Below are 144179 nucleotides of genomic sequence, written 5' to 3' on the forward strand. Positions count from 1 at the left end.
AAACTATAAATGTTATACAGTTTGTTCCGAGTATTTTACAAAATTGTGTCGTTATAAAAAATCGATATTGTGTATGATTTATAATCAGGAATGGAATGTCTTTAAAGAATTACAGTCATTCAATAGTTGCCAACTTTGAGCATTCATTCAGCTTACCATAGTTTATAATCACTTGTGGGTATCTAATTTGCAAATGAAGAACGGAAATGGAGAAAATATGTCAAAGAGACAACAACCCGACCTAAGACCGGAAAACAGCAAAGGCACTGGCTACGGGCCGATTACATGGAAATGTAACAATAATAAAATAATTATTGTTACATTGGAGACCATTTGCTGGAATACAGGGAACTGATTCATTATGAATGTAACAATAATATGTTTGTCTACGGTTACATTGCCTTATTAAAGAATACAATGTACACTAGATTTATTAAACTTTAACTTCTGTAGTTTTGTTGATTAAATTGTGTTGAAGACTCTTTGGTAGCCTTGGACTGTTTTCTGGTCTTTTGTTGGTGTGTTTTCTCTTTGACACATTCCCAATTTCCATTCATATTTCATCAACCCAGTAGCAGTATTGTTAAACAAGAATGCCAGCATTACCATACTTAACATACAGCCATTCTAAAGTCACAGTTTCAGAAAACAAGTAGGTGTGAGATGACTGCTAATATAAAATAAGATATGAAAGGAGTGTGAAAGAGACAAGTCTTTTTTTAGAGTCCAATTGACATGGATTTAAGATCATTTAACACATCTGGAATGAGGAAGTAGGTGTCTGCTCACACTGCTGGTCACTGTCAAACTACTGACCAAATATGAAGTCATTGTTTAGTAGTACCCAAGAAAATGTGAAGGAAACATAATTTAGATGACCCGACAGACATATAGCAGTATGCAATCTAGTCCCCATTCCTAGATTAGAGGTAACAAGATCCTGAAATTAATTCTAAACACTGTCAGTTAACTGCTAGTAGTCTGTTGTTATTTATGTATTATTGTTATTTTGTTTATTTTCTTTGGTTACATCTTCTGACATCAGACTCGGACTTCTCTTGAACTGAATTTTAATGTGCGTATTGTTATGCGTTTACTTTTCTACATTGGTTAGAGGTATAGGGGGAGGGTTGAGATCTCACAAACATGTTTAATCTCGCCGCATTTTTGCGCCTGTCCCAAGTCAGGAGCCTCTGGCCTTTGTTAGTCTTGTATTATTTTAATTTTAGTTTCTTGTGTACAATTTGGAAATTAGTATGGCGTTCATTATCACTGGACTAGTCTATATTTGTTTAAGGGCCAGCTGAAGGACGCCTCCGGGTGCGGGAATTTCTTGCTACATTGAAGACCTGTTGGTGACCCTCTGCTGTTGTTTTTTATTTGGTCGGGTTGTTGTCTCTTTGACACATTCCCCATTTCCATTCTCAATTTTACTATCTGCACATTTTTATAAGAATTGATAGTACTCATGATGCCCCTCCCCCTTTTTATAACCAAGATCACTCAGGTGAAATAAAAACAAAAAAACTATATACAAGCACAGCACTGTTTACTAGAATAATATCACATCAAGTTTCTGAATTTTTCATATTGCATCTGTCAAAAAATCACAAACCCCAAAAATTGATATGTGGTGACAGCCACATATAAACTGTACACAATAAATATTATTGGAGGTGTCTCAGCTTCACCAGAAAATATTCTCACTACTACTTATAAGGATAAATGGCTGAATAGGGTTTTGAGCCAAGACATCATGATTTAGGAATAATTACATTTAATTTTCATGTTAAGTTAAAGAAATACTTATAAAAATTAAAAAAAAAATGTCATTGAATAACTGTTGTTGACTTTCAAGATAAACTTTTGATTTGTTAACTGATGTAAAAATTCGAATTTGTGGCATTTGTTTTAGTAAATTTACAAAACACATGGACTAAATTAACAAAATGAAGATGGGAGAAAAAGATTGATTGATTAATGAAATATGAACTAAATTGAGCATTATACTTCAATACTGTCATGTAGAGAAAAATTCTTCAATAATTTTCACCGTAATTTAAAGTTAAATTACATTTATTATCTGATATTGCACTCTAGCATTAACTTCACAATATTAAAGAAATTATATTTTAATGAGTTATTATTATAATTATTAAAAAAAAAAATCAATCAATTATTGAATTAAATCATTTATAAATTACACATCAGAATAAATCTTAAGCAATTCATCCACCCTATAACTCTGTTATTGTTTAAATTAAAGGAAAAATTTGGTAAAGAAAAATGTCCACCCTAAAACTCTATTATTTGGTCGGGTGAAAGATCAAATTTGTAAATTACCAGTAACAATGACATTGTGGCACATGACATGTCACATGACAAACATTGTAATAAAAGAACCCTTTCTGGTGAAGCTAGGATATGTCATATCAACATCTGTCCATACTCAAAGTTTGTCTTTTGTAACAGTGATAAAAGATAATTGAGAAGTTTACACTATTAATTATTACAGTCATCAAGGACAATTTTATATATCTATTACAAATATTAACTCTGATATTGTTAACCAATAAACTTGCTTCATAAATTCCGAATTAGAATTAAAAGTTAATCCTTTAATCGCATCATGACATAATTATGAGAACAGGAGCAATTAACAAATTTAATTTTAATTAGATTGATACTTTTCAAAATTATTCTCTTTTTTTCGGGTGCAATATTTAAAATAAAAATTCAACGATTTGTTTAACATTGACATAAAATATCATATCATGTATAATCTATAAATTCTGGCTTAACTATTCTCCTTTTTTTTAAACTGTAATTTCAGAATCTAGATTTCCCTGCTTGTGTTTGCATTGGCGAATAGCATGATTATTTATATCTGTACAATATGTACAATAAATTAAAATTTATGGATTATGATTGGCTAAATACACAATATTTAGTAATAGTCTTGGCCAATCAAAATGATTTTGTGCAAGTGTTTAAATAAATAAGAAATTAATAGAATTTAGCTTATGTAATGAGTTATGTTGGAGATAAGCCCTTGAAACTAAATGCTTGTATTGTATAAACTCTCGTATTATTTTTAGTTCTAACATGAGGAAAGAAAAAGGTTTTGGCAGCCCATTTATAGGTAGTTCCCACCTTTTGTCCTCTCAACTTTCCACTACTTTTGAAAATATTAATTATCACAATGCAGCAAATGAATTCAGTAAAATTTGATTCATCCTGAATAAATTATATTACTGTATGGACAGAGTCAATATCTAGAACAAAACATTAAGTAAATAGAATAACATACTTATAAACAACAACTAAACAACATTTATAAAATGAAAATTTGTGTTATGAATTTTCTGTAACAATCACATACTTATAATTAACAAAATGAATCAATGGAATAAAAAACAAAAATATTAAAAAATGACAGGTGTTTTAATAACTTATCATTTTTAATTTTATAAAATAAATAATGGACTATTTTATTCTATTACTTATAATGACTCAATTCTGCATTTTTGTACATCCCTTTTCTTAAACAAGCTACAAGGAATCAAATTAAACAATTGCAGCACATTTTTTTGTGTTTACACATATACAATGTGTAATTTGTGTGTATAAATATACAATGTAATCTGTGTGTACAATCATACAATGTAATCTGTGTATACAAATATGCAATGTAATGTGTGTGTACAATTACACAATATTAATACTTTAAACAAAAGTACACTGTAATAAATAAACATTTGAAAAAAAACATTGTAATTTTATTTTACAAAACTTGTGCACTGTATTTGAAATAAACATAATAGTTTTTTTAAAACAAATTCTTTAATAAACATTATTGAATATAATAATAGTATGAATTATTTCATTAAATCTGATGATATCTATGAATATATCATGTAAATGTAACCACTTCTTGTGCAATATCATTAATTACATAATCTTTTTTACGTACTTCATGTATAACAATCGTTTAAACTAAAGGCAAGCAAGCTTTCAACTAACTCAAAAAGTCTTAACAAAAATTAAAAAAATTTTCACATGTTTTTCTTCTCTATTCATAAAAAACTTGAAATGAAAGAAATACATACAAGAAATAAACACCACATATATTAGATCCAATTGTCGTGTGTTTTTCTATTTTTATCATATAGAGTCATCCTATTACAGTCAAATCTGGTAAGGACCAGCACTGGTACATGTATAACAATCTAAAATATCAACAATTTTTACATTGAAGGGGACCATAAATCACAAAAGCGTTATAAATGTATTATATATTTAGATATATAAATCAAATACATTTCTATTATTTTTGGCTTGATACCTAAATTATTTAAAGTAACCCTTTATCTATAGAATTTCTTAGTTATCCAAATGATGAACCCTATTCAAAAATATTTTCAGATCAAAATTGAAAATACATAACTCATCGTATTTTGCGACACAGGATTTAAAAACAGAATCGATCTTCCTTTTTTTGAGCTTTTTAAAAATGCACACATCAGTCCTTTTTTTATAGTCACAAATAACTGATAATCAAATCATTACAATAATTACAATCCAAAGTATTAATGACTCCAGGGGTGAATTCAGCCCTTTTCCAATTATGTCTCTATTCAAAAGCATTGATCATGACAAAGGGGGGTTTTAACCCTGGGAACCAACACCAGCTTCCTGGAGCTGCCACTGAATGTCTGCAGCTTTAAAATAAAGAAAATTATCCTTTAAACTGGTCTGACTGCAATACAACTTTATAACAAAGAAGTTACTGTAGATTCATTTATTTTCGTGGGTACCAATTTTCGTGGATTGAGAAAAATTAGACTTTCCTTGATTTTCGTGGTTTTGCCAAACATCTGTATACAAGCCAATGGAAAATTTGCAGTTAGTTGAACATTTAAAATCATGGTAAACTTGTACCCATGAAAATTGGTATCCAACGAAAATGAATTAATCCACAGTATCCCCATAACTGATCCGACTGCAATACAACTTTATAAAGGCACCTCCATTATAACATATAATACAGTTACGGTCACCGGTATAGTTCTTGCATATAGATATGAATGAAGAGTGATGTTAGGTATACATCAACAAGACAGTGACCCAACAAACACAAAACACAAAGATATTTAGAGGTCAACACAGTCTTCAACATGAGACAAATGTCTGTACAAAATGTCAACCTTTAGATAGTCCCACATCACCAATATTTGTAAATAATTAAACAGAATTTGACGTAAATTCTAAAATATTCTTAAGTCTTGTGGAACATATCTAGGGTGACATTATTTTTTTCTACAGAATATTTAGGAATTAATTTTAAAGATGAATTGTTTGAAAAAGAAAAGTAAAAACAATCACTTTCCGTAGGTGATAATAAATTAAAATTAGCTTTCCCAATTCTAGTATCCTGGACGGATTAGATTAATAGGACTATAGTCTATACATTCTCTTTCTATCAGAACTTGCTGAGGATTAAAGGTGTTTTCCCCTTTTCAAAAAGATAATTTGAAATCAAATAGCTATGATTTTTGAATTTACAGTATTTGTTAAGCCAAGTATTTACATTGTATGGGTGAAGAATTAAAATTCAACACTAAAGTTAACTGAATCAGTTTCTTCATATCAAAGCAATGTTATAAAACAAATTCGTAATGCAGGTAGACAAATATGTTCAGCTCAATATCCTTAATGCATTAAACTTTCTTATCACAAGATAGTTTTTTATTTTTAGTCTGATTTATCTCCCTTTTCTCAAATGAAAATTTATTTACAAAACATTAATAATCACTTTTAAGACCTATTTTGGCAAACGATACCCTGACAAAAACATGTCTACAGAGCAGAAAATAATAAAGTTTAGTAATATTACACCACAGTGGTATTTATGATATTTTTCTCCAAATTAACTTAAATTAACTGCATATATTGCTTTGGTCTGATATTAAGATACAGGAAATACTTTATCTATAAATATTATGCTGACTAATCAGATGAAAGATTCCACCTAAAATAATGCTTCTCCTTTTGAATATAGAAATTTTTTTAAAAATGATAATTAAACAGAAATGATTATTAGAGCATTTTTTTTAAATTTCTCTCAATGCCCATTACCTTTATTTTATCAAGTTGTCAATAAATACTTATATGAAAATATACAACAATACAAATTTGATTCCACTTTATTGTGGGTCACCACATAAATAATCTTCAAATAGAATGAAGTGATTTGTGCATTTAGAGCAAATCCCAGAAAATAATTTATTACAGATTCCCTAAATGAGCCCCTTCATATGGCAATATACAGCATTTACAATATTAATAACTAACTAATGAAAAATTATCAGTCATATTTACTATCTTTCACACAAATATTAAATATATATTTGTACTTTTTTATAAATAAAAATAATGATAAAATGTATCTTTTTAATGAACGTGACAACAAAATATATTATTATTTCCTAATTCCACAACACACAACATCAAAAATAATTTGCAAAACTTTCAATTCTGAGCATTTATACTATTACATATTTTATATTTATTCAGGGAAATTGCAACTTTAAAACAATTTCCCATTCAGAAATTCATGCATTCTTGGTAATATTTGGAAAGGTGTACACCAAAGCATTGTGATTGGTTAGAATTGTTTTAAGCAACTGAAATCTATCAAATGACATTTTTTTTTAAATTGAAAGGCAACAAGTAAATTACCAACAATTTAGACTTTTTAAATAGTGAGTTCAAACAAGAGAATATTGAGATTTTTAGATTCAAGAAAGTGTTATAACAATTATTTTCCTACTAACCAGAGCAGATTTTTATTAATACTTGACAGTCCCAAATTACTAAACATTTATCAGTATTTCTTGTTTTTTTTTTAATTTGTTTTCTGTTAAAACAATTTCATGCATGTCCAAACCATCAAATCTGTTCTTTCTACATTTTATGTGTTTTATCATAACGACCCTGCATACCTGAGGTATCACTTCAGGAACTTACAGACTCACCAGGCGTTGGTTCACTTTCGTTTGTAATTGTAAGTAAAGGTTTACAGCTCAGAGTTGAAAATTCTGGTACATATTTTTTTATCAACATTCATACCCATTAAATAATCTACATATACACACAAAAACAACTAAGTATATACATAATCCCTCCGAGTCCTTCACAGGTACATCATAATTAACAGGTAAAAGAAAAACAAGTATTTTGTTACGATAAATTTCTTGAATTATGGTAAAATGATGCAGTTGAATTCTATTTTTTTCAAACTGATGTTGTTATGTGAAGAATTTAATGAATGAAAATATCAAACTGAAGAATGAGTAAAAAAAATTTTTAAATGTTTTAATTGTTGACTTTCTTTGAATCAACATTAAAAAGTTATTTTAGTATATTTAAATACCTCTTCAACATTATGACCTTTGTTAATACGAATAAAGTAAGGTTGGATATTCTTCAATGAGACATCAACAAACAAAAACATTTGGCTGTTGAAGTCGATTTTTTTGTCAACTTATTTAATAATTTCAGCCTCATAATGCTACTTTTGAATTGAACAAAAATGAAAAAAATGTTCTTACACAAGTTACTAATTGTATCATTGTTGCAAGAACTGAAAATCTGTGAATATATTATGCCTCTTTTCTCTTGTCTTTTTGTAAAAGATCATGAGGTTCACATATATGCTTTACTTTTTGGAAAGGTAAATATAAGTTGTAGAATCTAAATCATATCCCTCCGAACTCTTCATCTCGCTTTCAAACTTTTTTCGTTCACATGCAAGCAGCAACCTTGTTTCATTATTTCTCATCACTGATGCAGTTCACATATATCATTCACTCACAGGTTGAACATAATTTGATATAAAAACTACCTTTACATTTAATCTTACACTTATAACAAAATGAAAAGACAAAATGTGAAGAAAATTCTGAACAATAAAATATGTTATATAAGGAATCGTTTAATTCGTCCTAAAAACTAAGAACTAATTTCCTCTTTGATCTTTCTGTCGAGAATTTCCTCCAACGTAACTTGTGGCATGACTTGTGGCATGTTTGATGGCATGGTTAATGGAGGACGTGTTAAGTTTAAAGGCTGGCCTTCACCTTCACCTCTGTAACGAGAAAAAAATTACAAAGTTTAGTTATCTATAAATAAGCAGTCATTGGCTTCACCTCTGTAATGAGAAAAAGTTAAGTTACCGTTAGTCTTTACACCAAGCTACATACCTAAAAGAAAAGGTTTGTAGATTAACTAAACTATAGAAAACTATAGAAAATTTAAAGCTTATTGAAAAGCCCTCTGCCTGCATTAGTTTATAGTTTAAATTTTGGGTTTGAGTGTTTCTGTTGAAAGTATATGAGAAAAATGCTTCAAACACATAGCAATAAAATGTGTAAAGATTTAAAAATCTTGTACAATATCATATATTTCTTTTAGAAGGGGGAGCTTTTATATTGGTAGTCTGTTGCTGTATTACATATTTAATTTCGTTCAATTTTTTAGATCATTCATTTGGGTGATTTTTAAGTGGACTATGAGGAAATGGGCTTTACTTATTGTTGAAGGCTGTAACGTGACCTATTTTGTGTTGTTTATTTCTGTGTCATTTGGTCTCCTTTGAAGAGTTGTCTCACCAAGTCTTCTTTCTTTTTTTATATTATCCTATGAGGTGGATTCTTCCTACATTGTCCTACTATTAAACAACAAATGAACAAAAAGTGTATGCCCACTAAGAGTCTAAGACTCAAGCACATGTACCTTTTTTATAAGCAGTAAATATATTTACCTATAACATGTATAATGTGGATTGACAGTATATATATTTACCTATTATGTGGATTGACAGTATATATATTTACCTATTATGTGGATTGACACAGAGTTGAGCAAGTTGCTGCATTCCTGCCAGGTGCTGATTGTAGGCTGGTAGGAGATTCATCGCCTGAATAGAGTTGTAAGCTGCCCCTATAAATGCAGGATGCATGGGTACCCCACCAGGGTACATTTGTGGGTATACCATACCCTGAGCATTTTGTCCAATCGGACCCATCACATGTGGTCCATTATATCGCTGCATCTGGGCAAAGGGATTAGATTGGTTGTCACCAAGCATGGCTGAATTTTGTCCATTTTCAACAATGCTGTGGTTGGCAACATTTTCATTGGAGCCATGTCCTTGATCAATTTTGCTTAGATTTTCTGTACTGTCATATTTGCGTAATAATTTATCTTTAAGGTGAAGCTTGGTTGAATGATGCAAGTCTCTATCAGCCACATCACCTGCAAATTCTTTATCGGACTTCTGTGGGACACCATTATCAACAAATTGTGATTTTTGAACAGTACTTTTCATAACTCTCGGTACATTCAATAATAATTGTTCTCTGTTATTTGACGTGACTAGCTGTTGATGACTCATGAACGGATTGTACGACTTCTGTACCGGACTATTTAAATGAGCAAACAACTGAGGATGAGCCTCAATCGTTGATTTCTTCACCTTTTCATTCTGTTTTGGCTCCATAGCAACATCATTCGATTTGGTGCCATTACTGGCTGAATTATCAGGAGTCGTGGGCCTTGATTTTTCTTCTCCGTGGGTATTATTGTGAATATGGTGTTTTCGTAGCTTATCAAATTTCTTGTGAAATATTTTGACTTTGTCTTCAGATTCGTCGTCTTGATCGACAGCCATAGGAGAGCCAGGCTGTGAAATTTCCTCTTTTTGTAATTCTTGAGATCCATGTATGCCTTCCTCTCTTGGAGGTATGGGTTTAAATGATGATTTAAGGTGACCTGATGGTGAACGATGTTGCCATAGTGATCCACCGGGTGCTATAGGAACAGGTATCCTTAGCAACGATGAACTTTCATAAGAATCTGAACCAGGTCTTTGAAGCTAAAATACAAAAAAATAATTAATTATGAAATAACTTTCATCCATTTGGCAAACATGTTTGAATCTAATTATAATTACTGTTATTTTTAGAATTTTATGTGTTCATCTATGATTGTGAGTTTAAGAAAAGCTAAATACAGATATATGTACATATATCATTTCATCAGATTTCAGAATGTATTACATGTTATTATGTAAGTTTTTATTACTGCGATACTCACTAAGGAATAATATTACTAAAAATTTGGGAATCACACACATCAACTTTTTCTTCTTCCTAAAGTTTCTAACAATCCTTCTTATTGAAGATTAAAAAAAAATGTATATCTTTCTATCCTAAAGCTTCAAATATACACATATTCAAACAGTCAAAACTATTATTGATAATGCATCAATTGGAATGAATAAAAATGTATAGCACCACTTTTGAAATAAAGCAAAAGGTATACAACAGTATGTGTTCATAGGACACACTCCAATGCTCACATTAATTACCTCTATGTTCATAGGACACACTCCAATGCTCACATTAATTACCTCCATGTTCATAGGACACAAACCCATGCTCACATTAATACCTCCATGCTCAGTTAACAATAGTATGTGTTCATAGGACACACTCCAATGCTCACATTAATAACCTCCATGTTCATAGGACACAAACCAATGCTCACATTAATTACCTCTATGTTCATAGGACACAAACCCATGCTCATATTAATTACCTCCATGTTCATAGGACACAAACCCTTGCTCACATTAATTACCTCCATGTTCATAGGACACAAACCCATGCTCACATTAATTACCTCCATGTTCATAGGACACAAACCAATGCTCACATTAATTACCTCTATGTTCATAGGACACAAACCCATGCTCACATTAATTACCTCCATGTTCATAGGACACAAACCCATGCTCACATTAATTACCTCCATGTTCATAGGACACAAACCCATGCTCACATTAATTACCTCCATGTTCATAGGACACAAACCCATGCTCACATTAATTACCTCCATGTTCATAGGACACAAACCAATGCTCACATTAATTACCTCTATGTTCATAGGACACAAACCCATGCTCACATTAATTACCTCCATGTTCATAGGACACAAACCCATGCTCACATTAATTACCTCCATGTTCATAGGACACAAACCATTGCTCACATTAATTACCTCCATGTTCATAGGACACAAACCCATGCTCACATTAATTACCTCCATGTTCATAGGACACAAACCCTTGCTCACATTAATTACCTCCATGTTCATAGTACACAAACCCATGCTCACATTAATTACCTCCATGTTCATAGGACACAAACCCATGCTCATAGGACACAAACCCATGCTCACATTAATTACCTCCATGTTCATAGGACACAAACCCATGCTCACATTAATAACCTCCATGTTAATAGGACACAAACCCATGTTAATAGGACACAAACCCTTGCTCACATTAATTACCTCCATGTTCATAGGACACAAACCATTGCTCACATTAATTACCAAACCATTGCTCACATTAATTACCTCCATGTTCATAGGACACAAACCATTGCTCACATTAATTACCTCCATGTTCATAGGACACAAACCATTGCTCACATTAATTACCTCCATGTTCATAGGACACAAACCATTGCTCACATTAATTACCTCCATGTTCATAGGACACAAACCATTGCTCACATTAATTACCAAACCATTGCTCACATTAATTACCTCCATGTTCATAGGACACAAACCATTGCTCACATTAATTACCTCCATGTTCATAGGACACAAACCATTGCTCACATTAATTACCTCCATGTTCATAGGACACAAACCATTGCTCACATTAATTACCTCCATGTTCATAGGACACAAACCATTGCTCACATTAATTACCTCCATGTTCATAGGACACAAACCATTGCTCACATTAATTACCAAACCATTGCTCACATTAATTACCTCAATGTTCATAGGACACAAACCATTGCTCACATTAATTACCAAACCATTGCTCACATTAATTACCTCCATGTTCATAGGACACAGACCCATGCTCACATTAATTACCTCCATGTTCATAGGACACAAACCATTGCTCACATTAATTACCAAACCATTGCTCACATTAATTACCTCCATGTTCATAGGACACAAACCATTGCTCACATTAATTACCAAACCATTGCTCACATTAATTACCTCCATGTTCATAGGACACAAACCATTGCTCACATTAATTACCTCCATGTTAATAGGACACAAACCCTTGCTCACATTAATTACCTCCATGTTAATAGGACACAAACCCTTGCTCACATTAATTACCTCCATGTTCATAGGACACACACCATTGCTCACATTAATTACCTCCATGTTCATAGGACACAAACCATTGCTCACATTAATTACCTCCATGTTCATAGGACACAAACCATTGCTCACATTAATTACCTCCATGTTCATAGGACACAAACCATTACTCACATTTATTACCTCCATGTTCAGTTAACCAGTGTCAAATCATAGTCAAAACTCTAAATTGGCAGATTTTGTTTTTTTAAGCGAACAATTTAACACCATCATGTATGTACACAAACCATTATTAATATAAGTTTAAAGTTAATCATGATAATTCAGAAATAATAGTACATTAATTTTGTACTGTAGTTAAAAGTGTTGCTACCATTAATATAATATTATAGTAATCGAACTTGATTTATCCAAGTGATTCAAAAATTGGAGAGTCATTCCTTAGCTACATTATGTACATGTACCACTGGTCAACTGTGGATTTGGTGGTAACTTAAACACATTTAAAACATTAATGGTGAATTACAAAATGCATTAGAGTCATGATATACCTTATGTTCTTGAGAGAGAAAATTATCTGAAAACTTGGGTAAATAGTCTGAAGACCTCTCTGCCAATGGTGACTTCTTTCTGGCGTAAGGTCCAAATGATGCACCAACACTACCTCTACGCATTTCTGGATTTAATCGATACTGGAGATCATCAGGGGAGATTCTTTCGTCAGGATACATCGTAGCTGATAGATTCCTTGGAACTCGGGAAGCCCGGCCTTCACTGTTCATATGAAAACTATAGCATCTAGGCCTCATTGGGCCAAATTCGTCCTGTCCCATAGAACCTGACCTTGACCTTGAATTTGGAGAACAAGGAGACGAAGAACCAAAGGGAAGTAACGAGTCCCTAGAAAATGCTGGACTGGCACGAGAACTACAAGCACTGGTAGAATCAGCCATTGATATAGGAATAAAATCATGGTGGGTTCTATTCAGATAAGCATGAAATTCCTCAGGAATGGGACTGCTTGCGGCACTATTACATATCGATGGTGGCATGCTGTCTCCACGAATGGCAGCACGCTTTTCTAACTTGTCACTCAACTTGTTCACCATTTTGTTCATATAGTCTCTATCTAAAGTATTCCGTCTACGATTTCCTTCATCTATCGTATGTAATCTGGGTCGTGTGACTGTTTCTCGGTCTAATGTGTGACATCGTCTACGTGGCATGTCTGGAACCAGACCATAATATCCAGCATTTTCTTCTTTATAAAATGTTCCGTAAGGTGTTTTAAGAACCACTTGGTGGGTGTCATTAGGAAATCTTATTCCGGAGCCTGTGCTGCCGTCATATGACCCACAGCCAGAATCGTAACCTGTGGCCCCAGACTGATCGGATGGTGAAGAACCTTCAGATCTGTAATAAAAAATATATTTTAACACTTGTCATATTCAAATGTCTTGATCCAAATTTAATCCATAATACCTATAATATCCTATGTTTTGAACTTGTTTTTCAAGAGTGTGTCACTATCATGGTTTGTTTTTAACTAATATTAACCTTCAAAAACAACTTTTTATTAAATCATGCAGTCTATGAGAGAGGCAGCCTTGTGCAATAATGATTTCCTAAATGTCTCCTCTCATTTGGTAAGTCTCAATACCTCCTCAAAATGTTCAGTCTATGAGAGAGGCAGCCTTGTGCAATAATGATTTCCTAAATGTCCCCTCTCATTTGGTAAGTCTCAATACCTCCTCAAAATGTTCAGTCCATGAGAGAGGCAGCCTTGTGCAATAATGATTTCCTTAACGTCCCTGCTCATATGGTAAGTCTGAATACCTCCTCAAAATGTTCAGTACCGGAGGGAGGCAGCCTTGTGCAATAATGATTTCACTTTCCTTTCAAGGTACAATGTTTAATTCTAGTTATTTTTCACCCAACACATGCTCATGTCCTTTTTTTCACACCTTGACACAGCTGATGATCTTAAAAATTATTTACATCATAACTTTTATTATTCTTTGAATACTGGTTATTCTGTTATTCAAGTAACTATGTTTTTGTTTGTTTGTGTTTAACACCTTATTAAGCAAACCTTGTCTGCCTCTGTCATGGCAACTGTTTTATTGATTATCAGAAAACATGCATTTACCTTTTTTGTCAATGTTTAATTATATGTTTGTTACTAAATTTTAGCATTTTCATCTTAGGTGCAAAATAAACTGAATATTACTAGAGCCAAAATATACCAATTTACAACAAGGAGTTGTAATCATAATCAATATTGATTACTGTTTCAAAGATGCAATATGATTGCCTATGAGAAAACTCTCCACACTTTTCAGTACGACTGGCTAAATTGTGATGGCCATTTTTATTGGTGGAGGAAGTAAGTGTGCTGGAGAGACCCTTCGACAGGAAAACTTCACATGCCACCATAGGAGTTGGAACTCGTGAACTCAGTAATGCTTACCTAGAATCAGATATATTTTTATTTGTTTCCATTTTCCCGTCACCTGACTCTCCTTCTCCTTGCCCTGCACAAATAATAATTTCTGTTGAATATGTGATAACAACATTAGCTTACAACATAAAAATGTCAGTAATTCTATGGATATGTTCTTTATTGGAAGGCTACCAATTTTTGTGGATTTTTTGAGTAAATGTAAACCAGGAATTTAAATGTTTAACAAAGTGCATATTTACAAAACTACTAAATCAAATTTCCACAAAATTACAATGTTTCATCAATCTATGATAATAAATGATGTAGGCAGGCAAATAAATAATTTTCTAATTTTCTTATATTGCACTAGTGCAGTAAATCTTTAAAATTCATGACGCCATCAATGACAAAATCTTAGTTTAAACCAATTTTTACCTTCAAATATTGGGGAATATTGTCCCTCGTAGAACATATATTGCACTCGCAAACTCGTGCAATATAAAATTCTACTCAGGACAATATTCTCCACTATTCAGGCAATAACTCTATATTACAGTACAGAGGCCTAGGTATACAGGGAATTTTCCCTTACATATTATTTACATATTATTTTTAACACACTCAAACATGCAAGAGTTTATTCAAATTTTTCATATTTGTTTTCAAAAGAGCATGTCCAATGACACAAAGAAAAAGTGGTTGTTTAAAAAACAACTATAGATCAAGTCCTACAATAAGGTCAATTTAGGTATTGTATAATTCTACAATTATTCCCACTTATGCATACTATTACAAAAGTAAGAGTGTTCCAGCATGACAATGAAAATCTTTCTAAACAAATGAAATAGTCAATTTCTAACTCTCTCTTTACCACCAGATGAAATTTTCTTTTTCACATGTTTTCTAATAATAACCTTAATTCTACAATACATTGAACTTTTCACACTAATTCTTTAAATAAATAACGTTTTTTCCTCTTTACAAAAAATAACAATTATGAATGCCAACTAAATAGCTCTGTTTAACCTATGGTCACATTTTGTTTTCAATACAAAATAGAATTATTGTTACAGTACAGAAGTTAAACATTAATTCAAATTCAATATTCAAAACAAAAAGATAGCTGTTGGAAAGATGTGAAACTAAGGTCAAGTGAAGATTTTTTCCTGTCAAATCAAGGTCAACTAAAGGTTTTTTCTATGTCAAATCAAGGTTAATCAATATTTTGCAACAATTTATACATTTAATTCATTTTATGCAAATGATCTGAATGTTAAATAGAACACCCACTGGCATATAGTTTTGTCACAGTTGTCTATGTTTAATATTTAAAACTTTATCCTGAATGAAACAAATACATGAGTAAATAAGAAAAATAATTTATGAACACATCAAAAAAATAAAATTCCTTTTACAATGACAAACGGAGACTGATGTAGAGTATTTAGAATACATGAATTAATTGGTAATTACTGTAAAAGTAGAAATTTTCATGGAGGATTTAATTTTGTTTATTTTGTGGAAAGAATATAGCCATGAAATAAACCCCCCACAAAAATTTAACCTCTATATAATATCACTCCATTCAAGGAAAACCACGAAATTAAATCCCCCATCAAATCTTATGTAGAGACAAAACCAAGAAGTTTTAACCCCATGAAAATGAATGTTTCTACAGCATTACCTTTTCAGAGCATATAGTATTGAGAGTAGATACATCAGTAGTTCCATGTGTCACTTGATAAATATTGACTTTTCAGGTGTGTAGAGTATTTAAAAGTACGTAAATTATAATTTTTAATGTGTAAATAGGTGCATATTGACTTTTTGGAGCTAAGAGTACTTGGAGGACATAAGTTCAATTTCATTGACCTACCTATTGACTTTTCTGAGTGTAGAGTATTAAGAGTACGTAAATCGGTAGTTTTCATCAGTAGTTTAGCGAAGAGAGTTGTATCCTCCTTATGATTAGTATTTATCACAGTCTGAAGACTCTCTGTTAGTTTGTTCTGTAGTTTCTCAATCTGTTCTACGTTTCTTAAACCTGGACGATCTGAAAATAAAATAACATTATAAACAAGCATGAAGAAAAAAAGTCTTCAAAACTGAATTGCTGGAGAGACGGATTGAGTGCAAAGCTAAAGTCTCCTCGACTTCGTTGGTAGGGGACTAATAATCAACTATATACAAATATTTGTTACTGATACTGAAAGGCAAAGGTGTATTTAGACCAATCCAATTTTTTCCCTTAATTCTGAATTCTGTTTTCAAGGATTTAAAATAAATGAATGGTGAATGATACAGAAGATGCCCCTGTTGGAATAGAACCTTGTAAAAGTGACGCTACCCAATTTGTACTTTATCTGTGTTTTGTGGTAATGAGCATTGTCCTTAAGTTTCATAACATTTGGTTGAAGCAAACTAAAGTGAACAATATTCCACTTGTAAAGGGCCATAACTGTAGACCAGTAAAAGTTTCAGTTTGTTTAAAACCATGGACTTGTTACTTACCAGGAGACAATAGAACTATTGCAGAAAACAAGGCTATTTCTTCCTCTGCTAACTTAAGCATGTTGAACCTCTCGGCAAAATCAAACATCGAGTCCAACAGAAAACCAGCGGAATTGGTGGACTGAAATATTTGTCATAATGAATATTACAAATTAAGCCAAAACATGTATACATGAATTGGTCAGCAAAAATAATTTTCCAAGCTGAAATCTTTCAGAAATTTGAAAGATCTCCTGAATTTCTTTTTTAATGATATTAGCTTAAAAGTGTAATGTTGACAGCCAAAAACTATGTCAATTTTATCATTAAATTAGAGAAAACTTCAATTCCTTGAAGGGCTACCAAAGCTCATCCAGTTTCTAAAATTTCTTACCAAAGAATGTACCATATAGTTGACTAAAAAAGTTTATTTAATTATAAAACAACTTAAAATGCCAATGAATGCAAAAAAATATAATGCAAAAATTTTGACTCTAGAAAGTACCCTGTGACTATACAGAAACTTCTGTTCAAATAAAACTAAATCAAAATGTTTAATAAAAAAAATATTTCCTAATAAAAGACAAATTTCTTCAGATACTCTTTCTTGATTACAACAAAGTTTCTGTCAAGATTTAATAAAGTTCAAAGAGGGTTTGACAAAGTTAAAGTTCTGCTAATTTGATATACAAGTGTAAATATTTAATCTTACATCTGGCGGTGGCCGTTTGAAGAGTTTGCCGCACGTAAACATCATTGTTCCATTGTCTGTATCAAACAAACAAGCGTGTCTAACCAGTAAAACTTCAAAGGTTGCTGCCTAAAAAAAGTAAAAAGTTTTAATTGTCATTTTGTATAAAATTAAAAAAATTAACCAGTGCAGATATTTACACATTCAATGTCATTCCCGAATTCTACTGTTCTTAATATAAAGTTATCAATTAATGTAGGTTTTGAAAACAAATTCAATGGAAAGTCGGGGACTGTTTGCAAGTTGAATTGTTTATTGAAGCTACACAATGAACAGAACTTCATCTTTTATTTCATTGTATTTCCTAAATGAATGCTCCAAAATAATATAGAGTATTGTACATGTACATGTTCACGTTAACTTGCATAAGGTCAATTACTATGGGATGCAGCTGTTGAGACTTCGACATATGTAAAAGGCAATCAACATGTGTTAAGACTTTGACATATGTAAAAGACAATCAACATGTGTTAAGACTTTGACATATATAAAAGACAATCAACATATGTTGAGACTTTGACATATGTTTTAGACACTCGTGTGTAGAACACTGTGATATATGTTACAAAACATGTTTTTTTATTTACCTTCAGTAGAGTGACTTGATCGTCCTGATTAAGAATACAGAAGCCAGGAACAGATTTGGCAAAGTTAACCACAGAGATAATGGCGGGTGTGTAGAAATCGTAAAAGTCCTCCCATTCTTGGCTGTTATCGTTTGGGTCTCTGGCAAGCTGGGCATTCAATGGGCAAGCCTAAAATAAAATATAGTCATATAAAAACAGATACATAATATTTATGTTCATAAAGTACTCTTACTTTCCATTTTGAATTTTCCTCTGAGTTCGGTGTTTTTGTTTTTTCTACATTTTTGAAATCTTAAGCTTATTATATTATTTGTAATGTGTATAAATTCAAATGTATATCAATTAATATGATGAACTAGTAGATATTTGAGTCAAAGATGAAGAATAAATGTTCTTACTTCAACTCTGGTGGATTCTGTTATTTCAGCCTGTGATCGCTGTGAGCACTCTAATTGTCTCAATTACAACATCAGATTTTGTGAAATTTTTTAATGTAAAAGTTTTATCCTTTTGTTATGGTACTAAATGGTGTGATAGGAAATCGACTTAAGTTTTCTCTCATAGACTGACAATTTTAAGCATCAATCAAAATACCATGTGATATTTAGGAAATTTTTAACCCACAAACATTTCTCCGTCATAGTAGACCAACATTTTGATGTTGTAAGATATTAAGATTTACCATGTGAGAAGGGACTTTCTATAAATCATTATTGTACAATAGTGCAGCATTTTGATGTAGTATAAGATATCCAGACTTGCCATATGAGCGGGGACATTAATGAAATCATTATTGCACAAGGCCGCCTCCCTCATGGACTGATCATTTTGAGAAGGTATTCAGACTTACCATATGAGAGGGGACGTTTAGGAAATCATTATTGCACAAAGCTGCCTCCCTCATGGACTGACCATTTTAAGGAGGTATTCAGACTTACCATATGAGAGGGGACGTTAAGGAAATTATTTATTGCACAAGGTGCCTCCCTCATGGCTTGATCATTTTGAGGAGGTATTCAGACTTACCATATGAGAGGTGACGTTTAGGAAATCATTTTTGCACAAGGCTGCCTCCCGCATGGACAGAACATTTTGAGGAGGTATTCAGACTTACCATATGAGCAGGGACGTTTTAAGAAGAAATAATTATTGTACAAGGCTGCCTTTCTCATGGACTGAACATTTTGAGGAGGTATTCAGACTTACCATATGAGAGGGGACATTTAGAAAATCGTTATTGTACAAGGCTGCCTATCTTATTGTTTGAACATTTTGAGGAGGTATTCAGACTTACCATATGAGAGGGGACGTTTAGGAAATCGTTATTGCACAAGGCTGCCTCTCTCATTGTTTGAACATTTTGAGGAGGTATTGTGTTAGTCTGTCTGTGTGCCAGTATAACAGCTTGTATGAGATCATCTGGATTCTGTAGTAAGGTATGGAGTTGGTTCACCTGAGTCTGACAGTTAACACGATGCATTTGTTCGATGATTCTGGCTTTCTCTTTCTTTGGGACACGTCCAAAGCGGACAGCTAAAATAGAATGATAGATATATTAGCTTTCAATTGTCTTCTTAAAACATGTAAAAGGCTTCATACCACATCTTCTTTTAATTTATATATTCATGAAAGTATGAAACAAGAGTTATATTGCTTTGAAGATAATTATGAAACGGTCTTATTAATAAACCAAATGTTACATATATTGCACCACAGCAAATCTGGTCCCTAGACTTTAAAAATAAAGTTTAAAATTGCAAACAACATAAAACAGGATTTCTCTAAAGAACAACAAACAAGGCTTGATGTCTACAACATATGTAAAGCTCTAACTTCTTCTAGATTTAATATAAAAATAAGAATATGTGGTATGGTTGCCAATCAACATAATGAAACAGCTATCTTCCACAGACCAATTGGTGTAGACTTTAGGCTCTTTAGCAACTGTAGGTCAAAGTACCGCTTTCAAGAATGAGCAAATTCCATATCATACAGAAAGCTATACAAGGCCCTGTCAGGCATGACGAAATGTAAAATAATTCAAACCAGAAAAATAATGGCGCACCAGATAATTCTAAATAAGTTGTGGTCAACTAAAACTACACAAAATCTACCATCACCACATCTCTTTCTTAAGGTGGTACATACCACTAAAGGGAGATAACTCTGTAAAAATCAGCTGAATGTTTAGATCACGTTCTATGAGGGGGGATAGGTCCTTTATCGGGACTCCAGGATCGGGTATTTTTAAGCTCGGGATTTCGGGATTGACCCTTTCGGGATCCGGGAATTCTTTTTTTCCAATTTCGGGACCTCAGGATATCGTGATTTTAAGCCCGGGATTTCGGGATCTGGTGTTTTTAAGCTCGGGATTTTGGGATCAGGACCCCTCCTACCCCCTCTCTTCTATTGGTAAGGACATATTAAGGTTCTTGATGATCAAAATTAGTGTATGTCAAATTGCTATAAATACTGTAAGTGAAGTTAAATGAAAATTTCCAACATTTGTCCAATAAACAATATTTAATAGATATTGTAAGTGTCTGGTACAAATTGTTTTGAAATTTTGAAATTTATGTCAAAGGGTCAAAGTCAATATTTTGTAAAAAAAATATATGAAAATTAAAAGAGCCAATTTTTTTTAATGTTTAGTATCACCTTAAAAGGACAAAAAAGCATCAAGATATGTTAACATAATGAAATCTACTAACAGGGTTGTTCATGCCTTTGAATGTAACCTTGTGCCCGTTGTTATTGGTTACACTTTTAAATCAAGAAAGTTGTGAATTTCACCTTCTATTCCTGAAATGAGTGGGTTTAAACTTCCTTAATAAACATATTTGGCCAATTGATGTGATAAACATTCTCACATATAAACACAAAACATCTGCATGTGGAAAATTTGTGAAAATAAAAATTAATTAATTTTATGATTCTTTACCTTTACCGACCTTCAACATTGTTGAACTTTTAAAAATTTATACTTAACTTTAGTTGGTTGACTGTTATGGAATAACTGTTTCACAAATGATATCGGATATGTTCCTTACATCGTAACTTCAATCCCCTTCCCTTTCATAAATGTGACCTACCAAATTCGACTATTTACTGGATTTGTTATAACATAAGCAACATGACAGGTGCCACATGTGGAGCAGGATCTGCTTAGCCTCAAGAGCACCTGAGATCACACCTAGTTTTTGGTGGGGTTCATGTTGTTTATTCTTTAGTTTCTATGTTGTGTCATGTGTACTATTGTTTGTCTGTTTGTCCTTTCATTTTTATCCATGGTGTTGTCAGTTTATTTTCGATTTATGAGTTTATGTCCCTCTGGTATCTTTTGTCCCTCTTTTAAGGATTCACACCTCTGACACAATGTCTGAGGAGTAAAACATTTCTAGAATTAAAACCTTTTTCTTTAACCTGATTTTATGGGTTTTAAGACTTTAATAAAGTAATAAATTGCAACAAAAAAAATCTTATGGTGGTGCACTTCTTTTTTTGCTACAGCGATTTGAAAATGGATTCCAACAAAAATAAATGAATCCACAATAGACATTAGTGACCTCTCCATCGTCAATGATAATACAGCCTACATTTCACTGTCCTTGGACCACAGTTAAAATTTAAAGAGCACCTGTTCAAGGACTCAGTGGGCTGTAGTCTATTTCTTAAAGGCAAGTGTTTAAAGACTAACTTGACCATAGTTAATATCTTAAGATCACCTGGGTTAAATGGTTTAACAACTCACTAGGACACAGTATATATTTTAAGAGAATGTGTCAAATACAATAGACCTCTCCATCGTCTGTGACAGCCTACATCATGTACATTTTCCTGTTCCTGGACAATATGTTTACCTTGTTGATTATTGATCTGGTATTAAAGCAATCCTTTTTGCCTTAGTTCTTTCCTTACTTAATTATATCTATATTAAACATCAGAACACAGAGTTGTTAGAAGTCTGTATGTGTAAACAGATTTTTTTACATCAATATCTGTAGGACATATGTCCTCTTTACGTATCTTATCCCCCACCTTACTATTACATAGATGTTGGAATATATAGAACATGTATCATAATTCATGGCATTCTTTATTTTTAAAACCTATATATATATCATATTACTTTGTATTAAGACATTTCATATATAAAAATTAAATTAATAAATGTCCTTTTAATTATATTTCTCTTTAATCAAGTGAGAAAAAAACCAAAAACAATAAAGAAGTTTAAGTAACCAAACTTACAAAGAACGGAACCTTAGCTCAAATTGAAAAGCAAGCTATAAAGGGACCTAAAAATGTCTAATGTAAAACTTTTCAAACCTGAAAGTTAACCATCTAATGTAATTAAGCTCAGAAGACACAGAATTCAGATTTTCCATTTTTTTTTGGATAATTTAATAGAAATTTTGTGGTAACTTTATGAACTTTGAGACATTAGTTTTCATTTCCTTTACTCTGTTCATTAATAAATAGCATAAATAGATTTTTCCTACATTTTGCATTGTATTTATGCTGTTTTTAAATGTCATCGGTAATTTTGAAACATTAGATCTGATTTCTAAAACAATTTCATCATGTTTATCCACCAAAAAATTAATAGAATTATCATGTTATATATAAACTTCCGTGTAGAGAAAAATCTATTTTAGGGTATAAATTCCTTGGTTTTTAATGTCAAATAGTATTTGATTTCTGTTGCTCTTTTAAGCTTAGGTCTTTTTAAAATCATGAAATTCCTTGGGTTTTCCAGATACGTATGTGCCCCCTTAACTTTAAAAAGGACATTAATCCTTAGCACAAAAATAAAACTTGAGATACAAGTTCTCTCATGGACTTCATGGAGATAGGTTAACCTTCAATCTAAATGTTTAACAAATTACAAATAACAAATTTTCTTGAATGCAGACTTGGCAAAATTAAGAATTCAAATACCAATGGAAAAGTGTTGCTAAATACACCAAAAAAATACTGTGGATTAACTTATATTCGTGGGTACCAATTTTCATGTATTGAAGAACAGTTACATTTTCATTGATATTTGATTTCGTTGTTTTTCAAAAGTCTGCATACTGGTCTATATAAAATTTGTCGTTCGTTGAACATTTTAATTCGTGGTTTACCGGTACCCACGAAACCCACAAAAATTGGCATCCAACAAATAATAATGAATCCACAGTTTATTCACAGACCCATAATTCTAATAGGTTTTTAACTTACCATCCCTGGACATACCAACTGCAATACATTTCTTCAATCTACAAGATAGTTTTTGTTTAAGTAAGAACACCATTTTGTTTGACAATTTTAACGAAAAAGGAAATTTATATAGAATTTGTATGTATGTTTGTTTGTTTGTTTGTTTGTTTGTTTGTTTGTTTGTTTGTTTGTTTGTTGATGATTGACCTGTTTACCACCAGTTTTAGTAAGTGGAGGTAGTCAGAGAACCTGGACAGAACATTTGTCCTCCCCTGGAAACTTATTAACACCAAAAATGAATAAAATCTATTTATTAGAAGATGAAAATGCATAAAGCAAGACACCTGATCTTATTCTATTCTGCAAAACAAAGACTTGATGTATTTTTAGTTGTTTGTTTTGTTGAGTTGCTGTCTTCATGGTCTTATTCATATACTGAAAACCAACTAATTTTTCATGACTTTCCCAAATTAACTAATAATTCAAATAAAATTCATCATGAATATGTAATACATGGATCTTTCCTTATTCTACAACAAACAAAACAATTTGAAAATTGTGAAATTAAATCCCCCCAAAAAAGTACTATATAGTAAAGGCTAAATGCATAATAAAGTATAAACGAAAAATAAGCTAGTTTGCAGTACTTAATCCCCATCTGTTATCACGAGTGTGCTAGAATATTTTTAAATGAAGGGTGCATGTTTAAAAGAGTCATCTGCAAAGACAATGCAAAAAAATTTGAGGGAACACAACAAACAATGCAGCTATTTTGACCTTGATTCACACTGTTATAAAATCAAGGGGAAATAATCAAACAAATTGTTGTTTAAAAATTAAATAACAAAAATACAGAATTCCAAGAGAAATTCAAATGGAAAGTCCTTTATAAAATGGCATTTAAAAGCTCAAGTACTTCAAATGAATAGAAAGAATGGTCATATATTCCTGACTTGGTTCAGACATTTTCTAATGTAGAAAATGCTGGATTTAACCTGTTTTTTATAGCTAGCCAAACCTCTCATTTGTGTGACTTAATATATCCTTACCTGCAGTACTGACATCGATTTCTGTTTACTCTCATGATATTACATTGCTGATTCTTTAAACAAGGTCTGTATTGTATCTTTTGCTGAATACTGCGACGGAAAAATCCCTGAAAGAGAAAACATGTGTTGATAATTCCCTTTATAATGTATTAAACCCCCTTTGGAATAGACACACTAGTTCTAGACAATTTTGCATACTGTAAATTCAAATTTTTAATTTAATTTTAATTTTATCTTTTTTTTTCAAGTCGGGATATTACATACTCCAAAATGCTTGTTTTTGGCCCACAATTCATAACTAGTTAGAACAATAAATTAAATCCCCAAAATCAAACTTTTTTTTAGTAATATGGCACCTTGTGATTAAACTTCATAGAGATCCATACACTTATACTCAAGTTAAAAAGTAAAAAAAAAATCATTCTGTCTGACCATTTTATTTTTAGTTATTTAAGTTGAAAATATCGTAGAAACAGTCAAATTTCTTTTTGGATCACGGCAATTAGTTTGGCACATTCTGAAGAAGCTTTGTTTCTAGATTAACATGAAATAAAAAATTTGAAAATTGAATACGGAAAAAGTCATCATAATAAAATCTTTTCCTTAAATCACAAGTTTCTAAATAAGCTGTCAATTAACAGAATTTATTTCAATTTCTACCAATTTGATTTAAACAGAATCAACCATTTATCCTAATTGCTCTTCTATTTAAGTCAACTATGACAACAGTATCATCAATATCCCATAAAAAACTAAAACAATTTCTGTTAACACACATTATGGTTAAAGACATTAACTTGAATCATATGTTCAAAAATATTCCATAATCTACTTATAAGCTGAGTTAGTAGAGTAAACTTTGTGAACTGTCTGTGATAAAGAAGTTAATGATAAAATTTGTAGGATGGTGACCAAGGCACAATGTCACACAAACAGAATTACTGGGGACTTCTATGAATAGCTTTTTAGTTTTCTGGTTTGAACTTTTACTTTTGTGATTTCGGGGACTTTTATGCTTTAAGGGATCAGCTCATTGTTGAAGGCTGTACAATGACCTATAACTGTTAATTTCTGTGGCATTTGGCCTCTTGTGGAGAGTTGTATCATTGGCAATCATATCACATCTTCTGTTATATCACACAAACAAAGTATAATTTGGTAGTCATGAAAACTTGTACAGTAGATTCTGGCAAATCAGATACATGTTATGAAAATGTCAGCAAAAATCCCATTACCCGATATATTTGATTGAACAATAAAACAATCAATTATTTCTCTGCATATTAGCCTACATTCTCTATATATATATAATACAGCAGTATTAAACTAGTTATTTTATTGAAAAGGTCAAAAGGTTCTATTAGTTCATTTAAATTAACAGAACAGCTGAAGATACTTGCCTGAATTTGAAGTACCGTACAAATGATTTATAATTGATACGTATATGGATGTTTTTAAATATTAATGGTCAACTTAGTTCAGGAAAGCTTACAATACAGCAAAATACATTTACTGTAAACGAGTGCAATTATTTCTACTCTAAATATATTACAATTGCAATTTGTACACCTACAATATGCTGACTGAACCATTTATTGATGTCTAAAAGATCAAAAGTGCATGAACTTTACATCAAAATACTAAACAAATACAATATATATAAAAAGTATAGAATTAGAAAGTTTAATAAAAACATGGTTGCTCCAATAATTTAATGGTTCCCCCTCATCGATGAGTATATCATAAAATAGTGTGTTAACTTATAAATCAGTTCAACCTAATTCATGTTTATGAAGTTTTGAAATCAATTTTTACCTATTCAATACAGGTATAGTATAATTAACTCATCAGAAAAGAAAATTGAGAATGTTTGACAATATTGATCACAGACGATGTGGTATGATTGACAATGAGACTCCATCAGAGGTCAAATGAGGTGGATATAAGCCATTATAGGTCAATGTACGACCTTCAACTCAACAATGTGTAAAACCCATATATACAATTGAGTCAGGTATGACAGGTATGAACAATGATGAAAGACCCAGACATATCAAAATGTAATGAAACAATTTAAAGAGAAGATTAACAGTCTATTTTTTGTTATTTTTATGGACTTTTTTTTTAAATTTGCTTTTGATTTCAGTATTTTTGTTATACTTTTTATCATGTTTATTATAAAAATGTAAAGATAAATATTCCTCCTTTGAGAATTTTTCTTTAAACAATTCTTACAGGTATCTAGAAACATTTTAATAATATAGGTTATAATCTTCTTAGCTAAAATTGTTTTTCAGAAGTAAATTGACAAACGACCTTGAATATATAGGGTGCATCAAATATATAGACACATATTTAAAATGTTTACTCAAGCGTAAAATGCACAATTAAAGAAGACTTATAAGGTGCAGAGTAATACTTATTGATAATGACATATAAATGACATGTCCCCCTCCAGTCATTCTATTTACAAGAAGTTCACAAAAAACCATGGCAATTCTCAGATTATTGGTAAAAATAATAATTTGAAGTACATAAGGAAAATAGGTCAAGGCTTAGAAGGGTAAACAAAAACAACAAATTTATTCATGAGGCATAAAAACAATGGTAAAAATAAACAATTTTAGCTAAAAATTAATTTTTGATGGGTTAGCAAAAATAGGGGCTATTTTTATTTCAAAATGACATCAATCTCATCTTCTGCATTTTTTTATTTTTAAGTCTCTTCTGTTTATCGTTGTTTTAAAATATCTTGCATACATTTGGTAAATCAAGGTTAAACAAAAAATCTAATTTGATATTTTTGTGCAAATAAATAACTGTCTTGAAGTGATTTACATAACCTATATATAAATAAATTCTATACAAGGTTGAAATGTAGACCTTGTAGAAATTGCTTTATATCATTAATCATTTTTGTTAATTGTTATTCTGGATCATGATTTGAATTTTTGCATGAAAAACAAACAGATATAGATTTAACAAGAATGTGTCCATAGTACACAGATGCCCCACTTACACCATCATTTTACATGTTCCATGAACCGTAAAATTGGATAAAAATCTAATTTGGCATTAAAATTAGAAAGATTATACTATAGGGAACATATGTACTAAGTTTCAAGTTGATTGGACTTCAATTTCATCAAAAACTACCATGACCAAAAACTTTAACCTGTAACTCCCACTTTCATTTTCTATGTTAAGTGGACCGTGAAATTGGGGTCAAAAGTCTAATTTGGCTTTAAAATTAGAAAGATCATATCATAAGCAACAAGTGTACTAAGTTTCAGGTTGATTGGACTTCAGCTTCATCAAAAAATACCTTGACCAAAAATTTTAACCTGAAGCAGGACAAACGGACACACGGATGGACAACGAACGGAGCCACAGACCAGAAAACATAATGCCCCGCTACTATCGTAGGTGGGGCATAAAAATGTTTAGGCGAATGATAAGACAGTAACCCAACTACACAAGACCTGTGTTAATAATTGTATTGATTTGACCTTTGACCAGCCAACTTGACCCTATTTCCTCCTGTGTTAATAACCTTATTGATGTAAATATTAATTGAGCTCCTATATAACCTGCCACCTAGACCTATTTAAAATTGAAACAGGCCAACCCTGCCAGGGCTGTATAGCCAATCAAGGTCATTAAAACCTTCCATCATCATTTGAAATTGACCTGTATTAACAATGATGTTGGCTGTTAAGACCTGCCAACTTGACCCAACTAAAATAGACATGTCTTGACTATCTAAGTTTTGTTGACCACGGACCTACCAAATTGACCAATTTAAAATAGACGTAAGTTGACTCATTTATTAAAGTTGACCTCAGACTTGCCAAATTGACTAATCTCAAATTAGCCCTGTGTTGACTATAATGTCTAATTGATGTTGGCCCTATAAGCTGGAAACTTGGTACATCTAATTATGACATGTGTAACCTGAGACCCAACCTTAAACAAATCTGTGTTAACAAACTAATTGATGCGTTCCCTAGACCTGCCAACTCGGCCCATATAAAATAGACCCATGTTGACTTTTGTATTGATGTTGGACCATCAAAAATAAACTTTCATTAACGATCTTATTGATGTTGAGTCGTTGACCCTGTTTTTTCACTTTTTATTGATATATATACAACTTGTTTATGCAATTAACGATTGTTACATAGTTATTAACTTCCTGGATTAGTCAACCAATCAAAATCAGCCAATCAGATTATAGATATATTTGTTTTTCTCCATCATCAATGTTTAAAAATATGTAAAAATATGTTTGATATGTAACGAGTTAACAGGTGTCATTAACAACTTCCCATACTAATGGACTTTGTCCTTTGTGAAATTTCAGAAATTTTCATAAGGGAGGGGGGGGGGGGCACTTACTGCCTAAGAGGGGTCCACTCCAGTCATGATTTAGTGATTCCTTATATAATCAACCAAAATTTTATCACAAAAGGAGGGGCCAGAGCCCCCTAAAAAACAATCTAAATGCACCTCTGCGTACCAATGACATTTATCTAATTATTATAAAATTTTCAACAATATAATTTCTAGGCAAATTTCATACAAAATATCAAATAAAGTCTATAGATACAGTAAAATAATTAATTGATTGTTTTTTGCTTAGAAATTAAGGTACTGGGCAAGAAAACAGGTTAATCTGTTAAAAATTCATATAAAATTTATTTCTAAATTATAAAAAAAAGCCACTGCAAAAGCATGAAAAGGTCATACTGAAACCAGCTACATATATCTCAGCACTGCTTCAAGGTCTATACATAGCAAAAGTTAAACCTACCTTGCACCCTTCACAAGCGTGTACCCCATAGTGGAAGCCGCTAGCCTTGTCCCCACATACTCGGCAAAGTACAGTATCACCATCAAACTCTGAAAAAAATTGAACTTTTTATTATAACCAACAAACCAGAAAATTAACTTAGATATATTTTTATATATATCATTTATGAATCAGTTTAAATGTGCATTATATTAGGCACAAAAATATCCCCCCCCCCAAAAAAAAAAAATCAAATCAAACATTGCATACATATATATCTGAAACTATTGTTTATTATGCAAATATAATCAATTAAATCAAACTACTGCATCTAAGTCTGACTTAAAATAATAAAAAATCACGCATTCCTTCTTAAGCCCATAACTCTCAGGATATATATACGATTTGTTAGTTTAAGTTTATAGGATCCACTGGAAGAAATAATAATGAACTGGTCAGACACTGACCATGCTGACCTCAATCATTTTATACTATATATTGAATCTCAAAATTATATGATTTGCTGTTATATAGTGAAAGTGATCCACAAGAAAAAACCAATTATGAACTCATCAGACATTATGAAATGGTTAAGAAGTGGTTACCTGAGATTCTTATTGTTCTCCTTTTTGAGCCAGACATCAGACAATTGTAGTTTTGCTTGGAAGGATCAGTATATATGAACATATCATAGGTTACATGTATGTCTGACAGTTTCAAAAATACTACTTCAATAATAATCATGACTGATTCAAATATTTTTGTTTTTAATAAGAACACAGTGCATTGATCATCACAAAACTACTCAAATGACAATTAACATGGCAATTATTGTTTGGGTTCTTTAGATATATCATGCTAAAGTACAAAACGTAGAAACAGGTTACACAGACTGTTACTGAGTGAGTTATTCACTCTCCCCTTTTTAATAATGTTGATGTGAATAAAGAAAGTTTCTTTCAGGCCACAATATCAATCATATAAAAGCTAACAAGTTTAAGAATTGGCCAGCTTATTTTTTTTTTTCTTACTTCATATACTTATTGGTGATGTTTATAGATTATCGTTGATCATCCCAAAGAGATTGATTTTCTCCCTTGAGATGGTACAGCCAAAACGAGAAAAGCAATCGAGTTGAGATGACCAATGATAATCTGTTTATCGCTATTTTACCTATGACAATGTTGTCAATTTCATGTCAATTTCATTAGCAACGCCACATGCCTCCTTAGTTTCTAGCAATAATTTTTCATCTCAAGCAAGCAGCATTATATGAAAAATTATCACAAAAAAAGATAAAAGGAAAGATGCACAAAATAGCAATAATAATTATTATAGGGTGACTGGGGTTCTTTTGATGATAAATCTTCAACTGCATGCCCAGGTAAAAGTTCAAATTTAAAATTAGAAAAAAATGTTTCTTTTGGTCTTTTTTCATTGAAATTGGACAAGATTGAAATTGTCTTTCCAACATCTTCTGCCTATATAACTGGCTGCAATGATAACTTTAGCCAAGTGTGTTGAAGGTGGTGCTAAACACCAACACTTGATTAATTAATCAACCTAATGTTATACACCTGAGATCACCCCTAGTTTTTTGGTGGGGTTCGTGTTGTTTATTCTTTAGTTTTCTATGTTGTGTTGTGTGTGCTGTTGTTTGTTGTCTTTTTCATTTTTAGCCATGGCATTGTCAGTTTGTTTTAGATTTATGAGTTTGACTGTCTCTTTGGTATCTTTCGTCCCTCTTTTACAAGTTTACACCTACCTGGATTTTTAAGTAAGTATAAAATAAGACAATGTAGCACGATTGCCAATAAGACAACTCTCCACAAGCAACCAAATGGCACAGACATTAAGAACTATAGGTTACTATAAGGCCTTTAACAATGAGAAAACCCCAAACTGCATAATCAGCTATAAAAGGGCCCAAATCATTGACCTACATGTATCTATAAACTCGTTAATTTGGAGAAGACCTTACTAAGTTGAAAAACTTGTGTCTAATCCATTTGTCATTTTTGAACAATAAAATATGTTTAAGCTTTAATAATCAACTGATGCTAATTATCTAAAACTATCTTGAACAAATTGTAATAAGGAAGATGGGGTATAACTATATTTACGGAAGATAATATAAATAAGAAATATATATCTATATTTAAGAACAACACATGTACATGTAATTAGTATTGATCAGAAGTTGTATAAAATAGAATTAATAGACTGGTTTTTAAACGTCCATATTAAAAGATGGTTTGAATGAAGCTTACCAGTGCAATGTTTAATTATTCCATTCCTATAAGTAGTAAGATGCATCACGACTGAGCGTTGTGTGATGACATGTCAATAGTTGTGGGAGGCAAAAGTACACTTGTTAACCTAATTACAAATAAGTTTATTCTGGTGACCTGGGGGGCCTAACTAAGGTGAGTCTTCAGCCTCCCTCAGTCCCTGTAATGTTAGAGTCAATTATTGTGTCTGAGGGGCCTGACAATGGTCATAGGGAGCCTGCAACCTCCCTGTAATGTAAGAGTCACTAAATGTGTCTGGGGGGCCAGACTATGGTCATAGGGAGCCTACAACCTCCCTGTAATGTAAAAGTCACTTATTGTGTCTGAGGGGCCAGACAATGGTCATGGGGAGCCTGCAACCTCCCTGTAATGTAAGAGTCACTTAATGTGTCTTGAGGGGCTAGACTATGGTCATAGGGAGCCTGCAACCTCCCTGTAATGTAAGAGTCATTTTATGTGTCTGATGGGCTAGACTATGGTCATAGGGAGCCTGCAACCTCCCTGTAATGTAAGAGTCACTTAATGTGTTTGAGGGGCCAGACTATGGTAAAAGGGAGCCTGCAACCTCCATATAATGCAAAAGTCACTTATTGTGCCTGAGGGGCCAGACTATGGTAATAGGGGAGCCTGCAACCTCCCTGTAATGTAAGAGTAACTTCTTGTGTCTGAGGTGCCAGACTATGGACATAGGGAGCCTGCAACCTCCCTGTAATGTAAGAGTCACTTAATGTGTCTGAGGGGCTAGACTATGGTCATAGGGAGCCTGCAACCTCCCTGTAATGTGAGAGTCACTTAATGTGTCTGAGGGGCCAGACAATGGTCATGGGGAGCCTGCAACCTCCGTGTAATGTAAGAGTATTAACTTCTTGTGTCTGAGGGGCCAGACTATGGACATAGGAAGCCTGCAACCTCCCTGTAATGTAAGAGTCACTTTATGTGTCTGAGGGGCTAGACTATGGTCATAGGGAGCCTGCAACCTCCCTGTAACGTAAGAGTCACTTGATGTGTCTGAGGGGCTAGACTATGGTCATAGGGAGCCTGCAACCTCCCTGTAATGTAAGAGTCACTTAATGTGTCTGAGGGGCTAGACTATGGTCATGGGGAGCCTGCAACATCCCTGTAATGTAAGAGAAACTTATTGTGTCTGAGGGGCTAGACTATGGTCATAGGGAGCCTGTCCCTCCTGTATAAGGTAAGTGTGCCTTTAATCAAACTGAAAGATATTTTACAATTATCTATAGAGACCATTCCCCCCCCCCCTTTTTCTCAAATACTAAATCATCCATCACCATGATCACTGCTGAATATTTGGTAATCATTGTATGTACAAATAATCATGACAAAAAAAATTTAATAAAATGTGTTCTAATCCTTTAAACAGCATTCATTATGACTTATAAATGATACAAACATCAAAAATATCAAATATCCTTGAAATATATGTCCCTCATAATTTTACCAAAACAAAAGGTCATAAACCTGATATTTTTCACCTATATATAGACCATCAGAATTATTTATATCCATGGCTATGTCATGATTTAAATGTCACGGCCATAAAAGGCTAACACTTCAAAACCATCAATTTACTTATCATTTTTTAATCTCATAATTGGCAACAGGATTTATAGATGTTTCAAGGTTTTTACACAATAACTAATTTCACTGTCTCATTATTAATATAAAACTTGAAGGATGGTTTTTTTTACATTAAAAAATAATTTTCCCTACAAACTTTATCAATATACAACTTGTTTTTCATGTAAATTATTTTCATTCTATGGTGAACCCTAGTAAATATATATTTATGTTCAAATGAACTTAAAAAAAAACTGTAAAGTGTTATCTCACTGATCTATGATGGTATAAATGTGAAGTTTGAAATCCTAATAGCTAAATTAAGAAGATCTTACCAGTGCAATGTGAAAAGTGTGAATATTTTACTCTAATGCCCCACTTTTGGTGTGTATGTCCCTAAAGTTTTTGATTTGATATTACAGAAGCATTGTGATATAAATGACTATTCCTGCCTTTAAATCAGACCTTTTACCCCAGAAAAGTCACTGGATTATGTACGCACTGTGAATGTAAAATGACAACTTCCTTACTCTTTTACAAATAATTGATTGATTGATTGTTGGTGTTTAACACCCCTTTCAGAATAAAATTGAGAATAGAAATGGGGAATGTGCCAAAGAGACAACAACCCGACCATAGAAAAAAACAACAGGTCTTCAATGTAGCGAGTAATTCCCGCACCCGGAGGCGTCCTTCAAGTTTGTTTCTTGTGGAAGATTCATTTTTTTTGGTGGAGGAAGTAGGACTGACCTTTAACAGAAAACTTAAGATTTACAGGAAGTAGGACTGACCTTTAACAGAAAACTTAAGATTTAGAGGAAGTAGGACTGACCTTTGACAGAAAACTTAAGATTTAGAGCAGGTTGAATGCAATGTATGATCCTCAGCATTGACAGGCTAATATAAATAAGGCTGTTAGTTTTCTCCTTTCAACTGTTTTACATTTTCATTTTAGGGCCTTTTATAGCAGACTATACGGTAAGGACTTTGCTCATTGCTGAAGGCTGTATGGTGTACCGTGACCTACAGTTGTTAACTTCTGTGTCATTTTGGTCTCTTGTGGAGAGTTGTCTCCTTGGCTATATCATACCACATCTTTTTTTTTTATATAATGAGTGCTTATCAGCAGTACATTAGTTTCATGGATTCTGAACTTAAACTGGACCCTGATGGAATTCCAATAGCTGCTTAAGAAAAGACTTAAATACATGCTCCTCATTTTAGGTCTTCACATTTAACCCTTAGGCCTGCACAGCTAAAAGTATGATATTTTGATGTAAAAGAACCTAAATTAAAACTTTGAAGTGGATCATTTATCTTTGTGGATTAAGGATTAAAAATAGTTAAATTCATCGTGACATGATTTCATTGTTTTGCTAATTTCTGCATACTAACCTTTGAAAACTTTTACTTCATTGAACATTTAAATTCATGATTTACCTATTCCCACAAAATAAACAAAAGTTGTTATCCCACATACATGAAAATGATGTAGGATTAAGAATGCACGAAAGTTTTGATCCCACAAAGAATAATAAATGTATAGTCAATTGGACATTATCTTGTTAACAGGTCAGGTAGGTAGATCTATCTAACAAAGTTTTATTGATTCTTTAAAGAAAATATTAATTATTTTTTGATATGAAGTTTTATATACTTGACATTGACCCGTTTTACAGCTGAGGTAGTTTTAAGTTGTAAACAAGCTATTTACAAAGTTATATACTTAATTATCATAGGTTAATAGGTCAACAGGACTCAGTATGTGTATAATCATGTCCTTCTTTAGAAATCTAATGTCTGATGACCTGAATACACATCTTTATAAATTAAGTGTTAAAAAAACTGTTTCCAAGTTCCTTGGTGGTGAAATTTATAAACTTCTTACAAATCCATTGTCTGACCTAAATATAGATGATATATTTTTGGGGTTAAAAAACTGCTACAAAATGTTATCAAGTCTCTTGTTGTAAAATTAAACTCATATATAGGAATATTTACAAATAAAAAGAGATGTGGGGTGATGGTCAAAAGATAGCTGAACAACCAAATTATTATCATAAGATTATGATACTCAATATTCAAGTATTGGTGTTACTATGTACCTTATTCATTGTTATTAACTACATTTTTAACATCCACTGGGAAATATTTCATAAATATTCAGGACTTAAACAAATGAGTAATTATTTCAATAGGATATATAAGAAATATATTTTGGATAGATTTCTATCCTTCACAGATTTTGCATAGATTTGAGAAGAGTCAACAATAATTGGGAACTGATTAACTTCCACTACAAATTCAACATGTCAGTTAATGTAGTACCAAACTTCTTGAATTCATTTTCGTTGGTTCATTTAATTTTCATAAATTTTGAAAAAAATACTTTGATAGTTAATATTCTGCGAGATTTAATGACTCAGTCTGTTTTTTGGTGATACGTAACACTATATAGGGATATAACTCTGTAAAAATCAGCTGAACAACTTATCATTTCTATTGATTCTATTGTTATGGAAATATTAAGCTCATCAATAATGATTTAAGTGTATGTCAAAATTTTATATATCTATCTAATAAAATTTTCTTATAAAGTGTTCAAGTTTCTGGAATTTTTTTTATATTTTTTTGTCAAAATTTTATGAAAATTAAACAAGCAAATATAATTTTAGGCAAGAACTGTTGGGTACCACCTAAACTGACAGTGAATTTGTATTTGAAGTTTTTGGTCTCACATATTGATGACTCCTCTCGAATCTATCCAAAGAGTTCAAGATAGAAATCTATCAAAAATCAGTGAACCATAAAAAAAATCAATTAGTAAAAATATCCATTTAATACACAATTAAAGAACCATGCAGAAAACCAATAACAATATGAATGACCAGTCCAGTAAATGACCTGTATATATATGTAATCCATAGTCACCACCTGGAGAGCTGAATTAACAAGTCACAAAACAAATCAATAACTGACCTCTGTCCATTATATAGGTCTCATAAATTATTGACCACTTCTACAATGTCCCTGAACCAAAAATCTTCAATAATAATACTTTGACCAACCAAAACATGCATGGTCAAATAACAATATTGTCTTGAATAGATAATATGGACACCTGGAAAAGTTTGGAATGGAATGGTATAAAACCTTGTTAGTATAAAACCTTGTTATTTTAATTATACAACAACTAAATGGCAGTATTTTCTAAACAAATCTATATCCCCAAGGGTTCTTGAAAAAAACTTTCCAAATCAATAGTTTTGATTCCCAATTGACAAAATTTTAAATTTTACTTGTCCCTTTGAGAAGTTAACCCCACCCTATCAAGTTCACTACTGAGCCTACAACAACGAGCAAACCCATACACTTCCATGACAGGCAGCTTATTGAAGCTCAAAAGAATAAAAATTATGATCAGCAGCTGGTTCCTAGCTTGAGCCAGGCACATAATTTAAATGATTAAGGAACACAATAAGAACATTAATAATCATGTAACAGTATAATCTAATTGTTACAAAAACTTAATAATGTCAACACTGATACAATCAACTCAGTAAATACCAAGTTCCATTAAATGATTGTTGGTCATTCTTCTATTAAATCTGTTTAACACCAGTACTAATGAACTGAGATATTGAATAGGTAGTTAAATGACCTAAATACATGTACATGTATTACAATAATCCTTCCTTTAAACCAAAAAGGTGCCTATATTTCTGACTGCTTTGTTATGTAATGTGTGGTATTATGAAGTCACTGTTCTCTTTAAGAGCTGGCAGTCAGCTAAAACAGACTTCCAATGACAGCATTTTGTCTGTATTTGTACATATATTTTTTTTAATTATTAAAATCCTATGCACACTCTGTCTTCTTTTAAAAATTATCCTGCTATTAAACAATTACTGTGAAATCCTTTATTTTTGAGGGTACGAACTTCAATAGATTGAGGAAAACTTGAATCCTAGTGAAATAAGATTTAGGGCACCGCCAGTGCAGGATTCAAACTCACCACTTCAGACTACTTAGACCACTTATCAATCAATGTCCCTGAAAAAATCTGGGCTTTCTATTATTAATTAATATATATGGTACATGTTTTGCTCATTGTTGAAGGCCATTCAGAGACCAATGCTAATTTGCACGTCATTAAGACTCTGAAAGACCATTGTCTCATTCATGCCATAATATTGGTAATCAAACCTCATCTCAGATATCCACATAACTAAAACTAATTTACAGTATAATCCTAACATGCCTAATCATATGGTCAATATGTTCTACTGATCTACATCTTAGGTTCATTAGCATGATTAGTATTATAATACATGACGTTGTACATGTACCTGTAGTTCAAGTGAATTACATGTTATGTACATTAGTATTATAATACATGACGTTGTACATGCACCTGTAGTTCTACTGAATTGTATGTTATGTACATTAGTATTATAATACATGACGTTGTACATGTACCTGTAGTTCTACTGAATTGTATGTTATGTACATTAGTATTATAATACATGACGTTGTACATGTACCTGTAGTTCTACTGAATTGTATGTTATGTACATTAGTATTATAATACATGACGTTGTACATGTACCTATAGTTCTACTGAATTGTATGTTATGTACATTTGTATTGTATAAACGAGTCTAAATTAAAAACTACGTTCAAACCTATGATTGGGTTGGATAAAAATTGCAATTTTTATATGTGTGCATGTAAAACAAATTTCGTTGTAGAAGGGTCTAAAAACAGTATATATATATGTTAGCGGCAATAAGTGAAATTAGGCATTAAGCTTAAATCCTAGGCAATAAGCTAACGCCTAGGCATTAAGTTATTGCCTGAAATTTTCAGGCATTAAGCTTATTACCTGAAATCTTATGATGATTATTTATCCTATTGCCGAACATAATTTAGGCAATAAGTGAAATCTGGAATTAATGCATATTTGGTGATTTATTCTTGATATAAAGGAGTTACTTAATTTATTTCTTATATAACATGTGTAAATATACATTCATTTGACAGATCTTCAAATTTAGTAAGTTTATTTAGTAATTTTAGCAGTTAAAAAACAGAATTTACATACTTTTTTCATGTTTTTGTGATATTACAAAATATTAAAAAAAAATTAAAAAGTGATTGTTATAATCCAATTAAACAAGGGGGAGATTCTATAAAATAATTTTAATATTTATTTGAAAAAAATTTCACTTCACTATAGTCGAGCTGATTTAAACTGGTCAAAAGTAGACAAAATTAAAATGTGAATTTTTTGCTCACACCATTTTTCATTTTTTTTTATAGGATAAGTAAGTTTTCTTTATTAACAGTTTCACAACTTGTGATAACAAAATTATGTGAACACAAATATTTATCAGGTTTTCATATTTTTAGATTATTATTTTAATATAGATAACATTTCTTATTAGTGATTTTATTTCCAGTCTCTTGTGGAGTGTTGTGACACTTCCATTTCAGCTCCCTCATAGCATGAATTTCGGCCAATTTCCTGAATGCAAAAAACGATTTCAAAGAAGTAATTCTTTAGTAATTCTTTGACTGATTGCCCTAAATTTCGTTTTTTACACCTTTCAAATGTCTGCTATTCATCTATAATGAAATTTATTTGATAAATATTATTTAAAGCTGAAGTTATTTGGTTTTAAATAGATGTGTAACAACGGCGAATATGTGTCCCCCGTTGACAAAACATCAGCAAATTAATCCAACATTTCAAATGATTTTTCTCAAAACAAACAATTTTTATAGCTAAGAGTATTTTGCATTTGAAATTATCTTCATATAGAAATAGCAGTATACTTCAAAAACATAAAGACCTGAACTTAAACTGAAGAAAACATGGAAAGATATGGCGAAAATGAGCACCCCACTCTAGTTATATTTTTACTTATGTTTTGTTTCATATAGTTTACAATGTAAAAATTATTATAATTTAAAACTAATATTTATTTTCTAATAATTAGTCGGTTTTTAAATTAAAGTGGTTGGTTAAATTTGATACAATAATAATTTTTTTCATTTGCTATTTTGTTACGTCAATACGCGGTTAGGACATCCTAGCTAAGATAATCCTCAGATACCTTCAATGTGCATGCTGAGACATGTCGTAAGTCGGTCCTAATTTTATCATAATTTCTGTCCTAGGAATATCTTATAGGATCGATCTTAGGACAGTTTCGATAAACAGGCCCCAGTTCTCATAATGTTATTATTTTACCATTATATTGTTATTTAAATGAATAAATGACTTTTATTTACTCGCATTTATGTTTTAGGCATTAAGCTTAATGCCTGCACATATTTTTCAGGATTTACGTAAGCTTAAATCCTAGGATTTAAGACTAATGCCTAACATCATTTAGGCAATAGACTTACTGCCTAGGCGTTAGCTTATATTGCCTAGTATTTAAGCTTAATGCCTATAATTTCACTTATTGCCGCTAACATATATATACATGTACCTGAAGTTCACTAGAAACATTGACACTTAAATTAGGATTATGTCAATATTTTTATTTTTGTGAAATTTGCGAAAGGATTATCATGATTATTTTTTAATAAAAGGTTATACGACAATTAAATGTTAATAACCTTAAGCTTGCATTAGATAGTAAAGAATTTTGTACAGTGGTGAAATTAAATTTTAGTGCTTTTTAACTAATACAACGGAAAAAATAATAAAATCCCCATAAAATCTTCCTACTCCCTCCCCCTTCAGAATATCAAATAATTATTCCCTTAATCACATTTTCTCATATTTACACAAACAAAATTAACTTAAATTAGCTATGAGAAAGGACTACACATTACTTTATATCTGAACTTCTCAAAAAATCTGAGGCCAATGATCATTTGCATATTACCAATTAACTTAGATTTCAATGGTACAAATGATCAGGATTAACAAGATTACTATTTTCATCAATATATGATTTCCTTCTTTACACAATATCTATATAAAGCCTGTAGAAAAGTAATATATACCGTTGTGGTTTACCTATACCCCCTAAATAATTGAAAATTGCTATTCCCCCAAAAAATAAGAATAAATCTGGATCCGCAGTATAATTATCACCATTTATAGAAAATTTACTACTTGTTTAACGGTAACCTTTGAATAAAACAATTAACATGATTAAAGATCCTAAAAGATAGAAGATATTATGAAGAAGTTATAAACATAGACATCAACATGGTCAAATTTATCCCTTGAGGACTATAGACAAGACATTACATAATCATACTATTAAGTAACACATCTCTCTGTACATTGTATAGTTACACTTGGTATAATTGCTTTTACAACAAGTACAATTTGTAGAATACCCAAAACATGTAATAGTCAATTTACTTATTGTCATGGGTACTGATTTTTGTTGAGAAAAAAAAGTCTTGAATATTTAAATTTTGTTGATTTGACAAATTCTACATTCATCGTGCATACATACATTTTGTTCATGTACCAGCCTACATGAAATGAGTATTTAGTTCAACTGTACCCACAAAAGTTGACAAACATATATTGTCTTAAGAATAACTAATGATTATAAAAAAGAAGATGTGGTATGATCATTGCCAATGAGACAACTCTCCACAAGAGACCAAAAGACACAGAAATTAGTAAGTATAGGTCACTGTACAGCCTTTAAAAAAAGCAAAGCCCATACCACATATTCAGCTATAACAGGCCTGAAATGACAATGTAAAACATTCAAACGAGAAAACTAACGGCCTAATTCATTACATATGTACATTTTCATAACCTAAAATCAATGGAAATCAACATGCAAATATACAAATATCAAAACTGACAATTTGGTCGCAAATGACATCATCATACACTTGCAAAAAGAGAACATAAAGGGGCTGTAAAAAAACACCAAAAAGAGAACATAAAGGGGCTGTAAAAAACATCAAAAAGAGAACATAAAGGGGTTGTAAAAAAACACCAAAAACATCGTATGAGCTGCACATCAGATAGAAATCGACCTTATGCAAATGAATATCAATACATGTCATGCATGTAGACATTAACTTATTTCGGGTTGATATTAAATTGACAAAATCTCTATGCAAAGTCTGTAACTATTGGAAATTTAGTTGTTATAAGAATCTTACAAAATATTAGCCCCAGTTAAGTTCATCTTTTATTTCACATTTGAATGTTCCAAAATTCACCATTTTATACATGTACATGTGTACGTGAACTTGCATAAGGTCAATTTCCATCTGATGCAACTCATATGTTATGTTATATAACTCAATTTGTTTCACTTTACATTGAACCCCTCAGAATACTTTAAAAACACTTAAATTTCATATAATTTATAAAATTTTATTAAATGCTTTCAAAGGTCATGTGGCAATTATTCTTTTGAATTGATTTGTCGGTTTTCCGGGTTCATAACTTTTATTTTAACCTTTCATCCAAGAAATTTATGAAATGTTCTGGCTTTGGTGTAAGAGGTTACTAACTATATATATATTTCATTTCCTATCGTTAATTATCCGTTTTTAGATGGTGACGTTCCCTTGTCACCATCTTACGGCGTTTATATATCTCAACTTGTACGATTCGCTCGTGTATGTAACAATGTTTTAGATTTTAACGAGAGAAATTTATGTATTACTGAAAAATTATTACACCAGGGTTTTCGATATCACAAACTAGTCAAAACATTTACTAAATTTTATCATCGGTATAAAGACATCATTCGTAAATATAGCTCAACATGCAGATTTCTAATACGTTCAGGTATTTCACATCCAATTTTTTATGGAAATATTCTTTATAAAGCACAAAGATGTCAGTATTCACCTCAGAAACTTACAAAACCTTTGAATAGACTTATTAAGAAGGGATATAATTACGATACTGTTGTCAAGTCATTAAAGATTGCATATTTTGGCGTTAATATTGAGTCACTGATAAGGTCTTTGCATCGGAACTAAACACATTTATTCTAAAAACAGTTGTTGGCATGACACGGGTTATGTTCTTCTCATATATGTTATGATGGTATGATACTAAACCCCTAACGGGAAGGATTGTGCCTGATGTTCATATGATGAAATCATAATCTTTCAGTCAGTTTAATTGAAGTCTGGAGCTGGCATGTCAGTTAACTGCTAGTAGTCTGTTGTTATTTATGTATTATTGTCATTTTGTTTATTTTCTTTGGTTACATCTTCTGACATCAGACTCGGACTTCTCTTGAACTGAATTTTAATGTGCGTATTGTTATGCGTTTACTTTTCTACATTGGTTAGAGGTATAGGGGGAGGGTTGAGATCTCACAAACATGTTTAACCCCGCCGCATTTTTGCGCCTGTCCCAAGTCAGGAGCCTCTGGCCTTTGTTAGTCTTGTATTATTTTAATTTTAGTTTCTTGTGTACAATTTGGAAATTAGTATGGCGTTCATTATCACTGGATAGTATATATTTGTTTAGGGGCCAGCTGAAGGACGCCTCCGGGTGCGGGAATTTCTCGCTACATTGAAGACCTGTTGGTGACCCTCTACTGTTGTTTTTTATTTGGTCGGGTTGTTGTCTCTTTGACACATTCCCCATTTCCATTCTCAATTTTATTGACTTTTGAACTAGACTGAGTAGACAAGAATTCAATAACAATTAACGAAAAATGCAAGTTTTATTTTTGAAACATGAATCATCAATGATCATGACCAAACTTTAATTTTAGTTTCTTTTTTTAGTATAATTTTGGAGTTTGGTATGACATTTATTGTCACTGAACCATTAATGTACTTATTTGTTTGGGGGGCTGCTGAAGGACTCCTGCGGGTGTGGGAGTTTCTGGTTGTGTTGAAGACCCATTGCCTGGTGGCTTTTTGCTGTTGTTTACTCTCTGTTAAGGTTTTTGTCTCTTTGACACATTCCTCATTTCCATTCTCAATTTTATGATTAAAATAAAGATTGAAAGATAGTTCCATGTATGTCAGTCTCAGTTTGTTTACAAGGATCTGGAAACCATCCATTCTACTTTCTGTATTTCTAACGACCTTCAAGGACCCTCAAGGTTAAGTCAGAATGATACAACCTTCAAAAATTTGAAGGCAGACATTTCAATAGGGCCATTGCTCATTGTTAAAAGCCTTACGGTGACCTATAGTTGTTGATTTTTGTGTCATTTGGTCTCTTGTCTAGAATTGTCACATTGGCAATCATACCACATATTCTTTTTTATAATTCAAACGTTGAAAAAAAATATGTTGTAATTACTAATTAAAACAGAAAGAAGGACAGAATTTTGTGAGATCCTTGTAAGTGTACATGTAGATACAGGATCTGTGTTTTAAATAGATTGAGTCATAACTGGACCACCATGGATTGAACTAAACTACTTATAAACTTTCCTTTAAGTGTAAGATCTTAGTGATAACTTTCACTAGCATGAGCAGTGTCAGATCTTGGTAATTATTCATAAGCATTAACAGTGTCAGATCAGCTTTAGGATGTGGTGATAATTTCTACCAGCATTAACAGTGTTAGATTAGCTTTAGAATGTGGTGACAATTTTCACCAGCATTAACAGTGTCAGATTAGCTTAAGAACATGGTGTTAATTTTCACCAGCATTAACAGTGTCAGATTAGCTTAAGAACATGGTGTTAATTTTCACCAGCATTAACAGTGTCAGATTAGCTTTAGAACATGGTGATAATTTTCACCAGCATTAACAGTTTCAGATCTTGTTGATAAATTTCACCAGCATTAACAATGTTAGATCTTGGTGATAAATTTCACCAGCATTAACAGTGTCAGATCTTTGTGATAAATTTCACCAGCATTAACAGTGTCAGATCTTGGTTTATAATTCACCAACATTAACAATGTCAGATCTTGGTGCTAATTTTTACCTTAAAGATCAGATCTTGTTGATAAATTTTACCAGCATTACAATGTAACAATGTTAGATCTTGGTGATAAATTTCACCAGCATTAACAGTGTCAGATCTTGGTGATAAATTTCACCAGCATTAACAGTGTCAGATCTTTGTGATAAATTTCACCAGCATTAACAGTGTCAGATCTAGGTGATAAATTTCACAAGCATTTACAGTGTCAGATCTTGGTGATAATTTTTTCCTGTATTAAAAAGGTCAGATCGTTTTGATAATTTCCCCAATTAATGGTGTCAGATCATGGCGACAATTGTCATTAGTATCAAAAGTGTCAGATCATGATAAATCAATAAGTTTTTCAACTTGACTGTAATATCTTCATTTCATAATATATACATCATATTCCATTTTTGATTTTATGAATACACTGTGTCATCATGGTCATGGGAGATTGTCATCACATGAAGGTATTTGCTTAGTGACATCAAAAAGCAACAGTTAAAAGATCATGTACAATGCATTCTTATATGTACATGCTTGATTGAAAGTGCCACTTTAGGACTATTTGGTGGCAGCCAGTTTTAATTGATTGAGGCAACCACTCGGCCACCGAGGCCCCCTACATAATCATTAAATTGAAAACCTTGAGAAAAACTATGAAGATGTATCTTTCAACTTACCCTGTCTACCAGATATCATTATAGATCTCAAATAAATATCTAATCATGTCCAGTTATTTATCGAATGTTCAATCCATTCATAGTTCAAAACATACATCCTGGACAACAAATTACCAACAAAATGATCTTCGTATAAGACAGTGTTCAGTACAACAATATAAACTGCAAATGTACCATATGTACAGGTATATATATTTCATTTTTTTCCTAGAAATGAACCTTGGTTTACCTGGTGTGTGTGAGTATTGATAATTATAATGGACTACATTTTACCAACTAAACAATTGTTGACCTTTATGTCGAAGCATGTATAGGAACTTTAATAGCAGGTGCTTTTCATCACAGTTAAGGTGAAAACAATTGACATCATTTGAAAGTTTACCGAGAAATGGTTAGAGACATGGTTAACCGTACGTTTATATGGGTGTTTTTTATACCTTAATCTCAAATGTCATGATTGTTTCTGAACAGGAAATGCACAGATTAAAAAAAATAATTGATGAATACATGTGCAACATTTACAATGTCATGAATTTATATTGTTTTAATTTTCATATAAAAAGCAAATTCCTCGTCATATGTTCATGTACGAGTAAAAGAAAAATGCAGTCACTTAAAAAATATTGTTTGAAAGAATGATCTAAACAATGTTCATAGAAGTCAATCAACACATGTACATTATTCAATCAAGATTGCATTTTTGAGTATAGTTAATTTATCTTGCCTCTTTGTCTATTGTTAAATTTATTTAATCCATTTAAACTTGCCTCTTGCACTATCATTTAATTTACCTTGCCTCTCTGTTGTCTATTTTTAAATTTACCTAATCCTTCCAAACTTGCCTCTTGTTATGCGTTTACTTTTCTACATTGGTTAGGTATAGGGGGAGGGTTGAGATCTCACAAACATGTTTAACCCCGCCGCATTTTTGCGCCTGTCCCAAATCAGGAGCCTCTGGCCTTTGCTAGTCTTGTATTATTTTAATTTTAGTTTCTTGTGTACAATTTGGAAATTAGTATGGCGTTCATTATCACTGGACTAGTATATATTTGTTTAGGGGCCAGCTGAAGGACGCCTCAGGGTGCGGGAATTTCTCGCTACATTGAAGACCTGTTGGTGACCCTCTGCTGTTGTGTTTTATTTGGTCGGGTTGTTGTCTCATTGACACATTCCCCATTTCCATTCTCAATTTTATCTTGCACTATCATTTAATTTACCTTGCCTCTTTGTCGTCTATTCTTAATTTTACCTAATCCTTCTTAACTTGCCTCTGGTACAATGGTTTCATTTTAATACTTTGCCTCTTTGTCTATTGGTTAACTTGTACATAGATGTACCTATAAAACCATCCAAACTTGCCTCTTTCAGGGTTCTCAATTAGGATTTTTGAAGTTCAGACTCATTTTTTTAATGCATGATGAGTCCAACAGTAAGAAGAAGATATTTTTTATTGCAATATTATGAATATGATTTATCATTTTAGTCTCCATGACCTAATCATGCTAATAGAGCAATGAAATGACATTAAATTCAGATTACCTTTAAACTTTTGCTATACAATGATGCTATGTATGTTCAGTTTATACTAAATTTTGCAAATCTTAACGTTATGCATCTTTTGGACTTGCCAGTTTTGCAAATGGTGATTCCAGCCTCCAGGACTCATGTATTTGCCTGAGGAAGAATCCTGCTCTTTGGCTATTGTTTCACTTACCAAATCCATTCCAACCTACTTCTATCTTTATGATCTTCTTTGCTCGATCATTTTTGTTTAACTTACCTAATCCATCCAAGCTTGCCTCTTTGCCCATTGTGGTAGTATTCATAATAGTGTGGAACCCAAATCTGAAACTTTTTTCATAAGGCCATCGCCAGCGCCTTCTGCAAAAGTCTACAAGATAAAAAAAATATGTTATTAGTATAATTTGTATACTGACCAAATAGCATATCTACAAGTGTGGGCGCAGAATACTATTTATCATTCATCCCTCATTGGTTCAATACACCAGAAATGTACAAAAGTATAAAAATTTATATATGCAGTTATCTTTAATGGTACATATTTTATGCATTGAACATTGTTGAAGAAAATGCATACATGAAAATTTAAATATATATATATCTTTTCCCATTTCGATACATGGAAATTTGAATATATATCTTTTCCCATTTCGATACATGGAAATTTGAATATATTATTATTATTTATCATATGTTTATAATTAGTAGTAAATACAGTAGTTTTGCATATGTGATAAATAGCCTGCTGTTTAATCCATATCGCGCAACTTTGATGCGCACCCTTTATCGCATACCCTTTATCACACCCCTACCCTTTATCGCATACCCTTTATCACACCCCTACTTTTTTTTTTTTTTTTTTTTTTTTTTTTACATAAAGTCAGTGTTGGTTTTTTTTTTTGCTTAAAATTTTTTTTCCTCAAAATTGGTAAATTTTTTGAATGACGTCATTGTTTGGTATGTGACGTCACAAACGTCGAGTTTTCATATTGTATGTGACGTCACGAACGTCAAGTTTTCATATTTTTTGGCACACTAAATGCAACTATGAAAAATACAAAACACACAAATTAATACAATAATAAACAAAATATTTTTAAAACAACAGCACGCAAATTGTAAGGTAACCCAGGTGCTTCGGATAAGTAATTGAGCAGTTCTTTTACAGCCTTTGAAACAAGACAAAAGTAGAACTGAAGGTAACCCAGTGCTATTGATCAGAAAACAGTTCATATAATATAATACTCTTCTGTTGAAATATATGATAAAGTGTATAATACATGGCAAAATCCGTATCACATGCCGTATCACCCTCGACCAATATCATCCCTCGGGCCTAAAGGCCCTTGGGCTGATATTGATGTCTCGGGATGATACGACATATGATACGGATTTTGCCATGTATTATTCTCTATATCTTTTCACATTTCGATACATCATGTACATGGAAATTTGAATATATATATATCTTTTCACATTTCGATGCATGGAAATTTGAATATATCTTTTCACATTTTGATGTGGTTTAAAGAATCCCAAGGCCATAGCGCATGTTCATTTAAAGTGCGGCAAATCGCAGAGCGGAGCGAGGCGAAAAATTTTGGAGCCTTTTTTTTAGGGGGGTTCGGGTGCCTGAAAAGGGAGAAGCTAGCTTATTTTAGCATTACTATATATATTAAAAAAAAAAAAGAAAATATATCAGAAATGCGTTATTTTTATTAGCTAGCCTATATTTATATATAACTTAATTATAAGTAAATATTAAAATTAATCTCCGCTGGTCAACCAAAACTTTCCGATTCTCCTGTGACCTGTACTATCGAAAAGCTTCAAGGCACGTTCTTATGTATATACATGTATATATATTTATGTCCAGTAGCAAGTTATAAGCTTCTAGAAGTCGAGAACATGTTATAAACATTCTAATGTCACAAGTGATCACAAGTTATCTGTAAACATTCCGCTGGAAGACATGTCAACCTACCTGGACACATTATTCTACCAATTTTTAAGTCATTGGTTCGAACCCATGACCTACCGCCCTAGAATCAACGGAACACGATAGCATACAACCAGACAATGCTGTTCATAATAAGGAAAAGAAAAATGAAAAAAATATTTTCAAACAATACCAAAAATATATTTTATACTTTTATTAAAGATAAATAAAAATCATGAATTGCCTTATACATCAAAGACTTCCATAGAAAAGGCGCTTCATGATTTTGTTAAAATTAATTATGAATAATAATATTTTTGGTCAATGAATTATTTTATCGATTAGCATTTGTTATAGTATAAACATTTGTAGCTATAGCGTTATCAATTCAAAAATAAACCACGGAAAGTAATAAGCCAGCATATTTATAGGGGGTGTTTATACTCATGAGTTACCCTTTTCATCTTTTTTTCTCTTTAAAGAACCCATCTTCAACCAGTTTTGTAACGACATTAAGATTTGTTTCAATTTTTTTATTTTGATTTGTATTCGGAACACTTATTTTTTTACCGTCATCGCTATGATAAAAGCTGCAATCCCTGCAGATTGGACACACTGTATGTAGTGTGCCGGTAGATAATTTGAAACTCGAAACTCGCATATTGATATAATGTAAAATACATAATTAAAAAAAAATGACACTTCTAAAGTTTGGTCGTCGTTTCAAAAGTGAGGCATTTGCCTCATTTGCCTCCATTACGCTACGGCCCTGAATCCATGACAATTTTTACGCCACCCACAAATGATTTTTTAACCATGGAGAGACCAGAATCGTGAGGAGCAACTAATGGGCTTCACACTCTCTCACTCTGTTCTTTGTTCATGACTGACAAGCCTTGAAGGAACACTATCATGACCATCTTGCTCAGTTGAAAGTTCATGCTGTGGCTCACCATCTCACTTCGTTTCATGTCCATGTCTGATGAGGCTCACCATCTAGCATTTTTCTGAGTTCATACCTTATTACACCATCTTCATTATCAAAGTTTATACAAAAGGAGTTCCCAAATTTAAAAAAGATACAAATTATGAAGCAACACACAAAGTCTTATATCTAATTTGCGCACCCCTAAAGGTAATGTTGTGCAAAACCTGAAAATAACAAGTATAAATAAAGGCAACAGTAGTATACCGCTGTTCAAACTCATAAATAAATGGACAAAAAACTAAATTGGGGTAACAAACTAAAACTGAGGGAAACGCATTAAATATAAGGGGAGAACAACAACACAACACTACAATGTAACACACACAGAAACGGACCAAGCATCAGACAAAATCCCACGAGAATAACAAATATAACATCAAAACCAAATACATGAATTTGGGATAGACAAGTACCGTGACACGTCTTATGGCAATGTGAATTTACACTCAAAAATAAGAGAAAAGATAAACAAGTCCAATAAAATGATGAAATATTAAAAGAAGGTGTCTGAGGACATGAATGTCCCAGTTCTTGCTAATTATGTAACAAATCTTTTGGAACGACAGTCAATGGTAACGTTTTACATGTTTTATTACCCCTTGCCCTTGGTGTACATTGTAGCAGCAGGGGAGTAAAAACACAAACAGTGATAAAAGTTCTTATACACGTGTACATGTATATTCCATGAATGCACAGAAAAATTGAAGAAGCATAAGACATGTTTGTGTACTACTGTTTGTCTGTTTTTTTCTTTTTAGACTTGGAGCTGTCAATTTATTGATGAGTTTGAATGTCCATGGTACAAATGTATCTTACGCCCCCTTTTTTGTAGTCATGATACTGGTACAAATGTAGTTGAAAAAGATACTGGGAAACTGGAGTACATAATATGAGAATTTAACTAGTATTAACGGTAAGCATGGTATGAGTCTATTGGGTTTTGGAGTGACCTACATGTAGGCCTCTTCCAAAAGGAACCCTGTTAACCGTGAGATTGATGAAACGCCTCAAAGATAGGAGCTGACTAAATATATCATCATTTATCATAGAGAAAAACAAAACATAGGGGGAAATCGCTTTGGTTTGTTGAACAAATTAAAAAAAATTCTCCTAGCATCTAAAAATATATGTCTAAAAATATATATGCCTAATGAGTTACTGAAGAACTGATTTCACTGGGTACCTAAGGTTCTTTAATCTAAATTGAAAGGTGTGATGCTCCTTTAAAAGTTGGTCACATGAAACACTTACGATGTAGGTAATGTGATGTATTAGGCCTGCAGGGGTGTTATGTTGCTTTAGTTTGTTATTCTTAAAATAAAATAAGAATTACATGCATGTATACACAGGTACACTAAATAAATAGGATAAAATAGTTTTATCTCTGTGCATACACACTATACTGTATTAATTTTTTTTTCTCTCAATGTATTAAAAGAGCTATGGTTGATTGACTGTTATGTAAAATATAGCTATAGACAAAACACCTGCTTAGTGCCCCTTTGTCAACTTTCTATTTTGTTTTGATTTCCAACATTTCAAAGTCATCTTTAACTGTTCTGTTTCTCAAAACTTCTACACTAACTTGTTTCTACCTGTCTTGACCGGAACAGATGGTCACTCAACATGTAATTAATTAAGGGTACGTGATACATCTGTCGAACCAAGTTCAGGGTGAAAAAGTACATGGAGCACATTGGCGTAAACAACTCGGCATTTTTTCGCCGGTTTGGTGTCCGCACACCGAAATTTAGTAAAATTTCGCGACAAAAAGCAAGAAATTTACCTGTATTATATATATGATGTTAAAATTCAGCATTAAACTCCATTAATTTTCAGTTGTTTTTGATTTATTCTTCAATGTTCCGTGAACTCTTCATGACAGAGTGACACACATCCAGACAAATCGTGACCCAGTTTTTCGCCCACGATTACCCGCAATTTGATTGGTTGATTGGAAACTATGACATTGTGAACTCATTACATATTTTTGTGTATTATTCGTTAATTTTCCATTTAGCCGTGCCGGTTTTCAGTTGCATAGAGGTGAAACATTACATTGTATTGAAAAAATTAGCTACTACTCAATATCTCATTTGGGAAAAGAGAGATTTTCGTTGTAAATAAGTATCTGGGTCATGAACTATGGCCAATCAAAATCATCGTTTCAAAGGCCATTTTTGCTTCCCATCGCACTTTGAGGCTATGCGAAGAAAGAAGTAAACAACTATAAATAGAATCTATGTCACGTCATTGAATCTAGCCGAAAACAGCTGACAGGTCAGACGGAAAAACAGTTAAGAATAATTGAAAACGAAAATATGACATCCTTTGTTCAATGGAGATATACACATTTATCTAATAAATTCATAAACAATTAATTGATTTTTTTTGTATTTTAATATCGTTTTTTAATCAAATACTGCATTTTATAACACAAACATCGGTAAACCATACTGTATTAATATAATATTTTTCTGAACGAAAATGGGAGGGTGTTTGTGCAGATAATTGAATCCATGATTGCCCAGCAGAACATGGCATAAAAAAAACGGAAATTGTTATGCCAAAACTGATACTTTTCAGTCTTTTTCAGGTCTTGCTTTAAAAAAAAAATCCAAATAGTTCGGAAAAACAATAATCGAAAACGATACGTATGACATCCTTTGTTCAATGGAGATAAACACAATTTAATTTATTATTAAATTTTTGAACAATTTCAAGATTTTTTGTTTAAATCTTTAAAATATATATCAAATACCGCATATACACAGTAAAATAAAAAGAATAAAATATCAGTATATTTGAAGAAAAAAAATTTGGCGAAGGGAGTGTGTGCAGAAAATCGTATCTATACCGGCGCCCAGATTCATGAGGATATCTATACCGGCGCCCAGATTTATGAAGATATCTATACCGGCGCCCAGATTCATGAGGAGCAATTAACAATTCAGAATATATGTTATGAGTGCTGCAGTATTTGTTATCACTCAGTGCGGCTGCAATACTTGTTCTAAGTGCTGTAATATTTGTTCCAAGTGATTCTTTTAATTTTCCATCAACCGTGACTTATGTGTAAAAAAATAAATAGCTAAAATGGATGACTATATTTGACGAGGATATCATATTTTCAATCTGTCTAAATATCTAAATGTATGAATACTCTGTCTAACACAAGATAACCGAAGTATATAATAAATCTGCTGCATCTACAAATCTCTATAATTATTCGCTCGACAACATTTATTTTCTGCATGGGCCAATACCAATTTTCTGAATTTTTTAAGTATATTCAAATACTTGGGTCATTTAACCTGGAATAATTTGCCAAAGAATTTAGTAACATTAATTGAAGATCAAATGCTCAAACATTTTTGCCGAATGAAGATACCTTAATCAAACTAATATGTATAGTTTCTTCTATTGAATTCAATAAGATGCTCATTCAGAAGTTAAAAGTAAGCTAGTTTATACATATTTACGATATATACTATAGTAGTTAACTATTTTAATAGTTTATTTTCTTTGCTTGTATTTTTCTTTTCGTATGAATGGTGTTTGAAGGATCTAGAGAAGATGAACATATATAAATTGGTTGATAAGTAATCCTTCGGTTAAATAAATAAATTGTTTATTATTTATAACACATATTCATTTTTTCGACCAAAAAAGAAAGACAAAAGGGGGGAGGAGGTAATGCTTTGTACGTCACCTTGAATTTTGCCGTGACAGTTATTTCGAAGTCAGTCATTTTAAGGGTGAAGCACGTAGAACATTTGTGTGTAAATGGACGTTTTAAAATTGTTGCTGGATTGCTGTATTGTTGGCAGATACCAAATCCACTCTGCTGTCATTTTTTCACACCATTGTAGAATATTTTACAACTGGCAGTTTTCAGATTTATTTTCAAAGTTGACACCACCTTCATAAGCTCTATAAAAAGGTAATACATTTTGACTCATGAATGCAAAAGGGAAGAAGACTAAACTGTACGCAGATGTATGTCATCAGGTTAGTAAACTATGTCAATTTTGACTCTGGAGTAAAAAGGAGTCTGAGATAACAAAGAGTTTGGGTAACATGAGTTTGCAAAGTTTCGAGGCTATCACAAACATGTCGAAGCATGGACCATCAGTCTAAGGTTGTATGGCGCAGCGATACTGTAATTCAAATTATGAACATAAACAATATCACTCTGCTTTCACTGGTTTTATCGACAGTGGCGGATCCAGAACTTTTCATAAAAGGAGGGGAAAGGGGGGGGGGGGTGCTGACTGACCTAAGGGCCGCTACAGTCATGCTTCAGTAATTCCCTATATAAACAAACCAAATTTTTCCCACGAAAGGAGAAGCTCGGGCCCCTGAGATCCCCTCTTGATCCGCCTATCGTTCGTACCAGTCTTCCCATTCGGAGGAGTAATAACATTAACGGTACCAATTTCCTGCGCCAGATGCGCATTTCGACAATATATGTCTCTTCAGTGATGCTCGTAATAGTAAAATATGTATTGGCAACTGCATCGATTTATATACGGGTTTTTCGTGACTTAATTTTAGCGACCATATTGTGCTAATATCGATTCTGTGTTCTTTTTTGCATCTCTATGCCTATATATAAAAATGAAGATGTAGTATGGTTGCCAATGAGACAATTCTCCACAAGAGACCAAATGACACAGAAATTAACAACCATAGGTCACCGTACGGCCTTCAACAATGAGCAAAGTCCATACTGCATAGTCAGCTATAAAAGGCCCCGAAATGACAAATGTTAAACAATACATTTTAAAAACGAGAAAATGTATGTACAACAAATGAACGACAAACAAATCTGTATAACACATTTAAAAAAGACAACCACTGAATTGCAGGCTCCTGATTTGGGACAGGCACAAACAGCACAGAATGTGGTGGGGTTAAACATGTTAGCAGGATCCTGGGACAGTGGTGTAACAGTACAACATAAGAACGAACTATAAAAATTAGTTGAAAAGGGCTGAACTCATCAGATGGATTCAACTAAAAATACTATACAGAGTGGACGCTATCTTCCGTAACAATAGAAATACTACACAGAGTGGACGCTATCTTCCGTAACGATAGAAATACTACACAGACTGGACGCTATCTTCCGTAACATAGTTGTATCTGTATTGTTCATTGTTCACTCTAAGAGGAAGTCTTTTGCTGCCTCAATTTCCGAACATTCACACAGTCAGTCAGATGTTAACAACCGAAGCTTGTGTTTATAGTGGTCTAGATAGATCCAGATATTCAATTTTCAGTAGGGTAATTCAATAGATATGTTCTGCTTTACTGGTGATACTTTTACATACAGGTATTTTCCTTTCACCCTGATTTTCCATCTTCTTTACCATAAAATTGAAAATGGAAATGGGGAATGTGTCAAAGAGACAATCCGACCATAGAACAGACAACAGCAGAAGGTCACCAATAGGTCTTCGATGCAGGGAGAAACTTCTGCGTCATTCAGCTGGCCCCATAACAAATATCTATACTAGTTCAGTAATAATGGACGTCATACTAAACTCCGAATTATACTATACTGACTTGTGACAGGCGCAAAATTGCGGCGGGGTTAAACATGTTTTTGAGATCTCAACACATGCATTTTTGTTGACTGAAAAACACCGTTATACACAGAAGAAAATGAAACCAAAAAAAACAGTCCACAAAACTCAAAGCCCAAACTCGGACTTAGCAAAACGAACCCCACCAAAAATAGGAGTGTGCTCCGTATTGATAGAATTGATTATAGAAGAAGATATTTTATTTCCAATTATTCAATTATGTATAAAAACTTTGATCTTCAAATAAATGTATTTTTTATTGAAGATATCCAGCTAGTTTTGGACAAAGAGAGATAACTCTATTATTTTTTATTTCAGATACACGGTTTGACGAGTAATAAAACTTGTCAGACAAATATAAATGAAAAGAAATATAACTATCTTCATTACTCATTAACCATAAAAATATTTCCAAAATCATGTATCTTCATTTTCCTTCATTTAGATTAAGCTGACAGAGTCTAGATTTGTCTATTTTTTTTTTTAGCCGAAATCGTCAAATCCAGTCTGTATCGTTATGAACCACACTTAGATTTATGTTATCCTGGTATCTATGAGCAGTTCAACAACCGTTCACAACTTGATGCTATTTTTACTTTAAAATCTGATAGAACAGTATTGTTTCAATCAATCACACGCATACTGAGGAAATACGTAGGAACTTTCTCCTCTTTAATCGTTCCAACAGTGGCGGACCCGGGGGGGGGGGGGGGGTTGGAACACACCCTTTTTTGGACGATCAAATCATTTGAATGGGAACATGTGGTTGGACCTCCCCTTTTTAAAATGGCTGGATCCGCCCCTGTCCAATCACATGATCGTTGAAAATTCTTTGAATATACCGGTACTGACAATGGATATCGATAAGTCTATACAATATCCTCACACAAAATATCCACAATTTAGCATCTTTAAATTACATGACAGGCACAAACAGCACAGAATGTGGTGGGGTTAAACATGTTAGCAGGGGGGGGGGGTTGGAACACACCCTTTTTTGGACGATCAAATCATTTGAATGGGAACATGTGGTTGGACCCCCCCTTTTTAAAATGGCTGGATCCGCCCCTGTCCAATCACATGATCGTTGAAAATTCTTTGAATATACCGGTACTGACAATGGATATCGATAAGTCTATACAATATCCTCACACAAAATATCCACAATTTAGCATCTTTAAATTACATGACAGGCACAAACAGCACAGAATGTGGTGGGGTTAAACATGTTAGCAGGGGGGGGGGGGGGGTTGGAACACACCCTTTTTTGGACGATCAAATCATTTGAATGGGAACATGTGGTTGGACCCCCCCTTTTTAAAATGGCTGGATCCGCCCCTGTCCAATCACATGATCGTTGAAAATTCTTTGAATATACCGGTACTGACAATGGATATCGATAAGTCTATACAATATCCTCACACAAAATATCCACAATTTAGCATCTTTAAATTACATGTTTTGTAAGGACGTTGAAGGCCGTACGGTGACCTATAGTTGTTAATTTCTGTGTCATTTTGGTCTCTTGTGGAGAGTTGTCTCATTGACAATCATAGCACATCCTCTTTTTTTTTTTTATGATAAAGGCATTTAATAATTTGGTCAGCTGCTAAAGAAATACATGAACATTTTATTAACACCTTCTTAATATGAAAATGTGTTATGATTACCAAAATGGACGACCAAGTAGAGGCCAAATGACGTCGATATAAGATAAACTAGGTCACGTTACGAACTTCAACAATGAGGAGACCCATGCCGTATAAAGTAAGCTATAAAATGCCATCATGATATTACAAAATGAAAAAAAAATGAAAAAAAGCCCGACTTCATAAATGTTAAAACCAACATATAAAAGAAAATCAATCTGTAACCCAAAGTAAGCGGGTCAAAATCACTCACTATGCTATAAACAAAAACAATTTTGGACAGTACCCGATCAAATAAAAATAACTGACAGAATCAAGATCAGTGCCACGGTTGGGGTTTTAAGTATGAGCTTTCAAATCGGAATATTCTGGCCCGGAAAGTACTTTTAATAAATAATATTAATAAATATAAGGTGAACATGAATATTTTCAATTCCAAAACAGGAAATAATTATGTTCAAAAGTAAAAATACTTTTTCGCACGAAAGCAGAAAAGATGAACATTCATAGGAAAAGATGGAAATGAATATCATATCTGCAACCCCCTCGTCATCCAGATTTCAATTTTAATCCCTTTAAATACAAATACAAAACCCATTCAATTTCAAGGGGCCAATATCCATATTCATTCTCATTTTCCGATTATCAAATTAAATATTCATCTGTAATAATTTTGAACTGTTTACCTGTCCAATCAAGTTTGCCTATATCAATCCAATTTTTTATGAAGTAAAGCAAATGTAAGGTAAACGCCAATTAGACATTCCCCCAAACTGCATCAATACTTGGCGAACTTTGATAAGGGGATGATGACACGCTTTGAAAATGTAGGATATAAGGTGGTAAACAAAGATGTGGGATATAATAATCACATTAGATGTATGTTTCAATAACATTCTGATTGGCAAAATTCGTCCTGATTTGTCTCATAAAATGAATGGCCAACATATAAGTAGATATAGGAAGATGTGGTGTGAGTGCCAATGAGACAACTCTCCATCAAAATAACAATTTATAAAAGTAAACCATTATAGGTCAATGTACGGCCTTCAACGCGGAGCCTTGGCTCACACCGAACAAAAAGCTATAAAGGGCCCCAAAATTACTAGTGTAAACCCATTAAAACGGGAAAACCAACGGTCTAATCTATACAAAAAACAACTACACTTTATTTTGATGATTTCAAATAATAAATTCTTTGGAAGAGTGATAATAAGATATTCTTAACGCTATATACATGTTGTCCTCTCACTAAATTATACAAAGTTTGGTGTCTTTATTTATCAAATCTGATCTTATCGAACTCGAAATACAGGGTACTAAGTGAAAACGGTAAATGAACTCTAGCGGGATCCGGGAAATAACCAAAAAAATGAGAACTGCTTGCGTACATAGTGTTAGCGGGATACGGGAATTTGACAAAACAGTAAGCAGGGTTAGGGATCAGAACCTCCCAAGGAGACCCCTACCAACGGAACAGTGCAAGTTAAACAGTCAAAGGCCTCAAAGTGTCTTCAACACAGTGAGAAAATCCCGCATACGAAGGTGTGCTTCAGCTGGCCTCTAAACAAAAATGTGTACTAGTCAGGAGCATATATTTCTGTGGTTTTCGCTTGAAATTGTGAGACATATTTGTTTTTCGTTTATTATTTTCTACACGAATAAGGTCGTTAGTTTTCTCGTTTGAATTGTTTTACATGTTTCATTTTTGCGGACTTGTTATAGCTAACTATGCGGTGTGGGGTTTGCTCATTGTTGAAGACAGTGGACGATGTAGTTGTTATTATCTACGGCGTTTTATCTCTTGTGGAAAGTTTGCTCTTTAACAATCATACCACATCTAGTTATTTTTATATTTTGGATTGAACACTTATAACATGTTTAAGAAATGCATCATTGTGCGTAAATCCTTCATGCAAAATATCTTGTTCAGCAAATAGAATTTCCTACGTATTATATCAAGTAAATTAGATCTTCTTTATTTTGTTCAGCAAATAACAACTTCTGCGTATGGTATAAAGTTTATTATCGCTATTTTGTTTTTTTAACACACTTATTTGGCCTCTTTATCTTTTTAGATTCGAGCGTCACTGATGAGTCTTCTGTAGACGAAACGCGCGTCTGGCGTAAACACCAAATTTAATACTGGCATCTATGATGAGTTAATTTAGCATTCTTGATTATTCACCATTATATTAAAGTCAATGAGAGTAGCCTCTGAGGTTCTGTTCCGGACCAAATGAGTATTCGGACCATAATCGTATGGTCATGACCATATGGGTATATACTCATATGGTCGGGGTAATTAACACTCTGTGTTACAGTTTACTTTTAATACTTCTAAATTAAAACTTAATTAAAAAGACGCTAAAAATTTTATTATAATATATCAATAAAACGATTAGCTAAATAAAAATAAAAATTTTCACACAGTTAATTCTACTTACTTGTCAAAACTATAATAAACACATTACTACATTACATACAGAAGGTCATTACCGATTTGTTATTACGAGTGAATGGCAATTGATTATGTCGACTTATAAAAATAAATTCCAAATTTTTTTTAATGAACTGTTACACAAGAAGTCATTGGAAAGTAACATAGTTTATTAAAGTTATCTTGTGAGTATGGTGTATTGCAGTCACGCTACGATATTTGAGATCTAGACCTTCTTAAAAACACCATTGACATATCGGAATGACCCAAGACCTCGGTATCATTATACGTAGCCACAAAAAGGCTAGCTGTTCACCCGCAAACAAACTGAGGTGTAAATGAAAAGGATCGTGCACAACCAAGACTTGAAAATGCAAAAAGGCTATGACACCGTGTAGAAGTAAATGCCACCCCAAGTCTACATGCAAGAATGTAATTAGCGATGAAAACTAACTATGGCACCAATATTTTTTTTTATGTAGTATTTTAATTATAAAAATAATACATTGCCATGTAACCATCATTGTTTTTTTTAGATAAAGTTTTCGTATTATTGAAACTTTTATAATGTAATTAATTTTTTTTACCTATATGGTCCAAATACTCCTATGGTCCGGCCCTTTAATAACCTAACGAGTATTATACTCATATGGTCCGACCATATGCGTACGGTCGGACCATATGAGTATACGCGTGTGGTCCAAATACTCATATGGTTCGGAACAGTTCCACAAAATATTTCTTACATTATATTTTAATAAATCTGTTATTTTTGATCAGGATCTACCTCTTTTAAATTCTCGTGTACGATTACCCGTTATGTTATTAATAATCAGATCTTCTTCTTTTAAACCTCATACAAGAATACCAGTAATATTAATATCAATGAGGTCCTCGTCTTTAAACCATATATAGGAAAACCCGTTATATTGATATAATAAGAAATTCCTCTTTAAAACCACACATAAGAATACCCGTTATAATAAAACTAATCACATCTTCCTCTTTAGATCCTCATATAAGATTATCCGTTATATTTATATTAATCAGATCGTCCCTTTTAAATCCACACATATGACTTAGTACAGGACATTTTAAGAAAAAATGGTGGGTTGAACCTGGTTTTGTGGCTAGGCAAACCTCGCGGTTTTATGGCAATGTTAAATATGATACTAAAATGACAACATTACATGACAGGACTACAGTACAAATAAATAGAAGAACATTCAGGAAAGAGAAATACACAAATAAGCAATACAATAGTACGTTTCGACATGCTAATAGTTATCAAAGGTACCAGGCTTATTATTTGCTGACTACTTGGGTCTTGATACACTTGGGGATTAGACGTCGACCAGCAGTGGCATCGACTCAGTGGTGTAAATAGTTATAAAAGGTACCAGGATTATAATTAATACGCCAGACGCGCGCTTCGTCTACATATGACACATCAGTGACGCTCAGATCAAAATAGTTATAAAGCAAAACAAGTACAAAGTTGAAGAGCATTGATGATAAAAAATTCCAAAAAGTTTTGCCAAATACGGCTAAGGTTATCATGCCAGGTATAAAAAAATCCTTCGGAATTAGAATAATTTATACTTTTGCCAAACAATCACAAAGTTGAGGAGCATTGAGGATCGAAAATTCCAAAAAGTTATACTAAATACATCTAAGGTAATCTGTGCCTTGGATAAGAAAATCCATAGTTTTTCGAAAAATTCAAAGTTTTTTTAAACAGAAAATTTATAAAAATGACCACATTATTGATATTCATGTCAACAATGAAGTGTTGACTACTGGGCTGGACGAAACGTCCACCAGCAGTGGCATCGACCCAGTGGTGTAAATAGTTATCAAAGATACCAGGATTATAATTTGGGACGCCAGACGCGCGTTTCGTCTACATAAGACTCATCAGTGACGCTCATATCAAAATATTTAAAAAGCCAAACAATAATTTATTTTGAATTTATTGAACAAAAAAGTAAATTTTTGACTCTTCACATTTTACATAATCCGCTTCGCAGATAATTCAATGTGAAAAAATATCATTTTATGGTTCAATAAATTCAAATAAATAATAGCCATTCATTAATTAGATAAACTTCTTTGGTTCTACCAAAAATGTTTGTCCCAAAAACATTGACTAAATTAATTATGATCGTTTAATTTTCATTAAATTTTGACAAAATATTGACTTTGACCCTTCGACAACTTGCACCGCACACTTTATTGGAAAATATTCATTGGATACAAAGCAGTTTGACAAACACCAATTTTGATAATCACGAAAATTGAGAAGCTTAATTTTTTCTTAACAATATAGCATGATTAAAACATTCAGCTGATTTTTACAATGTTATTTCCCTGTAGTTATAATAACCAGATAAACAGATCTTCGTTTTCCATTCCACAAATAAATGAATAAAGTAAAAAAGTAAAGTTTTGTTCCCATCCAAACCTCAATGTCAATATGTATAGCAGACTCAATTGTATCTGTTTTATATTTTATATCCAGTTTCGGATCTGAAATATGATCCATCAATGTCACCAACTTTAATGAGTGGACATCATTTATATAGCGAAACGTGATGCTAATGGATAATATAAAAAAAGATGTGGTATGATAGCCAATGAGACAAATCTACACAAGAGACCAAAATAGGTCATCATACGACCTTCAACAATGAGCAAAGCCTATACCATATAGTCAGCTATAAAAGGTCTCGAAATGATAATGTAAAACAATTCAAACGAGAAAACTAACGGCCTAGTCTAGCATCTTTTCATTCATCTGAAAAAAGCTCCTGTATGAATTCTTCCTAATATGAATAGAGAAACTAGTCATCAAGAAGATGAATACCATTCCCCGTTATATTGTAATTTAAAATAAGATCTAGTACTCCAGTCTCTGGTACCACAAATTATATCGCATATTGTATGACAATTTATCAGTTTTATTTCTTTCATTTTACAAATTGTTGTCCATTCGTTTAATTTGTTTAGGTTTTTGATTTTGCCATTTGATTAAGGACTTTTCGTTTTGAATTTTCCAAGGAGTTCGGTATTTTTGTGATTATACTTTTAACATTCGATATCATATTCCTCTTAATTATATGTTTCACTTTATTTCTGAAAAAAATATCTTACATCATTATTCAAACAAAATAATATCTACTATACATTTTTGGTTACACAATTACAGTTACCTTCCCTGTAGTAGAACATCCCGGTACTCGGTAAAACAAGAGCAACATAAATAAATAATTACATTAGATGTATGTTTCATTATAATACTTTATTCTGATTAGCTAACAGCACATCACGTGTTATTCCGTAAGCAATTGTATCACTCAATAAAACTGTTCATTCATGATAACACGTGGTCCCACAATAAAGTGCACAGGTGAATTAAATAAAAACAATATAAAATTAGTTTTTTCTTGATCATAGCTAAAAAATGTAATTATAAGTATTGAATGCTTCTTTTTGTAACTTCATAGGGGTGTAAAAGCGTTGACCGTGCGCACATTTTGAGAATGAAGCGCTTCCGCGCTTCATACAAAATGTACTTCGGTCAACGCTTTAACACCACAATGAATTTACAAAAAGAAGCATTCAATTCTTAAGTACATGTACATTCAAGATTTTAATTGGTACAATTTTGAGGGAGAGTCAACTGTCTAAATAAAGACAACAGTAGTATACCGCTGTTCGTAAATCATAAAGCGATTTAGAAAAAACAAACAAATCCGGGTTACAAACTAAAATGAGGGAAACGCATCAAATGTAAGAGGAGAAGAACGATTTCTAAACATGACTAAATCATCGGAAAATAATAACACCCCTAAATTGCACTGATCATATAGCAGTATTTGATTTTACTTATTTTGGCTGCTCGTAATTGACCGAGTACCAGTATGTCCTATCACAGAGTAGGAATCTGTTGAATAATTGTAGAACTTTTTAGTCAAAAAGCAGTAATAAGAAAATGGTCTTTATACAATATATAATTACACCTACCTCTTTGGTTCCACAAATTAAAAGAATTAACATTGAACACCATTTTGTAGAATGTTAATCAAACCACTTTCCAACACACTATGAACCATACAAAAGTCCAAATAAACAAAACATGTTAACATTTACCGTTACCCAGAAATAAAAAAGGTGTGAACTACGTAGACAACACCTATTGATCTAAGGTGTGTTTGACAGTTTGTAAAACTATCGAAATAATTGTCACTGTGTTATGAGGAATATCTTAATACCAACAATTCTAAAGACACAATTCAAATATTAAGTGGAACAATCCATAAGTTACAATGAAAAATGGACGACTTTGAAAACTGGATTAAACAGGATCAACATGTCAACAATTCTCAAGACATACTTTAAAAGGTGATAAACTGTATCACTAATGTATGAGATTCAAAATAAAACATGGATGCTTTTGAGAACTGGAATGAACAGGTTTTTTCAATTGATATGAATGCTTCATCATTCTCTTGTTATTTTTTTGACTTTCTGAACCTTTTGGATTTGAGAGTCTTTCGCGCTTCCGGTGCAGGAAATTGATATATTTTTCTTTAATGTAATTACCAAGTTGGCTAAAATAGATTTTTTTTCAAGTAAGTACAGTTATGAATGACCAAAAAGCAAATAAATGAACAAAGAAAGGAAATTTTACCTGAATCGAAGGTTTGAGCCGTGCAAAAGTTAAGGGGTAGGAATCAACAAAAACAACTGCACACATTTACAAAAACAGTTGCTGAAAGTTATCAAACTATTCTGTAATTATGAGTATTTACCATTGTAACAGTTTAAGGACAAGAGACTTGAATTGCTTGACGTTTGGTTTATATATTTTGGAGGAACAGTGATATGATAGTTCAATTCAATTAAATCTAGTTTTTTTTTCTTTAATGAGGTCAAGTCGATTAGTTTGTTGTGGCCAAATATCACAATTGATATAGTTCCCTTTAATCTAAGTCTTTTGTAGGTTGTATCATGTGTTCTATTGTTTTTCTGTTTGTCTTTTTCATTTTTAGCCATGGCGTTGTCAGTTTGTTTTAGATTTATGTCCCTTTGGTATCTTTCGTCCCTCTTTTGTTCATTTCTTAGTGTTCATTGGGTGGAAATGAAAAAAGAAAGATAAATAAAAGTGTGGATATTGTAATCAACTGCGTTTTTGTTATGGAAATAGAGATTAGACAAAGTGCAAAAAGATAGTATTTACTGTTCTCGGAACATCTCGTCATAGGTACCAGATTTATAATTTAGTACGCCAGACGCGCGTTTCGTCTACATAAGACTCATCAGTGACGCTCAGATCAAAATAGTTATGAAGCCAAACAAGTACAAAGTTGAAGAGCATTGAGGACCAAATATTCGACAAATTTGTGCCAAATAAGGCTTAGGTAATCGTAGGTGTTTAACCCTTTAACATTCAAGGATTTTTTACCTTTTCTTCCCGAATAAAGGATATCTGTTTTCAATCAATTGCACATTTCGATAAAAAGCTCACTCAAAGGACAAGTTAGACTCATCTGATAGATAATTGACCAAGGTTGCAGGAAAACTTGATTTAAGGAAAATAATTTCTTACGTTGGTCACGTGATATCCCTCAAAAGTCACGTGACATGCTGAATTAAAGTGACAAAAATGTACAATTCAAGCGGAAAAGCGGTTTTACAGACATTTAGTGACAAAAATAGAACATAGTTTTAGTGTTAAATTAATGCAAGAAGACTTTCGGAAACGTTATCGGTGAAAACTTTATACAGAAAGATGCAAAACTTGTCTGATTGGTAGAAATATCAAGACTCGAAACACCGAAAAATAGTGGATTTTTTTGAGAATTTTTGTCATAGTCAAATAAATGGCCCAAGTTTATGTTAAAGATGTTCTATTCATAACTGCTTACAGAATAAGCCTTTAGGATAGAATTTTGAGTAAATATTGAATGAAAATCTGGTATTTTTGAGTGCCCAGGCTAAGAATGTAACAAAAACAGAGAGAGGGGAGAAAAAGGGGGGGGGGGGTTTCTTTTTGATGTAAATCATGTATTTCAGTTGTCTTAATTGAAATTAAAGTTAAGTTACATTTAATATAGGAATTAATTTTTTCATCCTCCGGCAGTGAGGTTTGAACCCGCGATCATCCGGGTGTTAGACTGTGCATCTTTCCACTGAGCCACAGAAACCATTGGAAAAATTATGAAATTTAAGCATATAAGTCACCTTCTCTGTAAGACTAGAAATTAATGTTGGGAGAACATAATCAAACTTCGTTTTCTTAAGAAGCTATTTTTTGAAAATTATTATTTTTTGAAGCAAATTTGTAAGAAAGTTATTCAGAAATGTTCGTTTTTTCGTCTATATGTCACTATTTCTATACCTTAGCGATACGATATCCAACACCCTCATAACCAGACACTAAAGAAACAAAGATTTGTTATTGCTATTTCGACTTGGCTAACAATTTTTAACACATTTTGGATGTTCTCATCTCTTTTGCTATAAAAACTGACAAAACAAAACATGAAAATTCCTTGTAATTTGAGTTTGTTTCAGTGTTGATACTCTATGAATCAGATTTTTTGTATGTGTATGAGTTTTACTTACAGTTTTGATAGTATTCTTGTAAATGATCACGGCACAGTTATCAAAATTGTCATTTTAAAACAAAAAACAGCAACAATTTGTCTTGTGACATTTTGTGAAAATATTCTATTTAAAAATAGAAATAAAACAGTTTTCCCCCAAAAAAATCTTGTCAATATAGGGCAAATTGACATGATGCATTGCATTTTGTTGGTTTCAGACACCAAAAATCAAGTTGGTGGTATACTGATCTTCAATTTGAGCCCACAACCACATATGTACGTTAAAAATTGTCAACGATACAAAACTTCATGCAAACTACTCCCCCACAAATTTTGCTTATCGGTCAAATTGACCGGTAGGAACGCTAAAGGGTTAAGCTAAATTTGTAAGAGTCTACAGTGCAACCTTTCGGAATGATGGATATATTTTTGGGCTATTACTGTAAGAAGCTATAGTGCAACCTTTCTGAATGTTGGATATATTTTTGGGCTATTACTGTAAATTACACACACAAAACATTTGGCAAAAAGATATGGTGCATTTTTTTAATGAGACAAAACGTTACAACGAAGTAATATTAAATTTATTGTAGTCTATAGCCTAGTGCTCAATAGTAACTATTGTGTGTCTGATGTTATAAATGACACTATGATATAAACTGAAAACTATATTTCAAAGAAACTCAACAGGAAATCAAACTGGATAGCTGAAATTTATAACTTAAAACTATCTGTTGCTGAAGTTTGGATTCACATCATTGAAAACGAAAATTCTGTTAGAAGTACTGTAAATGGAAGAGAAATAATATTACACGACAAGATGGTTAATTTAAGACCACGTGTTTTTAAAAAGTTATTGACAAAATTGATATGAATTCATTCATTGGATAACTATTTTTTTTTAAATCTTTAGATGTAAATAATTACTTTTTATTATTCAAACGATTTTTTTTATTACAATTGGAAATAACAAACAATAATTATGTGTATTTCTTTTTAAACAAGAAGAAAGCTATACTTATTATTTTTCGAATTGTTCATATTTGACAATATTTTGGTAATACATCTACGATCTCTTAAAATAACTAATATAGACTTTGTAATGAAACTGAACTAATAAGTATGTGTATAGAAAGTCATTCCCAATGGCGTAGCATACGTTGAGGCAACCGAAACTGCCTCGGTAAGAAAACATTATATCTGTTAAATGATATCCACCTTATGCATATTACAGCAGACTGGCTACTGAACACTATTATACCGATGTGGCCAGCTATTGATTCAAACACTTTTGGAAACATTTCCCTCCTCTCCTTGGAAATTCCCAATATACATGGTTGTTTTCTGTAAACTTAATTTGTCAGAGTAAAGAAATCGACAACAGATTTATTTAGTCAAACCCCATTCCAAGCAAAATCATTAGAATAGATGATGGTCCAACTCATGCCACTTCCCGGTCGCTTTACCATTAAATCAGGTAAATTATTCAATTTTGTTTGAGAATAATTTCTCAGTACTAGTATATGACAGTCTGGATGATGTTTATAGAAAACAGAAAAATACCCTGAAATTTTAACTTTAAACTTAAAGGAATAAGGATTTAAAATGGTGATAAAATATATAAGAAAGGAAAATCAATCAGGCGACAATAATTAAAAAAATAATTATTTGATAACCCCATTCTGGGAATTTAAACTCTCATTTATAACTGTGACGTCTAAAATGAAACATCGTTGCATGTTGAAATTTTCTCCTCCGTGTAGAACTTCAAGTTCGCAGAGTTTCATTGACTTTGGTACCAATCAAAATAAAATATGCAACAATCAACATGCATATAATTTAATTCATATGTTGCGGTTCTCAAGTTTTATTCTCGCTATCTTAAATTTATAGTTTTCACTAAAGTAGCAATGCATTCAAAATATTTTAAGAAGTCAGTAATTCCTTTGAAATATTTAGTATGTCTGTAAGTTAAAACATAATGTCAGTTTATATATAACAATTTCAACCAAATACTGTTTTCATTTATCACAAAGACTTCAGAATAACGTAAATGTTAGTACTTTTTCGGTTGTTATTTTCATCGTGAATGGGAAAAAAATAGTCAAAAACATTCAATAATTTAAAGAGATATAGGAAGATGTGGTGTGAGTGCCAATGAGACAACTCTCCATCCATATAACTATTTAAAAAGTAAACCATTATAGGTTAAAGTACGGCCTTCAACACGGAGCCTTGGCTCACACCGAACAACAAGCTATAAAGGGCCCCAAAATTACTAGTGTAAAACCATTCAAACGGGAAAACATAATTTAAAGACCTTCTAAGAAATACCCAACCAATACAAATGCCGTGGTGCACTTTACATGTAGCATTTGTGTTTATCTCCTAGTTGATCAAGAAATTCGGCTGTTCAACCCGTCTGTCGCTTTATGGTGATTATCTATAAATCAACCCACGACCAAGCGAGTAAATGATCATTACAAAAATTATTACAAATTAACCTTTATCGTTGCGTTTGATTTTCTGTATTGAAAATGTTGTGCAGGTATCTATTTTCCATCGAACAAGGTCATGATTTCTTTTGATATAACATTAAATCATGACACCGTGAAGTACAGCCACCTATATTAGAGTGTACCACGGCTTGGAAATATATTGGGAGATTAGGCTTTTGAGCTTTACAGATCCAGCTCCTATATCCGTAAAAAAATTTTAATCTGGGAAGTTCATTGAAATAATGCAGGTACATGCAATCAACTAATAAACCGGTAGTATAACTTAGTGTAAGGAATATTACCATTATAATGATGAAATAAAATGAAGCAGCATCTATTATTTTTAATGGATTTTTTGTTGTTCAAATTGTAAAAACTTGGACAGATTCAGGAGGCGGTATAAACAGAATACAAGCTACGCCACTGATGATTTCTTCATAAATGTTTGAATTGCAATACTTGGTTTTTCTAACTTTTGGACATAATGTAGCAAGTCTAATGTAACTAACAATTAGAAAAAAAATTCATAAGAAATACTATTGTTTTAGGACAGTTATCCCAACAAAACTGTATATGTCAATAAATATAATTGGCTGATTACTTTTGATAATAATGTGCGTAAAAAGAATAGTGTAATTCTGATGGTTATTGTAACAAGTAAATCAGTAAATCAACACACAAAGTTGGAGGTCATTCGAACCATCTATTTAGATATTATGACGTATATTAATATACGTTCGAAGGACACTTCATATAACTGATAGTAAGGTAGGTTGAGTACATATTCAACGATTTTCGTTAAAGACCAACGGAAATTCGTCCAACTTTTTATGAGTTGCCAATGCATTTGATATACAAAGTTATTTCCAATTATGTTTTATATGATCTTGGATGTCTTGTTTTCGTTGCATATCAAGTAAACATGAGATCATCCTCGTTTTTTGTTGTGTTCGTGTTGCGAAGTCTCAATTTATTTTCTATGTTGTGATTTGTTTACCGTTCTTTGTTTTGTGATCTTTTTTTTTTCGTTGGTCATGGCATTGTCAGTTTGTGTTCGACAAAACAGTTACAATTAACGTTCCTTTGGTATCTTTCGCTTATCAAATATAGGCAATAATGGTCTGCAATCCATAGGCAATTCTATATAAATTTATGCTGTTTATTGTCTCTTCTGTGAATGACCGTGCTAGTACTATTTATAATGCAATTTAATACACATATTGAGTTATTTTGATAGATTTCGTAGAAATGCTGTTATTATGAATTAAAAAAAAACCCAACAACATAAATTTACATAAAAAATAGAAACCCACAAAACTAATATGTATGTGTATTCATAATGACCTCTAAAATACATTTGTGAAATAAATAATATAATAGATATTAATATAATGAATAAATTTTATCTTACCAAATAGTACTTTCCTTTGTTTGTTTTCATAGTGATAAAGATTATCACAAGGTGAATGCTGTACCCCTATTTTTCACATTTTATCAATTACGTCTGTTTGTTTTGTTTACAAATCGTTGTCAATATAATGGAATCTAATGCGACTGTAATACAAGTGAGAGGTTAAGCTATCTTTAAAACAGGTTTAATTCATCATTTTCTACATAAGAACATGCCTGTATCAAGTCAGGAATATGACAGTTGTTATCTATTCGTTTGCTGTGCTTTAGTTTTTGATTTTGTCATTCGATTATGATTCCTTCCGATTTGAATTTTTCTCAGAGTTCAGTATTTTTGTGATTTCACTTTTTCCTTAAATAAACTTACTTGTATCTTTTTGTTTAACTTAATGGTATCTTAATTGCATATTTGCTGTTATATCTTATTAAGTTTATAGTTTATTTTATAGTGCATGTAGTATACGTCATGTAAGTTTAGTTCATGAAAAAATAAAATCACGTCATTTTGTCCCGTTTTGGCAGTTGTTAAATTGGCTATCATACCACATCTATTTCAATACAGTCTTTATGACTGATTTATATGTCAATATTTTTTCCTCGTAAAAATTGAAATTGTTTTTTCTACGAAATTTCTAATGATTTGAATTGTAATGTCGTTTAACACACCAATAATGATACTTTAAAATGCGGATTTTATTTTACATCCTGCGACGACAAAAGAAACATTTGAAATATTGTTTTATTTTTGATAAATATTTCCGCTGACTGTCTGACGATGTTGACTATTTTTTGGTCTTTTACAAATAATGCCGACTTCAATTAAATGTATTTTGAGGTTTCATGACACCTAAAGTGAGTGTTGGTTTTTGGTTTTTATTGTTTTCTGCAATGGTACTTTATCACAACAACAGGTAGATGTAGCTAGTGTCCTATTTTACAGCGGTGTACGACTGTTGCCGTTATTAGCCAGTCTTAAAAAAAAGTGTGTCATATTTTAAGTATATTTCCAAGATATTTTTTTCATTCTGTTAATTGATGCACTGTGCAAGTTTTGTTTTAGTTTTACGGCATAGTATCTATATAGAACTTAAGAATAATTGAAAACAACACGTTTAATAATTTCTTGCGTCCGAAGTGCTTTTCTGGATTTACCGTCACAAGGAACGCTCAAAGCCAAACATTTGAAATCCGAAGATGTATAAGTACCGAAACCGTTGAAGAGCTATATGACAAAAATACATTAAATAAAAAGCCAAATTTATCTAAAGTCAACTTTGCCTGAGGGAGTTGAAACCTTAGTTTCTTAATAATTTCAAAATTTATAAACAGAAAATTTTGTTAAATCTTGTCAGTTCTGAAGTACTGACTACTGAGCTGATGATACTCTCGGGGACTGATAGTCCATCAGCAGAGGTTTCGACTCAGTGATGTTAATAATTGAAAACAACACGTTTAAATTCTTGCGTCCGAAGGTTTCCTTCAACCACAACTCGGCCGTTTCCGTTCCTTCATAGAAGAATATTAGCGGATTGATACGAGGATTGCCGATTGAGGGAAGTTTGTGCAAACTGATTACCGCCCACCCACCCAAGTTTTAGCCTGCACCAAGTCAGCCTACCAGGACAATCTATTGTTCGTCTTTGCTTTTTTTCCCCCTCTGAATAGTGGGAATGTTCGTCGTTAATGTTGTCTGATGTGCAGTTTAGTAAACAGGATCTGCTTACCCTTCCGGAGCACTTGAGATCACCCCTAGTTGTTTTGTGGGGTTCATGTTGCTTATTCTTTAATTTTCTATGTTGTGTCAGGTGTACTGTTGTTTGTCTGTTTGTCTTTTTCATTTTTAGCTATGGCGTTGTCAGTTTATGTTCAATTTATGAGTTTGACTGTCCCTTTGGTATCTTTTGTTCCTCTTTTATTAATTTTGTTCTTTCCTGTTCGTATTTAATGATTTACCGGTTTTATCCTACACCAAGGAACAGACTTAACAAAAATGTATTAAATGGACGTTCAAAAACAAATTTGAGCCTCTATATGTTAGAAACGTTTTTATTACTGTTAAAGTATACCTTATGTGATTTGCATTCATATGGGGTCCAGCCATTTCACTACTTGGCGGTATTTTTCAACTATTGTACTTTTCTTAATATCTATGACGAGCCTAGGGGTCGAGTGGTCTAGCGCGACGGACATAGTGCAAAGAGATTTGGTGCCACGATATCCCAGTAGCATGAGGTCAAATCCCGCCTCTGGAGGAATACAAAATTTGCTTCTGCAAGTTTACAAATCTACATTTTTTGGGCTGATATTTAGACGACTTATATATATAAAGTTCCCCGACAACTTGCTATTCTTGTTGTTCATTTTAAATTGATGGATCATGATGGTCTGTTTCTTTCATCTTATTTCTATAATATGTCTCTACTGCTGCGATAAATGGTTTTTAGCAGCGATGGCTTAGTCTTCAAAGCAATTCACACCTTTGTAACATCTAAACTAAGACAGGAATTAATATATCACAAAACATGTTTTTTTATTTGTCAAAGACTATAAATGATAAAGGTTATAACTACACAGTTATTGCTAAATCATTGTGTCTCCAATTGTTTGGAAAGGACATCATATCGCCAATTCCTATGTTTTTTTCATTTAATTTTTCAGTATGTGTGTTGAACTTTAGTTTTTTTTCATGTCAACAGGTAAAGTTCATTGAACTTGCTCTCAATAACTGCACCCAGTCTTTGCTAAGTTATTATGTATTGTGATTATAGAAAAAACCTACTCAAACAATTAGACATGAAAAACAATGAATGAAATCGACACTGCGTAATGTTTACGGTCACCTTCACGAATTGGATGATCGATACGATATTTTTTATCTCTATTAATGCAGTCTTAGATCTTTTGATGGAAATAATAGATTTTTATATACGACCCCCCCCCCCCCCCCCAAAAAAAAACAAAAAACCTTTTCATTGAAAGACTCTATTTGCAGGTATAACTTTTTGGATAACTATAATTAACTACAATTAATTTATAATTACATCAAAAGAATATTCTATGACATTAAATAGATGATGATAATTCATAATTTAGGACATTATAAAAAGTAAAATCACATAAATACTGAACTCAGATGAAAATCAATTCGGAAAGTCCCTAATCACATGGCAAAATCAAATAACAAAACGCATCAAAAACGAATGGGCAAGAACTGTCATATTCCTGACTTGCCACAGACATTTTCAAATGTAGAAAACGACCGATTAAACCTGGTTTTATAGCTAGCTAAACCTCTCACTTGTATGACAGTCCCATCAAATTCCGTTAAATTGTCACCGATGCGTGTACAAAACAAACATACACAATAATTAAGAATGTCAAAAATAGGGGTACAGCAGTCAACATTGTGTTATCATCTTAATAACTATAAAAACAACAAATGTAACGAAGAAGCACACAAAGGCATACATCAAATTTACATTCTCATTTTGATTATATTATACGATTTTATTTGTCTATGTAAAATGCACCCATCAAGGAAGGAGGGTTTTGAGTACTGGTGTAAAATTGCACGTTTGAAATTCGCACAGGTAGACATGAAATAATTTTGTCGTTCAAAGTATGACGGGATGCATAAATACAGTCACGCAATAAAGATATAACAAAAACTGACTAAACAGTATAAAGTAATAATGAATAAAATAATAGTGTGGTTCAAAGTATGACGGGATACATAAGTACAGAGTCAGGTCAAATGTATATCACAAAAAAGTTGGTTAACAGTGAAAGTACTATTAATAAATAAAATAAAAGATAATAATGAAGAATTCTGGATAGTTAAAAATTTAATTTAACCCGTTATGTGCATGCCTCAAGTCAGGGGCCTGTTCTTCAGTGATTGTTGTTGGTACATGTCTCTCATATTTGTTTTTTTGTAAATTGTTTTGTTATTAAAGACTATGGTCCAGTAGCCTTTTACACGACACCGTAAAATATATCATATAGAAAGAGCAGGTGCGATATTTTTTAATTTACAAGTATTGTTCGAAAGAAATGTACAAATAAAATGTGTTATCGGGCCATTTATAAATATATATATTTATGTATATAACTGTGCCATATAAACAAACTTATGAAACATGTTTCAATACACTTTCTTTGCATAACAGTAGTACCGAGAACGTTGACTTTCACCTTAACAAATGTTATAAATGTTTAGAAGAAAGATTTCAAAACACAATGTTTGAATTTGATACGATTTTCAAACAAGTGAGGTGTTAAGCTAGCTATACAACTAGGTTCAATCTACCATTTTCTAATTAAGAAAATGCCTGTATCAAGTCAGGAATAAGACAATTGTTGTCCATTTGTTTGATGTGTTTGAGCTTTTGATTTCTACATTTGATTCGGGATTTTCTGTTTTTAATTTTGAGTTCAGTATTTTTGTGATTTCACTTTTTATTATATTTCAAAATCAATTGACTTAACTTGATTTACAACTTTGTGTAATATAGTGTAAGCAGAATTATATCAATGTATAATCCAAAGAGTAAGATATTTACTAAACAACTACAAATTATAATATTTATGTACTCGTTGTACCTATGTTGTCTATGTGATTTTGTTTACTTGCGAATTGGAATTAACAATATATGAATACTAGAAACACAATTGAACTTGTAGATAATGTTAAATCTTGATTATTCTCTTAAAAATAATATAAATTATATCAGATTTTTTCACCAATTACACAACTATACTGCATAAAAAATTTGCTGTCCATTCGTTTGATGTGTTTTATCGTTTACTTTTGCCATTTGATTTATGGACTTTCCGTTTTGAATTTTCCTCATTGTTCAGTATTTTTGTGATTTTCCCTTTTTTGAAACCCGGTCTTAAATATAACACACATTACCTTAGCAGTATTTGGCACAACTTTTTGAAGTTTTGAATCCTCAATTCTCTTCAACTTTGTACTTGTTTGGCTTTATAAATATTTTGATATGAGCGTCACTGATGAGTCTTATATAGACGAATCGCGCGTCTGGCGTACCAAATTATAATCCTGGTACCTTTGATAACTATCTCCTCCATAGCAATCCAACAATACACTACCTTCACCTAAATCTTGGATTAGAAATCGCAATATTTTTTTTATAAATTAGCCGGAAAAAAATGGTACACCAAGAAAAAGTGATTATCATACCGGTGGTTCTCATAGACAACATATTTGATGATTGTAGGAGTATCATTTTTTTTATTATTTTCATATGACTCAGGTTTTGTCTTATCCTTATGAAAAAAGAAGATCAATGTAGCTAATAAATATAATTTCACATAAGTATATCAAAAACAAAGAGTTTGGTTGTTTTGTTTTTGCTGTGTTTGATTACGTTTGATTTTATCAGTTTTTATGGACTTTGTATGTATGTATGTTCTGTATCTTCCTCCTTTAGTAGGAGCACCACTATGGGTTATGGTGTAAAAAGAAAGACATTTAACACACTGTATCGGTACAGATTTAATGTGAGCATTTACGTTTTTGAAGTTTCCTTGGAGTTCGTTGTTTTTGCAAAGCTTTTTTGTTGTTATAAAGAAGTACCTTATTTGATCTTTAAAGAGAAATTGATTGTTCCTAGTCAGAATTATTACAGTTGTTTTCCATTTGTATCTTTGGTTATCTTATTCTTACATTTTATTTTGTCAGTTTTCAATTTTCATTTTGTAGATTACCTTTGAGTTCGATAGTTTTATTATTATCAATTTTTCAATATGAGCCCTCCTAACTCAATATGTAAAGAGAAGAGATGAAAAATGAAAAAAAAGACCTACCAAATTTGTCCAAGCTTACGCAGTTAATTGGCCGTTTCAGAATCTAAATCATCATGGGTTATTTCATTGTTCGTACCCCAAAATGAAAATAACGTCACGTCATTGGTTAAATTTCCATTGTTTATGACATTTTTAACCAGTCAGGACGTTTTGGTGTACACTTTTGAAAATATTACCCATGATGCTTTAGATTCAGAAACAGCTAATTCGAGCCAGATTGTAATAACATGATAACAAACAGAGAAGCGGTTACAAAAGATACAAACAACAAAACTTGATTATATTGTTTCTAGCAAACAAAACAGCATGTTTCAAATTTATAATAAATCCAAAGGAAATTTTTCATATTATTTATTATTCACCGTAAACATGAACGTACACTCATTTTCATCTATAATTTATAGCGGAAGTTGAAAAAAAACCCAGTTATTTCGATATACATGTAAATTATTGTGTATGATCTTAATTGAAATGTGTCATATTTTCTTGTCGGGTTTTTATATGATAACCATACCATTAGTTTATTTTTCTCATTGTAGGAGGCTTAATCGATAAATAAGAAAAAAATCAAAACTGAGGGATTTGAATGCAAATCTAACGGAGCGAGAGTCGATGCGAATATACGAAATTCGACATCCAGTCACGAAAGAGAATAAAGAACAATCGGGTACAACGTACAGGTGGTGGAGTCCATGTTTATCCCGTCATTATGTTATTGTTCTATGATAATTTTGTATTCTTGTCTTTCATTTTCGGTAATGCTTTGTCTATATGTCCTTTTGAGTTTCTTTGATACGTAATGACGTGGATCTTTTTAGAAGCAATTTACAATAAGCATCAAGACAAGCGACAAGAAGTACAAGATAAACTTCTAATTTTGGTTCTGTAGAGGATATGTATAAAAGAACCATATATATATAGGAAGATATGGTATGAGTGCCAATAAGCCAACTGTCCATCCAAATAACAATTTATAAAAGTAAACCATTATATGTCAAGGTACGATCTTCAACATGGAGCCTTTGATCACACCAAACAGCAAGCTATAAAGGACCAGAATACTTTGAACGACAAAATATTTCATATCTCTACCTGTGTGACGTTTACATTCTGATCAACTGATGTACGTCAAACGCTCGATTCTACGTAAGAGTAAATGTTAACCTAACTATGTGCCTGTCAGTGCAACGATTAGGTCATAGTACTTAAAATGCTTACCAATCCGGAGCACCTGATTTTACTTCCGGTTTTTAGTGGAGTTCGTGTTGTTTCTTATTTATTTATCAAAATGTCTTTTGGTTTTTTAAGTCTGTGTTTACTCTTTGATTTTGATTGTTATTGTGTTATTGTCCTTTTAATCCTCTATCGGTGGATTTAACATAGGTAAATTAAATCGAAAGAGCAATACATGAGGTTGTTAAATTTTATATATGCCATTTTGTGCTTTTTTGTTATATATATGTTTGTTTTTATAGCGCTTTTTTTTTTATTAAATATTTGTTTGTTGTTTAGTGATTAAAGTTTTAATACCATGTTGACTGCTGTTTATGACATTTTTACCTTTCATGTCTCTTTATTTTGTTCTGACATCGTTGTCAATATATATGAATTTAATACAACTGTCATCAAACTGAAAGGTTTAGTTAGTTATAAAACAGTTTCAATCCACCATTTTCTACATAAAAAATGCCTGTACCAAATCAGAAATATGACAGTTGTTATTATTTCGTTTGATTTGTTTCAGCTTTTAATTTTGACATTTGATAATGGACTTTCGGTTTTCAATTTTCCTCGTAGTAAAGAATTTTTATGCCCTTTTTCTGGTCTGTGCGTCCGTCCGTCCGTCCTTTCGTCTTTTTGTATTTTCGTTTGTCCGTCCGTATGTCCCACTTTAAGTTAAAGTTTTTGGTTAAAGTTTTTGGTCGAGGTAGCTTTTGATGAAGTTGAGGTCAAATCAACTTGAAACTTAGTAGACATTTTCCCTATGATATGATTTTTAATTTCAATGGTAAATTATGGTTTTTACTCCAATTACACGGTCCATTGAATATAGAAAATGAAAATGCGGAAGGAGCATCCGTGTACTATGGACACATTCTTGTTATGATTTTACTTTTTGCTTAGTCTTCAGCTTTCTTTTTTGTGTTCTGTGTTTGTCTTGTGTTTGTCTTGTGTGTCTGTTTGTCTTTTTCCTTTTTTAGTCATAGCGTTGTCAAGTTATTTTCGCCCCTCTTTTGTTAAGAGAAGACATGCACTGTTGGTACAATTAAAAAAACGTATCAGATAAAATAAATTGTAATGGTTATTCAAATATAGTTGCGTAAAACTATGGGAAGTTTAAACTCATTTGATATTTTCCCTGGTCAAGTGAGGCTGTAAAAATACAGGGGTCACTAAGTATGCGACCTGGACTACTTAGGTATTTATATATCAGGAAATAATTGAATAAAAATATTTGTTATCGTTAAAAAAATAAAAAAAAATATTAGTAACTTCGTCCATTGGTCTCTATTATATAGTTGTCCATTGTCAATCAAAACACATTTTCAATTGTTGAAATTGACCGTTATCGAATGTTTTCATAGTCGTAACAAAATCCTATCTATTTTTACTCGGAGATGACATTATCGAATTTTACTTAAATAGTTTCTACTTACATGAACAACATTAATGGCACCAGCACTACACTTCCGGAACACCCTGTTTTTGTTTTATAATGCTGAGTCTGAAGTGTTTTATACTGTGCTGTTGTTGTTTACTCGACCTGTTTTAAGTTTGAACAGGAAAATCAACGGTATAATCTGTATAAAAATACGAGACACTTATAAACCACATAACGACTACCACTGAACATTAGGTTTCTGACTTCGAACAGGTGCAAACAAATGCAACTGGGTTTTAAAGGTTTTATAAGTAGAAACCTTTAACATTACCTGAATCAATATTGTAACATCACAATATAGAACGACACTATAATCCAATTAAAATATCAATTGAAATTATTTGTGTGATGCTGAATTGCGTTGTTACTGCAGGTAAATATTAACATTTATAATTCTTAGTATATGTAAGAGATTGCCAATCCCTTTCTTCATTGTTAAGTACGAGCAATAGTTAAATCAATTGACGTTATCAGTTTTCATAACATCATAACATTATGGGCACAAATTTTACTGCCGCAGTAAACTTCAACCTTATTTTGATTTTTTATTTGTTTCGCAATGCAACTTTTAGTCAAATCCAATCACTGTGATAAATCTTTTCAATTTGGTAAATTTGCTTCAGGGCATTTGTAATTAAGGCTACGCCTCGAGGCAATAGTTGCACCTCGGGGAAATAAAGTTACTATTCCACTCATATCCAGTCAATTAGTATACATTATAACAGCGGTAAACTACTTAATTTTGTATACGGTTTTTGTCATTACTGGTACATATTAACACTTATATATATATACTAGTAATAGTCTTTGTATTTCAGTTAAAGTCCTTGATCTTGGACAGGTTAGTAAGAACGTCAATGCTGCTAAATGTGACCTTGTCAATTGGAACGTTCCTGACCGTGTGCCCGCATGTTATGACGTTCCTGACTGTGAGCTTGTCAAAAGTATCGTCCCTGACCATGAACCTGCAGGTTATGACGTTCCTGACAGTGAGCTTGCCAGTAAGACATACTCCGACCTTCAGTTTGCTAGTTAGAACGTCCTTTGCTATGAACTTTTAAAAAAACGACTCTTTCAATAGGCTAGACTGTACGACCATATTGTGTTGCCAACCATAAACATCTCTAACGTTTTGATGCATAAATTTAAAGAAAACTTTGCGTCATTTTTAACGTGGATTGAGGAACAACATCATGTTGCTAGAGATTTAAGTGTGTTGTATTAACAAGCGTGTTGTTTGCCTTTAAATAATTTGTTGAATCGTAATTTCTCTTTACCCACATATTCCACACAAATATGCACACGTATCTAACAAATCGTTAGAATTTACACATTCTATTATCGCTAATAAATATGTCAATTCTGCAATGATCTTATACTATTGGTATAGTAATGTTTGCACAAAACAACAAACAGCCACATCCACTAGTATTTTTGTCCATCTGATGAGTAAAGCCTTTTTCAATTGATTTTTATAGTTCGTTCTTATATTGTACTGTTATACCACTGTCCTGGGTTATGGGGAGGGTTGGGATCCCGCTTACATGTTTAACCCCGCCACATTATATATGTATGTGCCTGTCCCAAGTCAGAAGCCCGTAATTCAGTGGTTGTCGTTTGTTTGTGTGTTACATATTTGTTTTTCGTTCATTTTTTTTTTATATAAATAAGGCCATTAGTTTTCTCGTTTGAATTGTTTACATTGTCATTTTAAGGCCTCTTATAGCTGACTATGCGATATGGGCTTTCCCCATTGTTGAATGCCGTAAGAAGACTTATAGTTGTTAATATCTGTGTCATTTTGGTCTTCTGTGGAGAGTTGTATCATTGGCAATCATACACATCTTCTTTTTTTTTTTTATATCTAAATGCCCAATTGGAGTAATACATATACTAAATGTATAATTTGAGACAGATATTATGTTGACCTTCTTAGAATATTTAAAATATTCTTATTAGTTTTCATAATTTTAACTTCATTGTGTGGATAAACAATTTCATAATTTTAGCTACATTATGAGGATAATCAACAAAAGAGGGACGAAAGATACCAAAGGGACAGTAAAACTCATAAATCTAAAACAAACTGACAACGCCATGGCTAAAAATGAAAAAGACAAACAAACAACAGCACACACGACACAACATAGAATAAACAACACGAACCCCACCAAAAAACTAGGGGTGATCTCAGGTGCTCCGGAAGGGTAAGCAGATCCTGCACCACATGCGGCACCCGTCGTGTTGCTTATGTGATAACAAATCCGGTAAATAGTCTAATTCGGTAGGTCACATTCATGAAAGGTAAGGGGATTGTAGTTACGACGTATGGAACATATCCGATATCATTTGCGAAACGGTTATTCCATAACGGTCAACCAACTCGTGATGGCGTCCGTAAAATTTATGAAGGGATGATTTCAACTTCACCATTTGGAACTCTTGGTTTAATAGCTTCCTTGTTAGCAGCAACACTCTATCAAGAAAATCATGATAGGAAATGCAAGCACGGGAATATCGTATCAATTGGGAGATATACACCCCGTATGCAGGTGCTGCTGGAATGTTGCTACTTAGAAATGGAAAGTTCACAATGGAAAGCTGAAATCATCTCTTTTGTCGTAAAGTTTTGTTTTCAACCGACCCTCATTGTCAATTTCTAGATGTAAGTCAAGATATGAGGCCGACTTAACTGTATCTGTAGTATCCGTTATCTCTAGCTCGATTTGATAGATGCGTTCCACATAGTCACCAAATTTTGAATTATTTAGTGAAAGAACATCATCTATATAGCGAAAAGTAGAGTTAAAGGATATTGCTAACTTCTTATCTTTCTTCCTAAGAAGTTCCTGCGTGAAGTCAGCCTCATAATAATAAAGAAACAAGTCGGCAAGTAGAGGGGCACAGTTTGTTTCCATTGGAATGCCGACAGTCTGTTGAAAAACACGTCCTCCGAACGTAACAATTATGTTGTCAATCAAGAAATCAAGCATCTTGATAATATCAGTTTCAGAGAATTTTTTGTTCGAATCAGAGTGATCCTTTACAAAGTAGGATTTATACCTCCCTAAGACAAGATACTTGTATCTACGTTGGCCATTCGTTTTTACGAAGCAAAGCAATACCAACTCTTTCAATTTGTCTTTTAGTTTGGAATGTGGAATACTAGTGTACAGAGTAGAAAAGTCAAATGTTTTAATACTGTTACAAGATAAAAGAGAGTTAGATTGTATGTACTCTAAAAGATCTTTGGAATTTTTAAGTATCCACATCTGATTCACGCCCCCTCAAGAATAGGAAGTTTCACAATAACTTTGAAGCCCGTCTTTGATTGCTGATAAAATAGATGTTAATAAATTAGAAAGAGGTTTCTTGGAGCACTTGGAAGACCCAGCGATATACCGTTGTTTGTAAGGACACTTATGTAGTTTAGGTATCAAATACAGTGATGGCAGATCCAGTTCTTCATCTTTGGTTGAAATTCCAAAGGAACACAGAACAAACCTATGATTATCCAGGATTTCCTCTTTGGTATATGTCTTGAGGGTATATGTTGAGTTTCCCAGTGAATTGTCAATACCTAATTCGTTTATCAAGCAGTTAATGTAATGAGTTTTACTTACAAAAACGATGTTGTTTGGGGCTTTATCTGCGGGGACAACAACATATTTGTCATGGAGGTAGGATAGGTCTTTTGCAATTGTTTAGAATATGAGATTGATAAGTAATTAAACCTACATGACATTTGTAGGTCTCCGGATCCATTGTACCGAGTAAAAATTAAGGTATCAATATATGTACGCTGCTCCTGAACATTGCCATTAATGGTAAAAGCTATCGTCTAAGTGATTTCATTGATTGTGAGCTTGCTGGGAACGTTCATGATCATTACATTTGCTGTAAGAACTTCCCTTGCTGTGAGCCTGCCGTTAGAACGTTCAGGGTGTGAACTTCCACTTAGGACGTCCGTAGTCATACATTTGTTAGAAGCCATCAACCGGAGTTTTTTTAAATTCGTTCCTGGCCATAATCTGGACTCTAAGAACATATGTTCTCATCACTAATTCAAACAGCAATTTTATTTTCCATTGGTTGAGCAACAATTGCAAGTATGAGGATATTCGATTTCTAGATTTTCCTGGTCTACTAGTCCCCAAACAAACTTTGTTCGTTGATTGTTTAAATTCTAGAGTTTCTACGTTCAAATAATTTACATAAATTAGCATCTTAGGAAAAATAAACAATTCACAATATGTTATCACTTTTCTTTGTCGCTAGTGAATGTTTCAAACGGCATGATCTTATAATATTGGGTCATACGGTGCAGAAAAACTGGTACTTTCATTATATTAAAGGTACACATGTATTAGTAAGCGTCATCTTACTTACATCAGTTTTAAACCTATTTCTCATTAAGTAAGCATGCCTTTTGTGTTAAATTGAAATGTCTGCGAATCGTTTAATTTTGTACATGTTAGTATGACTTCACGTGCCAGCGCCAAACTATAACTTCAGTCAGAATGTAAAAACAACATTGATCAAAAACCAAAAGAAGAAATACATGTCTTTAAAGGTGAAATGCAAAGGTGTTTTATATTTCAATCAATTGATAGAAATAAATACTAAAAAACATAAAGGAAGTGATTTGTGTGTCCTCGTATTACTGATAAAACTGGTAACTTTTTGTTGACCGGGAAAAGTGCAACATGATTATCTCCCTTTGTTTTGGAATCCTTGTGACGTCAGCTGTGTCCTTCCATTCGGAATATAAACAAACAGTGAAACACGTGGAAACAATTACAAAACTATTAAGTTAACTATGGATTATCGAATCACAGACGATGAACATGAACAAGAAGACATTCCTGAAGTTAACTTAGCGATGTCAGTACAACCGTACATGTATGAACCCGTAATGAACCCGTAATTCAGAGGATTACGGGTGCTGAATCGCATGAACTTGATGTCACTGATGATGAAGAATACGACAGTTCTACATCCGACGTAGAAGATGGAAGTAAAAAATTAGATATGTCAACAGCCCGGCGGCTTCAAAATATATCATGGTACGTAAATTGTTTATTAAAGAATACAGACGCATTTTGTAATCATAATATAATGATAAGTAGGTAGTCCAACACAGCATACATTGCGACCTTTCTTCTTCTATTCACTTTTGGTATATTCTATCCGATGATTATATACTGCGAGGGGTAAGGGAACAAGGGTAGGAACAGAGAGCAGTGGATATTAAATTTTAAGTACGTACAGGTTTAGGGAAGAGGGAATTTGGGGATGGACAGGAGTTCCTTGTTATTTCCTGTCCATTCCCTCTTACATGTAGGAAAACATGGTGACAATTGGCAATGTCTCTTGTTGTGTTAATTGAATGCAAAATTTAAAGAAGGCCTAAAATGGAAATTCTCTTCACTGAGGAACCCTCAGAGGAACCTCTCTATATATTTGTCATTATCTTTTGAAGTATCAGAAAATATATCGTGGTAATACTAAAATAAATGAAATTGTACAGTGAACATGTGTATTATTATCATGTAAAATGTACCTGTATAAGTATATGTGTGTGTGGGGGTGTGGATGTAGACTTTGAATTATTGAGTTCAACATCTCTTCTAAAAATATTTGTTCAATCAGTTTTTATTTTGAACAAATTTTACAACATCATAGTACTTGTTAATGTTGGTGTGATCATTGACACATCTGGATCATTATGTACAGTACACACATGTATATTTTAAAAGGTTCGGACCCTGAGGGCAGGTGTTAGGTCGGAAGTTTTAATAAATTTAAAGTTGTGGTTTATTTTATATACATGTATATATGTTTTTTTTTATCTAGTATTACAGTCATGACAGTGGCTGACTTTAAGGGGGAAAAAATGTAATTTGAATTTCCTTCTCAATTAATCATTGTTGGTTGATCATGATTTCTAAAGATGTATTACTGTGGTACAAAAAAAAATGTACTCTTGATTAAATTAAGAACATATTTGCTTGAACATATGGATTCTCTGTAAAGAACACCATCTCATGATTATCAAGTTGTTAATGAAAAATCATGGCTTTTATACATGTACTTGTAATCAATTGCATATTGTTACATACATGTACCTAAGATACATGTAAAATTATAATGGAATTTGGGAATATGTACAGTACATTATATTTCCCATAAAGCCCAAGTTGATCGTTTTTAAGCACTTACAGAGTTAATTACAGTGGCGGATCTGGAAATTTTCATAAGTAGGGGCCTACTGACTGCTTAAGAGAGGTCCCGCTCCGGTCATGCTTCAGTGATTCCCTGTACAATCAATGAAATTTTTCCACGAAAAAGAATCTGCTTCTGATATAAATATATTTCATCTATTGAGAAACCCCCCTTAAAACCATACTGTCTTGTACATGTTGTTTATAGAACATGCTATAAACATGTGACAATTCTGCCTTCAGTCAATACTTGTACCTAATATAATTGTACAACTCCATGATTTTAGAGTATATTGTAAAATTCATATTTTGTTATCTTCTATTATGTATAGGTGCAAGTGTCAGAATTGTTCCTTAATGCCCACTGTACAAGAGTCCAAGTGCTGTCAAGAAACTAACATTGTAGATGGAAAAATTGAGGAGGCTGCCATCACATGTATTACTCACCATGAGGGATTTGTGGCAAACTGTCTAAACATTTTGTCTTGGAAACTTCATATTATGAATACCTACAAGAAAATGGTCCATTTAATCCAAACCAAATGATTCATGAGTAAGTATACTGTCACATGGCTAATGCAAGTGGAAAATTACCCTTCATTATACACTAACATGTATCATTTGTACTTTATTTTTAGATTTGCTATCACAAATCAGTCACTTAGTCAATTACCATATGCCTGTACATGTATGAAATCTAGTTTTTGTTGAGCCTGCGACTTCTGTGCCAGAAAGCTTTACAAAAGGATAGGGATCATGAGGCGGGATGATAAGCTAACTTCTTAAAAATAAAAGCTTTATAGTTCAGAAGGTTGAAGACCTGGATGCTTCATACTTTATTCAGATGTGTCATGATGTTAAGTTTCTGTCTGTCATACATGTATGTCCATTATCCTCGACCTCATTTTCATTGTTCAGTGATGTTTGTAATGTTAAAAAAATCTTTCTTATTAAATAGGATAACCGTTTTTGTTATGTGCGTACCTTGCAAGATCCTCATGCCTGTCAGATGTGAGACAACTTTCACGTCACCTCAACCTCAATTCATTGATCAGTGAGCAAGGTTAAGTTGTGGTGGTAAAGTCCATATCTATAATAGATAAAGTATATTTGGTGTATGTGAAAGGACTGAAAGGTGAACATGTCTAGCTTGCAATAGTCATCTGACCTTGACCTCAATTTCATGGATTAATGGTCAAAGTTAATTGTTTGAGTTTTTGTCTTTTTTTCTAATACTATATGCAATAGATCAACTATATTTGGTATATAGAAATATTTAATACCAGTCGCACAGGTTTTATTTGACATTAACCTCATTTTCACAGTTCATTGCTCAGTGTAAAGTTTTTGTGTTTTGGTATGTTTTTTCTTAAACTATTTAAGCAATAAGTCAACTATATTTGTTAAATTTGTTGTATGGAAGAATTTTTAGCTGTGTATGTTTGACTGGTATGGTTCATTTGACCTTGACCTCATTTTTATGGTTCAAAATCATATCAATGATAAGAAAAGAAGGCAAGACATTTCAGTGTGTGCACTCTTATTTGTTCTTGGACGCTGGAGTTAATATATTACAGATTCCAGAAAGAATTTTTTACTATATTTTAAAATCCTCAACAATGTTCAAAAGAATAAATAAACATTAATAGGTTTTTTTTTCAAGAAAATTAATAAGTATGGTTATACATTAAGTCATTTTGGGGGCCGTTAAAAGCTTGCTGTCAGTGTGAGCAAGGGGCCATGTTGGAAGACCGTTCTTTGACTTTTAATAGTTTATTTACTACAAATTGTGACTTGGATGGAGAATTGTCACATTTGCACTCATACCGCATCTTGTTTCCTTGAATAAAAAAGATGAGCCATCATCATGTGTGTAAGAATATATATTGTTGACAGCAGCAAAACAACAAAAATAACTAAGACAGTAATACTGAATACTTTCTTGTTTTCAGACATTACAGATATTTGGCATATAGAAGGTTTAACAGGTGGATTTACCGTGTACTTGGAAAACACAGAAGAGTTGTTTTGCCATCATGTGTTGTTGGCAAAATAAGGGAACAGTTCCCAGCTGAACAATATACAGGCTTTAAATACCCAAAATGACTACACATATTATATTACTATGATAATAAAATCTTTATCACATTTATTCATTATTAAATCTATTGACATGTTGTTGAATCACATTCTCCTTTTCTTGTCTGTTTGCTAAGAGAGGTGGCACAACCAGTCTTTTGTCAACTGCTGCTATATCTAATAAAGGCAACATTAGTATACCGCTGTTCAAACTCATAAATCCATGGACAAAAAACAAAATCGGGGTAACAAACTAAAACTGACGGAAACGCATAAATATAGGAGAGAACAACGACACAACACTACAATGTAACTAGCACACACAGAAACGGACCAAGCATCAGACAAAATCCCACGAGAATAACAAATATAACATCAAAACCAAATACATGAATTTGGGATAGACAAGTACCGTGACACGTCTTATCGCAAAGTCAATTTACACTAAAAAAAATAAGAGAAAACAAAGGCACTCTTGTAAGATGGATATGTTTCTCGATATAGCAGCAGCTCTTCCATCAGTTCATCAACATAACCTTTAAATGTAAAATTGTAAATAAACTAATCATGCTAATGAACATAGGAACAAAAAAAAAAACTTGAATCGTTCAGAATGTCCATCATAGCTGATACTAGTAATTATGGAGAACTTTCAATTTTTTTTTTAAATGCAGAGCATTGTCTTATATATATTATAACCATGACACCCATATAAATTACAGATAGAAAGAAAAATCTTACAATGTCAGATATTTTTAAGATGTAAAAATCTACATACACTTACATTTCACAATGCATTTTGCAAAAATATTGTCTGACAACTATTTATAGGAGTTATTATCATGAATTAGTTTTTTACAGTTCTTCCATTTTGACTTGTCATTTTGACACTTTTTATTGTTCTAGATACTACAAGTTACCATGGTTATCAGCTGATAAGAAATAAAACATATAAAAAAAAGCTGAAAAAAAACTGTGAGCTATTGCTCACTGATGATACATCTGCGTAAATATTTCAGTAAAACCAGTTATAGCTAGTTGTTCGGTGTAAGCCAAGGCTCAGTGTTGAAGACCGTACCTTGACCTATGATGGTTTTATATTTTAATTTGTTATTTGGATGGAGACTTGTTTCATTGGCACTCATACCACATCTTCCTATATCTATTATGTGGAAAAATCTTACCGAAAGTTTGTTTGACTTTAACCTCCTTAGCAATTGCATCACCTTTCCTTCCTTTTGGATAGTATATACTAAATTGAGGTCTTCCTTCTGCTGTAGTTGCCTGACTCTACTGGTGTTTTCATGAAAGTGCAGCACACTTAAGAAAAGTCTGAAAAATTTGCAATGTATATATGTTGGATTACATTTTAAAATTACTATCACATTATTTGATGAAAATAATTTGAAGGTGGCTTCTCATGTATAAACATGCAAAATTATACAGAAACATATTGGTATTAAAGTATATTTTTTTAAATGATACATAGTGGTACAAACATGATCAATCTGGATCTTATATATATATGCCTGTCTCTGGCCAGGAGCCCTCAATTCAGTAGTTTGAAGTCCATTGCAGTTTGATATGTGACTATATTATCTTATAATTACATTAGATGTATGTTTCATAATAATACTTTATTCTGATTGAATTAAAAAATATATACAATTCGTTTTTCCGTGATCATAGCTAAAAAATGTAATTATAAGCATTGAATGCTTTTTTTGTAACTTCATAGGGTTGTAAAAGCGTTGACCGTGCGCACATTTTTAGAATGAACTTCACAAAATGTACTTCGTTCAACACTTTTACACCCCAATGAAGTTAAAAAAAGAAGCATTCAATTCTTAATTAAAGTATAAATTTGTGGCAGCAACTGAGGAAATGAGGTTCAAACCTTCTTATGGAAATTAACAATTTAATCAATAAAGCAAACAAAAAAAGTGAAAAATGAATTAAATTGAAATGAATGTAATGAGAATGATTGCAAGAATATATTTGTTCAGTATGCAAGTGTTTTTATACAACTGCAAAAAATGAAAAAAAACTTTTGGTGGTTTACATTTTTTGTAATTGTATCAATTCATCGTCATAAGCGTCCACCGAAGACAGATGGTTTCTCTAATCACTAATGGAAGATTTGGATTGATTTTGGGGCTTATGGTCCAACTGTTTAGGAATTGGGGCCCAAAAAGGGGGGTCCAAATATGCATTTTTGTCTTTTCCAGACAATAACTTGCCTGGAAGTGTATGGATCTCTCTGAAATTTGACCATAAGGTTCAATACCAGAAAGGAAAGGTTGGAATAGATTTTGGGGGTATGGCCCTCACTGTTAAGGAATCAGGAGAAAAAACACTACTTTTCTATGTTGCTTATTTCTTGACCAATTTAAAAGGGGTTTTATTCTTGAATTCTTAGGATTCTTTAATATGCTGAATCTAACAGTGTATCAAGTTTCTGGATTGAGGGCCCCTTTTAAAAAATGGTCCACGTTGAGGTCCAAAGGGTCCATAATTAAACTTTGTTTGAATTCATCAAAAATTGAACTCTTGGGGTTCTTTGATATCCCGAATCTAACCTTATTTAGATATTTAAATTTAGGCCCTGTTTTCAAATTGGTCTGTATTAAGGTCCAAAGGCAAAGGGTAAAAAAATAATCTTGTTTCATATCAACAAAAAATAAATTTTTGGGGTTCTTTAATATAGTCTAAATTTTAATGTGTATTTGAATTTTTGATTATGGGCCCAGTTTTCAAGTTGGTCCAAATCAAGGTCCAAAATTAAGCTGTGTTTGATTTCAACAAAAATGGAATGTATGGGGTACTTTGATATGCTGTCAGAATCTAACCATGAATTTAGATTTTGGATATTGGACCATAATAGGTAAATGTCTAGTTTAAAAAATTTCAGTTCTTAGACCACATTCATTCTGTGTCCAAAACCTAAGTTGTGTCAAATATTTAATCACAATCAAAATTCAGAGCTGTATTAAGCTTGAATGTTGTGTCCATATTTGCCTCAACTATTAAGGGTTTGACATCTGCAGTCGTATCAAGCTGTGCCCTGCAGAACATTTTATTAATTAGGCTAAGTGTTCAAATGTTACAAACCTTGCCCTCATTTGCCAGTAGAAGAAATGTGTTGACTTTGGAGCAAAGTAGCAAACAATGTTGTGAAACGACTCCATCCCAGATGTCTGTTCTGCTGGTGATAACTTCTTGATGTCTTTTAACAACATTCGTCCACATATTACTTTTTCAAGTTCTATGTAGGCAGGTGATCCTATATTAAAATGAAAAGGATATTACTTATTCAAAGTATTGTCTATTCATATTTGATTACTAGTACAATGTACATACTTCTTTTTGCAGATTCAGTAAAAATTAAATCTACAATAAAAGAGGGTTGCAGTGGGGGTACCTTTATGATGAATAACAGTAAAATTTCTTGCCAAATGAAGTTAATGGTAATTTTTAGTGTATGATGATAAAATGTACACTTTCTTTTAGATGATAAAAACATCAACTGACCTTGAAGAATCACATTATTTTTTTCCAAAAAAATTGGTAACAATAACTATTTGAGACCTCTGACGAATCATGATAAGGATATTATGATACAAACAGTAGCCGAAATGAATGTTTGACGCCCGACGTTAAAAGGCATTACTACCAGCATAAAGAAGCACTGAATTTCTAAAATAAGTGTTTTGATAAACATGATAAATAGAACTTAAAATAAACAGTTAATTTTTTTTTGTTTCAATATCAATACAATGTAAACTATATTTGTAAATTTATAAAATAATATGACTTAAAAGTTAATGTGTTGTCTGAGATAAATTTTACATATTGAGCATGTTGAGATGCCATAAACTTATAAATTAACTGTTTACCCATTTTGATCCATTCTCTATCTTCCAAGGGTCCATGTAAGCAATTAGGAAACAGGTCACCATGACCGTCATTGACATTAGCACAATGTTTCAATACAGACTGCCACTTCTGTACCAACTCCTAACCATTACCATTGCTACTTGCAGCACACCAATACATATGGTTACTGATTGACCTAGACCATCTTGCAATGCTCTGGTATCCCTTTTTTGATGACTTCCCTTTCAGTTCCAACTTCTTGTAAATTCATGTTAAAAGTTTGATGATGATGATAGTTACAGTGTAAATATATTGTCCCAGTTTGGCTATACCTTTTTGATAAATGAACTTTTCATTTTTTAATAACAATAGAACTTATTATATATATAGTTTTTTAAGATACAACAATAATTTTGGCTTAAATCACTGTTTATACATTTGTAAAATGTAGTTAATTTTATTATGTAACAATAATATAAAAGCCAAAAGGTGTATATGCAAGAAAAATGTATATAGTTCTGCTCTTATTAGACAAGCTAGATGTACAGTTTTTTTCCTTGGGAGTTGTTTCCCTTTGAAAATAAATCTTAACATCAACCCAAATTTAATAACTTGTTTGATTAGTTGAAAGAAATACAAATGAATGTATCAATTTGATTGCAGTGAATTCTTTGAATAAGGAAAAGGATTTGATAAGTACAAGATGTACTGAATAATTTTAATCAAGACAATAATTTTAACTACATGTACATGTAACTATGTTCTAACAACCAATTAAAACATCATAAGAATGATGAATACCGTTTGCTACATGCCAAATTACAGTAAATAATCTTCCGATCTTTGAATATAACCTTTCTCCTTTATAGGTTACGTATCATGCTTTAAAACTAGGGCACATGGTCACTATGCAAAAACTATGATCAAAACAACTTGACCTTTATACCCTATGTTTAAAAGCTATTCATTGCTAACAGGTTGTTAAGCCAAATATCATTCAGTCTTATTAATTAGATTTCAATTAGCAACACGAGCAAATATCAACGTTATAGGGTTACTTTACTGTTGTTCTACATTTGAAAATGCCTGTACCAAGTCAGGAATATGACAGTTCTTGTCCATTTGTATTTGATGCGTTTTGTTATTTGATTTTGCAATGTGATTATGGACTTTCCGAATTGATTTTCCTCTAAGTTCAGTATTTTTGTGATTTTACTTTTTGCAGGTGATGAAATTTTTCCCGACAGACCTTCATGTGCCTTATTTCTTCTTCTTTTTTTCTTTTTTCTTTTGTTAGATCTCAAGATTACCTCCGATTTAGTTCTTAATTTAAATTTGTTTGTTTCAAAGGATTCGCGAGGAATATAGTTTTAGGGTTTTTCATTTCATAACAAATATGGTGTTTTTTTTCTTATATATATAGTTATCAAAGGTACCAGGATTAAAATTCAATACACAAGAAGCTTGGTTCGTCTACATTTATTGACGCAAGACTCATCAGTGACGCTCAGATAAAAAAACTTATCCTGATTTAGATTAATTTCTCGCAATTTGATTGGCTGATATTGTCCTAATAAATTTCAGTACAATTTTTTATCACGTCAATTGGAATTATCTCCCTTATTTATTACGTCAATTGGAATTATCTCCCTTATACCATTGACCTAATAAAAAAACAAAATACAATTAAGTTGCTTTGTAGTCATAATATTTTTTATTTTTCACATTTTTTTATTTAATATCTAAAATATATTTATTGATATTGTCCTAACATTGAATTTGAATATAATAATATGTAATATAACAAAATCAGGATAAATTCGTTACACAGTGTTCAATTGTCCTAATATGGAATTTATCGGGTCAATAAAATTCATATCGGGTTTGACTTCGCCTCACCCGATATGAATTTTATTTACCCGATAAACTCTCGTATTAGGACAATTGCACACTGTGTAACTAATATTATAAAGCCACACAAGTACAAAGTTGAAGAGCATTGAGGACACTAAATTCTACAATGTTGTGTCTAATTCGGCTAAGGTAATCTATTACTGGGATAAGAAAAAACTTAGTTTTTCGAAAAAATTAAAGTTTTGTCAACAGGAAAAATTATTAAAATGACCATATAATTGTTAAATTTGCTAGTCCTTTTTCTGATATTTGAAGATTTTCTGGAACTGTCATGGCAGCACATCATCTATATAATGCCTATTTTTTCCTGAGATGTAAAACCCAATGAGTATAATAAGAGATATTTCAAATAAAAACACCATCTACCTAAATATATCAAATATAATATGAGAGGAAGATGTTAATTATTGATTCTTCACATGAGACCAATAGACACAGCAATTAACACCTGTTAGTGCCTTCAACATTGAGCAAAGCCCATACGTTCATGTTTCATATGTTTGAGAAATAAAAAGCCTGATATATTACTACAAAGTACAAGTATTTACACCAGTTGTGACTAAATTACATCAGCAAATGAATATAAGTCGAAAACTGTCATTTTGATATTTTCATCATCTCAAAAGTCTTACCATGAACACTATGCATTCATGCTTATCTTTTCAGTAGAGTTCTAGCACTGCGGTTATGAAACTAATACGTTCAGGTAAATAATCTGATGAAGGTAAATCCAGAAAAGCGCTTCGGACGCAATAAATTATTAAACGTGTTGTTTTATATTTTTACATCACCGGGTCGATACCTCTGCTGGTGGACTATCAGTCCCCGAGGGTATCATCACCTCAGTAGTCAGTGCTTCGGTACTGACATGATTAAACAAACTTTACTAAAATTGTATGTTTATAAATTTTAAAATTATTATGAAACTAAGGTTTCAACTCCCTCAGGCAAAGTTGGCTTTAGATGAACTTGGCTATTTATTTAAGGTATTTTTAACATATAGCTCTTCAACAATTTTTGGTACTTATACATCTTCGGATTTCAAATGTTTGGCTTTGAGCGTTCCTGATGAAGGTAAATCCAGAAAAGCGCTTCGGACGCAATAAATAATTAAACGTGTTGTTTTATATTTTTATGATCAGTCTGAACATAGTTTGAAAAGATCTTAATTGACTGCAAGCACATAGTGTGAACAGTATTGGATTTCGGCATCTGATAATATATATAAAATAATAAGATATGGTATGATTGTCAATAAGATAACTATCCACAAATAAATATTAGTCGGTAACTTCCGTTTTGATCTTTTCATCATCTAAAATTTTTTAACCATGCACACTAAGCAGTCATGTTTCGCTGTTTAAATAATCTATAGACGTAATCTCTGCTGTAATGTTAAGACAATCCAGTATAATGTAAATATGTTTGGGTAAATAACTTCTGAACAGACTGAACATAGTATCAATTGACTGAAACAAATACTGTAAACAAATTATTTCCGCGGATACTTTATTTCGCGTTTAGCCTTTTCTAGTCCCTTTCGCGACGATTTAATTTGTTTTCTGTCATTAAAAAGGGAAGGATCCATATAATATATATTCTCAACAGTTGTTAAGTCTAAAAATTGAATTAAAGACTGAATCAGAACTATTCGTTGTTCAGTTAATTAAGATCTGTTCAAATCAAAATTTGTTTTCTCGTGACATTCTTTTATTTATTCACATTTTTAAAATGTCATAACTTTGTCGGCGGTCAAATGTGTTTTTCTTCACACTTAATTGTCTGATCAATTGGATTGTACGTACCTTATAAGAATTGTTTTTTCATGTTTAAAGAGAATAAAATACAAAAATACATTTCAGCACTTCGGTGATGACATGAATATCAATTATATGGTCATTTGTATAAAGTTCCTGTTGATTAAACTTTGCATTTTTCGAAAAACTCAGGATTTTCTTATCCAAAGAATAGATTACCTTAGCCGTATTTGGCACAACTTTTTCGAATTTGGGTATTAAATGCTCTTCAACTTTGTACTTGTTTGACTTTATAACTTTTTATTTATCTGAGCGTCACTGATGAGTCTTATGTAGAGGAAACGCGCGTCTGGCGTTTTAAATTATAATTCTGGTACCTTTGTTAACTGTTTAAGACTGAAATTCATTTAAAAGTGGATAAAGATAATATTTCAAAAGTTAACATTAGTGTTGATAAGTGTATTCAAAGTACCAATTCCATGGATCGGATGTTATTCTACTTACTTTTTATAACAGAATCACACTGACCAACTTAAACGGTTGGATTACCCATTTGAATTCAAAAGATTAAATGTGCAGCCAAACAAAAGATTTTATCTTATGAATAATCAAATAAAGAAAGTTCATTTTGTGAAGTTATAGTACCAAAATCAACCATAAACCTTTTAACCATTTTCACATCAATAGCACTACTCAAACGCGTCTCTGGCGTACAAAGTATTAATTCATGTATCTTTGATGAGTTTATTTATTGAAGTCAAACCATATCTGATATTACAATGAGCAGGTGAGGTACGATTTTTAATGAGTAAATTCTCTACCAAAGTTCAAAAGCAGCGGATGTAAATAAAGGCAACAGTAGTATACCGCTGTTTAAAATTCATAAATCGATAGAGAAAAAAACAAATCTGGATTACAAACTAAAACTGAGAGAAACGTATCAAATATAAGAGAACTACGACACAACAGAGACACAACACAGAAACGTAACACACAGAGAAACGAACGGTAATGTAACAATAGCAATTTTCCTGACTTGGTACAGGGCATTTGTATAATGTTAAACATTACTAACAACTGTGAAGTCCTCAACAATATGAAACAGTCATTCCGTACAGTCCAGCTATCAAAGGCCCAAACATGAAACTTACCAAACAATACCATTGGGAAACTATATGGACTAATTTATGACTGATATGTGCATTGCAATCTTTCAGCTTTTATCTTGAAATCGTACAGAATTGCTTTGTCTTTATCTTGAAGTTAAAAAATTAACCAAAGTGTTGAACCTAACGCTTCATAAGGTGGAAAAGATTGTTAAATAATGATATTTTACTGCTAATGTATTTTTGTATTTAATTCTCTTCAAACATGAAAAACCAATTCCAGTTGACCGCCGACAGAGTTATGACATTTTTAAAATGTGAATAAATAAAAGTATGTCACGAGAAAACAAATTTTGATTTGAACAGATCTTAATTAACTGAACAACAAATAATTCTGATTCAGTCTTTAATTCAATTTTTAGACTTATCAACTGTTGAAAAATCAATACTGTTTAGACTATTGTAAACCAACTATTTTTTGCGACTTTTGTGAGTAAAAAAATTAATCGTCGCAAATATATATTATATGGATCTTTTCCTTTTTGATGACATAAAACAAATTAAATCGTCGCGAAAGGGACTAGAAAAAGCTAAACGCGAAATAAAGTATCCGCGGAAATAATTTGTTTTACAGTATTTGCTTTCATTCAATTGATTCTATTTTCAATCTGTTCAGAAGTTATATCTGAACTTATTTACATTATACTAGATTGTCTTAACATTACAGCAGAGATTACGTCTATAGATTATTTAAACAGTGAAGCATGACTGCTAAGTGTTCATGGTTAAATTTTTTAGATGATGAAAAGATCAAAACGGAAGTTACCGACTAATATTTATTTGTGGATAGTTATCTTATTGACAATCATACCATATATTATTATTTTATATATATTATCAGATGCCGAAATCCAATACTGTTCACACTATGTGCTTGCAGTCAATTAAGATATATTCAAACTATGTTCAGACTGATAATAAAAAAATAAAACAACACGTTTAATAATTTATTGCGTCCGAAGCGCTTTTCTGGATTTACCTTCATCAGGAACGCTCAAAGCCAAACATTTGAAATACGAAGATGTATAAGTACCGAAAATCGTTGAAGAGCTATATGTTAAAAACACCTAAAATAAATAGCCAAATTCATCTAAAGCCAACTTTGCCTGAAGGAGTTGAACCCTTAGTTTCATAATAATTTCAAAATTTATAAACGGACAATTTTAGTAAAGTTTGTTTAATCATGTCAGTACCGAAGCACTGACTACTGAGCTGATGATACCCTCGGGGACTGATAGTCCACCAGCAGAGGTATCGACCCGGTGATGTAAAAATATAAAACAACACGTTTAATAATTTATTGCGTCCGAAGCGCTTTTCTGGATTTACCTTCATCAGGTTATTTACCTGAACGTATTAGTTTCATAACCGCAGTGCTAGAAATCTACTGAAAAGATAAGCATGAATGCACAGTGTTCATGGTAAGACTTTTGAGATGATGAAAATATCAAAACGACAATTTACGACTTATATTCATTTGCTGATGTGTTTTAGTCACAACTGTTGTAAATACTTGTACTTTGTAGTAATATATCAGGCTTTTTACTTCTCAAACGTATGAAACATGAACGTATGGACTTTGCTCAATGTTGAAGGCACCAACAGTTGTTAATTGCTGTGTCAATTGGTCTCATGTGAAGAATCAATAATTAATATCTTCCTCTCATATTATAATTGATATATTTTGGTAGATGGTGTTTTTATTTGAAATATCTCTCATTATACTCATTGGGTTTTACATCTCGGGAAAAAAATAGGCATTATATAGATGATGCGCTGCCATGACAGTTCCAGAAAATTTTCAAATATCAGAAAAAGGGACTAGCAAATTTAACAATTATATGGTCATTTAATAATTTTTCTTGTGACAAAACTTTGATATCTATATATATTAAAGAAAAAAACACCAACAAATAAAAATGTACTTTCATATTTGTTATGAATCGAAAAACCCTAAAACGATATTCCCCGTGAATCCATTGAGACAAACAAATTCTATTCAAGAACTAAATCTGAGGTAATTTCGAGATCTAACAACAGAAAAAAGAGAAAAAAAAAGAAAAGAAAAAAGCAGGAAAGTGTGTCTAGAAAAGTTTCATCACCTGCAACCAACAGTATAGTAACCCTATTACACTTGCTCGTGTTGCTAATTGAAATCTAATTAATAAGACTGAATGATATTTGGCTTTACCACCTGTTAACAATGAATAGCTTTTACCATAAGGTATAAAGGTCAAGTTGTTTTGATCACAGTTTTTGCATAGTGACCATGTGCCCTAGTTTCAAAGCATGATACGTAACCTTTAAAGGAGAAAGGTTATATTCAAAGATCGGAGGATTATTTACTGTAATTTGAGAAATTATTGTGAGGTTTTTATCAATTTAATAATGTCACTGGATAATTTATAATGATCATAACATGTATACGATGTAACCTATGTTTTCAATTGATTCACATCATACAATCCAAAAGCGCAATGGAAAGTTAAATGATATGTCCAACGGAAGGTATGTCAGAAAAAAATGGTGTAATTATGTTTTGCTACATGCTATATCTTTGACAAAGACTGTAGAAACGAAGCTTTACTTTAAGTTCACATTTAGGATACATGGACTCCCAGTAATAATTATGTTGCTCCATTCTGTACCATATGAAATTAAGATGATGTGGTATGTTTGACACTGAAACAACTTTCTAGTAGAGATTTACATATTTTGATGATTCCCTCAGTAGTTCTCCCTTTTAACACGAATGTGACCTACCGAATTAGACTATTCACCGGATAAGCAACACGACGGGTGCCACATGAGGAGCAGGATCTACTTACCCTTCCGGAGCACCTGATATCACCCCTAGTTTTTGGTGGGGTTCGTGTTGCTTATTCTTTAGTGTTCTATGTTGTGTCGTGTGTTCATTGTTTGTCTGTTTTTGTTTTTCATTTTTAGCCATGGCGTTGTTAGTTTATTTTCGATTTATGAGTTTGACTGTCCCTTTGGTATCTTTCGTCCCTTTTTTTAGATGCAACACAATATATGTATGTCCTTTTTATGAATTTCTGTGTCCAAACGTTCATAACAACGATCTACTATTGATTTATATATATTGTATACTTATACAAGCGAAATTAAATGCAAGACGTGGATAAATAAGAAAATTGGAATATTGCAATCGGGAATTTTGATTATATATAACTAAATATTCAAAAGTCATTTTGTGCAATGGTTAAATAAAAAACTTTTAATACATTACTCATACACCCTACCGCGCCAAAGGTGAAGATAACATAACGAAGTCAGGCCAATAGCGGGATGTAAGTGACACCACAAAAGTGGGTTCCTCTGTAATTAAGTTGGAGTTATCTCTCTGATTGCATTGCACACCGGTATTCTAGTGTTTATTGACGCCAGCGGGAGTTCGGAGTCATATGCTTTGTTCCTTTTTTTTAGGGAACGATAACAAAACGTAAACAATAGTAATAATCGAAGAAAAATGACATTGGAGCATTGTTTTTTACTATCATTTTTATTTATTATTTATTTATAGCATGAAGATGGTATGACAGGACCTGATATTGCATGACAAACAAGACCTCCATTCCCGTTTTTTTTTTGATTTTTGCATCGTTTTAAAGACAACGGACTTTTAGTAGCCCGATTACCGAAATCTGCTTATACCGCAGGATACTTAGTAGTCGCAAACTTTGCATAACTGCTTAATAGAACAGAAAGCATCAGCTTCAAAAACCAGTGTCTAAGCGTACTGTTCATAAAATTTTGTATCGAGATGTTTTTAAATAGTGCGTTGATAATAAAATCTTTTAGAAATCGTATTGCCAATGTTAAAAAGGGTGACAGGGTGTAAACTAATCAGTCACAACAATGGGATAAATTATGTAGATGAGTCATTCATAGTGAGGAATTTTAAAGAAATTGGGATGGGTAATCATCTTTTCGTCTGAAGACTGCCTGGTGAAAAATGGACACGTTATAGCTTATATCCAAATCGTCGGACTAACTGTAGTTTGTGTTCTGAGACTGCATTATCTCAATGTGCCTTCTGAGGTGTTGGTGCACTAACTGTTCTAATTGATATGGGTAATGCTTTAAAGTATATTGCAGATAATGAACAATTTTGTTTTGTCTGTCTTTCACTCGTCATTTTGTAAATGACAATTACAAGTAAGGACTGTACCAGTTGTTATCCATTCGAACTAACTGTCAGTAACTGCGAATCCTCTCAGATCTTTACTTGGTGTTCTTGTGTTGTTATAATTAACAAGTACCCGGCCACGTCCACATGTATTTGTACTATTTGTAGTTTTATCCATCTGATGAGTTAATCCTTTTTCAACTGATTTCTATAGTAAGTTCATGTTGTACACCACTTTCCCAAATTAGATGAGGATTGTGATCCATGTTTAACCCCTCCACATTCTGTATGTATGTTATCGTCTCAAGTGAGGATATTTGTAATACCTGTAATTCAGTGGTTGTCGTTTGTTTATATGTTACATGTTTGTTTTTCGTTCATTTTTTGTACATATATCAGGTCGTTAGTTTTCTCGTTTGAATTGTTTTACAGTGTCATTTCGCTGACTATGCGGTATCGGCTTTGCTCATTGTCGAAGGCCGTCCGGTGGCCTATAAATGTTAATTTATGTGTCATTTGATCTCTTGTGGAGAGTTGTTTCATTGGCCACCATACCACATCTTCTTTATTTACATTATAGGTCAAATTACTGTCTTCAATACGGAGCATTTACTCACAACGAACAGTAAGCTATATATGTTTTTTTTTATCAGTAACGATCGAACTGTTCAATAGTTATCAAAGGTACCAGGATTATAATTTAGTACGCCAGACATCTTTTTAAAGAGAGCCGTAAGATACCAAAGAGATGTTCAAACTTCTAAGTTAATAGCAACTTACAATTTCAAGGATCAATAAACGGCAATAACAAAAAGACAAATGATATCTTTCTTGATTTTTAAAATGTATTGATTCTATGAAATTAGACAAGATGATTTGCTTCTTCTATTTTACACAATGTCAATTATGTGCATTATGATGCATTATGATGTGTAACGGAATGCTGATTTGAAAATGTATGTTGTCTGCTCTATGGTCGGGTTGTTGTCTCTTTGGCACATTCCCCATTTCCATTCTCAATTTTATGGTACTGATCAAAGAAATACATGCAAATCTTGATAAATCACGCTATCACAATTTCTCTTTCGGTTGACCTTTTTCAATGTTATATATCATTCAATTCTAAAAAAGCCCAACGCTATCTGGCTTTGTCATTTACAAATTTCATATATATGTATACGAAAAAAGTAAATTCACAAAATTACTTAACTCCGAAGAAAATTCAAAACGGTGATTCCCTAATCTGATGACAAAATCAAAAGCTCAAACACATCAAAAGAATAGACAACAACTATCATTTTCCTGACTTACATGCATTTTCGTATGTAGAATAAGGAAGATGATTTGCTACTTCTTGTTCACACAATATTAAAATATGATAACATTAAGGTTATACTTCAAATTTGAACAAGTAATCATTCGAACACTCTACACTGATAATCAGACCTGTAACACACATAAAAGATCCTTTTAATGAACACACTAAAAACACTTAATCATATAAATTCAAATTACAATAGGAATTGTCATAAAAAAAAAAAAATAAAATAAAAAAAAATAGCCATTTTTCTATGATCTTTTATAAAAAGGAAGAAATAGACAATGACTGTATTTCACAGCTGTAACACATTTTCATTAAATAGATAAATTAATTTTAAAATTGTTATTTAGCTATTGAGAAATGTGTTTACATCAGTACGTTGAAATAACTGCAATTATCATTAAATATTGATGTTCTTGAAAATTTGAGTAGGTAAATAGTTATCAAAGGTATCAGGATTATGATTTAGTACGCCAGACGCGCGTTTCGTCTACATAAAAATCATCAGTAAGGCTCATATCTAAATATTTATAAAGCCAAACAAGTACGAAGTTGAAGATCATTGAGGATCCAAAATTCCAAAAACGTTGCGCCAAATACGGCTAAGGAAATCAATGCCTGGGATAAGAAAATCCCTAGTTTTTCGAAAAATTCAAAGTTTTGTAAACAGGAAATTTATAAAAATGACCACATTATTGATATTCATGCCATCACCGAAATGTTGACTACTAGGCTGGTGATACCCTCGGGGACGAAACGTCCACCAGCAGTGGCATCGACCCAGTGGTGTAAATAGTTATCAAAGGTACAAGGATTATAATTTAGTACGCCATACGCGCGTTTTGTCTACATAAGACTCATCAGTGACGCTCATATCTAAATATTTATAAAGCCAAACAAGTACGAAGTTGATGAGCATTGAGAATCCAAAATACCATAAAGTTGTGCCAAATACGGCTAAGGAAATCTATGCCTGGGATAAGAAAATCCTTAGTTTTTCGAAAAATTCAAAGTTTTGTAAACAGGAAATTTATAAAAATGACCACATTATTGATATTTATGCCATCACCGAAATGTTGACTAGTGGGCTGGTGATACCCTCGGGGACAAAACGTCTACAAGCAGTGGCATCGACCCAGTGGTGTAAATAGTTATCAAAGGTACCAGGATTATAATTTAGTACGCCAGACGAGCGTTTCGTCTACATAAGACTCATCAGTGACGCTCATATCAAAGTATTTATAAAGCCAAACAAGTACAAAGTTGAAGAGCATAGAGGATTCAAAATTCCAAAAAGTTGTGCCATATACGGCTAAGGTAATCTATGCCTGGGATAATAAAATCCTTAGTTTTTCGAAAAATTCAACGTGTTTTAAACAGGAAATTTAAAAAAAGGAATAAGCCGCAAAAAATGAACTTCACGATAAGATTTACAAATGAATTAACACTGCTGAAATTGCTGATCAATTTTCTTTATCGGTTATTGCCCGAACATATCATTTTTGAGATATTACTATTATCTTGAAAAATATATCATTGTATAATAAATAGATAGTGTGAAAATGTGAACACCGAGATAAAATCTAAATGAGAACATATTGATTTCTGCCGAGCGCACAATATGCAAGTTTTAAGAAGGCTTTTGTTATATTATCCTCATAATACAAAGTAGTGATTTGAGAGGATTCAAAGTAGTGTTGTAAGTTTATGTACTTTATATGATTTGTGTCTGATCCGTTACGGATCCATAAAGGGATAGTAAAATCCATACGGTGGCACGTTAGTATTTGCATTCCAGAATTTAGGTTGCTCTTTTGTGTACCCTACCTAAGTCAATGTATCTGAACATTGTGATTTAACACAAAATACAGTATCAACTGAACACACGTTCCCAAACTAAGGGATGAATCAGGTGTAAAAAATTATGAAATAATTTTACAAACAGATGAAAATGAATTTTTGAGAATTCTTTAAAATATGTGTATTCACTGCATGATAAAAGACCTAGTGGCCTTATATTTTTAAAAATATCAATAACAATAAACGGTCATAATACACATTCATATTACTTTCTGAATAGTAAAATGAAAGTACTTCAGTTAACTGTGAATGCAGAATTTTAGCAGTGTTAGAATATGGTGAAAATTCTAAAAAAGCTATCATTATCCCTTATGGGCCAGGAATATGGTGAAAATTCTAAAAAGGCTATCATTATCCCTTATGGGCCAGGAAATACTACCGTGCCACCTTAAGGATGAAGTAGAAAGCCCTGTAGATTTTGCTCACAGTCTATATATTGATATATTGATATATATGATATAAGCCAGAAATTATCTGTTTCACATATGCTATCTGTATGTTTTACACACACAATGTGTTTAATATTTTTTTTTAAATTACCACAAATGAATTATCCTGTAAATTTTTTGTTTTTGTAGTTTTACTTTTTTCTATGTTTCGTGTGCTGTTAATTGTATCTTCGTTGTTTTCCGTTTCTTTTGCCATGGAATTGCTAGATTGTTATTGACTTATGAGTTCAAATGTCTCTTTAGTATCTTTTCGACTCTTTTTGAAAAGCGCTTGACCAATTAGATCGATACTTACAAAAATATAGCAGTATGACAGAAGACTCATAGTTTCCATCTTAGAAATCTGTCAGTTGTTTTCGAGTCATCAATTTGAATGTCCCTTTTGTTACTTCTGGAGGTGATCTTTCGGAGCACCAAATATCCCCCTAAGTTTTTGGTGGTGTTCGTTTTGCTAAGTCTTTCGTTTTCTATGTTGTTTCTTGTGTACGATTATTTGTCCATTATAACCATGGCCTTGTCATTCTTTTTTCGATGTATGAGTTTGAATGTCCCTCTGGAATCTTCTGCCCATATTTGTTTTCTGCTGAATGTCAATAAGTATAGCCTGAACGAATTAATTATATAAACGTCATTATTAGAAAGAGAAATTTATAACTCTGTAAAATAGATTATGTATTGATAGGATACAGTTTATCGTAAGTGTTTAATAGAATGAACTTGAATTCATCCTTTCAATTGTTAATTAAAGACATCTCGAGATGATTGGCCGTTCTGGAATAAATGTGTCAAAGAGTACCATTAATGTATTATCATTGTTAATCAATATTTTTTCCCCTGCATTTTTATTGGTTTTGAAGTAGCTTCACCTGAGGGTTTGTACTTGCATGATCAAAAAGACGGTTCAAATATGATGAACAAGAACTACGTGCCCGTCCGTAACCTTACTCCATTATTTGTGAGAGTTCGTGTTGTCATATTAGGTCTCTTGTTATTGTTTGGTCTATTTGTCTACCCAAGGATGAACATCAATATACCGAACAAAATTTTTTGGGTCATCACTTTTGATCTGGAAAATTAGGCAGATTCACCCCTACACGTGGCACCCGATGGTAGCTGGTTAATCTTTATCGTTTTATTTTGAAGGTCTGAGATTTTCCTATAAAGTTCAATGTAGAAATACGTTCTGGTCTGACTCTGTACAAGACATTTCCCTCTGGTATCTTTCGTCCCTCTTTTAAAGAACAAATTTAGGGGTTGAACCTGGCTCTGTGCCTACCGAAGCCTAGCACTTTAATGGCAATGTTGAATATAACACAAAAATGGTGCCATTCCATGACAGGAATACAGTACAAATAAATGCAACAACATTGAGGGCAGAGAAATACACAAATAAGCAATATAATAGTACATATCGACATGCTAACCACAGAAAAAAACGAACACGTAAAACAACAAAGGACAGCACACACAACAGCTCTACAGAACCACGAACTGTCTTTCACACGACTAGGTCAACGCATCAAAAAAAATTGATATGGTTTACGATGGAAATTGAGGAAACTGTAATATCGTTCTTTGCAGAGAATGCAATTTTGTAATGTTGATAAACAGCAACTCTATTCAGCTAAATTGTATTTATTCTCTATGTGTGCTTTGATTCATATAAATTGGTCCAATACAAATGTCTAATTCTCCAACTATTTATAAAAATAAAGCATTATTGGTCAAGGTACAGCCTTCAACACGCATGTTGCATGCATACAGGTCGATTAGCATGTGTGAAATGTTATTGCCATTATGTTGTGTCAAAACGCATTTATTCAAATAAACGAGGAATAAACAGATAGCTAAGCGATGAATGTCATTTTTTGAAAAAACGTGATATAAGCAGATATAAATCTAAAGTAATCACACATGTATTTAGTAAATATAAACATTCAAATTGTACAATTCTGCATATAAAAACTGATTATTCGTTATACAACAGAACACAATAAGCATGATAAACACTGAATAAGCTGTTTAGAAATAATATAACATATTACTTAAGTAAAAAAAGAAATATTTTATTGAAACTTTCAAAATACTCGAATAAGATTTAACATGACAAATTTTGCTTGATAAACATCATTGCTTTAATAGGAACAAAATACATCATTTTTGTTATGCATTTTGTCATAACGAATACTAATTCAGACAAACTAACAATTATGTTATGATAGTTGCTGCTGTCAAATGTATGTTAGTTAACTATAAAAATGTCTCATGTGTTCCATTTTTGAAAAAAAGCAACATGTATAACAAATGTGCTGTATAATAAAAAAAAAAATACCAACCTTTTGGAGTCTGTCGATGAGACTGTTCTTATTTAACAAAATTATGTATCTTATTATCATAATACATGTAATATAATCCGATTGTCTTTTTGCCATCTTGGTGACTTTTTTGTCGATTGTGGCATTGTTATAGCAACTTTTTACGGAAACTGTTTTATTATTGCATTATCAAAATAATAGGTGCTTTCAGCATTGTTAATAGAAGCAGCACAACTCAAATGTTATTAGGCATTAAAATTAAGCGCCAAGTTTTTCTCTGAATACTTTAGTCTAATAAAAAAAAGACGACGCAAAATTAAACAATTCTTGTATAAAAAAAAAACCGAAATATTATGTGATTGTATTAATAGCTATTATAATGATAAGTATACAAATCATGTAAATTAAAATATTTAATATTAAAAAATAAGACCAAAAACAAAAACAAGACAATGTACAAGAACAAGAAAAGAAAGAGAAAAAAAACCAAATAACGAAGGAGGACATTACATACTAAATACTGTAACCAATAAAATGTTTGCACTGTCTTAGTCAAACGTTCAAATCGATAATTCTCAATTGAGATTGATTAAAACTCTCAAATACAAATTTCATATCAATAAGCGATATTCCATTGAAAAATAATTGCAATATCATAAATTAATTATCAAATTTATACAAGTTATAATTGATTCGCTATAAAAAAATAGTTAATTAATTTCTTGATTTATATTTTTCAAATAACACATGACGAAATACTAATGATGTACATAACACATATTAATCTGTAAAAGAACCTTTAAGACAGTATCAGTATGGTAACTTTAAAAGGAACGAATACTAAAATAGTATCAACTCTATTATTTTTCTCGTTTGAATAATTTTACATTGTCATTTCGGGGCCTTTTATAGCTGACTATGCGGTATAGGCTTTGCTCATTGTTGAAGACTATATATTGACCTATAGTTGTTAATTTCTGTGTCATTTTGGTCTCTTGTGGACAGTTGTCTCATTGGCAATCATACCACATCTTCTTTTTTATATCTATTGTTTGGTCACAAAACAATACGTGTACACACATCTTAAAATGGAGATTAAGTCAATGGTGATCAAACTTGCATGACTAAATAATGTGTATTATTTTAGAGCACATGTATATTTTTTCCTATTTATGTGTGTGCAGTTTTATCATTCGTATTTTTAAGTTTACCCTACATATTTGAAGAGTTGTAATTTCTATTGTAATTGTAAAATTATGGATGAAAATTAACACTTTTTTCAACACTTTAAACACATGTATGTGTTTCTCTTGTCTTTCAAAACCGGGAATTATGAAGTTTTAATATCGTCTGAAGACTTTATTCTTGTGTATTAATATGTGACAAATCAGGTAAATTATTTTACTTACGTCTTTCAAAATACTACTAATCTAAGAGCTGTTGTTTTAGTTTTGCATTAAAGAACAGTGTATCATATAATTATAAATAAACCCAGATGTGGTCTGATTTGAAATGAGACAACTCTGCACATGAGATCAACTGACAACAAAATTAACAACTATAGGTAGTCGTACGGCCTTCAATAATGAGCAAAACCAATTCCAAATAGTCAGTTATAAAATGATTAAAATGACAATTTCAAAACTATTTAAATGAGAAAACTGTCGGCCTAATCTACGAATGAAAAATCAAAACATGTAACATCAAAAACACGACATCTATTGAGTAACAAGCTCTTGACTTCGGACAAAAAAAAACAACACTCCCTAACCTTGTGCAGGGAAGTGACAATACAACATAACAACAAACTATAAGAGTTAAAAAAAACCTTTACGGAAAGAAACAAAAATCATAAAGTGTAAGTTTATTAGTATCTTTTTTTAAATTTTCATGGTTAACAGTTTTAAAATAAGGCTGTACAGTACTCAATATACTAGCAGTTTGTTGATGAAGCTTATGCATAATACGGAAACTGTATTTATTTTGTTACAAAACAAAGTGTCTTTAACTGTACGTTAGGAGTCTGTCTACAAAAATTGAAATAAAGAGACGTGGCGAAGTTGCAATTAGACATTCACCAACCAAAATTCAAATTTAATGGACTTCAGTAAGTATAGGCAATAATGCGTCCTGCAACAAAAAACAAAACAAAACACATACTGTTTATGCAGCTACATGTATAAAGGTCTAAGAGATGAAAAATAATGGACAAATTTAATGACGAAAATAACAGCAGATTTTCCTGACAATAATATAATCAATATCGCATTCCAGCTCTTCTGCAAAATTGGCCAAATAATAAATAATTAACATTTCTCAATTTACAGTATTTCAGTTTCATTTCATAGTATAAAAACCCAATATCAATAGTAACAATTTTTCTACATATTATGACAACATATATCTACCTAATATAAAATCAGATTTAAAACAAACATGTTGTATACTACAATATATCTCTGTCTAATACTATTAATTTTGTAGTTGTTATGTTGAAAGATTTTTTTAACATAACCAGTGCACATTCAACCTATTACAAACATTGAAGACGTAACATAAACGCAAAGAACCAAATTCAAACAAAGTATCATACAGAATATATACTACACAATTTTTACATAAAATTGATACAGACTGGGTAAAAAGCAGCTGTAATAGAGGCAAAGTTACAACAGGTCTGATAATGTGTTTTCAACTATTTGTATATGTTTTCCGATGTTACTAAATGCCTGTGCGATTTTTCGCAAAGTTGGTTTAAGGCTGTGCATCTTACAAAATTTGATTTTCCATTCTTCTAAAATATCTTTGTTAAGTTTGACCAAATCTCTTTCAATTGTGTGCCTGTACATTATCTGTTCCCACGTCTTTAATTCCATTTCTAGTTCGATAAGAAATTGAAGAGAGTTGTTTCCAATTAATGGAGCCAATCTGTCAATGTGTTCCTCTGTAGGTACCAGATCCCACTTCTCGGGTTCAATATCTATAATTTGACAAATAAGAATGTTTTGTTTTTCATTCAAAAAGGGATATCTAATATAGTTTGTACAATTAGGCATTGCAAATTTAATAAACAATGATATTTTGCAACAACAACAGCTGAGCCGAATTCTAATGTTGAATATGTCAGTAAAGGTTAGAAGTTATTTAAAAAAAGTAGTATAATGAACCCCCGTATTTTGTATGACTTATTGCCTATATTAATGCATACATGTATTTTTATATAGATTATAGAGTTTGTTTTCCCGTTTGAATTGTTTGACACTAGAAATTTTTGGGGCCCTTTATAGCTTACAGTTCGTTGTGAGCCACTGCTCCGTGTTGAAGGCCGTACCTTAACTTATTATGGTTTACTTTTATAAACTGTTACTTGGAAAGGTGTTTGCTTAGTTAACTTTATATCAGCATTTTCTTTTAACATAGAAAATATTACCTATACATTACCAATTTGTCTCACAATATGGTGATTTAAGCAAGAAACTTACATATGTTGACCTGCTGTTGAACAATCCAAGGTAGCGATATACAAGTAATCTACCTTAAGTTTACACTTTAAGGAAAAGTAATAAACGTAAACACATACAATACATAGTTTAAACTTCGCCAGCCAGTAGACTATGGCATACCATTTTCAAGTCGATATTGCAAAGTACATTTGACCAAATTTATCAAGAAAAATACATATCTCTTGTCAACAATTTTATGTTGTAATGATTTTTCACAAAATAATTAATATTACTTTAACATGAATAAAGATAAATAAGTACTATAATAGTTAACTTAGATATTATTTCGGAATATAAATTGAAAAACATATCTTATGCATTTACTAGAATAAATATAAACAATTCTTAATTTAAAAGAATGTTCAAACCTATGATTACGTTTGATAAGAGAAAGTTTTATTAGAGAGCATGCAAAACAAATTTCTTGTCAGAGGTTTCTAAATACAGCAAAAACAAAATTTTCCAATAGACCAAAGAGTGAGAAAAGTATAATAAAAAACCGCATTTGACTATCAGGTCGAACAATGGATCTTCTAAAATCCTTCTGACTGACAAATAAACGACATATGTAACACACTATGACGGTGAATATAAAATACAAACTCTTTAATACTATGTACATATAAACAAACTTTGATAAAACACCTATGGAATATTTCATAGAACGATGTCCTTTTTACTATATTTACATTCTAGTTAAATGACTTACCATAATCAATAGAATCACCTTTCACAAGCTGCAAAAAGAGAATTAATATCTGGATCATGTCATTTATTCTTAAACAATGCAAAGTTGAATATCAGATCAGTGCAAACATTGTTAGCATACATTGTCATAGGAGACCCACCAAACCATTGGAATGTATGAACTTGAGGCGACTGTCATACTAGTGAGAGGTATAGCTAGCTATAAAACCAGGTTCAGTCCACATATTTTTACATATGAAAATTCCTGTACCAAGTCAGGAATATGACAGTTGTTGTCAATTCGTTTGATTTTTTTTTTCATTTAATTTTACCATTGCATAAGAGACTTTCCGATTCAAGTTTCCTCGGAGTCCAGTATTTTTGTGATTTTATTTTTTACGTTGATTGCATTTAGATGAAAGTAATGAGCAGTATATGTCATTGATATTGCAACACACCAAAAATATAACTTTAAGACAGATAGAGGATTTCATACCAATGTCAAAGGTTAATCTGTTAATCTACTAGATCTTTTAAAGCTGGCATGATATTTACCAAGTTATATTCCTGTCTGCTTTTAAGTTTACAAAATAGTGTAGTCATAACAAAGGTCAAACAATTATTACAAAACTAGTATGATAATGGGTCTAGACAGTAATATGAATAATGGTGTTGTGTTGATTTTGTATTTGCATTGATACGTCAGCTTAAAAATCAATGCCTTTGTTTTGTCAATGTTTTCCCTCCACGAATCATTACACGACATTATTAAAACAAGTAGTAATTTCGGCTTAGTCAATATGTATGTAGTCCAATGTAATTTAGATATTGATTCAATTTTAATATAAAAAATTAATTCAAGCTGAAATGAGTTTTAAGGATTTCATTTCATATATACTAAGTATGTGATTAATTAATCACTGTTTACCTTGCAAAGTCTATGGATATTTCCAAATTTGCCAGCTTCAGATGCGTCTATTATATTTCTGAATGTCAACGCAAATCTATCGCGACATTTTTTAACTACTTCAAATTTCCACGTCTCTGAATCCTCAATGCGTGAAAGGTTGTCAAAATCAGCTGACGTCAATCCTAACTGTAGTGCTAGTTCTTGAGTTTCGTTTCTGTTGTATACTAATGATAAGCGTCGTAGATGTAGATCTGATGGTCGTTCTTTCAAAAAAATCTCATTTGTAACTGTAATGACAAACGTAATATACATATTCATAACGCAATTGACCTTTCTTCGTTACAGGTACATATTACAACAATACTTGTTTAAATTGATAGACTGCCGAACAAAGCGCAATTTGTAAATTTAGTTCTACTGGAGTTTCTGTATGTGAAAATAGTAATAATAATTTTTCATGCAATAAAAAAATGTTTATGCTACTTTTGAGTGAAACAGTCTGTTATGAGATAAGTCTATAGTTCATCTATAATTCAAATTTTGAGAGAAACAAATTTTATAAACTAAGTTACATTCATATTTATACTTATTAGATATCAAAAGTACCAGGATTATAATTTAAACGCCAGACGCACGGTTCGTCTACATAAGACTCATCAGTGACGCTTAGATCAAAATAGTAAAAAAGCCAAACAAATACAAAGTTGAAGAGCATTGAGGACCCCAAATTCCAAAACGTTGTGCCAAATACGGCTAAGGTAATCTACTCCTGGAGTAAGAAAATCCTTAGTTTTTTTGAAAAATTAAAAGTTTTGTAAAACAGAAAATTTATAAAAATGACCATATGATTGATATTCATGTCAACACCGAAGTGCTGACTACTGGGCTGGTGATATCCTCGGGGACGAAACGTCCACCAGCAGTGGCATCGACCTAGTGGTGTAAATAGTTATCAAAAGTACCAGGATTATAATTTAAACGCCAGACGCGCGTTTCGTCTACATAAGACTCATCAGTGACGCTCAGATCAAAATAGTAAAAAAGCCAAACAAATACAAAGTTGAAGAGCATTGAGGACCCAAAATTCCAAAACGTTGTGCCAAATACGGCTAAGGTAATCTACTCCTGGAGTAAGAAAATCCTTAGTTTTTTGAAAAATCAAAAGTTTTGTAAAACAGAAAATTTATAAAAATGATCATATGATTGATATTCATGTCAACACCGAAGTGCTGACTACTGGGCTGGTGATATCCTCGGGGACGAAACGTCCACCAGCAGTGGCATCGACCTAGTGGTGTAAATAGTTATCAACAGTACCAGGATTATAATTTAAACGCCAGACGCGCGTTTCGTCTACATAAGACTCATCAGTGACGCTCAGATCAAAATAGTAAAAAAGCCAAACAAATACAAAGTTGAAGAGCATTGAGGACCCAAAATTCCCAAACGTTGTGCCAAACACGGATAAGGTAATCTTCTCCTGGAACATTTGTAACTACAATGGAAATGTAGAACTTAATTTCATTCACATATGCTGTTGTAATTATATTACTTCAAAACAACGGGGTTGATAGATTTTTGTCTTGTTTCTTTAAAATAAAAGTTCACACAGATATTCTCGTCGTCCAGGCGATTTATTATGTATGCAAATATAATACCTGGACACCCTGGTTCACATCTGTCTTCATCCTGATAGAAATAAAGAAAAAGAAAGAAATAAGTATATAAAGTTATTTCTGGATCGCATACTGGACTAACACAAAACCCTTTAGGTTCGTATTTTTCATTTCTCAGCAAATAACATATAACAAGATTAAGTTAACAGGCATAAATTAAAGAATGCATACACAACTTTATATGTTGGAATCAATCGTTAAGAATGAAATCATTATTTAACACTGACTTGTGTTTTACGATTTATCCAATTGACTTTCCATTTTTTTAGGACTCAACTTCTTATTGTTTACCATCATTATTTTTTTTTACATAACTATGTCAATCAAATCAATATTCAGATTTATTTTTGTTTTCGGTTTCTAGAGTACTTTTGAGGTGACTCTTACCTTTCCTGGTATCCACGATTTGATCGTGTGTATGTTGTGTTCAATACCATGTGACGGGCAGTTCCATATTTTGCTCACGTGTGCAAGACTGTTGAATGGAAGGATGCATGGCTTATCTGGCGAGCCACAACATACACTGGTCACAAAGGATGCATCACTGGTATGACTCTGACCGCTGCTTGTTCTGATATACAACTGACTTATTTTCTCCAAGGCAGATGTTAAACATTCATTGATACTGGAAGCAAGATCCCTCATTATGAGTGCGTTTGTTCTGGCATGAATAAGTCGGACAGTTATCTTGTCGTCTTCACAAAGAATGTACATATCCAAGGAAGGATCAATAGTAAACACTGCTGACCTGTGGAAAAGCATGTCTATGTTGGCTTCTCCATATGTCTTCACCGCCCATACAGATAAGCAGAAACTTATAAATCTGAAGGATAATGCAGGAGGTATCATCAATGATGACGATTGAAAGGCTAAAGCGATATTTCTTTTTTCGATGCCAGCTGAATGAAGGTATCCGGAATCATCATTACCTCGCACCATACTTGCAACATAGTAAAAGTCAGCTGATATACGGTTTCGATTAGAATCGTATCTCTTTAGTTCTACCAAAATATCTAGATGGGTCATGACATTCAACAAGTAATCCATGTCTTTGTAAAATTTCTCGTACTTCTTTCTTTTCCAAACTTCTTGTATGGCCACTTTTGATACCACCCCTTTCGTTCCCAATGCATCCCATATTTCCTCTCTTTTTCTGTCTCCTTTACAAAACCGCTTGTCTGTAACAATGGATTTAAATGCATCGATGAGAAGGGTTGGAGACAAAATAATACGGTCGTCTAATTTAAGTTCCTCAAAGTACAGTAACTTGCCAATTGAATGTTGAAATTTAAGAAATACCTTCAACTCATCTTCTGACAGTGGTCTAATAGGCTGTGATGAGTTTATTTTCCTTAGATGCTCTAGTGTAATCAAGGGAATGTTGCGTCTGATCAGCGATGCAAATTCTAACTCTAAAGGGATAAAGCATTTTGGAAGCAGTTCACCCCATGTTGGTTGCCTCTCTGATTCGCTCATGATGATCTTCTTTATCATTCCCATTTCTGGGTCATTTTTGTCTTTAGCGTTGACAAATATGTTATCCTCAATCACCAAATTGTGCATCAATGGCGTTTTTTGAAACATCTTGTTGATTTCTGCAAATATTTCATGTCGTCTTTCTTCAACTTCATGCTTAAAAAAAACAGTAGAATATTTCCCTCTATATTTGTATTTGACAAAAGTTATCTTTCATATTTTATAAGTAAATATGGAAAGGCATTTTTACCAACACAAGGTTTCTTGTAAAGACGGAGTTCGTAATGGAAATAATTATATCATAATGAAGAAACAAAAACGAAAGATACAGACTACATCACCAGATTGAAAAATTTGATCTATATAATGTAAGGGGTCCAATCCTGTTATAATCAATCCCAAAACATTCACTGAACACCCAAAAGCGAAAAAAGATAATTTCTAACATACGATACAAAAATATCGATGGTATTTTTTTGAATCAATAAAAGAACGACCACCTTTATGTGTGTGTCTCTGATTTATATATGATAGAGCTTGTCTGGCATTGATAGTTATGTTTTTCAATTTATTTCGGTTCATTTGGTCAGAAGTTGTATGTACATGACTTTTTAACCTATTTAGTTGTTTGAAGAGATGTTAAGATAAACAGGAGAAAAAGTTGCATTCACTTATAATGACCTCGAAATTTTAATTGCTTCCTATTTATGCGTTGATGAATGCTTGCGAATTTTATGTGAAAGAATTTTTCAAAAAAGGAGAAAATTAATTGAAATGTATTGTTTTGTAAACAAGCAGATGCATAACAATTATATTTAAAACACCACATATTTTACTTTTTAATGAACATTATATCAAAGGCTACCATCTTTTATATTTGCAGAATACTATAACATACTTACAGCTTTTACAAGATCTTTATGCGTTAAAACCACCATAATTTTTGGAAATCCCCAATAACATCCCTTGCAGTATGTAACAATGGTGTTGATCCAGAATAGCAGATAATCTGAGAAAACATATAAACAAGAATCAATAATCAGATAATAGATTGCTTGAAACGAAAAACCGTTTGAATGTTTACATTCCTGCAAGAGTTTATATACTTGCTTTCTAAATCCTGCAATAATGAATGTTAATAATGGTAAGTATTTATTTAAATATGCATTTATCATCATACAATTTGGACAGTAAAATTTTTTGGGTGCGAGCGTCACTGATTAGTCTTTAGTAGACGAAACGCGCGTCTGGCGTATATTCTAAATTTAGTCCTGGTTTCTTTGATGAGTTTTTTTCATTATATTTTATTTTCAGAAATAATGTATATAAATACCTCTTGCCGTTTTATGTTTACTCTTCCCCGGCAGATACTGTTCATAAGGACAGGGATCATCCAATTTTCTACTTCCATCTAATACAATCATGTAGATAGCTCTGTATGTTAAAAATGTCTGATGAGTTGAATAGAAAACATCCTGCCCTCCAAAATCCCAAATAATTATTGGTGCTATTTTTTTGTTGTGCAACTTCTTTTTCCCAACTTTAGAAGACATTTGTAATAAATTTTCTTCTGTGATTGATATTTTGACTTCTTTGACGTTTTTGGAAACTCCAAATTTATTTTTTAGCATTTTGATTAATCCAGGTTTAGTTACAGTTTCTATATGTATCTCACCAGAGAAATCTAACTTCGCAAAATAATCTTCTAAATCATCAACTGGTTTTTCAATATCAAGAAAAGCTTCACCACGATCTCTGTCATTCGACGAATCAGTGTTTTCTATTCCAGATAAAACATCTTGTTGGACTAGTTCGTTCCTATTTCTTGATCCATCTGAAAATTTCCTGTCCGTAAACAATGAACTATGCTGCTTTTCTGACAAAGGAATTGTGTCTTGTAAACCTGTCTCATCATTGTCATCGTTGAAATGTTTTTTTGTTATCGTGTCAGATCCATCTGGTAACTTTTTTTTCACATATTCGGCATCTGATAGACTTGTAAATTGATGCTCAGACATCGTTATATCCGGTTCTAGTTGTGGCCCTCCTAGTGTTGAACCGGACGTTAATCTTTCATTTGATTCATGACTTAGACATTCTTCGCTGGGCTGCAATGATATATCTTGTGCTATCGCTAGTACATCTTGACTCTTTGGCGTTTCAACCTCTAATTTAATCCCTCTCTTTATCATGTTCATTGTGTCTTCACATAAGCTGGATGTGTAAGCGGGTATGTCTTTAAAAATTAAATCTAGGATTAAAGAGTCATCGCATATGTATCAACAATCAAAGTCAAGAAACATGTCCGTATACATTAAACTAATTTTACTAGCCATGATTAAATGTTGGATTGCACTGTTTAGATCAGAAACTTTATTCTCTCAATTGAATTGCCGCGAAAAGAAACATACTAATTGAACTAGATTGATTTAATTGGTATCAAAAGTACCAGAATTATAATTTAGTACACCGGACGAGCGTTTCGGCTAAGGTAATATATGCCTGGGATATTAAAATCCTTAAGATTTAAGTGATTCATGGGGTAAATTTACTTAAGCGATATGTATTTACAAATAGCTAGATGGCATACGATAAATATAAGTCGTTATGAAGTTATTATATATTAACATGACGTCGCAATTAAAATCAATATCAATAATCTTAAGTTCAGTGGTTGTCGTTTGTTGATGTGGTTCATAAAAAAAATCACCAAAAATACTGAAAATTCTTAAATAACAGTCCCATATCAAATGGCAAAATCAAAAGCTTAAACACACCAAACGAATTAAAACGACATATCGCCTTAAGCATTAAAAAGTAGTCACCCTTAAAATTGCAACGTTTATAACATTTGATTCAGTATATTATGACTTTTAAACGCCAGACTAGGGATTCATTGACATAAAGAACACATAGTAAGGTTAGTGTTTTGTGTTACCATTAAAAAAAACACCGTCGTTAATTTTTATATCATATGTTATAAACTAATATAGGGCGAACGTAGGTAAAACTCGAAACAACGACACAAATGTCAAAACTACATAAACAGGTCATCATATGGACGCCAATCAAATATTTAGTATATAACAAACCATCTTGTTCCAACCCTTCTGAAATTATGTCAGACGTTAATGAATTGTCTGATTCATGTCTTCTGTTTCCTTTGCCTCCCGGTATTGATATCGTTTGTGGCTCGAATGTTACATCTCGATTGGTTTGTGTTGTATCATCTAACTTAACACTTTTCGTCATTTTGTCTTCTTTCGAAAGGGATCTGCAAACGGTTATGTCTTCTAGGGAAAACTCTAAAATTTATAGTTATATATACTAAAAAGATATGATAGTATCAATTGTCGACACCGCATAGTACCATTGTATGTGTCCACAAGTGCAGCAAGTGTTATATTTTCATACATATGAACTTACATTTAACAGTAATGATATCATGTTTTATTCGTTTTATTTCATTAAAAGTTGTTGCTTACCACTATGAATTGACATGTACTCGAAAATCAAGATGTTTGATTAGGTTAACCCATTATTGTATATTTGTTTTCCCTTTTGAAAAACAATAGCTAACAGCATAACCAGTGTTAAAATTATTTACTTTAAGAATTTTTATGTTATGCAGATTATTAATAAGTTATGATGAATCGTAATTTATGGGCTCTATATACAACACCACTGTTTAAGTAAGAATTCGTACAGCAAAATTCCTCAAGAACTATCCAGAAAAAACCCACTGAACATCTTCATGCTGAATTTATCAACCTTGTCAAAAAAGACTTGAAGATTAATTTGGAGCCTACTGATTTAATTGCCATACATCGCATTCCTGTAAGAAGGGGTAATACGACCAATCATTGCCAAAGTAAGAAACACAGAGACGAAAATTAAGATCATGAGGAGCAAAAAAAGATTGAAAAAAGACATAAAATTCCATGATGATATCACCCAGAGAAACTTACGACTGATGTCAAGACTTAACCTAACTGGAAAACTAGAAAATGTATGGTTTTATAACTGTAATGTGTATGGGAAGCTCCAGGGGCCGGTAACAAGAAGCATTCTTATGTCTTTTGAACGTCTAAAGGGCGTCGTAAGATTAAAGAATGTAACAAGACCCTATCTCAGACCAATCTTAGAAGCATTGACAGCCCTTAATGTTTGAAAAAGTGCATGATTTAAGAACGATTCTTACGCCTACCTTAAAGCGATCTTACTTATTCCAGTAACACAAAATCATTCTTAAATTTTGATCAGTTATTAAGTGTTCTTAAAGCAAACTAAGCAACTTAGGGGTGTACTAAGAACAGTTCGCAATATCTTCACTTGATATTTTTTGTAAGAGTGGTCCCGACTGCTCTTAGTTGTACATTCACCTGTTAATAACAGAACAAGTTGCTTAAAAAAAGTTAATACGTGAACCTTAGAACTTTTTTATTCTAATTACTAATTCATCTGAATATGAAATTATATATCATTGTTTTCTTTGCCATGTGTGTGGAGGATGGTAGTTTCTCTTTACTGTAAATCATTACAATATTGGCTTGTTGAGAGAAGTGTTAAATATAAAGCAAGGAGAAATTTGTGACCTTTTTCAATTTTAAATAGTTTTAAATGGTGAAGATTAAATCAGCACTTCTTAAATTTTAGGGAAGCCATCATGAGTTGGTTGACCAATATGTTCATTATGTCGTAACAACAAACCCATTCCTTTTCAAGAATGTGACCTAACGAATTAGGCTATTTACCGGCTTTGTAACATAATGAACAACACGATTGGCGCCACAGGATCTGCTTACCCTTCCGGATCATCTGAAATCATCCCAAGTTTAGCGGGTTTCGTGTTGCTCTTTTACACCTATTTTTGACATGTTTGCCTTTTGTGTCTGTTTTGTTCACGCATCGTTATCAATATAATGAAATTTGATAAGAATGTCTTACAAGTGAGAGGTTCAGCTCTTTAAACCAGGTTCAATCCATCATTTTTTTACAGTTTGAAAATGCCTGTAACAAGTCAGGAATATGACAAGTGTCGCCAATTTGTTTGATGTGTTTTATCATTTGATTTAGCCATTTGGTTATGGACTTTCCGTTTTGAATTTTCCTCGGAGTTCAGTATTTTTGTGATTTTATTTTTTGTAAGAAGGCTTTCAAAGAAACAAAAGAATTGTTATAAAGAGAAAAAATATAGGAAGATGTGGTATGAGTGTCAATGAGCCATCTCTCCATCCAAATAACAATTTTTAAAAGTAAACCATTACAGTAGTGATTTGACCGAAATAAAAGTAGGATAGAAAGATATGCCTACGCCATTTATACAAGATTTAAATCCTACCATTGGCATAGTGAATAATAGAGCACTCAAAGGAAAAAGTACTGATGGATTGTCCTGAGACAAGCATATTTTTATTAAAATAAAAATGGTCTATAAGCAGTTGAATTATTTCATGTTTGAAGCGGTGCAAATTTGTTAATTCAATTTGTCTTTTATCAAAAAGGGAAAAAATGAATAGTGGTGGTCTGAGGCCAGAATTGTTTTCCTTAGGTTAAATGGGTAGTTGATTATTATGCGCATTTTATCGTTCATTAAAACGTTTTTATGATTCAATTCAGGTAATTCTAATTTATATGCCATAACGGAGGCGCTAGAAAATTATTAAGAACTCGTAACTTGAAAACTATTACGATGCAACTTAAGGGGGAAATAAGAACGATCTACGAACAACCTGAGGGAGCTTTGATTTACATTCTTTGAATGATCTTATCTACCTCTTAATTCAATACGTACCACCTCTCTCAATAAACTTTCTTGTTACCGGCCCCAGAACAGTAAAACTGGTAACCAAAGAATAAAGTTTGACTTGTTTGACAATATAAAAGAGAAAATTAGAAAGAAAACAGCTTCATGAGTTGTTTTGAAATACTGATCTTAAGAAGGGAGATAACTCTAACTTTTTTAAATTGCAAAAATGTTGGTCTCATCAGTTACTGCTTCTTCAAGGCCATTTATAGATAAAATCTGAAACCCTCATAAATCACATGTATATGGCACCCTGCCTGGTTCTTACAAAGAGCTGTACTTAATGCATTTCGGGCATTAGTTTTTATTAAAAGCTTAATGGTTTGCTGGACCACACTCATTGTTTTAAAGTTAAAAAAATGCTCCGTAGCATGCTTCGTTTAGATAAGTTACATAACTGTCGTAAGCCTATTACTAAGTTTCGATCGTTCTGGAAAGGTGTAAAAATGAGTTCAATTTGTCCTGTTCAGTTGATGTCGGACTATATTGCCATGAAACATACAGATGATGGACATTTATTTTGTCATCCATTTTTCTAATATTTTAGAGAAAACACTAACATTTCTAGGTTACAATCCGTTTGAATTTAATACTAATTCATTACGTACTGGAGCAGTAACAAAGTTTTTTTCTCGATGGTTTAGATAAAAGTAGTATTAAGGTAACACGATACCGAATGGCATATCTTCCGATTTCCAAAATTTTTGGCATACGTGTTCTTTAAATCGAGTTACATCGAAATATGTAATAAACAATGGTGAACACCATTTTTGTTTTCTATGTAATTTGCATAGGAAAACGTCAATTTTGGCAACAATGTACTTAGGTATATAGGGAAAATGCCTTTTTTCCGGCTTACCTTTGAAGATTTTCCAATGGATGGCTATTTTCTCATATACGGAGAAAAACAAAAAACTAACATAATATCCAGGATTGCATACTGAATCCATACACGTATAGAAACAAACTCATATGTCACCATCCTTGTTTTTAAGATAAATGGCTTCAAAGTTGATCGATAGGCCTAGAATTTGACTAAAAACGTGTGACGTTATAGTATACAGAAGATAACGTTATCCCTTTTCAGAGAAATGATAAACAAAATATGTATCGGGATCCGAATGAGTATATTTCATTTTTTTATAACCCCTGTCGTAAATTCCGAGTAGTGCAATATAAAATTCAACAGATATTATTTTATTTCGACCTGCACATGTAATTTCATTCATATGAATTAACATTAATCTCGTTTGATTTTCACATCAAACGAGCATATACTTAAAACTTGCTTGGTTGGTTCCAAGTTAATATTATATTAGCTGTAGAACCGTAACTCTTAGATCCTTATGCTATTTTTTTTTTTACTTTTTATGGTCCGCAAAAAGTCAAAAATAACATAAGGACCTAAGAACTACGGTTCCGCAGCTAATATTATATATGACAATAGTTCATGCATAAATCAAGGAATTTTGTACACGTCAAATTCACGTAATTTTCTTTAATTAAATTATTCAAATAATGTCTTTATTCTAAAATTTGATTAAAATAATGAAAAATATCTTCTGATTTTTGTAATGTTTACGTGAAAATTACATGAAAGATTTCACGTGAGATTTGTCAGAATTACTGATGTTTAACTCCATCGTATTAGACAATAATGGTATCATCGCAGCATACAGAAAAAGAGTACTTCACAAATTTGATTCAGTTTTTTAATTGCTCGGTTTGATTGTTGTTTAACGTTCAGTGGCATATAGTTCATGCATTTTCGGGACGATACAATACAATTTTGAAAAACGTTGTTTATAAAAGACACATTTGATGCATCAGTCAAAAAAGGTTAAAAATTCTGTTATTTGTGAAAATTATGAGGCAAAAACAATCCTAGCTGATGAAATACACATTCTAAAAAATAAAATCACAAATTTCCAAGAAAATTCAAAACGAAAAAGTCCCTTATCAAATGACGAAATCATAAGCTAAAAAATATCAAAAGAATGATAAAAAGCCGTCATATTTCTCGACTTGGTAGATACATTGGTATAGTGTACTCTGCGTGGTGTAAATGTGTGACTTGTTTACTCAGCAAGTCGGACAAACCATGCAAACTGTATGCAGAGTTTCTCAAAGTTCAACATTTTTGTCGTTTGTGAAAAATAGATTTTGAAAACATTCTTTATATGAGTAGAAGAAATTACTAAATATAAAATTTCCAGCTTGAATTTCCAACAGTAGGACATGTAAGCTGGAGTTGTACTCTGGGTGCCTTCATGTGTTATCAAAATGTCTAATCCAGCAGCTTCTCGCGGTCTAGGTTTTTAAAACAATGTCGATTTCTTTGAAAAGAATAGAGGCAATGATTCAAATTTTAACAACTTAAGGTTCACGCTGCGGGTGTAAATTGTAGGATTGATTGATTGATTGAATTGCTGTTTGGTTAACGTTCAGTGGCAAATATTTCATGTATGTTCAGGACGAGAACATGTTAACAATAAATACAATAGGTAGGTTTTGCAATTCAGGCAGGCCATCCGGGAAGATGGTCGGGAAAATTTGGTATGACACTGGAAAATTGGATAAGGACAGAATTTTTGCCTTGCAACATGCCACCTACGGATCACTACGGGTTCTTACTGTGCAAAGAGCGTGACACTCTATTTACACTGCAAGGCATCGGATTTAACGCCCCTGTCTGACCGCACAAACTTTATACATCCAGCAGAGCCAAACGGACACCCCACATTTCGTCGTTTTTCTGAAGCTCGTACGAATACATCCGGCAATGTACATATTTAATTAGATTGCATGAGTTGGTTGACCAATTATTATCGGCTTTGTAATATAATGAGCAACGCGATGGGCGCCACACGTGGAGCAGGATTTACTTACTCTTCCGAATCATCTTCAGTTTTTAGTGGGTTGGGTGTTGTTGTTGTATACTTGTTTTTTAAGGACATTTTTGGCTATTGTATAAAAAAGAAGATGTGGTAAGATTGCCAATGAGACAACTATCCATAAAAGACCAAAATGACACAAACATTAACAACTATATGTGACCGTACGGCCTTCAACAATGAGCAAAGCCTATACCGCATAGTCAGCTATAAAAGGCCCGATAAGACAATGTAACGGTAAAACAATTCAAACAAGAAAAATAACGGCCTTATTTATGTAAAAAAAATGAAAGAAAATTATTTTACTATTGTGTCTTTTTTGTTCACGCATCGTTATCAATATCAAACAAGTGACAAGTCAGGGAAATGACAAGTGTCGTCTATCCGTTTGCTGTGTTGAATCATTTGATTTTGCCATTTGGTTAAGGACTTAAATTTTGATTTGAATTTTCCTCGGAGTTAAGTTTTTTTTGTGATTTTATTTTTTGGAAGAAGGCTTTTAAAATGTGAAGAATAATTGTTTAAAGTGAAAAGATATAAGAAGATGTGGTATGAGTACCAATGAGACAACTATCCATCCAAATTACAAATTATAAAAGTAAACCATTCTAGTAGTAATTCGACCGAAATTAACGGTAGGATAGAAAAATAAGCCTACTTCATTTGAGACTCGTTATTTATGCTCGATTCAAATCCTACCATTGGCCTGGTGAATAGTAGTGCCCTCAAAAGGATTGTCCAGAGACAAGCACATTTTTATTAAAATAATAATTCTCAATAAGCAGTTAAAATAATTTCATGTTTGAAGAGGAGAAATTTTTTAATTCAATTTTACTTTTATAAAAAAAAGGGCCGGAAGAATAATGGTGGTCTGCGGCCAGAATTGTTTTCCTTAAGTTAAATGGGTAGCTGATTGTTATTCGCATTTAATCGTTCCTTTAAACATTTCTATGATTCATTTAAGGTGATTCTAATTTCTTTGCGAAGAACCAAAAACGGAGACATCAGAAAATTATTAAGAACTCGTAACTTGAAAACTATTACAATGCAACTTAAGGGAGAAATAAGAGCGATCTACGAACAACCTGAGGGAGCTTTGATTCACACTCTTTGAGTGATCTTAGAATTATCTTATCTTCTCCTTAACTCAGTACTTACGACCTTTCTTAATAAAATTTCTTGTTACCGGCCCCTGGTTAATAAGATTACAAAGCTAGCACTTTATTTTTAAAATGTTTCCAAAACTATATCGGATTTACTCAGTACAGACCAATGAATTCCAGAGACTGTTAATATTTTGACACAGGAAAAATTACGCAAAAATAACCACTTTTGTTTACATTCTATACAAACGAAATATTTTTTTCTGTACGATTTTCAACGTCTGCTTGTACTGTGCTTTTTTGGCAAAATTATATCCGCATTCTAATCAAGACAAATTTCAATTTTGTTCGAGTTGTGTTTTTGATGACAATTTTAAAACGGGGAATAGTTATATATTATTCCCCGTTTTTTCACACATCATCCTAAGCTTCTATGAATTAGATTTCTACTTTAAAAACTTTCATGGGGATACGACGTCAATCATGAATAAGTATTTATCGCAAAACTAAACCAAGAATAAAATACAGTGATAAAACTCGGTCTGTTATGCAAAAGAACATATAATATAGATAAATCGTGCAGATGCTTAAATATCAAAGAAACAGAATTATAATAAACAATTCAACAACTGAAATGTAATATTAAAAACAGGAACATGTTTTATAAAAGGTACATCTTTCTAAATAAAGAAAACACGCCCCACCGGTCATTAACAGAGAAACCACGCCCCAACAGTCATTATCAAACGGAAATCACGCCCAAACGGTCATTATCAGACGTAAACCACGCCATCGGTCAATATCATGTAAAATTTCATTAACGACCGGTTTTCTTGTCCATATTGTTCTGTTAATGACAATGGAATTTATTAGTGAAGATTAATGAATGTCATGTGACCCCTTTTTATCCAATAAGAGAATCTTATTCTCAACCGATATGAAATAAACGTTATTCAATAAAGTCAGGAACGATAACTCGTGGCGTAACGTCATTCGGTATCGTGTTACCTAAAATTGAAAGGCCGATGGAAATGGGCTGCTTACAAAGGTTGTATGAGAACAAACCTCGTATAGTACTAAAACACTTAGTTTCAGGGTACCAGAAAAATATTTGGGTAATTGGCTCTTCAATTATCACAAGAGCAAGTGATCACGCTCATATTAGGCCTACAAGTGGTTCGATTGGAAATTAGAAAAAAATGATGTCAGTTAGTTTGGATCGGTATGTCGATTATGTACAGAGTAATATCATTTGGAGAAGTTTTCCGTTTGCTTTTATCATTCACTGTGAGGGTAATGACATTGGGGAAATACCATGTGGTGAGTTACTCTACCATATGAAGTTTACAATAGCCATTTTTTCAAAGATGTTACCTGACACTGCTTTAGTCTGGTCAAAAAATTTGCCTAGATTTAAATGGAGTTCTCCAATAATAATGGAGCTATGAAAACTACTAGACAGAAAATAAATAGGGGAATGCTTTCTTATTTTCTAAAATAAGAGGATACGTTATAAAAAATACAGTCTTTGAAGATAAACATGTTGGCCTTTTTAGTGACGATGGGGTTCATTTTTCCTTCATGGCAATGATATATTCCTAAATCAGATTGAAGGAGCTCTGGAAATGTTTTTCAAATTTCCTCACTTGTTTAGTTTTCCCTTACAATGGATAAAATAGCTTAGCTGTTGACAGTATTGAATTTAAGTTGATTTTAATATTTCAATTAAAATATCTAATAAAATTGAGAATGGAAATGGGGAATCTGTCAAAGAGAAAACAACCCGACCAAATAAAAAAACAACAACAGAAGGTCACCAACAGGTCTTCAATGTAGCGAGAAATTCCTGCACCCGGAGAAGTCCTTCAACTGGCCCCTAAACAAATATATACTAGTTCAGTGATAATGAACGCCGTACTAATATCCAAATTGTACACAAGAAACTAAAATTAAAATAATACAAAACTAACAAAGGCCAGAGACTCCTGACTTGGGACAGGCGCAAAAATGCGGCGGAATTAAACATGTTTGTGAGATCTCAACCCTCCCCCTATACCTCTAACCAATTTTAAAAAGTAAACGAATAACAATACGCACATTAAAATTCAGTTCAAGAGAAGTCCGAGTATGATGTCAGAAGATGTAACCAAAGAAAGTAAACAAAATGACAATACATTTTATAGTATTGTATTTAAGTTGATGTTGATAAATGTGTTTATGTTGAAGTTGATAAAGTTTATGTTGAAGATGATAATGATGTTGAAATTGAGGTTGATAATGATGTTGATTTTGAAGTTTATGTTATTAGAAATTTGTTGATTATTGCTGTTAAATTTGCCATGCGGTACATTTTATGGCGAATTACCAGTTGCGCAACTAGTTACTCTTGACTACTGGTAATTTTGCCCGAATTTACTTTAAGCTGCTATAGATTACCCAGTGGCTCCTGATATAACTTTATAACTGCTGGATCGCCCTTCAGTACATGATATATAAGGCATGTATATGTTATTGTTACAGATCAGCTCAATTATCTATAGTAAAGGATATTACAAATTAATTCAAGATACAGTCACAGAAAATAATTATATTTATAAGTACTCTGAGTCAGTGACAACTCTACAACTTTTTTGTCCATCGGATCACCAGCAATGATGGTGATACATGGCTGTGTACATTATGTATATACAACTCGTCTACACATCAACCCAACAATGTTAGATCTGTAAATTTGCTTTCGCAGTGCAGGCGATTTGGTGTCAGTAGCATGGGTTAGAATCCCGGCGAGGGAAATTAACAGATCTAACATTGTTGGGTTGATGTTTAGACGCGTTGTATATACATGTGTATACACTGACTCAGACGAACTAATATATATATATATTCCGGACCATATGAGTATTTGGACCATACGCGTATGGTCATGACCATATGCGTATACTCATATGGTCCGACTCTACGTATATGGCCCAATTAAATGATTTGTTAAAGCTTCAACAGTTGGAAGCTTTAAGTACCTCATAAAAAGTTTCATTGGAGTTGAGAAAAATCTTACCCTTTTAAGGCCCATTCAAAACATAACGATTGGAAAATAAAATGATTAGAATAAAGTCTACAAAAAAGGGTCTGAAAATAGACCAAATACAACCACAATGCCATTCTGCAATATTATAAAACAGCATTTAGAACTTTTTTCATCTGAGCGTCACTGGTTAGTGTTATGTGGACGAAACGCACGTCTGGCGGATTAAATTTTAAACCTGTCACCTTTTGTTAACTTTTATTCGTGTGTTTTCCGTCCGATATGTTCTCCCATTTATTTACATTGTAGTCCTGTCGTGTAAAGTTGTCATTTTATTGTTATATTTAACACTGCTATAAAAGCGGGAGGTTTAGAATGCCACAAAATCAGGTTCAACCAACCATTTTTTCTGACAATGTCCTGTACCAAGACAGGAAAATGGCCATTTTTATAGTATAGTATAGATCGTTTGTGTGTGTGTTACATTTTATTGTTGTGTTTTTTTTTGTGTCGTTGTTCTCCTATGTTTGATGCGATTCCCTTAGTTTTAGTATGTAACCCGGATTTGTATTTTTCAATCGATTTATGAGTTGCGAACAGCGATATACTACGGTATTTAACTACAGTATTTCAAACAAAGGTCAAGACAATCGTAAACTATACACATATTTTATTTCTAGCATTTGTGTTATAAATCCAAGTTTTACCTTGCTCTCCACAAATCCACTCCTTTGATTCTAGGTCCATATATGAAAGACCATTGTATAGTTCAATTCCATCTGTTGACATTCTGAATCTGGTGGGCCGTCTTCCGACAAGATATCTCGCTATAGTTGTCTTCCCTGTTCCCTGTTCACCAGCTAACATAAGTCTTGACTCAAAGTGGGGATAACTTTCTTCTTTCATTAGGCTAGAGAATACCTTCGCTGATTTCTTATCAATTTTTTTAACTTCAGAAGGAAGACCTAAATTCAAATTATTGAAACGTCAGCTTTTAAAATATGTAACATAGATATACATATAAGAATCTTTTAATATAAAGTAACATAACTTCCAAGTTAATACGATGATGGTGCAGAAGGTAAGTCTGACATTAAGTTAATCTTATATATTTCTTCTGTATCACTACTGCTCGATTCACATAACCTGAAACGGGGAAAGATCCATTCGTATCTCTGCATGTGCTTGCATTTTGTAATTGATTAATTCTGACAATTCATTTAATGTTACCCAGGAATCTCCAAAGCTGACGCATTTAACTGTTGCAATTAATATTATGATTAACTATGTTCCAATCTTTTTACTGAGTGTAGTGTCCTCGGGACAAAGTTATACTGTGGATTCATTATTATTCGTTGGATACCAATTTTCGTGGATGTCGTGGGTACAGGTGAACCACGAATTCAAATGGTCAACGAATAACATATTTCCAATATGCTTTGCATACAGAGATTGACAAAACCACGAAATCAAATGTCCACAAAAATGCAAGTTTTCAGCAATCCACGAAAATTGATACCCACGAAAATAAATGAATCCACAGTATGTTACCCGAGAAGCACTTACACTGTTGACTCAGCCTGTCATTTCCTATTCGAAATCAACAGTTTATCCAATTATACAAGGGGATGTTTTTTTCGTTGATTTGCACAGTATACAAAGCTTAAGTGCTGATTATCCCAATTTGTATCGATCTGCACTCGAGCGTCGTTTAATGAAGTAACAGTCTGGTGTAATCTAGTATCCACAATATTGAGATAAATCTGTCAGATTGTACCGAATATATCTGATATGTCTTTGTTTAATTTCATGTTTGTAAATGTTAACCATTCTCGTCTTGTGGTTACAGCTGACTTTAAATGTACATGTTAAATAAAACCACAGGAAACTCCTTTTCATACGAAGCTTATTTATCAGTATCGAAAGAAAAAAGTGTAAAAAATGTTGTTCGTATTTCATTTACATAAAGATAATATTTGCATAAATAGCCAAATTTTTAATTTCAGAAACTCCATTTGTTCTATATTTGATAGAATGAGAGTGTTCTGGAAATGAGAAGGATCATTGAGACACATTTATTGAACTGATAAAATACATTTTGATTGGACTTATGTTTTTTCCTAACTGGGGAATAAAAACAAATATGGGTAAGCACAATGATAATATTCTGTATTAAAATGGATTAATATAGAGTGTGTCATAATTATAGATTTACTTGTATAAAACGTAGGTTCTTTTTAAAAACTGTATAATTTTTATGTTCTACCCCAAAAAAGAATGACCGTAGCTGCATTTAAAAAAAATGTTTAAATGCTCTCCATCTTCGTTCTTTATTTTTCGTTAATATTTTTTTATTTGACTGCAACTGACTAGTATATTAAGGAATTTGTTTTAGAAATTCAAATGGACGTCAATTTGTGCGTTGAACTGGCTTATGCTTATTCGGCTGTGTATTATATGTGCTGGTATTTATGTTGTAATATATCCGTTTTTATTCTGTAGTTAGTCACCACTTCAGTTCTATCATGTATATCTCTTATATGGTAATTTTATAAAATTTACTGTTTGCAGAAGAATGCATTGTTCTAAGTTATAAGGATGTTTCCAGGAAGAAAACCCTGGCTATATTAGTCACAACTATTTGGAACTTTTGGTCCTCGGTGCTCCTTGCCTTTCAAAACTTGTTTTGGCCTTTTAACTTATTTCATCTGAACATCACTTTGTCTTGTGTGGACGAAACGCACGCTTGGTACCTTTTGTTAGCATTTAGTAGATGTGTTTGTGTTCTGTTAAATTGTTCCTTTTGAAATTGTTATACGATGATGACTGATGTACCAATGTTTTGATTATTTTGTTAATTGTGTCTGTTTGTTCAATGTAAATACACGGAATTTGATGAGACTATCATTATAAAGTGAGAGAGTTAGCGCTATAGAACCAGGTTTAATCCAGCTTTTTCTACATTTGAAAATGCCTTTACCAAGTCAGGAATATGACAGTTCTTGTCCATTCGTTCTTGATGCGTTTTGTTATTTGATTTTGTCATGTGATTATGAACTATCCGAATTGATATTCCTCTAAGTTCAGTATTTTTGTGATTTTACTTTTTATTTTATTCGTGTATTTCTCTGTCCTATATTTTCTCCCATTTATTTGTATTGTAGTCCTGTCATGTAATGTTGTTATTTTAATGCTATGTATAACATTGCCATGTAAGCGAAAGTTTTGACGTGCCACAAAACCAGGTTCAACCTACATTTGTAATCTTCTAAAATGTCCAGTACCAATTCAGGAAAATGGCTATTGTTATGTTATAGTTCGTTTCTGTGTGTGTTACATTTTAATGTTGTGTTTTTGGTGTATCGTAGTTCTCTTATATTTGATGCGTTTCCATATGTTTTTTAGTCCTTAACCCGGATTTGGTTTTTTTCGCAATTGATTTATAAATTTCGAAAAGTGGTATACTACTGTTGCCTTTATTGTATACAAAAGTTGGGTAGGCATACACAATGCTAATCCTGGTACCTATAATGAGTTTCTATATGTCATAACCAGGTCATAAAGTATGCTTAACATGTTTAATTGACTCTTGATGACCGAATCTAATGTTTATAAATGTATGACAGCTGAGATATCAAAACGAACAACACGTTTTAGTGGAAGATATTATGGAAATAATTGTGCAAATCGAGATACAAGCATGAAATTTGCTATAAGCATCGATTAAATAATAATCAATAAAATGAGCTGCTTGTCATAAATTTTTTTTATTTTTTCAAGATGTCATTTTGCAAATAGCGTAATACATGTAGCTAATTGGCTACAATCCGTAAATCTGTGTGTAGGTATAATCTAATGTATACGTTGACAAAAATAAATTACAATTCTTTAAGTACGATGAAACAATACATAAATGATGAAATTGTGACTTCCGATACCAACATTGCTGAAAAATCATTGACAATATTTTTTTTTATTATGTTTTCTTTTCAACATAATATCTCATTTACTTAGCTTACTTCAAATACCTAGTTTTGTTATAATGACTTGTTGCTTATTTCATAATTATCTGGCAGTTGCCAATACACAAGTCCGTACAAGACGGGAAGTCTAGAACGGTAGCATTCACAGTTACGAACATAGTTGGATTTCATGCATCCGCTTTTTTTCAAACTTTCCTGACACAAGGGTACAGTGGCAGCCAAGAAATTTCATTTTGGTTTCCAACTTTCATTGTTTTGTTCTTTATCCAAACTCAGTGTTCGCGATTCGGTTCGTGTATATGTCAAAAGCATAACTCCTGTTGGGCCCACCTTGATATGCCGCTTTTTGTATGTGCCCCAGATAAGAACCTCTGCTAGGCAGAATAGCATCATCAGACCGCTTAGCCTGGCATATAATTTAAATCGTGTCCTGTTTAAAGAAAATACTGATGATGCCATACATGATGTAAACAAATGCTTTTATGATCTCCATGTTTGTGTCTTCGCACCTACATGAAAGCGTTCGTTAAATCTTCCAGGTCAAACTGTCTACTTTGAAAAGAAATGAAAAGTCTAAAAAAGAGATTCCAATCACTTTCTCTGTTCCTCTGTTCTCAATCTTTGTGTTTTGACAAAGACATTTCCATTTTACGGCTATAACAGGAAGTTGGTCTTTTTATTTGTTAATACAAAGCAAGTTCTCCTTCATTTTACATTTAATTCAAAAGATCGTCGTTATTTAGACCCACTATCTTGGAGTGAGACAATATCTTTTTTTTGACAATAGGAAAAACCAAAAATAAAAAAAATGTCTTTAGAAACAGTATTTAAATAGTACAAATCTAAGACCACATATTGAGGATCTAGGAACTGTTGTCTGTAATTCAAACAATTGTTAGATATGGTAACAATGGCAATTTTAAAAATGATTCCAGTTCTTTCCTGTTACCAAAGTAAATCAATTTTAAAAGCTTTCTAACGGAAATAAGGAATAAGTTTAAGATACTATGTATGGTTGATTAGTAGTATCCTGCAATAGTTTATCAAATGCCATTAATTTATTTTAGCATTTGCAATACAAAACATTAAGAAATATATTAAAATATGAGAGAATCTTGAGTAACAGGACAAGTTACAGGACAGAGTTGGTAGGAGGACAAGTAACATGACCTAGTTTGTAACTGGACAAGTAACAGAGCAGACTAAGTAACTTGACAAGTAACCGGACGGAGTTGGACTGTACAAGTAACATGACAGAGTTGGTAACTGGACAAATAACATGACATAGTTGGTAACTGGACAAGTAACAGGAAGTTTTATTTTTCAAAACAATTACTAAAGTACTTTATTCCATAGTTTAAGACAAATGCATCATTTCAGATTAGCTTCAATTGAAAGATAACTGAAAACATTTTTTGTTTGTTTTTTAAACTGTTTTAGCAAGATGAAAAAATTTGCCGAGGTAATGAAATTATCTCAAGTAAATTCCTTTCTGTTACCATATACTAAACTAGAATTGCACAATGTCCTCTGCTGTTATCAAACGTAAAAAAAAATAAAACTGTCATTTCATTCATTATACTGTATATTATGTTTAGATCTAATATGATGATCATAACTCATATTAAATGAAATGGTTGGCATACAGTTGCTTAAATTTGTGATTCTTTAGATAGATTTTCGTTCACATCCTTCCTGTGACTGATTATGTTTATGCTGTTACTTTTTATCTGGTAACATGATAGAGCGTTACAAAAAGGAATTACGCAGTACATGTTTTTAAAACTTTTATTCGAATTGTATGTTCTACGTTTACTTCCATCTACATATAAATTTAGGAAGATACTATTAAAACACATCTACTGTTATAGTGCTGACAACAAAAAGGCTGTAACTGGGGAAAACAACAACATTTTTTTTTCTAAATTTGTTCTTTTGGGGAGTACGGATTTTTCAAACATGCTGCCATCACCTATATATATGGAGTCATACATTCAAGGAATGGTGCACTTTCCAATACATTTTTTTTGCAATACAAGAAATAAAAGATTGGTCTTTCAAACGTTTCCACAGGTGAACAAAAAACAAGTGGTAAAAGGAGGGATATAACTCCTTGGAATAACATTTCAAAGAGCCTTAAATATTCAAAATGTTATCACATGCTTTAGTTATTATAAAATCAGACCAGTAGGGGACGTTTTTTCTATATACACTATCATATTTGGGAAAAACGGAAGTCTCTTTACCTAATTTAGATATTCTTTATATCATTTAGTTTTCGGAAAACAACACCGGACAACATGATTGTTTGAGGGGTTGGGGACTTAATTATAATATTGTATTAGAAGACATACAGGGAATAGTGTTTAATTGGCAATAGGTGGTGCTTTATTTACTCTAGTCAATACTGAAACTTCGAATTTGTCAAAAAGATGACAGAATAAAAAAATATTGAAAGATTGAACATGGAAATTAGACATTTTCAGATATCGTCTCACATATCTTATCTGCCTACGAGTCAGCTATTTCCTTTAAATTTTTGTATATAGCTGATGACTGTTCTATACATCGATTTCAAAACTAGCTCATCAATTTAGAAAGCTTTTGACGCGTTTCGAAAAAATTCTTTTGTGTTTTCATAGAATTGGCATGGTGTCGTTGTAGAATGACTCAAACCACTAGATCAATGAAATTCATCTACAAGACTATTGAATTCCTGTCCAGCTCCCATCTATCGTCTCAAAGGTATCTTCGTTTAAATGTATGGCACTAATATCGTCTTAGCCTTAACAATTACATTATTCTGTTTTGTGCGTGATCAATTGTGTGTAACCGGAGAGCACGAATTTTATTACATAATTGCTGTTCTCCACCGGGACTCGAACCCGAGACCTCTGTGTTACAAGGCAGCGCGCACACCGACTGAGCTAAGAAGTACTTCCCTAGCTCAACCGCTTACGGCTGACTAAGTATCTACTTAGTTTTTCTAAGGGAAGCAACCCCGTCACATTTGATATAAAAAACATCTTGCTGGTCTTGCGTACATTAAAAAGTATTGTTCATCAAGGAGAGTCATTTTTGGAAATATATCGGTTACCATCGTGCATAAGTTACAAAATCAATACCAAAACAATACGGTATCAGGCTTGATATTGGCAGTTTGTAAAGTACGATATCTGACTTTTAAAATGAGCGAGCTATAGAAAGCACAGGAAGTTTTCAGTTCATAATTGAACGCTAGAAATTAAACTTTGGTCGAGATGACTACCTTCCCCTACCCAAGTTTATCAAACAATCGAACGTCATGGAGTCATGCGCTATATGTTCTACGTTTACGCATTCATTAGCCGACATTAATGATTCAAACGAAACGCATGCATTTATCTGATGCTCATGTCTAGTCCTAGATACATGAACAGAAGATACGTTCTATGTGATGTAATATGGGCTTTAATGAGGTCACATGTTAATCTCCTGTCACGCATATATAACCAGGAATTTCAAACCAAGCTATTTAAACATGTTAAATGTACAATTCACCAAGCATGACAATGAACTTATCTTCTCCGTACAAATTGGACAATTCCCAATGAATTTCCCTAGCCAATACCACAAGTGGTTGATCTGCAGATATAATTGATGTTTGAAAGAGTTAGAAAGTCAACCCCTTTTTTCATTGTATCCATCGCATGCATGATCTTTGCAACTGAATGGACGTGTTTTTAAACAGTATAGAAGTTACTTATACTTGGACAGAAGAGTCCAGACTGTTCTGGAATTGTATGAGAACCATGATACATGTATGTTTACGAAATCCAAACCCTCATCTGTGAGATGAACAACGATTTACACAAGTGTGCCCTGGAAGTGCGTACAACTCGCTCTTTATGTCTATACATAGTTTGTGCATGCGCAAATTTAACAAACACAGTTGTTTCATAATTTAAAAAAAAATATCAAACCAATTCATAACATTATAAAAAAATCCAGAAATAGTAAATATACAGTAAATAGTTCAAATGTTCATGTGTTGGTTTTATTGCATTTTCGCGCAGGCGAAAACACTGACGAGTCAAATATTTATGTTAGTATATAAAGTCACATATAAAGAATGTATCCATCAACCCTGATATTATTTTTTTCTAGATTTTTATTTTTATTATTGACCTTAAAACCCAGCTATTTAAAAAAAAGGCAATGGCCGTCTTGAAAAATAAAAATCTTTCACAGCCTGCCGTTTTTTTTTGTCTAAAAAGGTGTTTACTAATGATGCTTCGTGCTAGTTGTCATGCTTGTATTATCATTTGCGCAATTCTTTCGATTTTCTTTCTAATGTCTACCACTATTTGATCTATTTTGAATTTTCATGACAGGAAGTCTTGTAAGTATTTTAACAAACTTTTTCTTTAATTTGATTAGTTAAAACCTAACTTCCGTTATAAAATAGATGTGTATTTCATGACATGCTTACCATGCTTATTTTGTTATATAATATCATCCTCTCTCTGAAAACCATGAGTTCTAAACGACACACAATTACTCTTATTTATTAAAAAAACTGGACTATTTTAAGTATAACGTGAATAAAAAGCAAGCTGTTAATAAACGTTCTTTTGATAACAAATAGAACTATTGAAGGTTTGTTATTGTGAAAAGGAATGTGACGACGCACATGGTGTATGTATTTTTTAATAAATGATATTTCAACATGTTCCAAAAGGTAGATTTGGTATATTTAATTATTCTATTCACAATAATATTTATCTGTATTCACATTAAAAGGTGAAATTAAGAAAGAGATAGAGTTACTTTCAATGATAACAGCTTTCAAAATTTTCGCGACATCATATTGCTACCTTTGAAACATTGTCATAAATTACAACGTTATTCTGACCTTCTATAGACTGTCAAGATGGGGTTGACTCAAAACTAAGCTTTGCTCTGACTAATGTGTTTGTACTGGTCCACTTAACATGCATATCTTAGAAAAATACATATATCAGCATCATTTGTATTTAATTTGCATATTTATGCAAACAAAAGAAAACTAAACATTTTCTATTCTGAATGGTCAGTGTTAAGTGTATGACACATTATTTGCCTGTCTCGATTTATGGAGTTATATAATACTCACCAGGTAAAAGCGTATTTTCATATTCCTACAAAAGAGTAGTAGTTTATAAAGATTCACACTTATGTGCATTATATGTGACAGATAGCATGTTTGTCGCATCAAATTCTAGCAATATTATTGTAATCAACTTTTTCAGATTTTTTAGGCCAAATTATGAGTTACTAAAACCAATCCTTAAACATGTTTAACAAAATATGTTGAAATGTTCGATACGAGCTTTTGTTTATAAATGAAAAACTAAAAAACCAATATGAGCAGAGAAATTGTGAAAAGGGCTACTGTAACCGCCTACATGAAATGAACTACAGGTCTGTCCCAAATTGGTTAGACGTTTTACGACAAATAACTTTTAACAGTTTAGGTGTACAAAAATAGCAACAACAAAAAAGGAGAAATATTAATAAATTACCTTAAGTATCTTAATTATGTCCGGGCTATCTTTGGCTACTTCTATTGGCTTGTATCCCTGAGATGAAATATATTTGTCTTTGTACACTATGTTATTAATCTAAATGCTGCCTTAGAAATGTCCATAATGATTTTTTTAAACTACCGGATATGACTGATTTATGTTCGGGACGAACGCATCATAGCTACTCATTGAAGTTATTATCGGTCGCTGCCGTTGTTCAGATAAGTTTTAATTGAAAAACAACCACTTGATTTTCCCTCACAGTTCATTATTTATTAGAAAGAAAGAATGTCTTTAAGAACATAGTAAGAATTTTATCAGCTCGATAGCCTAAGAGTTAACGACAATTAGGTGTATTTTAAACCACAAATTATAAAATGGTGATCAAAATACTACTGATGATGAAATCGATAATAAGCATTGTGAACGCTAGAAGTGTCATTTCTATCTACATTGATGAATTGATGTGTTTACCATATGTTTGTTCGAAAAACGTGATATTGATAAACTGTAAGAACTGAACATTGTACTTCTTGAAAACATATTTCAAACGTGATAGCATATCCTCATTTTTACAGAGACACTGTTTACTGTACGTGCATATTTACGATCCTGGTAAACTTATCGATCCTCTCAATAAAATAATTTTAAATATTTACCAATTCAACACGGTCATGAATTATTTGAATAGTGTTTTTGTTGGTATTAGAAATGATTTTGTTTTCAAAGCCAACTTAATACCATTGCTATATACATATGTACTTTCACAATATGTCGACTCAGGATTACACAAGGTCACGCTTTTCCCTGACTTTTAATGACTTCTTTATACTTAAACCATTTAAAAATGTGGATGTTACATGTGTACGGTTTGATGATATAGTCACAAATGCATGATATTTTTATTTGTTGCTATTAGCTTTCAAATAGTTGGTACTAACAGCAATTACTTTCAAATTTTTTCTAATTGTCTCTTAGTTCTTATGCTGTACAAATTCTCGGTCAGGTTCCCGTCTTTTGTGATAAAATGAATTTGTATTTGGGTCCATCTGATTAAAATCTAAGTTCAAGTCCTTATCAACAGATATGTAAAGTTTGTTACAGTAGCAGTAGTGTCATAGGTAGGGGAAAGGTTGGGATCCCGATTACACCTTTAGACAATATGCCTGTCCCAAGTCTTGGCCTGTTATTCAGCGATCGTCGTTTGTTGCTGTGTTACATTTTTCATTTTCGTTCATGTTTGTGTGTGCATTAATTAGGCCGATATATTTCTCGTCGAAATTGTTTTACATTTGTGAAGTTTGGGGTTTTAATAGCTTATTATGCTGTATGGAATTTGCTAATTATTAAAGTCAATAAGATGAAGTATAGCTGTGCTGGTTCTGTAGATATATGGATTTTTGTGTCGTTTTGGTCTCTTGCTTGTGGGGGGTTGTTTCCTTGGCAATCTTACCATATCATCATTTTTATATTGTTTTGTTTATTTGACTTTGCATTGCAAAGTTGAGTTATTTAATATAAAAAGAAAACAAAAGCTGCAATCGGTAATCTATGACAAAGACATAATTCACAAGTACTTACTTTATTGTCAAGAATATTAATGTCACAATCGTGGTGTAACAAACATTTGACTATCTGGCGTTGACTATATATAGCAGCGGTATGTAGCGCAGTATCTCCATACTTAAAAAGACAAACTATGTTTATAATATTTTTGCAATAAAATCTTTTTCCTTTTGTATTCAAACTGTAGTGTGTCTGTCTAACATACAACATGTTTGTTTTTAGAATGAACTATGTAACAGATGAAAGAAAATGCAAGGTCTGATTTCTGACTAATACAGCATGATTCACATAACTGTATTGCTGTACAACACGCTGCTGATTTTTTATCGTTGAAAGTTTGGATTTGAGCTGTTGTAATTGACATTGGTATCTCATTTTAAGCTAAATTGTATTCCACAAAACAAATGAAAATCAATAGACGAAGTATTGAACAAACATCTTTAGACATATATATATATATATATGTATATACGAGTCTAAATTGAAAACTACGTTCAAACCTATGATTGCGTAGGATAAAAACATTGGATATATATATTTTTTGAAAAACTGCAGTGATGTTTATCAGCATCATAGTGCGTAAGTAAGTTGGAATGGGATACCAACGGTGGCAATTGTCACAAGAAGAAAGTAAAATTGTCTTCATATACTTTTAAACAGGCAGTTTTGAATGTTAAAGTATTAGTTACTTTATATAAAGTATTGGGTATGAACACTTATATTACGGATTACAAATTTGTCGAGGTTTGTGATTGGATAACAACACAGAGATGTCAGTATATATTTGGGAAACTGCCGGGGAATATACGACGTTTTTATCCCCAATTGGAACCTCAAAGACGTCATCATAACACCGGTTACTATGTGACGTAGTCAAAAGCAATGGGACTGTCAGAGGCTCATAGAGGGACAATAATTACGTGCTTCAGTCAATAATACATTTTTAATAAAATAATCACGCAATTTACATTTGTAATACTTAAATTAAATGTTAAAAATGTTATTATCAATTATTACATACACGATCAAATTATGTTCACAGCATATTAGAAAATCTTTCGCGTATGCCGAACATATCAGTTTTTTTTTTCAATATATATGTGTTGCACTGGAAAATAACATTAAGTCAGGGGTAATCCGTAATATATGTGTAATTCAGGTCTCCGACAGGGTATATACTGGGACATTCCCGGCTTAGGTCTTATATCCTCTTCGCCTTTGGCTCAGGGGATATACACTCTAAGCCGGGAATGTCACAGTATATACCCTGTCGGAGACCTGAATAACATATAATATTCCTATAAATATTACAAAAGCAACCTATTACTGCATTTCCCATAACATTCATGAAATATTAAAACATGTGTACTAAGTTTCAAGTTGACTGGTCTTCAACTGCATCAACAACTACCTCGACATAAAACTATAACCTTAAGCAGGACAAACGGACAAACGTAAAAGAATGGATGGACGAAAGAACGAGCGGACGAACGAATGGACGGTTGCTCAGACCAGAAAACATAACGCCAATAAATGGGGCATACAAATATTACGAACGCCATCACGCGTTTCTTGACCGTTAAGGGTAATGTGTGTCACATATAACGACGAATGTATTCAAATTATCTTTATGTTCACGAATATGGCCTACCTATAAGTGACCGGGATTGTAATTTCATACGAGATTGACCACATAAAGAAAAATGCTATGCTTCTCCGGAGAAATTGCTGGGTGGGTTAAGCTTGCTCAGTGGATATGTTTCCATGTTGTGTTTATTGTTCTTATTTTTGTACAAGAAAAATCAAGTCAAAATCGTCCAAAAAACATGTGGTGGACCGTTTTGACATGAATTCATTCTTATTTTTTGTTTAACCACCGACTTCATATCTATAATTTAATACTTGAATATATGAAGTGATCAATTTGGGAATGAGTTGATATTTCATGCTATGATTACTGTCAATGTATGATTTTAAGAATAAGTATTGGTCATGTCATATCAAACATCGACATCCGTATGCTTAACAGAATATGATATATCAATAACTTACCTTAGTTGGTAAATTTAGATTAATACCACCGGTAATTAGCAACTTCGCGGTTTCAGTTTTCCGGTGCATTGCAGCAGAGTGAAGTGCTGTATAACCATTCTATTCAAACAAACAATAATCAGTGTTAAAATAACATTTAATGCCAAAGATTGCAGCTGATATATAGATAAACTCCTCGACGACATAGTGTCATTTTTTTCATCCGACAAATATTTCTAAGTCTGACATAACTGTATCATTATTTTTTTTAAAATCTCCAAATAATTAAGTATAAATTGACTAACACTCGCCTTACAATTACAACCCCTCTGGCCATGATATTACTGGGGATTCAATCAAGGTTATTTGTCGTGGTCCTATATGTTTAGAGATCACCAACCCATCAATTTGAACCATAACTTCAAAATAATCATGGATTCCATTGAGGAATAAGCCAGAGCATGGGCTAAACGAGAAGAAGTTCAACTTGACACTTTATCAGAATGGGTCAAAACAATGAGGTCTCTGATAAAACTTAATATTCATAAGTTAAAAAACTGTGTGAATGATCGAACTAAGTCCATTTTCAGTGGCAAAGAGGCTGTAAAATGTCTTTCATCTCTTCAAGATAAGTATGTTGTTGTTCCTGCGGACAAAGCTTCAAATAATATTGTCTTTATATGTAAATCATATTACTACGAGTGTCTTATAAAAGAATAAGGAATAAATGATCACTCAGGTAATCCAACATTCAAAAACATATTATTTTACAAGGATGAGATTTTGGCGAATCATAAGTCCTTCATGGCTTCTATGAACATTGCATTGAACAACAAATCAGAGAACTTACCTTGTTAGTATTGGATACATAAACTTCACAAAATTCCGTACAAATAACGGTACATTGCTGCCTCATCTGCATTTTCTACTAAAGAATTGTCCATTAGATTGACTAAAATTCTGTCCGCACTTAAAGAGGGTCTTCAGATATACTGTGAAACTGTAAACTCGCGTAGTGGTATTAACCATATGTGGATTCCTAAAAACTCTAAAGATTTTCTGGATAATTTTAAATCGCGGTCTTTTTTTCTAAAATTAGTTCCATTAAAACTTTTGATTTTTCAACCTAGTATACAACCATTCCCCATGTGAAATTGAAAAAAAAATCCACAATGCTTTTTATCATAAAAAAGGTAGCATACGCTATAAATGTATCACTTTGGGATACCATAAAACATATTTTCTTAATAAAGAACAAAAGGGTAAAACATACTAAACAGAGGAACGAGTGATCTGTATGCTGGAGTTTTTTATTGACAACATATTTGTTGAATTTGGAGGTAGACTTTTTCAACAAATTGTCGGCATTCCTATGGGAACGAACTGTACGCCTCTCCTTGCCAACCTATTCTTATTTTCATTAGAATCGGAGTTCCTTCAGACACTTGTCTAAAACAAGAAGATCAAAGAAGCCAGGTTATTTTATTTCACTCTCAGATATATTGATAATGTTCTTTCCATTAACTATCCGAATTTTTCTAATTGGGTTCCATTAATACACCCACCAGAACTAGAAATTAAAGAGACTACAGACACGGCTTCCTCTGCCTATTTTTTTTCTGTATTTATTTATGCCGTCATACTTTGAACGACATAATTATTTTATGTCTACCTGTGCGAATTTCTAGCTCGCAGTTACAATTATATTGATGATGTTCTTTCCATTAACAATCCGAATTTTTCTAATTGGGTTCCATTAATATACCCAACAGAACTAGAAATTAAAGGGACTACAGACACGGCTTCCTCTGCCTCATTTTTTTTCTGTATTCATTTATGCCGTCATTCTTTGAACGACAAAATTATTTTATGTCTACCTGTTGGAATTTCAAACGCGCAATTTCAGGTATATTGATGATGTTCTTTCCATTAACAATCCGAATTTTTCTAATTGGGTTCCATTAATATACCCACAAGAACTAGAATTTAAAGAGACTTCAGACACGACTCCCTCCGCCTCATTTTTTTTTACTGTATTTATGTATGCCGTCATACTTTGAACGATAAAATTATCTTATGTCTACCTGTGCGAATTTCAAACGCGCAATTTGACACCAGTACTGAAAACCTTCTTTTATGTACTGGTAGATAAATAAAGGCAACAGTAGTATACCGCTGTTCAAAACTCATAAATCCATGGACAAAAAACAAAATCGGGGTAACAAACTAAAACCGCGGGAAACGCATTAAATATGAGAGGAGAACAACGACATAACACCGAAACGTAACACACACAGAAACGGACCAAGCATCAGACAAAACAACACGAGAATAACAAATATAACATGAAAACCAAATATATGAATTTGGGATAGACAAGTACCGTGCCACGTCTTATCTCAATATCTCAAAAATAAGAGAAAACACAAACAACTCAACGTTAAAATGCAACACACACATAAACGAACAATAATATGGCCATCTTCCTGACTTGGTACAGGACACTTTTAAAGGGGAATAAAAGTGGTGGATTGAACCTGGTTTTGTGGCATGCCAAACCTCGCACTTTAATGGCAAAGATAAATATAACATTGAGATGACAACATAATATTACAGGACTACAATACAAATAAATAGGAGAACATCTTAGACAAAGAAAAACATGATTAATAGATAACAAAAAGCATCAGGTTTAAAATTCAATACGCCAAAAACGCGCCTTGTCCACACAAAAATCAACAGTGACGCCCAGATATAAAAGATCGAAAGTGAAAAAAAGTACAAAGTTGTACAGCACTGAAGATCAAAAGTTGAAAAGGTTTCGCCAAATACGGCATTGTTTTTATGCCCGGGATAAGAACATTATTATTATATAGAACAATTCATGCTATTGCAAACAGTAAATTTTATCAAATGTATATGAAAGAATTAACATAAAGAAACTGAAGTATTAACTAATTACAGAAAACTAAACCCGAATACATAACGCCAAGATATAAAAGATCGAAAGTGAAAAAGGTACAAAGTTGTACAGCACTGAAGATCAAAAGTTGAAAAGGTTTTGCCAAATACGGCATTCTTTTTATGCCCTGGATAAGAACATCCTTATTATATAGAACAATTCATGCTATTGCAAACAGTAAATTTTAACAAATGAATATGAAAGAGATATACATAATGAAACTGAAGTATTAACTAATTACAGAAAACTGAACCCGAATACATAATACTGGTAGACTTTACATAGATAAATAAAGTCGTAAAAAATCAGCAAAATGAGTATGTTTAATTTGATGCATGCCTTTTTGTGCTTCTTCGTTACATTTGTTGTTTTATCGTTATTAAGATGAGAACACAATTTTGACTGCTGTACCCCTATTTTTGAAATTTTACTCCTTTAGTATGTTTGTTTTGTTCATGCATCGTTGACAATAAAATGGAATTTGATGCGACTGTCATACAAATGAGAGGTTTAGCTAGCTATAAAACCAGGTTCAATCCACCATTTTCTACATTAGAAAATGCCTGTACCAAGTCAGGAATATGAAAGTTGTTATCCATTCGTTTGATATGTTTGGACTTTTGATTTTGCCTTTCGATTTTGGACTTTCCTCGTAGTTCAGTATTTTTGTGTTTTTACTTTTTTTTTTATATGTTTCCCCCCCCCCCCCCCCCAAAAAAAAGAGACCCAAATATATTTAAAAAAAAAATCTGTTACAAGAATGACATAAGATTACTTTAAATGCGTAGCATTTCTTCATACATGAATTTGGTGCATTTACTGTCTTTGATTGGTTGATAGCATTTTCAAATGTTTTGTCGATTTTTATAACGACACGCTCACTCTGACTTTGTGTATTCATACGCAAACATGTGTGCACGTTGTTATTGTGAATATAAATAAGTTAAAAGTTCTTTGAGTCTTTTTTAATAGAAATTTATTTATAGTGAATAAATATTGTATTTTGATTTTATTGAACGATCAAATTCAATATAAATAATAACCGTTCATTAATTAAATCAGATTAAGGAAAAGGTGAAATTAAAAATCAAAACCCATAGATTGAATGATTATCTTTAGTTAATTCATAAAATATACTATGATAGATATCTATGACCAATCCCGTTGCTGCTTATTCCTTGCGGTTCGTTATTTTTTAAGAGTTTACTATTTTGTTAGGACAAATGACTTTTAAAACTACAGTTTATTCGTCAAATATCTTTCGTCAAGTTTTATTTCTTTTTAGACCTTAGTAGTTAAACAATTTCCAAATGTATATTAAATGAATTTAAATAAGTATTGATCATGGTATATCAAACTTTGACAACTCATTAGTGTCATCAAGGTGATTAATCATTCACTTACCTTATTCTGTAGATTTAGATTAATGCCACTGTCGATGAGCAAAATGAGTATGTTTAATTTGATGGATGCTTTTTTGCGCTTCTTCTTTACATTTGTTGTTTTATCGTTATTAAGATGATAACACAATATTGACTGCTGTACCCCTATTTTTGACATTTAGTCTTATGTAGACGAAACGCGCGTCTGGCGTACTAAATTATAATCCTGGTACCTTTGATAACTATTTACACCACTGGGTCGATGCTACTGCTGGTGGACGTTTCGTCCCCGAGGGTATCACCAGCCCATTAGTCAACACTTCGGTGTTGACATGAATATCAATAATGTGGT

General features: G+C 32.3%; 2 protein-coding genes and 1 long non-coding RNA gene across 5 annotated transcripts; 1 reads left to right on the plus strand and 2 right to left on the minus strand.

Annotated features, from left to right (window-relative positions):
* Positions 1-1532: 1532 nt before the first annotated feature.
* Positions 1533-51405, minus strand: LOC139502527 (ecdysone-inducible protein E75-like). Of its 3 annotated transcripts, XM_071292020.1 has the most exons (14): positions 51263-51405; positions 46809-46919; positions 29600-29688; positions 24787-24893; positions 23759-23796; positions 19827-20065; positions 18533-18700; positions 17907-18014; positions 17216-17336; positions 16581-16757; positions 14732-14795; positions 12813-13674; positions 8898-9937; positions 1533-8149 (listed from the first exon to the last, which is right to left on the minus strand). In XM_071292020.1, exons 2-14 carry the CDS (start codon positions 46852-46854, stop codon positions 8014-8016), a joined length of 3195 nt encoding a protein of 1064 aa, XP_071148121.1. In that variant the 5' UTR covers positions 46855-46919; positions 51263-51405; the 3' UTR covers positions 1533-8013. The 3 variants fall into 3 exon arrangements, with proteins under 3 accessions (XP_071148121.1, XP_071148123.1, XP_071148122.1); XM_071292022.1 differs by lacking the exons at positions 19827-20065; positions 23759-23796; positions 24787-24893; ... (1 more) ...; positions 46809-46919; positions 51263-51405 and adding an exon at positions 19739-19817; XM_071292021.1 differs by lacking the exons at positions 19827-20065; positions 23759-23796; positions 24787-24893; ... (1 more) ...; positions 46809-46919; positions 51263-51405 and adding an exon at positions 19383-19531.
* A 31508-nt stretch (positions 51406-82913) lies between these two features.
* LOC139502652 (uncharacterized) lies at positions 82914-86545 on the plus strand. The gene is made up of 3 exons (XR_011658906.1): positions 82914-83235; positions 84726-84946; positions 86346-86545. It is a non-coding gene; the product is annotated as an uncharacterized lncRNA (long non-coding RNA).
* A 393-nt stretch (positions 86546-86938) lies between these two features.
* Positions 86939-90616, minus strand: LOC139502653 (uncharacterized). The gene is made up of 4 exons (XM_071292180.1): positions 90369-90616; positions 89584-89755; positions 87657-87804; positions 86939-87008 (listed from the first exon to the last, which is right to left on the minus strand). Exons 1-4 carry the CDS (start codon positions 90370-90372, stop codon positions 86991-86993), a joined length of 342 nt encoding a protein of 113 aa, XP_071148281.1. The 5' UTR covers positions 90373-90616; the 3' UTR covers positions 86939-86990.
* Between the last annotated feature and the right edge of the window lie 53563 nt (positions 90617-144179).

The sequence above is a fragment of the Mytilus edulis genome, chromosome 14 (assembly GCF_963676685.1).
Source record: "Mytilus edulis chromosome 14, xbMytEdul2.2, whole genome shotgun sequence".
NCBI lineage: Eukaryota > Metazoa > Mollusca > Bivalvia > Mytilida > Mytilidae > Mytilus > Mytilus edulis.

What these genes read in the sequence shown, in the direction of transcription:
- LOC139502527 (XM_071292020.1), bottom strand. Translation starts at nt 46,854, where the DNA reads ATGAATACTACCACAATGGGCAAAGAGGCAAGCTTGGATGGATTAG. An exon ending in AATAGTTCTATTGTCTCCTG is followed by an intron (nt 16,758 to 17,215) that starts GTAAGTAACAAG and finishes TTTTATTTTCAG; the next exon opens with ATCGTCCAGGTTTAAGAAAC. An exon ending in TTCTCTCTCAAGAACATAAG is followed by an intron (nt 9,938 to 12,812) that starts GTATATCATGAC and finishes TTTGTATTTTAG; the next exon opens with CTTCAAAGACCTGGTTCAGA.
- LOC139502653 (XM_071292180.1), bottom strand. An exon ending in TACTGGCAAATGAGGGCAAG is followed by an intron (nt 87,805 to 89,583) that starts GTTTGTAACATT and finishes CAAATTTTTCAG; the next exon opens with ACTTTTCTTAAGTGTGCTGC.